This window comes from Ursus maritimus, unplaced genomic scaffold (assembly GCF_017311325.1).
Source record: "Ursus maritimus isolate PB19 unplaced genomic scaffold, ASM1731132v1 scaffold_3, whole genome shotgun sequence".
Taxonomy (NCBI): domain Eukaryota; kingdom Metazoa; phylum Chordata; class Mammalia; order Carnivora; family Ursidae; genus Ursus; species Ursus maritimus.
In genome coordinates, this window is record NW_024425563.1 from 45,253,530 (window position 1) to 45,375,432 (window position 121,903).

The 121,903-nt window shown below is 40.7% G+C and overlaps 3 protein-coding genes across 6 annotated transcripts in view; 2 read left to right on the forward strand and 1 right to left on the reverse strand.

The window, feature by feature from the left end:
- Nucleotides 1-30,917: 30,917 nt before the first annotated feature.
- On the reverse strand, nucleotides 30,918-84,582 carry PLEKHA8 (pleckstrin homology domain containing A8). Of its 4 annotated transcripts, none has more exons than XM_040644130.1 (14): nucleotides 84,169-84,581; nucleotides 67,218-67,334; nucleotides 66,087-66,242; nucleotides 64,568-64,692; nucleotides 61,165-61,323; nucleotides 60,077-60,117; nucleotides 58,208-58,365; nucleotides 56,191-56,350; nucleotides 55,731-55,816; nucleotides 51,493-51,551; nucleotides 50,979-51,109; nucleotides 50,305-50,375; nucleotides 40,897-40,958; nucleotides 30,918-35,799 (listed from the first exon to the last, which is right to left on the reverse strand). In XM_040644130.1, the coding sequence occupies exons 1-14, from the start codon at nucleotides 84,206-84,208 to the stop codon at nucleotides 35,602-35,604; spliced, it is 1,563 nt and encodes a 520-aa protein (XP_040500064.1). In that variant the 5' UTR covers nucleotides 84,209-84,581; the 3' UTR covers nucleotides 30,918-35,601. The 4 variants fall into 4 exon arrangements, 2 of the variants coding, with proteins under 2 accessions (XP_040500064.1, XP_040500065.1); XM_040644131.1 differs by having other exon boundaries at nucleotides 35,681-36,278; nucleotides 84,169-84,582; XR_005838545.1 differs by having other exon boundaries at nucleotides 35,725-35,799; nucleotides 51,020-51,109; nucleotides 84,169-84,580.
- Nucleotides 84,583-86,400: 1,818 nt separating this feature from the next.
- FKBP14 (FKBP prolyl isomerase 14) lies at nucleotides 86,401-97,643 on the forward strand. The gene is made up of 4 exons (XM_008686451.2): nucleotides 86,401-86,753; nucleotides 89,530-89,681; nucleotides 92,992-93,119; nucleotides 95,381-97,643. Exons 1-4 carry the CDS (start codon nucleotides 86,557-86,559, stop codon nucleotides 95,537-95,539), a joined length of 636 nt encoding a protein of 211 aa, XP_008684673.1. The 5' UTR covers nucleotides 86,401-86,556; the 3' UTR covers nucleotides 95,540-97,643.
- A 10,218-nt stretch (nucleotides 97,644-107,861) lies between these two features.
- Nucleotides 107,862-121,903, forward strand: part of SCRN1 (secernin 1) — a 60,740-nt gene continuing 46,698 nt past the window's right edge. The window contains exon 1 of the mRNA XM_040644132.1: nucleotides 107,862-107,988. The gene's annotated coding sequence lies outside the window, so the exon portion shown is untranslated. The remainder of the gene's footprint in view (nucleotides 107,989-121,903) is intronic.

The following is a 121,903-nucleotide window of genomic DNA, read 5'->3' on the forward strand; positions in this document are numbered from 1 at the left end:
TTTTTTTTTAAAGCGAACCCGGAGCATCGGAGCATCCCGGAGTCCTCCCGAGCCCGGCACCGCCCCGTCCCGTGACGTCATGCGCCCCAGCCAATCACCGGAGCTTGAGCCCGGCGCCGCCGTCGCCAGCCCGGTGACGTCACAGCGCGGACCCGAAATCCGCGGCTTTCCAGTTTAGGGCGAAGCGGGGAAAACTCGGAGTCCTGGCTAGCGTTTATTCGTAGTTAAGAGGCCTTGTCGGGAAAAGTGTTTTCCCGAATGCGATTTAAGTGCAGGGGACGCCCACAGAATTGCAGATAACTTGTACCTTGTCTGAGGCTAGCAATGGAGGAGCCGAGAAGATCTAAGGGAAACGGAGGTTTCTTTTGCAGAAATCAAAGGTCTGTCCTCCGATTGATGTAAAAAAAATGTTTCTCCCAAATACATTTACTAGACACTGATATGAGTATCCATTTGAAAGGAAAATGAAAGGTTTTCGGGTTTTTGTTTTTTTTTTTTTGCGTGACCATAAAGCTGAATATTCCTTAGAAAGGAGCCTCATAAGACTACTAGCTTGAATATTATTCACCTTCAATTCATATTGTATAACTTAAAATGACCAACTACTAGTTGGGAGAGGAGAAAGTACATTTTAAAACAAGTATACACAGCCCCATGATTGCACCTGTTGAATGCTCACTAGTTGCTAGGAATGGGACAGGCATTGCGGGATTGCAAAAAATGCATTGGAAGAGCCCTCGCCCACAGGAATTGAATGACTACTAGGAGAGACACGTTAAATAGCATTCATTCTGCAAAAGTTCAAACAGCTTTTGTCTTTAAAATTGGTCTTTAGAAACCGGCACCGTGCTAGCCCTAGGGATATAAATATGAATAATGGGTAGTTACACCCTGAAAGGGCTGGCAGACTAGCCAAGGGAAGCTCATGACACTATAAACCCTCCAAACACACCCTTCACTCAACAGAATGGGTGTGATTCTGTAAAATTGTTCTCTTGCACATTTCTGGATAGGGATTCTTTTTCCCTTGACTTCCCTTACTAAATCCAAGCTGCATTCCCATACTGAAAGTAGAAACTCCCTTAATCTTTCGATAGAGGCAGAGGTCAGGATGGTGACCAGCCCAAAGGCATTCTGGGCACTGCCTGTTATCTTTTTCCTGATGGAAGTTGTCCCCTCCCTGGAAGTTAATGCTCCCATGTAACAATTTCCTGACTTCAGAATTTCCCAATTCCTTTAAAACAATTTAGTTCAGTGAACATTTATGGAGCATCCATTGGGTACCGGACATACAAGGCCGAATTTTTGCCACCAAGGAATTTACAGACTATGAACTAGGCAGGATTCTAAGTTGATCCCCAAGCTCCATGCCTACTTGATAACACCTTCTCCCAATTATTCAAACACTAATCTAGGCATTGTTGTGAGGGATTTTACAGTGTAATTAAGATTTCAAATCAATTGACCTTAAGATAGGGAGATTGTCCTCAATGGACCTGGCCTCATCAGGTGAGACGTTAAAAGGGACTGGGCTTTTCCTAGAAAGATTCAAAGCAAGAGGTAGATTCCTTATCAGGGAGATTCTCCACTAATGATGTTGGAGATGGGACGGGTCACCTGGCAAGGACCAGGCAGCCGAGTCTAGGAGGTGAGAGCAACCCCTGGCCAACAGTCAGCAAGAAATGAGATTTCAGTCTTACAACTTCAAGGGACTGAATTCTGCCAATAACCTCGATGAGTTTGAAAGTGAGTTTTCTGCAGTCTCCAGAAAAGAAGTCAGCCTGACTGACACCACGATGTAAGCCTTGACAGACCCTGAGCAGAGAACACAGTTATGTAATGGCTGTGCAGGAACTTCTCGCTTACGGAATTGTGAGCTAATAAATGGCTGCTATCTTAAGTTGCTAAATTTGTTAGAAAACGAATACACAAGACAACGGAGAAGAAAGGCACATGAATAAAAAAATTCTGCTCTTGTAAATGTTACAAAATGTTGCCCTTTTTTCCTTCCTGATTTTTAATACAGGCACCTCAGGATAGAGCAAGCTTCTGGTTCTACCACTTAAAGCATTATATGTGTTAGTCTGGCTGAAGTAAGCCTTATTATTATTAACTAACAGAAGGGGTGTGCGCATAAAGCAGCGGAAATTAGTCCTGGCCGGTGCATCTCCACGAGTCGCTTAAACCTGGGTTTCCCTAATGCAACTCGGAAAGTCGGTTGCTTGGACAGGAGGATGATAAATCACTCTGCCTCCCACCCATTTGGATAGTGCCCTGTGAAGCCTCGTCAGGCTCCAGGTACAGGACAGTGGTCATTCCAGAACTTCAGCCAGATCTTTCATGTAGCCTGAGGGTGAAGAAACATGAGGGCCTCCTGAAGCCCCTTTCTTGTCCTACCTCTGGAAGCAGAAGGAAGGTGAAAATGTAACCCCATTGGTGGGTGGAGAGCTGTGTAGCCCTCATTGCATGCAGAGAAAGGTTTCTCTTTACACGAAGCTTGACTTCGATCCCTGAACCACTGTTTGTCTTTGGGAGATGTGTGTTGGTAGGACGAGAAGGCATACGCAAACCCCGTGCTGGCTCAGGAGCCCAATTTGGAATTGCCAGGCACACCCTAGGTTCTCCTGCTCAAGCCGACCCTTCCACCCACCCCTGTTCTAAGTCCTCTGTGGCTTTTATTCTAGTGTGAGTAAAGCTGACTTCACCATATAATTTTACCTTTTATTTACTCCCACAGTGTAAGTCCATTTAATGAGCCCTCCCCTCTAGCAAATCTACTTCATCCACACAGCCTTGTGGTTCTATGCTATGAGGAATCAGGCGGAGAGGGGAGTGTGGCTGGTTCCACATTGTCCCTATGAACCCGGGGTAGTCTCACGGTATCAAGGGGGACGGTCGACCCCAAGGTCCAGGAGGTTGTGGTCAGGAGAGAAGTGTGTGATTTGTCACCACAGTGTTGGGGAAGGTAAATGGAGCCCAGGATCTGGAGAAGCAACATCTGAGAGGCCAACCTAGGAGGGATGAGAGCTATCCCCTCTCCTTCCGAAGACATTCAGGAAAGGGGACACCCAGGCAGCGGGGGTGGGGGGGGGGGAAGAGGGTAGACACAAGTGTGCCAGTTTGTTTCATTGCAATTAGCGTTTGGAAAAAAAAAAAAAGTTAAACTGGAAGATCAGCAAGAATTTAAAAATCGACTTAAATGAGTCACTGTGACCCAAATATCCCATCAGCCTCAGGAGAAAGATTTACTCCAGCATTCCTGCCCTCTGGCCAGAAAAATTCATTCCAAAATTTGTTTCTGAATCTGTCAATCTTAAATTTTTACAGAATCACTTCTTTTTTTGTTATCCCTCTAAAAAGTGTGCATGTAAAATTCGAGGAAGCTCTAGGTTACACAATTTGGCTACATTTGCCTACAAAACATGTCTCTCTGAGCAAACTCACCTGGTAGATATTTTCTTTTTATATATGTCAAAGAAACAAATAGTATGAGGTTATATTTTAAGTACTTTTTTCCCCCGAAACACTTCAATGTTCTATGCTCTTCAATCATTCTCCTCCTTGCCCTCACCTTCAACTAAAATGGCTTCTCATACTCCCTATTTCGAAGCATTTGTCTTGCCTTCCTTCAGCAAAACACACAAAACTTCCTTTTCAGTATTATCTCACGGGTGCTGCTGAGAGAGAAACATAGACTTTAAGGTGGCAGAACGGTTATTTTAACATTTTTCTCTTTTCCATTTCTGATAAAGATTATTGTTCTGTTTGTCTTTTATTTGTCTGTTGAGGCTTGTTAGGACCCGGTTAGATTAGCTCGTCTTCTAGAGAGGGGTCCCAAGAGCATTACTCCAGAACTCCTACGAGGGTGTGGATTTCCTCTGGGTAAAGGCGCGTATCGAGGTAATTTGCAAACCAGAAACTGCGGTCATCGTATTAGCAGACTGATCTCTTATGAGATACGATGACCCGGATGACAGCACGCTGTGCAGAACTCCCAGCCTTGCCTGGGAGCCTGTGCACGTCCTCAGCTACGATGCCGGGGGAGTAGCTGTTAAAACAGAGCACAGCTGACATTCAGGGTGCAGTGGGAAGGTTTGGGTGATTTCACTTCCTCACACGCCACTATTTCATCTATATAATAAATGGTTTGGGTTCGATGATTCCAGGTCTGAATGTCTATAACTGCATTTCATGAATTCAGTTAGAGTCAAGGTCTATTCTTTTGTTTTGGGGCTCAAAACAAGATAGAGAAGTAGGTTCTAGCAGTCTTAGTCAATGGTCTTCTGTCCATCAATCACAGAAACTCATTCATGCTAGTCAGGCAAAAGAATAAAATGTCAAGAGAACTTTCATAAAAACATCCAGAGAATCTCACAGAACCCAAGGGCAGGAGTGTATCTCCTGATAGCCAAGAACTAGGAACTAGAAAGCCATCAGGAACTACTAATTTCTCTCTTCCTCCTTCCTTCCACTCCCCCCCTCCCCTCCTTCCTCTCTCTCACTCCCTTCCCCTCCCTCTGCCTTCCTCTTTCCTTCTCCCCTCCCTCCCTGCCTCCCTCTCATTCTCTTTCTCTAATTCTTTGTCTTTCTCTGGCCAGATCACTTTCTCCCTCTAACTTTACACATCTGTCCCTTCTTTTATTTTTTAAAAGATTTTATTTATTTGTCAGAGAGAGAGGGAGGGGAAGAGAGAGGGCATAAGCAGGGGGAGCAGCAAGCAGAGGGAGAAGTAGACTCCCTGCTCAGCAGGGAGCCCGATGCAGGACTCGATCCCGAGACCCCTGGACCATGACCTGAGCTGAAGGCAGCCGCTTAGCCCCGGGAACTATATCCCGACCCCTTCTTGTCTTTAAATGTCCACTTTCTCTGCTTCTTCTGGCATGTGGATGAGAACGGCTTTCCATGATTACTGCTCATCGCTTTCCGTAACCCCCATTCCATCTGAAAGGCAGTCACTCATCTCTGAATGCCAACTCCAATCTGACTGCTCCACCTCGGGTCAGGTGTCCATTCATGGCCAGCAAAACGGGGTTATCAATCCCAAACAGGGTTGCCTCATGGAGATGGAGATACTGTCAATGAAAGGGGATTATTGACATCCCCAAAAGTATCTATTTCAACAGTCAGTGTAATTTTTTTTATACAGACAAGTGCGGGACACAACTACTAAGAAAGAAGAACTTGACAAGAAATAACAAGTGTTGGTGAGGATGTGGAGAGAAGGGATGTGTGCTGTTGGTGGGAATGTAAACTGGTGCGGCCACCATGGAAAACAGTATGGAGGGTCCTTAAAAAATTAAAAATAGAACTGCCCTATGTGCCTAGGAGGCTCAGTCGGTTGAGCGACGGCCTTCAGCTCAGGTCATGATCCCAGAGTCCTGGGATCGAGCCCCGCATTGGGCTTCCTGAGTCTGATTCTCCCCCTGCTTGCGCTCTCTCGCTCTCTCTGCCAAATAAATAAATAAATAATAAATAAATAAATAAAGCTGCCCTATAATCCAGCAATTCCACTCCTGGGTATTTATCGGAAAAGAAAAAAACCCCACAAAACACTAACTTGAAAAGCTATCTGCACCTCCGTGTTCATTGGAGCATGATTTATAATCAAGAAGACATGGAAGGAAACTAAATGTCCCTTGACGGATGAATAGATAAAGAAGACGTGGCCTATTATTCAGGCATAAAAAAGAAGAAAATCTTGCCATTTGTGACAACATGGATGGTCCTCGAGGGCATTATGCTAAGGGAAATAAGTCATACATTAAACGACAAATTCCATATGATCTCGCTTATATGTGGAATCAAAACCTCCCTCCCCAAAACTGAACTCACAGAGAACAGACTGGTGGTAGCCTGAGGTAGGGGGTGAGGGAGTGGGTGAAATGGGTGAAGGTGATTAGAAGTGCAAACTCCCAGGGGCGCTTGGGGGGCTCAGTCGGTTGGATGTCTGGCTCTTGGTTTCGGCTCAGGTCATGATCTCAGGGTGGTGAGTTTGAGCCCCGAGTCAGGCTCTGCACTTAGTATGGAGTCCGCTTGTCCCTCTCCCTCTGCTCCTCCTCCCGCTCTCTCTCTCACTCGCTCTCTCTCAAACAAACAAATAAAATCTTAAAAAAAAAAAAAGAAGTACAAACTTCCAGTTATAAGACAGGTAAGTGCTGGGGATGTAACGGACAACGCTGTGGCTACAGTTAGTAACACTGTATTGTACATTTGAAAGTTGCTAAGGCAGGAGATTTTAAAAGTTCTCATCACAAGAAAAAACATTTGCAACTGTGTGTGGCATAGCTGTTAACCAGACGTGCTGTGGCAGTCATTTTGCAGTATTTCCAAATATCAAATCAGTATGTTGTGTATCTGAAACTAATGTAAGGTTATCTATCAATTATACCTTAATAATAAAAAAAGGAAAAAAGGAACTTTCCCACTGTAAGACTTGTAGATAGATGAACGTGATTAAACAATCTTCTTGGAAGTGGGTGGATTCAGAGTATAGGAAACTGAACATGAGTCATAATAACAGTGTTTGAAAAAACACAGTGGGAAGTGTAACCCACAGTATAACACATAACTAGTCTTAGGGTCTTGTAAGATTTACATATATATTTGGCAATGAGGTTACTGATATATCAATATATGCATCTGGTGGTGTTTCTTTCCTGAACACAATTAGAATAAGCAAGTGCACCAATTTCCAACAGCAGCTCCCAGGCTCCCGTGTCCTGATAGTACCTCCCAGAAGAAAGGCCATCTGATGGAATGCCCAGGCAGAACCACAAGGCGTTAGACATTGACATTCCCATCTCTGGTCATAGCTTTTACATTTCTCGATGCAGAAATATAAATGTATATATGATGTATAGAAAGAAAGAAATCTGGACATTTCATGGAAATAGAATCATACAACATGTGGTCTTTTGTATATAGCTTTTCTCAATTAACCCAGCGTTTTTGTCCGTGTTGTAGCATGTACCCGTACTACGTGACTTTTTATGATTGCATAATATTCCATAGTATATACGAAGAAAACCACGTTTTATTTATCCATTCATCAGCCGATGGACATTTGGGTTGTTTCCGGCTCGTGGCTGTTGTGAATATCTGTGTGTGAGCTCTTATTGAACCCCTGCTTTCAATTCTTTTGGGTGTAGACCTGGATGGGAGTGGTATTGCTCGGTCACATGGTAATTCCATGTTTAACTTATTAAGGAACTGCCACATTGTTTTCCACCACAGCTGTGTCATTTTACACTCTCACCAGCAATGTATGAGGGTTCCAATTTCTCTACATTTTTGCCAACACTTATCACCCATTTTTTTTTTGAGTATATGATCCTAGTGAGTAGGAAGAGGTGTCCATGATGGTTTTGATTTGCATTTTTCCTACTAGTTAGGTTCTTAGGTTTTTTATTGCACAGAGAAAATTGTCTGTTCTCAGAGTCACGGACTGTTACCTTAGAGGTTTCGCATTCTCAGGGCTGAGGATACAGTAGGTGATTAATCATTACCTATTGACAAACCTTTCATTCAGCAAACATTTACAAAGAGAGCCTGAGCTCTGGGTATCTGCTCAGCACCTACCAAGAACAGTTCTATTTAGCTTCAGGAGGTCAGCAGATCAGAGCACATTCTAAAGCCTGTGAAAACAGGCCGGGAAGCCGGGAAGTTCACAGCTCAGCAAGAAGTGGCAATGGAAGCTTTCGAACCTCTCTGATCCATCGATTACAGTCAAAACAGGTATCTGCTGCTGTTTTCATCTCTCTTTTCATTTTTAATCAAATGTGTCTTGGCAGAAACCTCTTAAGGCAGATGGGTGCCCACTTCCCAGAAGTGTTTGGTGGATAAATGTGAGCCGACGCGTCATGATGATAAGACTTCTGCTGTAATTGAAGGGTCGGTGCTCTCGTTAATGAGACTTTCAATTCTGAGCAGTTACTACGTGTAAGATACTGTCTCATGCAATTTATTAATAGCTGGGAATGTAATGCCCAGCTTCCAGACGTCCTCTCAGTCTTACTAACAGCCTTTTCTCGGGCCACTGCCCTGGATGTGTCTCGGTTCACAGCTGAGCTCTACAACTGAGCAGCTAGGAGATTTAACCTCAGTGAGCATCAATTCCCTTTTCTATAAAGATAGAAATAAAATGCCCATCTCCTAGGGTTGTTTCCAGGAGCAGCTAAGATAACCTGGTTAACTTGCTGTAGAGGCTGGTACATGAAGATAAGTCAGTACATGTTAGTTCCCTCCGCCTTCACTAGAAATAGGGATGTTATAGATATTCTTCTTCTTACTTTGTAGATGGGGAATGTGAGGCACGAGCCTCATGGTGAATGAGACATCATCATCTTTTGGGGTGCCTTCCAAGCTCACAACCATCTCCGGCTTCCTGGGGACTGAGCTCTGAATCAGGGTGATGGACCCCCAGCAGTCATCTCTGTACCACTGGCCACGGCCCCTTGGGTCACTGTGGATTGAATTGAGGGAGACAGACATGGGGCTCACGTGGGCCATTCAGATTCTTGTGCAAGAATTTGGAATTGAGACCAAGAGACACAAAGTTAGAATCTGTATGTGGCTAGAACTGCCACAGAACTTAAGATCTAGATGCCACTATATTCTGGCACATGGATGGGGGTATCGGAGAAGGCCCATGCTCAAAGAGAGAAGAGGAAAGTAGATATGCAGAGAGAAGCAGAATGGGAGCTGAGAAAGGACCTTGATGACTTGCCAATTCCCATTTCTAGTCCTTTCTGAGTCCAGCTCACACTTTTCTCCTTGGATTCCACGAGACACCCACCTGCATGCTTAAAATCAACTCCCTCATTTTGCTCCTCAATGTCTGGTGGGCAAGACATTCATAGGCCACGAACTCAAATGCACAAGCGACTGAACTTTATTGTCCTGTAGCACAATTCAGTTTTGAGCCCTCGTTCCACCTGCTGGCAGAAAAGCAATCAGGTAGCTCCAGGTAAACTCAGGCATTTTGGCATTTTCCAGGCCTTTTAGGTTTCACTCAATTCAGGGTATTTTCACACATTTCCGGCTCTCCATATGTTACCCCTAGATGTCTTGGGCACCCTCGCTTCAGGGGAAGCATTTAGTCCATGCCCATCTCCCTGGAGAGAGGTGTGACTGAGACGTGATGAATTTCGGCCATCCCAGCTCCCCAGCTCGCCATGTCCTGGCAGGCCGCCCTCCACACACCTTCTTCTGCATGACTGCCCTGCACAGCTCTTTGGCCACTGACGGAGTTTTGTGCCCTTTTTAGGAACTCACCAGCATCTGAGTCTTTTTATATCTTTTTTTTTTTTAATAAAAAGATTGACTAAAGTCTAGGCAATCTTAATCTTCAGGAAAGAGAGCCGTCCAATTATTATTCTAATTTCTTTCTAATATTCTGTTTACCTACAAAGGCTTTGTACACTGGTCTTTTTAGAGGACAGCCTTTTGAAACTTGAAATGCTTTTTTTCCTCATAATTCCTGGCTGTTGGAAATCAAAAGTGTTGGATTTTAAGACTATTGTTTCTACTGTAAATACCACGAATCTAATTGAACTAATTCGAGTTTCAAGAACCGGATCTGGAACTGAAATCCATTTGGCTGAGACATGGCATAGCAGTGACTTAACCTGGGAGGGCCCAGGAAATGCATATTTCCTCATGCTGCATGAGCGTGAGTTGATTTCTTGATTGCCAGGAAGTAAAAACCCTGGTCTCCCAAGAATGCTTTCCATCCTTCGACCCCGCCTGCCCCTTACATTTTCCAGGATTTTCTCCTCTGTAATGTGCAACCTGACTTCCACAGTCATGTCAGCTGGGGCATGGACGCTGGGAGGGCAGACGGAAAGGCTACGCCAAAGTTAGACCTACATTTGCAAGGCCAAGTGGAACACAGTGCCTGGTCTCCCAAAGCCAAACTACTTTTAGAAGGAGAGGAGGGGAATGGCATTCCAGCAAGCATATTTGTCATTCCCCAACTTTGGTTTCGGATTAACTTTACACTCTGGCCCAGGGAGAGTCTTGCTAGTAAATTCTGTTCTCTCATATATAGCAACTGTGTTGGGGAGCCGCTTCAGACATTCCAACCTTCACTAAGAGAACCACTTTAATAAGAAAACTAGAAGGGGGGAGCGTCTAAGATTGGATTGCAGCAAATATATTCAAATATAACTAGTTCTTCAGAACAGTCAATGAGAATCATTTCTGTGGGAGAGATACATTACCTTGCTTTAAATGCAAAGCATTTGTCAGTGGCATAAAGCGATTGGGGTGATGGGGCTCTTAAAGAAGGTATTCCAGTTTTCATTTCTAGGTTGAAGGGTATCAAAAAGTAAGTTTAATGCATTTTAATGATATAATGAAAAACGAATGCAATATCAGGCTAAAAAAGCAATAAACGGACACATAGGCACACAGCTATGTAATAGGAGCATACGTACATATACATATATTTGTGTGTATATCTAGACACATATGTAGTGCTCACTACTAGGTGGTGGTATTATGAGTAGCTTATGTTTTCCTCCTTACACTTTTTTTTAAAAAAGATTTTATTTATTTATTTGAGAGAGAGAGAGCAAGAGAGAGAGAGAGAACAGGAGCGGGGTGGGTGAGGGGCAGAGGGAGAAGCAGACTCCCCGCTGAGCAGGGAGCCCGATGCAGGACTCAATCCTATGACCCCGAGATCATGACCTGAGTTCAAGGTAGATGCTTAACTGACTGAGCCACCCAGGCATCCCTCCTCCTAACACTTTTATACGCATCGTCAATTTTTTACGATTCTTACAGAGAAAATGATTAACATCATAGTTTTTAAAAGGATGGAACGAGACTTCCAATTCTCATGAGAGGAAAAAAGAATCTAAAAACTCTCCTGCCACATTGCCTAGAAATGCTTGCGACAATACAGCAAACATTATTTTAAATGTGTGAATGAAGTGGCAGGAGAGAAAGGAAGGCCCGAGCATGTCAGCAACACAGAGCAAAGTAAGGGCGCGAGGTGCTGCTGCGGGTGCTGTTAGGTCTGGGGTCCCTGAATAAAGCAGTCTTTAAAAGGCTGCGCTTTCCCGGAAGAGTAGATTAGGAAAAACACCGATCCACCAGCAGACAGAGACAAAAGGTATTTGTGTGCTTCTGCGTGGGTGGGAAAAATGTCCTTCTGAGAAAGAACATCTCCAGATCTACCCCAAACCTGGGGGTTCAAATTGGCAGATGATCCAAGAACCATGATGATCCATGACCAAAAAGGTGGTATAGGTATGCTGATCTCTCTGTGGCAAATTCAAAACAACTCTTGAGGGATACACCCAAGACTCGGGCCACAGGGCCTTCTCACGGAAAAAACAGACTCCTGTAAAGATGAGCTCACAAGCAACAATGGTGAGATGCAGAAGGAAATATCGTCCGTGAGAGTCAGCAGAAACAATAACATGCACGCATACGTATGTATGTATGTTCTAAATCCGTTAATTGAAAAATAGGCTCTCAAATATCAGACACAAAACCCCAACCACATGCTGTTCACGGTAGGCACACTTAAAATCTAATGACTCAGAAAGACTGAAAATAATGGAATGGCAAAAAAATTATACCACGTAAATACATATTTTTTAAAAACTGGAAGCACATTATTCAGTAGCCACAGCAGGGGTCAGAGGACAGTGTAATCATGTTGATATTAGGAAAAAAGATGACAATTTTTACATTTCTCAGGGGTAAGAAGGAGCAAAATGAAAACATGAGGAATTTCCCAGAAATACTCAACCGTTCCCCTGTTTTAGGCATCAAATGACGTAGCATAATTGCAAGACTGAGATAGTAAGACAGACAAAGTCACGCTCAGAATGTGGCAGACAAAAATAGAACAGGGAAGATTTGTACAACATAATTTACCTCACTCCGTGGGCACCAGAAGAGTCAAGGTTTTCTGATTACAATGTACTACCATTTGAAATTAGTGAATGTAAAGATAACCCCTCGAAAAACATAAAAACTCATTTCTAAAGAGTTCATGCATCAAAAAAGAACGCTTAATGGAAGTGAGTACGTATTTAGCACCAAAAGACAATGACAACAATACAGAGTTGAGCATGTGGGATAGAGCCAAAGTAGGACTTGAGTCATTCATGGCCTTAACTACATATGTTAGAAAAGAAGAAAGCCTGAAAAATAGTAAGAGAAATGTCCATTTTCCAATTCTAAAACAAATATGACAAACCCAGGAAAAGTAGAAGCTGGGAAATAATAAATAAATACATATAGAAATAAACATAGAAATCAATAAAATAGAGAACAATCACAAGACAAAAAAAAAAAGGAAAAGGAAAAGAAAGAAAGAAAGAAAGAAAGAAAGAAAGAAAGAAAAAAAACAGTGAAAATAAGATGACATGGAATAGCCAGAACCATCTTCAAAAAGAATATTGGAGGACTTAGACTTTCCAACTTCAAAATTTACTACAAAGTGACAGAAATCAAGACAGTGTGACATTAATAAACTGTTACATTAATGGTCAATTGAAGTTTGGCAAACACACCAAGAAAACTAAGTGAGAAATGAATAATCTTTTCTACAAATGGTGCCAGGACAACCAGATATCCAGATGCGAAAGGATGAAATTGGACCCCTGTCTTATATCATATATAAAACTTAACTCGAAATGGATTATACATCCAAAACTATAAAACTCTAAGAAAAAAACACAGGAGTAAATCTTCATGATCTTAGCTAATGACTTCTTAGATACAACAACAAAAGCCCAAGCAATAAAATAAAAAATTTGATCAATTGGACTTCATCAAAATCTAAAAAATTTTATGCTTCAAATGGTATCATCAAAAAAGTGAAAAGATAACCCACAGACCGTGAGAAAATATTTAAAAGTCATATATCCGAAAAGGGACTTGTATCCAGAATATATAAAGAACGCTTACAACTCAGTAACATGAAAATAAATAACTCAAAAAATTGGGCAAAGGATTCGAATAGGCATTTCTCTTTTGAAGATACGCGAATGGCCAATAAGCACTTGATCAGGTGCTCAACATCATTAGTCATTAGGGAAATGCACATCAAAACCACAAGATACCATTCACACCCATGAAAATATCTACAATAATTCAAAAAAGCCACCCAGGTAATAACGAATGCTGGTGAGAACTGGGGAAATTGGAACCCTCCTACACTGATGAATTAAAAAATGGTGTGACCACTTTAGAAAACAGTTTTGACAGTTCCTCAAAATGTTAAACATGGAGATACCATAGTACCAAACAGCTCTGCTCCTAGGTATATATCCAAGAGAAATGAAAACATATGTGCCACCACAGACACTGGTGCATAAATATTCACAGCAGCCTTATTCATAATGGCCAGAAAATGGAAACAATCCAGATGCCCAACCACTGATGAATGGGTAAACAAAATGTATATCCATACAGCAGAATACTCTTCAGCAATAAAGCAGAATGAATATTGGTGTACCCTACAATGTGGATGAACCCCAAAAACATGCTACGTGAAAGAAGACAGTCAGAAAAGACCACATAGTGTTCGATTCCATTTATATGAAAGCCTCCAAATAGGAAAATTCATGGATACAGAGAGCAGATCAGGGGTTGCCTAGGGTTGGAGGAGGGAGGAATGGGGAGTGACTGCTTAATGGTACAGGGCTTCTTTGAGGGGTGATGCAAATGTTCTAAAGTTAGACTATGGTGGGGATTGTACAACTTTGTAAATATAATAAAAACCATTGAACTGTATACTTTAAATGGGTAAATTTTATGGTGTGTAAATTTTGCCCAATACAATTGCATTTTGAAAAATTAAGTCAGATAACAATAAACGCAATGTGGTATGCCACACTGGATCCCGGAACAGAAAAGAGACATTAGTGAAAAAACTCATAAAAACCAGGGGCGCCTGGGTGGCACAGCGGTTAAGCGTCTGCCTTCGGCTCAGGGCGTGATCCCGGCGTTCTGGGATCGAGCCCCACATCAGGCTCTTCCGCTATGAGCCTGCTTCTTCCTCTCCCACTCCCCCTGCTTGTGTTCCCTCTCTCGCTGGCTGTCTCTGTCTCTGTCAAATAAATAAATAAAATCTTTAAAAAAAAAAAAGAAAAAATTCATAAAAATCTGAATAATGTTTGTACAGTAGTTCATAGTGTTGTACTAAGGTAATTGTAATGTTAATTTCTTAACAAATGTTCATGGTTAGGTGAGTTGCTAACATTAGGGAAGATGAGTGAAGGTTATACAGGAACTCTGGATTTTCTTTGCAACTTTTCTGTAAATCTGAAATACTCTAAAAGTAAAAAACCACCACGGCAAACCTTTACTGTACTTGATGCAGTGAGTCAGAAAGAAAGAGAGGAAAGGATCGAGGAGGCACAGATACATAATTAGAACTGACACATAGGATATAAACTGCAAAACAGTGGAGATGTAATCATAATACTAAGGATAATTATGTATTAGTGCTGTGCAAGGTAGTTTCCTTCACTGTCACCACCTGTCGGGTGTCTGGGCTCAGGATGAATTCCACAATGTGAAACAGTTTGAGATAAGGAACAGGCTCTGTTGGGGGGTTAAACTACAACACAAGAGCCAGCAAGATGAGACAAGATATGTGGGTGTCTGCCCTCCTACCATGGTAAGGGGTCATGTCAGGACCTGGGTGATGAACTTGTCAAGGGGAGGCAAGCAGACTGCTTGGCAGAGTGATGTTTATAGAAGTTGCTGAGAAAACCAGTTGCCCAGCACCTGGAGACCTGGGGGCAGGTGCTGTGGGGGAGCCAAAGGAAGGGGGCTTTGGGAAGCTGGATTTGGGTGCAGCCTCTCCCTCTAGGAGAAGGCAGGGCCAGGACTAGCCAGCTTCTTGTCCAGTCTACCCAGTGTAAGCTCTCAGGGTCATTTGTGCACAATTCTACTTGGCATTCATAACAGTAACTTGAAAACATACACAAAATGCAGTTTTTAGGGGCACCTGGTTGTCTCAGTCGTTTAGCATCTGCTTTCACCTCAGGGCGTGATCCTGGCGTTATGGGATCGAGCCCCGCATCAGGCTCCTTGGCTGGGAGCCTGCTTCTTTCTCTCCCACTCTCCCTGCTTGTGTTCCCTCTCTCTCTGGCTGTCTCTCTCTCTGCCAAATAAATAAATAAAATCTTTTAAAAAAATGCAGTTTTTAAGAAAAATATAACTTAATAAAATTATTCAAGAAGAAATATAATTTTGGTTACATTTATAATTTGAATCAGAAGTTTTAAAACCCACCCCCCCAAAAAAGATAAAACAAGCCATTAAGCTCAGAAGATTTTGCCAGTCAGACCCAAACTTCAAAGAACATATAATCGTTATCTTAAACAAACTGTTCCAGTGAATATAAAATGAGGGAACACTGCCCACTTCATTCTATGAAGTAAAAATAATCCTGATGGCAAAATTAGATAAGGACAGGAGGAGAAACTAATTATTAAAGGCTAACCTCACTTCTAAACAGAGATGCAAAAATCCTAAATAAAACATTAGTCAACTGAATCCAGAAATGCCTATTAAAAATACATCATTACCAAGTTGGATTCATCCTAGGAATGCACAGATGGCTCAAATTAGAAAGTCTATTAGTGAGATTTACCATACTAACTGGTTACAGGAGAAAACCATATGATTATCTCAATAAATGTAGAAAACCTTTTAATAATATGCAACATTGTTTCATAATAAACTAGAAAAGAGAAGCAGATTCCTTAGCCTGGTAAATGGTAGCTACCAAAATTACAGCAATTTTCAAAATTATATAGCAAAAATCATATATAATTGTGAAGTGTTGAAAGTATTCCCTGGGAGCTCAGGAACACAATGATTTGTTCCACCACTACTTCTATTCAACATTGTGCTGGAGTGTTTCACTAGTGTGATAAGACAAGAAAAAGGAAATAAAAGTTATAAAGATTGGAAAGGAAAAAATTTAAAAATAAAAAGAATTTACAAACTACTAGAAATAAGAGTTTATCAAGGTTGTTGAATATAAAGCAGATATGTAAAATCAATTACATTGCTATTGATCAGCAACAAAAATTATAAAATGTGATAATTAAGAGATATATTTTTCAATGGCAACAATAAAGTATAAGTCACCTAGGAATAAATATAACAAGAGATGTACAAGACTTTTATAAATAAAAATACAAAACTTTATTGAAGAACATAGTAGAATAGCTAAATAGATGAAAATATTAACCATATTTATTGATGGGAAGATGTAATTTTATAACAGTAACAATTTGTAAACCCCCAAATCAGTCTAATAAATTTAGTGTGATTATAATAAAAATTTTAACAAGGTATGTTTCAGAACTTGACAAGACGATCCATAAATTCATACAGCAAATTAAAGGGTGAAGAATGATCAAAACTCTTTTTAAGAGAAAACACAAGAGATGTGGGAGTGGAATGGAGGGAATGGATTCCAAACAGATAGCAATTTCTTTAAGTAATAGTGTGGTATTGGCCCAGACAGAGACAATTAGGCAAGTGCAATGGAACAGAGCCTAGAATTAAACTCATTTACATATGGTAGCAATGGCATTTAACTTATAGGAAAACGATAGCCCCAATGGTGCTGAGAAAAGTGGTTGTCCATAAAGAGAAGATAAAATTAATCCAAACCACACTCCATACACAAATAATTTCCAGGCGGTTTAAAGACCTAAAGGTGAAAATTTATAAAATGATTGGGAAGAATATCCCATGACATTTTAGGGATACCTGCATACAGAATTATTTTCTAAACCAAACCAAATGTTCAAACCAAACCAAACCAAATTAGCACAACAAACCCTAATCGGAAAGGAAACACTGATACATTTGATTATATTAAAATTAAAAACTTGTTTTATAACAAAAGTCATGAGATACAAAGTGAAAAGACAAGCCACTATCCAAGAGAAGATATTTGCTACTCATATAATCAATATAATTAGAATTCAAAAGAAAAGCAACAATCCAAGAGAAAAATGAACAGTATCAATATCAGCAATACCCAGAGAGAGAACCCCGAATGGCCAGTGAACAGAAGAAACCATGCTCACCAACCCCCACTTTTTACAGATTTATTTATTTGTTTGTTTGTTTGTTTGCGAGCTGGGGGAGGGGCAGAAGGCTGAGGAGAGAATCCTCAAACCACCTTCCTGTGGAGGGTGGAGCCCGATATGGGGCTGATCCCAGGACCATGAGATCATGATCTGAACTGAAACCAAGAGTCAGATGCTCAACCGACTGAACCATCCCCCTTTATTAATCCAATTTGCATTATCTCATTTGTGAGTTACCTGGTCATATCCTTTGTAACTTCCCCTATGGTGTTTGTGTATTTCCTAACTGATGTGTGGGAATACCATCTTTTGAACTCGCTGTTTTGATCTGGCTATTCTGACCTTGCAACATTGGCCCTGCTATTTTTAAACTTGTTGTTCCTGGGAACGTGATTTTTATTTAACTTTTTAAATCTAAATATGATTTACATACATTTATCATTAGTGCTTTTGTGTCCCAAGAAATCTTGTGTACCCCAAATTCACAAAAGATATTGCCCTCTATTTCCTCGTAGAACCTTTAGACTTTTTTACTTTTACACTTAGTTATATGATCTACTTTGAATTATTTTTTGTGTGGTGTGAGATACGGGTCAAGGTTCATTTTCCCCCATATAGATAGGCATTTGTTCCTTCCAACCTTTTGTTGAAAAGATCTTCCTTTCACCACTGAATTACTTTGATTTTGACCAAAAATTATTTGACTGTATGAGTCTGGGTTTATTTCTGAACTCTCTCTTGTTCCCCAGATCTTTATACCATACCATCCTGATTATTTCACCTTTATAGAAAATCTTGTAATTAGCTAATGTAAGTCCTCCAACATGTTAACTTGCAAGATTGTTCATTTATTCTAGGTCCTCTATATTTCCACATAAACATTAGGCTTAGTTCATCAATTTCTACAAAATGTTCTTCTACCAGTGTTTTTTTTCCCCTAACAGTTTTATTGAGATAAAAAGCAATTTACTCATTTAAAGTGTACAAGTGTAAAATTCAAGTATATAATTCAAATTATAGAATTCACAAGCGATTTTTGGCATATTACTTTATTAATTTTTAAAGATTATAGTAAAATACATGCAACATAAATTCGCCATTTTAATAGTTTTCAAGTAAACAATTCGGTGGCACTACGTACATTCACAACGTAGTATGAACAGCATCAATCTCTAGTTCTGGAGCATTTTCATCATCTCGAGCAGAAATTCTGTGGCTAGAATGCAGTAAGCCTCCATTTTTCCTCCTCCCAGACCATGGTAGCTTCGACTTTCTGTCTCTATGAATTTGCTTATTCTAGCTATTTCATATAAGTGTAACCATACAGTATAGCTCCTTTGTACCTGCGTATTTCATTTGGTATCATGTTTTCAAGATTCATCCCTGTGATAGGCTGTATCAGAACATCATTCCTTTTTTATAGCTGAGTAATCCATTCTTTTCATAGACACACATTTTGTTTATCAGTGTATCTGTTGGTAGACACTTGGGTTATTTCTACCTTTCAGCTATTGTGAATAGCCTGCAATAAATATTGGCGTACAAGTGTCTCTTCAAGCCCCTGCTTTCAACTCCTTTGGGTCTATGCCTGAGAGTGGAACTGCTACGTCTTACGGTAGTTCTATGTTTAGCTTTTGAGAAACTGCCAGACTGTTTCCATAGCAGCGGGGCCAGTTTACATTCCCACCAGCAATGCGCAGTTTCCAATGTCTCCATCTTCTCGCCAACACTTGTTATTTTCTGTTTTCTGTTTTGTTTTTCATGACAGTCATTCTAGTAGGCGTGAAGGCGGATCTCATTTTTGCTTTGATTGGCATTTCTCTAATGACTAATGATGTTGGGCATCTTTTCATGTGTTTAATGGCCATTGTATATCTTCTTCAGAGAATTTCTCTTTTGTCCATTTTTAAATTGGGTTGTTAGTCTTTTTCTTATTGAGTTATGTGTTCTTTGTATATTCTGGATATGAGTCCCTCGGATATATGATTTATAAATATTTTCTCCCATTCTATAGTTTATTTTTTCACTTTCTCAACAATGTCTTTGACTCACATAAGTTTTAAATTTTGATGAAGTCCAATTTATCTTTGTTCTTTTGTTGTTCATGCTTTTGGTGTCATAGCCACATACTGGTATTTTTACTGGGATTGCACTGAATCTTTAGATGAATTTTGGAATAAATGACATTGTGATACTACAATCTAGAATAAATTTATATTTGGTCTTCTGTTTCTGGCACAGAGATAATAAAGCCCATGGAATTTCCTAAATTGTAAGAGTGATAAAGGCATTTTATTATTAATAATAAACCCCTTTCAACCACACCTGATTTTATGTTAATGAGATGACTTTGGAAAGCGCTTAAGGACAGGGGCTGGTTGCCAGGGGGGCCAACCATGTGATTAGAGGGTTGGAACTTTCAGTCCCTGTCCTTGACCTCCAGAGAGGCAAGAGGGGCTGGAGATGGAGTTCAATCACCAATGGCCAATGATTTAATCAGTAACAAAGCTCCATAAAAGACCCAAAAGGATGGGGTTCAGAGACCTTTGCGCTGAACACGGGGAAATGCTGGAAGAGGGTGCACTTGGAGAGGCCATGGATGATCTTTGCACCTTCCTGCATGCCTTGCCCTATGCATCACCTCCTTCTAGCTCTTCCCGAGCTATATCCTTTTATAATAAGCTGCTCAGTGTCAGTAGATGTTTCTCGGAGTTCTGTGAATCACTCTAGCAAACTAATCAAACTCAAGAAGGAGGCTGTGGGAACCTCTGAGTTACAGCTGGAAGGTAACACAACCTGGACTTGTGAGTGGCACCTGAAGGGGGGGGTGGCAATCCTGTAGGACTGAGCCCTTAACTGGTGGAATCTGATGATTTTTGTGGGTAGATAATAGCAGAACTGAATTGAGTTGAACTGTAGGACACCCAGCTGCTGTTGGGAGAATTGCTTGGTGGAGTGAAAAAAAAAAAACCAACCAACCAACATAACAGAGACATCCTATCATTAGCAGATGTTCTACTAGGAACATGGTACATCTTTAAAAATTTATTTGAGGTCTTAGATATGTTTTATAGTTTTCAGTGTAGAGGTTCGGTACATACCTTATTAAATTTATTCCTGATTATTTTATAGATTTTATAATATTTTATAATATTTTAAGTGGCATTATGTTTTACAGTTTGTTTTTTGCTAGTATGTAGAAATACAATTAATTTTTCTATACTGATCTTGTGTCCTATAAGCATCCTAAGTTCGGCTATTAATTCTACTAGTCTTTGTAGAGTCCTTAGGGTTTTCTACATATATCACTTGCAGATAAAAGGTATTATGTCTTCCTTTTCAATCTGTATACGTTTTCTTTTCTTTTTTTGCCTTACTGCATTGCTAGGAGCTCAACTTCAATCATGAATAGGAGTGGCGTGCTGAGAGCAAACATCCCTACCTTGTTCCTATCTTGCCGGAAAGCCTTCCTTACCAAATTCTTAGGTATAATGCCACCTAGTGTTACAGGTTGAATTGTGTCCCTCCAAAAGATACAGTTAAATTCTAATTCCTGGTACCTGTGCATGTGATTTCATTTGGAAATAGAGTCTTTGCAGATATATAAGCAAGTTAAGATGAGGTCATGCAGAATAAGGATCGACCCTAAATCCAATGACTGGTATTCTTACAAAGAGAGGGATTTGGAGACACAGGGAAGAGACAGCTATGTGAAGACAGAGGCTGATATCCGAGTTATGCTGCCACAAGCCAGGCACACCAAGGATGGCTGACAACATCAGAAGCCAGCAGGAGGTAAAGAACGCTTCTTCCCTATGGCCTAGAGAGGGAACATGGCCCACCTAACACCTTGATTTTGGACGTCCAGCCTCCAGAACAGAGAGAATAAAGGACTATTGTTTTAAGCCATCATGTTTGTGGTGATTGCTATTGCCCTAGGGAATGAATGCACCTAGTTTTGTAGCTGTTCACGAACTTCTGGTTTTGCTGTCTAGCCCTTCTGTTCTTACATGAGAGTTCAGAGACTGAACTATTACACTCTCATCTTCCCAGAATCTTTCTTCACATCAGGGATTTTAAATGGTTTATGGTCCAGCATATGGGCTCAACTTGGTGGATGTCCCACATGTACTTGAAAAGAACGTGTATTCTGCAAATAGATGCCGTGTTCTGTGCATGTCAGTGAGGTGAGTTGGCGGATAGTGTTTGTCGGGTCTCCAGACACTTGCAACCAAAAGAATCCTAACGGGCACACCATTCCTAGTCCCCAACTTCACTGCCAGCCTCTCTAGGAAGCCTGTGTCCTATGCCCTCATCTAAAAAGACAAAGTCCTTGCTCTGGGCTCCTAAAGCATTGTGTTTATGCTTTTTTTTTCTTTTCTAGTAGGCTCTATGCCCAACATGGGACTTGAACTCACAATCCCTAGATCAAGTTGCACACTGTACCTACTGAGCCAGCCAGGCGCCCTGTTTATACTTCTTGTAGCGCGAGTACTACATTCTGTTTCATGGCACAGTTATTCAAGAACGCATCTTATCTCCATCCCTAGATTACAAATTCCTGGAGAGCAGGAAGTGTCTCTGAGTCATTTCTGTGTCCGCAAGGCACCTATCACAATGCCTGCATACCATGGGTATTCATTTGTTTGCGGCGTTTGGTTTCTTGCCCAGGCGTGGAAACACGTCTGCTGACAGAAGTCAGTTTTACAACGTGGGGACTGGCGAGAAGCTGTATTATTAGACAGAGATCTCTGTTTTGGTGTCTGATTAAATATCTTATTTTCTAAAATGCGAGATTCTTAAATAATATTCTTTTACTAGAAACTTCCTCTCCTGCCAACCCTGAGTAAGATTCAATCAAATCGACTAAGAGGAACTTAAAAGAAAAAGCCTGAAGTGTAATAGAAGTGATGGCGTTTATGAACAGTCTAAAGATGTCCCTCCGGAGGATGCAATTTCCTTGGTGTCTAGGTGCAGTGGGCGTGGGGGCAGCCTGTGTGGCCTCTCGGCTCTGTCGCACCTCGCGCACACATGCTACCTGGCCAGTCAGGGCGACATGTCCAAGTCTCAGTTCGTCATGTATTAATGGTGTCAGTGACAGCCTGTACCTCGTGGTTGTTCTGAAGGTTATGTGAAACTTGCTATCTGCCATTCCGCACACTGTTCCAGGTAGTACCTAAATATTCATCATTATCATTTCTATTTAGGAAGGAGGGTGAGGAGGGAAAGCCTAACAGGAACCAAAGCATCAGCCCAGCGTTCTGGTGCTGTGGTGGTACCAAATCCTTCTGACGGAATCGGACTCCCAGGAGACTCCCGTTTTGGCATGTTACTCAATTTTCTTCTGTTTACCACAAAAGTTCATGTCCATATATTCAGTGGAGGCAGAAAGCATTGAGAGAGAAATATGATAATCTGGCCAAGGGCAAATGTCTCGGATGTATTTCAAAGTTTCTCAAGTTTCTCTCAGTTACAAGTGACAGAAGCCTAATGCCAATTACATCCACATAAAGGGGGAGGTATTACTCGCGGAGCTGGCCCCAGGCACGGTCTGATCCAGCACCCCACATTCTCTCTTGCTCTTGCTCTCCGCCCCTCGGTGCTGCCATCTCGCAGCTCCTCTGTGGGCCTCCTCTCCTTCCAGTGCAGACCTCCCCGCAGCCAAGGGAGGGCAGGCTGCGGATGAGTCATTCTCGTGCCATCCCAGTTTGTAACCCAGAGAAAAGGGACTGTCTTCATCAGCTCGGGCTGCTGTAACAAAATGCCACAGTCCGCGTGGCTCAAACAACAGACGTTTACTTCTCCCAGTGCTGGAGGCCTGAGGTCAGGGTGCCAGCATGGCACCTCAATTGGCATGGCATAGCTCCACTGCCCAGCAATTTCACTTGGGTGGGGAAGGGGTTGACATTTTATTTCCAAACTCAGAGAGGCACAAAGATAGAAACCTCTTAGCTCCTCTGATGGACTGCAGCCAATACATGTGCAAAATTCCCATATTGCTGAGTCTTTCTGGCTTCCTCTCGTGAGATTTACCGTCAGCCACTCCAAAGGATCTCATTTTCCATCTTCTCATTTGCTTCAGAGGACCTGGGCAAGTCGCTAGGTATCATCCTGGGGGTCAATTTGTCCGGTTAGCCCCCAAAGAATACAACACTTATGAACTGCATAAAATGGGAGTTTTAGATGAGTAATATCTTTGTTGCCTAAAGGGATAGTGGCTCATGAGTGAAAAATAACCAGTGCAAAAAGACGAAGTGTGGTGAGATTAAGTTAAAAACTTCAAGTATCTTGCTAGGAGTCACGAAGCAAATGTTATTAGGAGCAGCATAAACCAGGCGTCCACCTACACTACACAGTGTTTTTTAACCTTGTTTTAAAAATACCTCCCCACCTCTATTTTAAAATAAAAAGCATGGTTCTCAAATAAAAATGAAGCAATATAATAAAGTACAAAAAGAGAGTAAAACAAAATCAATACCCATCTAACAATACCCACCATTATTGTTGGATTATCAGTTTTGACTTCTTTTTTTACACAGGTTGAAATAAAAGGATACAGGATCTTGTTATAGACACAGATTTATGCTCATTTTTATTTATCATATTTATTTCTAATTACATTTATTCAAAAAAATACCACTCGGCTATTTTGCTTGCATTTAAGACAAGAAGCCAAAGTAAACTAAAGCAATTAAAGATTTTTTCCCCCAACAGCTATTTAAAAATCTATTCAAGCTTATTTTTTAAAAAGTTACCAACAAAGAGGTGAACCATGTTTTTTTTTGCTGTTTTTTAAAGATAATATCAACTCTCTGCTACGAAAATAAGAGATTGACACTCTTATATTTCCCTTCCCCACCCCTAATTTATTAGTTATATTATTAAGGCTTATAATAGGTGCAACCTGTATGTATCATTCCCAGTTTGGTCTTGGTTCTTTATACAAATTCAATGCTTACCACCAGCCCTTCTGCTACGAGCTCCTCCATCATTGAGCTACTTGCTTAGACTCTCCTATCAAAAGGTTTCCTAAAGAAGGGGTTGTGGGTGTTTATTCCCTGAGCTCTCGCATGCCCGAGTACCTGACATTATATTTGGCAACTTGGCTGGCGATCATATACTTAACCACTCTTTTTCCTACTTAGAATTTTGGAGACATTTCTCTATTACCTCCTGGCACTGAATCTTGTAAAGAAGTTTACACCCTTTGATGACTTGCTTTCTCTGCCGCAATTTTTTCATTCTCGAAGTTCATTAACTCCATCAGGTTATGTTTTGGTGTCAAGGGCTTTCTGTCAGATTTCCTAGAATATAGGACACTTTTTCAATCTGAAGACTCATTCCTTCATTTCCGGAGAACTTGCCTGAATTCTATCTTTCCATACTTTTTCCTTGCCTTTTCTTGGTCACCAATTATGCATATACATACTGGAGTAGCTCTGTCTTCCTACAGTCCTCCTCTCAAGAATTACTTTGGTCTTGGGCGCCTGGGTGGCACAGCGGTTAAGCGTCTGCCTTCGGCTCAGGGCGTGATCCCGGCGTCATGGGATCGAGCCCCACATCAGGCTCCTCCGCTATGAGCCTGCTTCTTCCTCTCCCACTCCCCCTGCTTGTGTTCCCTCTCTCGCTGGCCATCTCTATCTCTGTCGAATAAATAAATAAAATCTTAAAAAAAAAAAAAGAATTACTTTGGTCTTTGCAGCCCTCTCAAGCCTTTCTCCTTTGTTATCCCATTTTCAACCACATTTCTTGCTATTTCTAATTCACTCATTTGTTCCAGAATAGAGTTATTTTGGCCAAGTTGTTTTCTTAGCTCTGCAATCTGCCTTTTTATTTCATTCTGTTGTATAATCAGCTCACATATCAGCTCTCGTCTTACTGAATTCATGTTCTTTTGAGAACACAGCATACCTACCTGTAGGAACTTCTGTTTTTTAGGTGAGTTTTTCTTCCCAACTGGTTTCATCTGTTCCCCACACTGCTTCTTTTGCTGGCTGTGTATTTATGTAGTCACCAGGTCATTTTATTTACATTTGCTCACGTGTAAGGCGGCAGCTCTGTTCAGACCACTTATTTGCTTTGGTATACTGTTGGTGTATTCCCCTTGGCACACTTCCCATCTTATCCGACAACGATTTCTCTTCTGTGGGCTTCTGTGTACTTTCTGGAATGAATGATATCAAAGTCCTTCACAGCCGGCATGACAGACACTGAGCGAGCAGAACAGAGGTGAGCCATAGCTCTGGGGCAGGAGCCCCCCGAAGGCTCCGTGGTGGGTCACATGTTACTTCTTTAGTTGCCAGACTGAGAGGTGGTCTGGAGTTGGGGGGTTTCTTGTGAAAGGGGATGGGGTGGTCAGAGCAGTGTGAGACACTTCAGCTAGTGCTTATTTACCTCCTGGTATGGAAGTATTTTGATATTTTAGTGACCAGCAGAGCCTACCACGGTGTCCCAGCCAAACCAACCTGCTTGTCTGTTTCTGTGTCTGTGTCTGCACGCGGGAGGAAGGACGAGCTGTGAGTACACATTTTTGTTGGAGGGACTGGACTCTGCTCTGTCTTCTGATACTTGCATCAAGTCCTGCACCAGGGTGGATTCCGAATGGTGAGGAGACATATCTACAGTATCATGGGGAAGGAGACCTTTGGGATGTGTTTTGTTCTCTTAATTCAGGGATGGGCTGGTTGTTCCTGTCCCTTGTTTCACCCATCTCTCTCCAGCAACATTCCCCTTCTCCCCCCCCCCCCCCACACGCCAGCCCCACTCTGAGGAGGGAAGAGAGGTCTACTCATCTTGACCCAAATGGGGTGGCAGGATTAGGAACTCTTTCATTCTTCCCAGAAAATCTGGTCTTTTTCTTTGGGGATCATCTTTTAAAGTTTAGGGTTTAATGGCAAGGTTGGGTTCCTTCCCTTGCTTCATTGCTGGTGAATATTTATTTATTTATTTATTTATTTATTTATTTACTGATTTTCACCTTTAATATGTTTACTTATTTTGGTAGTTCATTTTGTCAGGTTTTAGGGGATGGAGGGTCTGTGATGTGGCCTTATTTATCCTTAAAAAAAAAAAAAACAAAACAAAACCCAAAGCACAGTTTTATTTATTTCAAAAAAATTAAAAAAAAAAATTTAGGGGTACCTGGGTAGCTCAGTCGGTTAAGCATCTGCCTCTTGATTTTGGCTCAGGTCATGATCTCTGGGTCATGCAATTGAGCCCCACATCGGGCTCTCCATTCAGCAGGGAGTCTGCTCCAGATTCTGTCTCTCTCCCTCTTACTCTGCCCCTTCCCCCCCAACACTCTCTCTCTCTCAAATAAATAAATAAATCTTTAAAAAAGTTTTTATCTAGGCTCCATGCCCAACGTGGGGCTTGAACTCAGGACTCTGAGATGAAGAGTCACATGCTCTACCGAGTGAGCCAGCCATGTGCCCCCCAAAGCACAATTTTCAACGTCTAAACCAGCAGCTCTGGGTTCTCAATCTGGGCTGCATATCAGAATCACCGGGGAGATTTTACCATTACAAGTGACAGGCTGCATTCCAGAGCCAGATCTAAGTGATCAGAGAGGCTTAGACATCCAGGTTTTTATTTGCTTTTTTTTTTTTAAGTCTTTCTAGTGATTTATTTAAACGTACAAGCAGAGCTGAAAACCATGAGCTGGACTTCGCCTTCTAATTGTTCATAATTTGATACACACAAGCACCATTTAAAAAATATTTTATACCTGTATTAACAAAGGCAAAATATAGAAAACACAAATTATTCATACTCTGAGTGGTCAGGCACTCAGATTATCTCTTGAGTAGTGAAGGAAGCAGTGAAGAAGAGATGTGCCTGGTTTTGCTTCAGGTATTTTTATCGAGCTGGATAATGGAACTAACACATCTGGAGGAACCCAGGGAACGTCGGGTGAGGTGATGCCCAACTTCTAAGCCAGTTTTAGAATCCTCCCATGGGGGGCACCTGGGTGGCTCAGTCGTTGAGCGGCTGCCTTCGGCTCAGGGCGTGATCCCGGTGTTCCGGGATCGAGTCCCACATCGGGCTCCTCTGCTGGGAGCCTGCTTCTTCCTCTCCCACTCCCCTGCTGTGTTCCCTCTCTCGCTGGCTATCTGTCACATAAATAAATAAAATCTTAAAAAGAAAAAAAAAAGAATCCTCCCATGGGCAAGGAAGGCACTGTCGGGTGTTGGTGCCATGACTTGGACAAGGTGAAGTTCAGGATTTAGTGAGGAAGGTGTTACAACCAATAAGCAGAACCAGACACCAAAGAATTAGTCTAATTCCCCTGGAGTCACGCTTCCCATCCCTAAGTTCTAATTTATGCGGTATTGTTTAGAAATGCAGGAGGTGTTGAGGTGAAATTGATGGCTGGGATTTATTGTGTGGGGCAGTTTTTGAGGAGAGGCTCAATGTGGACTTTTAAGGGGTCGGGGAAAGGCATGCCAAATTTGCGAAGGAACCAGAACCACAGCATGGAGTCGTAAAGTGTTCTCAGATTTGGAAGGCAGTGTAGACAGGCTGAAAGATCACGGAATTCAGGGGTCAAGGCTGTAGCCACTGGAGTTTGGAGGCTGAGGCAGGTTTTCATGACCAGCTGGGTGGAGAGAGCGGATGTGAGGCGGGAGCTCAGGGCATCTGAATTTCCTGCCCGAGAGACTGGCATCGTGGTGGCGCTACTGACTTAAATGGCAAAGCTTAAGTGGCAACCAAGTTTGGACCCGGGCTTTCAGAGGAAGGTAGGACATCCAAGGGTGGAAGATCGGGGGCACGTGGGTCTGGCTGGACCTCCAAACCACAGCCCAGGTGAGTGACCTGCACCTGAAATGTGACTGAAATGTTGTCTGCAAGGAGGCTGCTATCTGAAGATGAATGCATTTAGCATGTTTGCAGGAAAGGGAGTAGACAGCCAGGTCTCAACCAGGAGGAACCAGACAGAAAGTCACCCCACGTGCTCCCGTGATTCACAAAACCCCGAGGGAAGGTTTGGTCCGTGACACGTAACGGTCAGGGGGAAAGGTCAGGGGGACTGTCGAAGGTGATCTCATGCAGAACCCTGAAGCAAGATTTGACTTTTAGAACATCTAAAAACTTTTTAACAACTTAGACTGTCGAGCCAAAGAAAAAGCCCTAAAATTGGCCACTCAGTGTTAGCAAAGATGTGACAATTCTGTGCTCTGAAAAAGGAAATGTGATTACCCAGCAAACAGCCCAAATGTGGTCTGTGTCCCCACTGCTGATGTCAGACCATCTACACTCATCAATTCTCTATCAACCTGACTCACCCTGCTCCAAAGGCGGCATCTCCATTTTGTGCCTCTGGTGATGATGAGTTGTCAGGGTATGTGTGTGTGAAAATGCATATACACATGTGAGGTGTGCTTCTATAAAAAGTCTCAGACATCTGACTGACGCATATGGATGTAAGAACAAATAAAAATATCAACTCTAGGATGGTACCATTCCTAATTGCTCTTTTGGTTTCTCCATCATGGCTACTAAGCACGGATTTTCCAGGTGAACCCATGTTACCGTAGAATATTAGAACAGCGAGCAGCAGACGTAGCCTCTCCTTAGTTGGTCCCTCAAGATCACAGGCTGCTCTACTCGCCCACCCACTGAAACTCAGGACAGATATTCAAACACGGTCTCTTTTTCAACACACCTTGGTTCATCCTCCAGGAAGCTGATCTTTTCATGGCTCCCAAGTACTCCAGAGGGTGGAGCTGAGGGACAAAACCCGACTCTTCACACAACTCCTCTCTGACTGCACTGCTCCTGGAGGGTGTGGTGAAGGCACGAGAGATAGCTGGTCCTCACATGGCCCTCTCTGGCAGTACGGACGTTTAAGATTTCTAAGAACAAAGCCAGTACAAAAAGGCTCCTAGGATTCTGTGGGGGACATGCCTATCACTTAGAATAAGCAGAGCTCATAGACTGACTTCAGGTATGGACAGGCACTCCCATTTATACAGCCATGCAGATCTATCTGCAGGTATCTTAACATCCACCAACAAATGTACGAGAGAGGAAAGCCAACAGGTTTAACCCTACCTTGGCATCGAGTGATTTAGGCCAAAAAATATCAACTATTGAATGTAAACTTGTTAATCACAAAGTCACTCCAATATTATGCAATAGCAAACTCATCTTTCTCTTCAGCGTTTGTGGTTTCCCTGAAAACAGAATTAAACCAGGCCAAAGAACAAAGTCACCGTGAAAGGAGCTAGTCTTTCTAGAACGCTAGGAACACGCAGGGCAATGCCATTACAGAGGTCTTTTGGTGCTTCAAAATTAATTTTTGTTTAGGTTTTAACCAGCTTTTTTTTTTTTTTTAAGACTTATTTATTTATTTGAGTTAGAGAGAAAGACAGAGAGAGCACAAGTGGGGGAAGAGGCAGAAGGAGAGAATACCCAAGCACTCCCACTGCATGGAGCCTGACATGGGGCTTGATCCACAATCCTGAGATCACAACCTGAGCTGAAGCCAAGAGTCAGATGCTTAACCAACTGAGCCATCCAGGTGCCTGATTTTAACCGGTTTTATATAGATTTTGGATCTAGGCTGCTTGAATTTGTAGCCTGGCTCTCCTCCTTAACAGCTGTGGGGTCTTAGGTCAGGGTCTTCCCTCAGTCTGCACCTCAGTGTTCTCATCTGTGATTTGAGGATAACCAATAGTACTGGCCTTACAGAACGAGGATGATTAAATGTGTTAATATTGTAAAGGGCTTACAATGATGGCTGGCAAAGACTATGTGTTCCACAAATGATACTTATTATTGGCTATTCGATTAAGCAGAAATGCACACAAACATCTTTAAGAGAAGCACTTGATAAAATACTTTAAAAATAAGTTTATTATAACTAACGAATATAAAATCTGACAGATGTTTTCAAACATTTTTGCAAAAAAAGTAAAACCCTCCCCACAAGATATAGAGAAAGAACTTGGACAGAGTTTTACATGAAAACTAAACATGAAATTCTCATTCACTGGTTGGTCCCCAATGGCTCCAACACATTATATTCTAAGTAAAGGCCCATTAAAATGAACAAACCAACAAACTACTTGACACTTGCTTTCTACTGTCATTATACTGCTCATTCAAAAACGCTTTAGGACAAGGACAGTTAACACAAGACTGCATGTGACAGGTATTCAAAGTGCACGGATCTATGAGACCACAAACACTCAAGGTAAGAATACTGGGGCTGGAATTCAACATGACTTACAAAATTAATCCGAGGAAATCTATGTACATTGTAGCCTTTGGCATCTGGTCTAATGTTTTTCTTCTTTATAGAGACATCATTTTGTCCAATCTACTAACGAGATTAAGTCAACCTTAAATGCATGTCTCATCTGACACAGATTGTCCACAGCCAATTTCACGTGAGGTAGTTGGGCTGTTTACTGACATCCTAGTGAAACTGCCATGACACTGGGGACTCAGACATCAAACATGCCATGACACTGGCTCATTAGCCTTCTGGGAAGCAACAGAATACTTCTATCACCCTTCTTGTCATCCCTGACTCCACACACACCTATGGAGAGACACATACACAGGAGTCTGTGACCCCATCCGTTCTGCAAGGGGTGCCAGCCACCCCAGGGTGGTTGCTGTTTATAAAGTACAGGGAGGAAATACTGACCACACTTTAAAATCTATGTAATAGAAAGAATGGTGCTTAAAACAAGCAGGCTCTCTTTCTCGTGTTCTCACATAGCTTAGCTGAAAACATCTGTTCACTCTGAAAGAGGAGTGATTAAAAAGGGTAACCAAAAATCTCGCAAACTTTTGCATTACAGAGTAGTGGTATGTTTTTTGCCTTTTAATGAAAGGCTATATAAAAACAGTGGAGGAGAGATTAATGCATGCATCAACTGTACCGCCACTGATCACTGAATCATGCCCTGGAGTGCCTTAGTGCAGCAGTGCAACGAGAAATCATGCAAATGGCCTCTGTACACACGACTACTGGCTGCGACGGGGTGGGGACCGGGAGCGTTTACAGAGAGGGTCTAGTGAACAGTATGTTCGTGGAATTGTTGAATGGATCCCTAACAACCTTTAACTGATAAGCAGTCCTAAATACCATTAGACAGCTACTGAGTATTTTTTTTAAGTCGTTATTATGAAAGCCCTGAGTAAGCAACTGCAGGTTACAAAGGGACATCCAGAAGCAGAACGTATTTCTAAATAAAGCCCTCTCTATACACCTCATGGGGACGCAGGCTGACTGCACACGCTGGCGCTGGTGTACAGACTGTCCGGACCACAAGGAGCATCTGAAGTCAGGCCCTCTAAGACCAAACACATCAACTCAGCTAACAGAACAATGGCTTCAAAGATACTTTACTTACAAAACCTAAATCTAAAAATGTAAAGAAGGTTGGTAGTTTACCTTAAAAAAAGCCACAAAACATCAGAATAGGGAGGCTGAAGAGTTGTAAAACCTAGGACTAAAACCAGAAGCAACTGATTTTAATCAATGATTCAGAAATGCACCACTAAGTACCCAACTTCTTGTGGGATGTAGTCATTTAAGTAGAAAAAAACCATAAAAATAGTCTTTCAGAAAGTTGCGTCACATCATCTTATGCTGCTCATGACCCTCTTTCTCCTGCTTTAAAGGATGTTTCTTCACATCTATGACTTTCATCACCAGATTAAGTCTCCTTAATACGATGCCTCTTACCTCAGCGCCCTTACTTCAAATTTAATAAAGAAAAGTGTATTTACTGGCTCCTACCACATATTTTTCTTAATTAAAAGCACTGTTCTGAAAATACAAAGTTGAAAGCATCAACTTTGGGGAAATATACATATACCCAATTAAGAACCAAGAAGCAAAGCCCGCATGCTTTTCCAGCAGCGCGCCTTGGAGGAGAGGTCACTTTCTGCACACGGCGCACACCTGCTTTACAGATGGGAACGGGGGTCTTTAGAGAAGCTCCTGAAGTCCAGGAGGGGAACAGAATTCGCACTGACTGGACACCTCCCGCTAGGCGAGGTCTGTACCAGGTGCTCCACATCCGTGCTCAGGGGCGCTGCTGAGGCATGGGGACAGAACAGCTGAAAGGGGGATGGATTTGGTGCTCAGAGGGTTTCTGCTGGCAATTTTTCGTGAGAGAAAACAGGAGGGGGAAGCAGTGAGGCCCGAGCTCTGGAGTTCAGATATCCCTTTGTGTGCAAACTGGCATTTGAGGAAGCTTTATGTTCGGAATGACATGCAAATAGTGATGACGAGGTGCCTCAAGCCACTACTTACACATCCTAATTAACACTGCCTTTCAAAGTCCATTCCCTGGGGACTGAGAGGCTCCACATCCTGAGAGCCCTGCTTCTAGAACTTCCTGCAGAGCCGATCAAGAGCTGACAAGAAAATCATCTCCACCTCATAGTCGTAAGTTGGTTTTGCCCCCAAAAGGTATCCCTCCAACTTAACATTTTTCACCAGGATTAGCTATAATGAATCAAATTTACTTTCAAAGGACAAAAAAAACTGCCAGTGAAAGGATTTTGTTCCGTTGGACAAATACACATCGATCCCTCCTACGTGTCAAGTCTGGCTTCTCCTGTGGGACGAAGGGCACACATGATGAAATTATGCGTTTGCAAGCACTTTGTAAAGGATTATCCAAATGTTACTTACTAGCTTCTATTAATACCTTGAAGACAAATTGCCTTATTCTTCAGGATCTCTCCAAAGGTTACTCTAAAAAAGGACTCCTAAAAATGTTTTGAGCAATGAGAGCAAGGTGGTTCCTCTGTCAACAAGCACACTAGTGTTTTCATCTCCTCTCACTGTCTGGGGGAAGAAAGCTGCGATGTCCCAGAAATCTGGGAGGATTACGTAGAAAAGGTCTTAACTATCTTTTCTCTTTGTTCCCATCTTAGGCGGTACCTGCAGATTAGTACTTGAACGAGAAGCTAACTCCATAGATCCAGGACGAAGCTCTGGCTGTGCCAAACTTTGGGCCAAGTTAAATTTATCACCTAGTATATCACGTAATCTAAGCTTTTTTTAGGACCCTCCAAGCTTTATACATGTCAGGCAAACCGAACATGCTCCAGTGAGGACAATCACTATCAATAACCTTACCCCCTTTCTACAGGGGTGGGAAAGGAGGAGTACAAAATATAACCTATTCAAGTTATTCAAGCTATCCTGACCTGGGTCCCCAAGGGTCCTAGATAATATTAAACCCTTCTTCCCCAGAAAACAGCATTCTATAAACCAAGGCAGTACCTAAATAAATGTGAAAGGGCCATGCTGAGCAGCTTTCTTTCTGAGTGTATCCGGAGCCTCGATGGCCAATCTACGGTGTTGTCGGTGTGCCCGCCCCTTCTCCAAGAGCCCCCACGAGCTCACCTGAGGTGACAGGGGGCAGGCAGCAGCATGCTCAGGACGGATACTTACAGTCTCCCAATAGCACAATGCCCAAAGTATCCTCATTCAAGGTTCAAGCAAAGACTGGCTGTTTTTTTTCTTTTTCCCTTTTAGGCTATGTTAAGGGCAGGAAGTCTGAATTATCCTCTAGTTCTGCCATCATAGTCACACTAGCCAGAGGAGAGCCACACCAGCTACTCGTGGGAGTAGGGAAAGTGACACACCCCCCCTCGGCAGTTGCCAACAGCAAGTGCTAAAATACAAAAGAATCAATACTATTTTAGCACCTTTTCCCCCAGCCTTAAAACATTTGTTTTTCTAAGTTTAAGCATTTTCCAGAAGTCCTTAGTGAGTGGAGTACCTGCTTCATTAACCTGACTAAATAAATCTCAACTTGGTTAAGGACAAACAACAGACAAAATCAAAACTCCTCTCTACATCAACCTCTGCCTACAGAGAGGGTTCCCTTTGCCCTAGGAAAGTATCGTCTGGGGCTGTTCAGGTAGCGTTCGCCTGTGCCCTTTGAAGGAACTCACCTTCTACTCTGGGGCACTAGCTCCTGCTGGAACTTCTCTTCCAGCTACTAGAAGGAAGCAGCCCCTCATGGGGAAGCCACAATACTTCCCGCTCACACCCACCCGTGGCAGCTTGGCCTACCAGAGACTCCTGGCATCACACACTTTTCAGGAGAATGCCTACCCAGGGTTGCTTGATGCAAGTTTAAATCCCACCTTTAAATTCGGACACAGTCCCAAAGCTTTTGAGATTGATAAGCAGCTGTATTTGGCTTGCTTTGCACTACTGGCGATTATACCAAGATCGATCAGATTGCACATTCAGAACCGTGCTCCCTGAATGCAACGCCAAAGCCTGCTGGCTGGGCGCTGAGGCCGGTTCAATCAAGAAAACGGTGAGTAAACTTGCTCCACTTCTCGCTCTCCCGTCGATGCTTTATTTCAATGAAAACCTCTTTCACGTTGGGAAAAAAGGGACCTATCATTTAGTTCATGCAGAAGATGGAGAGGCCTGTAAACTAGAATTTAAACTAGAATTTAATCTTATGGTTCTTCAACCCTGGGTGCAGAAGAATCACCTGTAAAGTTGATTCAAATGCAGATTCCTAAGTCCCACCCCCACTATTCTGGTTTTGCAGGTCCTGGTAAGGCCTGGGAATGCGTTTTTTGAAGACGCACTCCATGTGACTTGGATGCAGAGGTGGTCCAGATCACACTTTGCAATGACCTGCATCCTCTAATTAGAGGCTGTGTGACTGTGAGCAAATCCCTCAACCTTTCAACCTTGCTTTTGAAATGGATAATACCCTGGATGTCACAGTTTCATCGTAATGTCCAATTCAGATGACGCATAGGGAAGCATGCTGGCAAAGTGTGGGCAAAGTGTGGGGTCATCTTGGATGACATGTTGTGTCGCTGCCATACTGTCCTCCAGCTTGGGGTTAGGGCACACCACTCATCCCTTAGGAGCCATAGTCTCCCCACACATAAACAGGGATGGCACTCCTTGTGTCTTCCTCCTTCCACACTGACACGCCCACACCAATGCCCCGAACACCTGGACGACACAATCTCTTGCCTACAGAGCCATGGAGAAGAGGATTCTCTGACTGTCTAGGAATACCAGACTCTACATTTCAATAGCTTCAACAAAGGGACTTAGCTTCCCCCAAATTTTTAGTCTAAGTTGACTAAAACACTGGCTATGTGTTATGGTCCTTGATACAGAATTTGCTCATTTTCAGTTTGGGTTTGGGAGGACCATTAAAACTAAAAGGTAAAAACAAAACACAATACCGACAAATTCATTTGTTAAATCTGCTCTTATAACTTGCTGTTCAATTCTAATATAACAGCTATGATTTGGTTTCCAGGAGGCCCTTTGAACTGAAATATATATAGCACCTTGATTTTTAAACACACAAAAGACATATGCATTTAAAAAAATTATATATAAAAGCACTAGGCTTTGCCTCCTTCTCTCCATCCCCCCAAGGAAGGGGCTGGAGAGGGTTGAAGCTGCTGTTGGAAATTAAGCAGGGCAACAAAACACTTTAGCAGACTTGATTCCCTGAAGTTAGGAGGCGGCGCAGTCCTGCAGACGTCATACCACCTCGTCCGACTCCAGCCCGTGGACCTCGTACAAAGTGTCCAGTATCGCCAGCTGCTTTTCCATGGCAGGGAGGTAAAGGCTGAGGTCCCTCTGCATTCCAACACTGAAAGCTGCTTTCTGGTGGTCGCCTTCCTTTATGGTTAATGCGGCGACAAAATCTTCATAGGATGGAGCTGCCCTCAGAGCTAACTGCAAAAGAACTGCCCGTGAGAATCTGCATCACGTCTCTTGCTGCTGCCCGTCGTCCTCTTATGCACGAGTGCACATGCGCGCACACCCTCACACAAATACACAGAGATGAGCAGAACAAAACGGCAGGAACATACCCTTCCAATCCATGCATTCAAACACCAACACAACAAATTTTAAGGCTGGAAGAAGCAAGTATGTCCTTGGGCCATCTTGAGGATCATCGATGCCAACAAATCAGGGAGTGCTGGGAGAAACGAGTTTGAGAAAAGCTCCCTCCTCGTGCACAGTGTGATCCAGACTATTCCCTTTGCATCCTCAGAATCCGCCTGCGTGCATGTTGCTCCCACAGTCTTGTTCCCATGTGGCCAGCCTTCCAGGGCACCTCACTCATTTGTGTCTCATCTCCATGTGGGGTTCTTTGCCTATATCTCTTTCTCCCCCATTGATAATATTTCCTCTGCACCCTTGAATATTTTCTAAAAGGAAAGGGAGCTCACATTTGTTTTTTTGCTTTGTGCACTGATGCTTTAACATATTTTATACCAGTTAATATGGGTAAGAATCTTGTGCAGTTGCTATCCCTGTTTTACAGATGAACATTATATACTAATGAGTGTCAGGGCCAGGGTCTGAATTTAAGAGCCACTCTGTGTGTTTTTCAACCATGTTGCCAAACATACCACTTCCCTGATGGCTCCGGATAGCTTTCTTCCCTTTGTAGGCCAGCTCTTCCCTAAGCTTGCCAAAATCTGCTGTCTGGTATCCACTGGACTGGCTCTGCTGACAGCTCTGGGGACTCTGGAAACTTGAATTAATTACTCTACATTCTTTCTTGAGCTTCCCTATTCTTTAAAAGTCTTTGAGAATCAAGCCACCCCTCCCCCTTTTGCAACTGTAGAGTGACTGGAATGATCACGCAGTGGTTAAAGCACAGGCTTGGGTGAAGGAGACCTAACCTTGAATCTCAAATCTTTCACATGTTAGCTTGAGAAATTTAAGCAAGGTGCTTAATCAACCTCTTAGAACCTCCATTTCCTCATCTGTAGAAGAGGACTGGTATCACTTTCCTTATTTGAAAGATTAATGGAATACGTATGACATATTTAGCCCACTTTCTGACATGTACCAGATACTCAAATGATGGTAGAAGTACATGGGAGAGGGCAGAGAATGAAGGGAAGGCAATTAACTAAAAAATAATGTGAGAAAATCTCCTAGAACAGAAAGATATGAGTCTTCAGACTTAAAGACCTACCCAGTACTCAGCATAATGAATGATAAAGACTAAAAGGAGAATATCATCAAATTTTAGAATGTGGGGAAAAAGATCCTAGAAGCATCCAGAACGGGGTGGGGGCAGTTTATATACAATGGAACAGGAATTAGAATGTCATTCAATTCTACAGTAGTAACAGTGGAAGCTAAAGGACAACACAGGGATGCCTTCAAATTTCTGAGAGAAAATTGTTATTAATCTAGAATTCTACACAAACTAAAGCAACACTCTAGAAAAGAAGGGCAGAATAAAGACATTTTCAGGCATGCAGGAACTCAGAAGTTTAGCTCCCTTGTACCATTTTTAGGAAGCTACTAGAAGACAACACTAAAACAAGGGATTAGATCAAGAAATAGGAAGTAACAGAACCAGGGAAGTTAGTGTGAGATGGGGATTCAGCACAGGAAAACTTGTGAAGAAGAGTCCTAGGGCATACCAGTACAACAGGGCTGAACAGCTAATTAAGATTGGCATTGAGTTTAGAAAGTTCTGGAAGTAAGGCTCCAAGAAAAAAAAAAAACAAACCAACACAGATAACATGATACATCTATGGGTTCAGAATGATGGTGATTTGAGAGATTTGATAATGCAGGGGAAAATAAAAAACTTGTATAAGAAAAAAAACCCCCACAGAATTTTGGCTCATCTTCATCATGTTAACTTGTGATATAATTATATTGCGAAGGTGGAAGCAGGGGAAGGGAGGTAGTAATAGTGAGGTCTAAAGAAAGCTAAATTCTAATCATAACAGGAAGTCAACATTAATGACTAAAATTGATGAGGTCAAAAAGAACAGCAAACATTTTTGGGATTATGGAGGTACTGAAAGAAACAGTCACAGTAGTTGAAAGTACAGCCTCTTTGGAGTGAGTCTGGGAAGGCTTGGACAGAAGGCAGGGACCGCTACTTTTTGTTATAACCTTTTTGGACTTTTTGATTAAAAAAAAAAATCAAGCCCTCCGAATGTGTATTTAGGTACAATATGTGAAAAGATTCTCGAGAGTGTATTTCTCAAGGTTCCCAGGGGACTGTGATGCAGTCAAGTCTACCTGGGAACCAGTGATTGAACTCAACTGAGGAGGAAACCAAAAACGTCAAATGACAAATGGTTAGGATGCACGCTGGAGGCAGAGCCTGGACCGGGCTTCCGTCCTGTGAATTACACCTGCTTGAAGGTAAAAGTTCACTATTTATTTGGCTGGTAAATGACTCAAATTCCTGGAGTATAAAAGATGTTTCCCTGAGCAACTAAGAGCAGTTAATGACTCTGCCCCCTGCCGATCACTTAGCACACTGGGAAACAGTACACTTTCTACAGTAGGGACGACTTGCAGAATAATAGGAGAGAACCTGGAAGGGCCAATCTAGCTCTTCCGTGGATACGGCTGTCGGCAAACACTCAACGTAATCTATTTTCTTAAAAACCAACAACTATTAAAAATTATTGGTAATAATATCAAGAGCCTTCAGAATGTTCTTCCTCTCTAACTTTGGGTGTATTACCTCACCTCTTGTGTCTCAGGTTTCTTTGTTTATCATAGGGAAAGGAAGAGAACATACTTCGCAATTATGAGATTACTAAGTGTATGTAAAGCACTTAAAACAACAGCTGGTGCACGGTAAGTGCTCAAAATTCTAAGTTCTGATAGTTCTTGGTATTAGACAAAACAATCCCATTTCTAGGAACCTATTTTTAGGGAATAAAAGAGTTTTAGTCAAAAATGCATGTAAACGAATGCTGTTGTATTTTTAACAAAAGACTCAGAAACAGCTTAAACTTCCAACACAGAGGGCTGGCAAATAAATCATGGCACCTCCATACTAGGGAAATATTATACAGTCACTAAAAATAATGATTTTCAAAGACCCTTCTGACATTTAAAAATGGCCATGATAGAATCTGTTAAATGGGGGTAAAATAATAAAAAATTATACTAAAAGCTAACTATCAAAAAATTTACATACACATACAAAGTATACAAAATAATTTTACACATGTAACATGTAGATATAAAAATATAAACACCTATAAAGAGATATATATTTTGATAAATATATAAAATTAAATAGAACAATATTAAAAGAATATGTAAATATATATAAAAATAAAAGCTAAGAAGGTAAAACACAAAAATGTTAAAAGTGGTTATTATGGAATGGTGAGAATATGAACATTTTAATTTTTTCCCTTTCTATTCTTCCATGATTTCTATTTTTTTTTTATGAGTCTAGATTACTATATACTGGGGAAAACACTATGAATTAAGAAGTCCTCTTAGGTACGTTACATTAAATTTTCTGCTACACTTGCGTTCTTGTTGGCAACATCTTTCAGATCATTACTACTCAAGATTAAACTCTGACTTCCCGTACCACAGCAACAACTGCAACAACACATTTATGTTTCTTGCGAATAGGGCAACTCAGTGTTTTTATGCTTTGTCATCTCCCCAGGGGAGCTGGGTTTCAGGCGCCTACAAGCAATCAGTGTTTACTCCGGGAGATCACTGAACGGCCCCCCTGCACTGCCTAATTCTCAGCAGCAGCCTCTCCATCACTGCCTCCACTGCCGGGAGCGGCGATGTGGGGACGCGCACACCTGCCGACAGCAGAGCTGGTTAGACCGAGGCTGTGCCACAGCTTCACTGTGGGACTCGAGTGAACAGTTCTGAACTTATAGAACAGGGAGAGCACATCCTGAGGATTACTTAAGATAACGAATGTGGAGGTACCTCGCACTGGGCCTGGTACGCAAAGGTGTCCATCAGCCACAGGCAGCTATCATGGTGATTACGACACACGTCCTGAAGGGAAGTGGGAGCACTCTGCAGGGCAAGTGCTCGGGCTTCTACTCCAGGGAGTGCTGGGGTATGGAGCTAGTCATCTCCACGCTTTCAAAACACATTTCGTTTCACTAAAACTTATTTCTTCCACTCTAAATTCTTCGCACTTTCTCTACCTACCCCCTAATAAATCACGACCTAAACAGGCAAATAATGTCTCCTAGCCTTTAAATTAGTGAAAGACATGTGCAGGACTATTTCTACCCTAGGACCTTCTACGGAACACTCACATTCTGTGGTGTTTGCTAGTGTACCTCGACAAAGGCTCTGCCTTTTCACAGTTGTACCCAAGGCTGCCCACTCCTCAGATGACGGGAGAATGACAGAGTATGACTGCTGACATAAAGGGGCCACCTACTCCTGCTGTTTTACAAAGCAGGTTTATTGATTTGTGCCCGCACTATGATTCTCGGGGACGTGTTCTTAGGTCAACATGCTGGGAAGGAAGGAGCAGCGGGGTAACAGGAGCCAAAACACCTGAAGACAAACACCTCCAACAATGAAAAAAACTGATTAAGAAGAGGTTTCTAAGAAGCCCTAGCTGCTGGCACACCCAATTTAGTTAATATTCAAAGATAAAATTTGAGCAGCAGAAAAAATCAATTAAAACCTGAGAATTAAAACAGGACTGAATACCATGGGCAGTAGAGGGAGCTATAAGCCCCACAGCACCACTGGTCTCCCATCACCGGTGAATTTTCGGCAGCTTCCTGCCTATCTCTGCACTGATCAGAAAGTCAACCAAAACCTCCACACGGTCACTGGAGCTGGATGGGGAAAACATGCTAACAGTCTTTTCTAGTCTAGACATTCTTTATTGCCAACATTTCCATACAACAAAGACCTACAGACTTAAATAGGCAACACTGTGTTCTTACTCTTGAAAACAAGGCAAACAGAAATGCCACCCACATGAAACAAACAAAACATCTTGCTGTGACCATCAGAACAGTAGAAGGCAGGAGGATTACTTACCGCAAAAACCCCTCGAACCACCCAGCCGTGGTGCTGCCGTAATGTTTTACCATACGCGTTATCTTGAAAAGAAGAAAAACTTCATGAACCACAATTTTACCAGAATCTGATGTGCTCTTTGTAGCACCTCCTTTCTCAAGTACATGGTAGCATGATCCTAATGATATTATGAGCTAACGAGGAAAGTCTTATTACAAGATTATGTGCCCCCAAAGTCTTGAGTAGGGAAAAAGTCTACAGAGATTTTTTTTTTTTTAAGAAAAACAGGTAATTCCACTTTTATCTTGTGTAAATGTATCTGAACTTCAGTTTATTACCACAGTGGGAAAAGTCCCACCCATATCAGGAAATAAGGGGAGGGGGATACTGGGAAAAAATACACTAAAAGAATATAAAAATGCAGATCTCTGAATGTTGTGTGATTCTGAGCCAGTCCCTTAGCTGTCCTCTTGGTTTCCCTCTTTGTAACCTGATCGCTGAATCTCTTTTCAATTCTAACATTTTATTTTGGGATGTCAAATGTTTGTCCTAGATGTCCCTATGACCCTGGATATGCAGTATTAAACCGAGAAACCTTTAAAACTACTATGGAAAGAATCGCTTGAAGGTACTAAGCTAGTTATAAAGTACTTGGTGAGACCGATTAATGAAAGTCATTCATATTCTAGACTTTAAAGATACAAACCTATGATTTTTGTGCCAATGTGTTTTTAAAATGAGATTTAAAAACTGGCATATAATAATTTTAATTACCAAAAAATCTCAAGAATAATTGCATTTTATGCAAGGGATATGTTCCCGAAGGCTTTGAACAACACATGCAAAATTCAAAACTGATTTTTCCATAGGAAGAAACGCATTCTCCGGAGGCACAGATCTGTATCACCACTGTGCACTTGTATCAACGCTCCATTTCATTTCTAAGCGGCATTTCCAGTGTTTACAGAGTGCTCATTCCTAAATAATAGCACAGGGTATCACGGGGGTCATCTGACCTTCTTCATCATGCTTTATCACATCTAAACTTTATTCTGGGGGTGCCTGGGTGGCTCAGTTAAGCGTCTGCCTTCGGCTCAGGTCATGATCTCAGGGTCCTGGGATCAAGCCCCACGTTGGGCTCCCTGCTCAGCAGGGAGCCTGCTTCTCCCTCTTGTCTGCCTGCTGCTCCCCTGCTTGTGCTCTCCCCCTCCCCAAATAAATAAAATCTTAAAAAAAACAAAACCAAAAACCTTATTCCAAACTTAAGTATTTTCATGTGCTAGTTTCAGCACCAGTACAAGTGCTGCCACCATTTAATCAATGCTTAAGTGACATTATAATAGGATATAGAAATATTTCAAATTATAACAAGAGCAGATGTTAAGATAACAGAAAAGCAGACATGAGACCCGCAGCCACAAGTTCATGCAGTTAACAACTGTGTGGCTCACAGAATACCGCCAAAGGATGTCAGGGACCTGCATTTTACTGGCCACGTGGCTGTAGCTGAACCACATTTCACAATTCACTCAGGCCCTCTAGCTTTGAAAATGTAATTCTTGTCAACTTTTCTTTTTAAAATTTGGATGAGGCTTTAGCATACCCCACTATCAACTGTACATAATTCAACTTCGCATAAAATACCATTTGTATTTTATATAAAAGAAGACTATACATTTGAAATGTTACAGATTTCTCTGGTTATCTAAGGTTTTAGAAACAGGTGGAAATGCCAGCATACCCCACTATCAACTGTACATAATTCAACTTCGCATAAAATACCATTTGTATTTTATATAAAAGAAGACTATACATTTGAAATGTTACAGATTTCTCTGGTTATCTAAGGTTTTAGAAACAGGTGGAAATGCCAGCACCCAATAAGTTCAAGTATGGAGAAGACTCTTACAAACAGCCTGAAGAAGTCAAGATTCAACTGAATTTTTTTCTTAGGAGAACTGTCTGAACAGACTTAGGGTGTGCTCACAGATATAAGTCTTCAACGTAAGCCACCCCTGAAATCTATCTGATTCTCCAAGGGGACAGATGGTATCAGGGACACTGCAGGCGGTTAAGACCTTAGTGAAGAAAGGGTTGCTGGCCCACTAAGTATACAGTGCAGACAGGCAGAAAATAGTAGGCACAGCCTTTGAGGTAAATCAGGAAGACAATCAACTTTCTACCCATCCTTTCCCAGAAGCCATTTGGGCTGGCAGGATACCGTACGGGTCCATGTGTGCTTGCTCCTGAAGTGAATCACAGAGATAAGATAGTGGGAATACTTTATTTCTCGTATCTTAATCCAGGCCAAGTATTAAATGACATTATAAATAAACAGATGGAATTAAATGACATCAAAATCTGCTGGCGGACATCCACAATGGAATGAGGGTCTACTACACACCCCATACTGTGCAAGTCGGGGAGATCCTTGTGTGATTTAAAATCAGTCAGCCCGCTGCCCTCAGGAAGTTCCTGGGCTTATGAGAGCAGCCATTTAACCAAGTGGTATTATGTAAACTGACAATTGCTGGAGTACAGATGTGTATACAATAAAGATGTGCATAGGAATAAAAAGAAGACAGAAACGAACCCAGCCTGCGGACATGTGGACAACGAAGTCTCTAATGCTGGGTAGGGCAGAGAGAAGGGTGGTGGCTGGGGCTGTGGCCAGAAGGACCAAGGAGCTGTGAGAGATAGGGGCATGCTGTGCAAAGGGGAGTAGTTCGCTGGGGCTGAAGATGGCTGGGGCTGGGGCCAAATGGTGAGGACCTTTATATGCCAAGCCAAGGATTCTGAAATTCCCACTGGAGGCCCAGTGGCACTTCTAAAAAATATAACATTTAACTGTTTTTTTCTAATTCCACAAGTAATGCATGCTCATTGTTGAAAATAAGGAAAACACAAAAAGGAGGGAACCAAAGAAATCTATAATCATGCCTCCGAGAGATAACCACGGTGGGCATTCTCGGGGTATATTCTCCTAGAGTTTTTTTCCTACACAGATTGTATTATGATCTTCTAACAGTCATGACTATTCTGATTGGGAACTGTGGTAGGGAAGTAACAAGGTGAGATTTACATTTCTTGATGGTATGGCGCAAATGCAGCTGTCATGGTCCTTCAGTCTTCAGCACAAAAGCGCTCCTGGCTGGACACTCTGCCTGTTTACAAAGGCTCTGGATCCAGTGTTACTTCAACCTCAGGGACTCTATGCTTTTCCTACACGTTGCTATTTAAGTCAACCTTTCAAAAAAGCCCAGACACCCTTCTCCATCCATGCACCTTCTAGGAGAGCAGGAAAATAAGGGTGCTGTGAGTCCCGATAATGTGGGCGGTCTGGTCTAAGGAAGGCGGAGTGCAGCATCTGTGTCCTCCTGCCTGGCCTTCCTAGAGGAGGCAGCTGTTCCTTGCTGGGCCTGTACCTTGCCAGGGAAGAGTCTGCCACGGTGCAAAATGTGGGCCAGCAAGTCTAATAGAAGAAGGAATCGATCAGAGAATTTGGGCTGGGTCCTGACCCAGGTCCAGGAAAACCACACTTAGAATTTAAAACCAGCAAATGAGAGAAAACTCATTAAAGAACACACACACACACACACACACACACACACACACACTTGCCAAAAGTCCTTAGCTGGCTTCTAAGGGCTGCAAATATCCCTGCTACACGAGGCTGCATTAAAATAAAATGCAGTCTAAGCATGACCTATTTTGGTTACCTAGAGAAGATTAGATAATGAAATACATTAATCTTCACCGTAATATCCATTCATTATCATAATGCGTGTTCTATAATCTGGAAGTATTTTTGGCCTCTGAAAGACATAAATGAGCCCCTTCTCCCAGATCTTTGAGATGTGTCAGTTCCTCAGAGCTAAATCCAAATTTCTAAGTAGGAAGTCTTGACAATCACCTTCCCCAATTCTTTTCCTTTTACAAAAGAAGAAACAGAAGACCCTGAGAGATGGTGACTTGGCCAAGGTAAGAAAGCTAAAAACAATGAGAACTTGGGAGTATTCTTGTCCCATTAAACCATTCTAAAAAACTAATGTTTACTCTTTGTGAAAGAAAATAACAAAAATGAAAAATATCCCTTTTCCAGCAAGAATTAGAACCTTATACTGTTTATGGAAACAAAATAAATATGATTTCTTTACTGGTAACTCAGAAATGTGCTGAGGTATGTACGTATGTATGTATGTATTAAAAGATTTTATGTTTAAGTAGTCTCTACACCCAATGTGGGGCTTGAACCTACAACCCTGAGATCAAGAGTTGCACACTCCACTGACTGAGCCAGCCAGGCACCCCAGAAATTTGCTGAGGTATTTAGAGACTGATTATGCTTAAACCTGTTACAGCATGTGAGAGAGAACAACTTTTCCATTACTGTTGGTAGGTAACTGTTCTGTCCAGGAACTGCATATATGACAGTGTTTCTCTATTGTCATCTGTAACTGGTAAGACTTTGTCAAGTTACTTTGGGATGTAGAGAAGACAAAGGAGAAATGCAAATCTAAGTTTTAAGAGAGAGCTTCAGAAGTAGATAAGCAGAGCTGGGAAAGGTAGACTCAATCATTCACTGAGTTTAGGAGATCATAATCACCTCAGCTCTGTAATGAACTATGCAGTCAGTCCTTGGCAAAAATTAGGAACCAGGAGAGGTTTGAGAGTGAATAAATCTGAAAAATAATACTGAGTGAAAAATAATGTATATAACGTGACACCAAGTATATGAGTTTAAAATATGCAGTACAACCCTAGATACTATTTAAAGATATATAGAGTAAAAGTATGAAAACATGGATTACATAATAATAAATAGCAAATTCAGGATGAAGATCTTCTCTGGATAATGGAAGGAATAACGGGGCCAAGGGGTGGTACATGGGTGCAGTATTGAACTGTTTTATGTATTTGGTCAAGTGGTAAATATTTGTTAAATGCCTGAAATATCTATAATAAAACAAAAAAATAAACAACAAAAAAACTGAGCTAACTAGGAAAGTACTGAATTCTTTAATAATGACTAAGCTTCAGGCAAAATGAATTGTATCAAAAGCTAAATCAATAACCAACGGACAGAAGTGAAACAAGTACCCAGAGATACTCTTTGTTAACTTTATGCATTATCAAGACAAAAACATGTATTATAAGCCAAGGCGGCCATTCAAGAAATGCACATGCTGGGAGCAGTTTGGGAGAGGGCTTGACTTGATTCCTCTTCCACAGTATTTTCAGAATAACTAGTCAAGTTATGATTTGATTTAAAGTATCAAGTCATGAGTTCTGACTTTAGCTCTCTCACAGAGCCCTCCTTGTCCGGGAAAGCCTTTTATATTAAATACATAACTGAGCATCTTACTACAAATTTTCCCATTCTGTGCTAAAGATCTTGGTTGGGTGAGCGTGTACCTGACATTCATGGAATCATTCTGAGGTGAGGGATGCGGCAATATGCTGTCCCGCTGAGGGGACAGTGCAGAGTGTGTAACACTTAGCATAATGGTGCATAAAATGCCAGGGCAACTTTTCTGCCTTCTACTTACAAGGAGGCTTTCCAAAAGCTCTTTTTGGAAAAGAGAGTGGAGGGGCTCAGCTATACGGGAGACCATTCAACGTACCTGCCTGTGGACCTAACTCTTCCCTTAGAATGAACTCTAGAGAATGCCATAGGACATTGAAGGGTTCACAGCAGCTCTTGATATGAGCCCACCCAGAACTGTCCACTCTGACCATCATGATAGGAAATCCAAGTGATGGTTCAAATGCAAAAGGGAGCAGTATAAAGCCTAAGGCCTCTTTCCAGATCCTGGGAACTCATTCTAGGTCACAGAACTTCAGCAATACAATGACTATACATATATTCTCCAGAGAGTTAATAGATGTCAAGGTTTCCATTGTGTCATTTAGGATTTTTTAAATATCACCTCTCATTTTCAAGGCCACTAAGATTATGTAAGTTTTATGAACATTTACCTCAAAACCTTTCTTAAGCAGTGTTCTTAAATTTGGGAGTGCCAGTCAAGGTTTATCCTTAGTTTACCCCTATTATCTTACTGTTTCTAAGTTAGGAAAAATTTTATTACTGGAGAACTAGCTAATTACCATGAAAAGGAGGCAAAATTAACTGATGCTATGGCACTGATTTCAGTGCTTTTATTTCATTTTATTCATTAATCACTCAGAAGCAATCAAAATTCCCAAATAATCAAAATGTAGCCTAGTGACAGGTTGGCTTCAATATCCTAGCTCTACTGAGTGGGTCCCAAACTTTGACATGGATTAGAATCACCTGAAGGACTTGTTAACATGGATTGCTGTGACCCATCCCCAGGGAGTTTTTATCAGCAGGTGCTGGGTAGGGCCTGGCAGCCTCCATTGCTAGTAAGTTTGCAGGTAATGAAGATGCTCCCCTTGTACCATTTTGAGAACCACTGTTTTAGATTTGAGACCTCTGGGAAGGTATTTATCCTCTCTAGACCTCAGTTTACTCACTGTCAAAAAAGAGTATTTGGAAGATTAAATGAAATGTTTCTCAAGAACCTAGTGTCATTCCTACACTGGGTGCTCTATAAACAGTAGCTGCTATTACAATAATTCAAATTCAATTTTAGAACTTAAAACATGCAAGCTAATTTGCCTATATAAATATAGGCATAAACCCTTTCTTTTATCTACATTCCTAAACTCCCTCATTTCAGACAAGTTATCAGTTCTACTTATAAAGGCTATGATTTCAAAATGAGAAGAGAAGCTTTGAGCCAGAGAAATCCGCGTCAAGGAGCCTATGGGTTCTAAGTAGTTAATGTGTAAGCACTTCTTATAAAGCTGTATTTGTTTGCACAGAGCTTGTTGTGTCTACAACTGGAGGGGACGGTGGGTGGTTAGAACTTCTCTTCACACTGAACAGCGGCAGCAAACTAGGGACCCCGACAAGCAAAACTAGGATTTAAATCATGAAAACTTCTGAAATAATCCTGCATATCAGGATGAAAATCTCAAGTTTACAGCCCTCGCTTCCCTCCCATTGAAAACAGTGCTGAAGGGGGAGAGAGGAAAGGAAGAGCTGAGACTGATGGCACTTATTCGGATTTTGAAGCAGTATTTCGCCTTCTAGTCTCCTCTCTCTTCAGGAAGGTCCAGACTCCAAATCAAGGACACAGAAAGCAAAAAAAAAAAAAAGACAGAATGGGGGCAGAGGTACGGCAGAAAGGGGATATCCTCAACTTCCTCCCGCCCTCCAGGGGCCAAGCTTTTCTTTTTCCCTGAGTGTTCAAGAAGCAGCTGGGGTCTATCCTGCCCCCACACCAGTGGAGGGGCGAATGAGGTCAGCAGTCGCCTGCTCCGTCACACAGACAGCCATAGCAAAGCAAGAGCATCATGTGATGGCTGGAGCCTAGCAGGCACACTGCTGAATCCCATAGCTTCTGGACTTCCTGCAGTAGAGGAGTCTTCCTCCCTGTGGGAAATTTCCACGCTAAGAAGTGTATATGGAGAGAAATTTCTGGCTTGGCACCAGAGCTTTGTAAACTTCTCATTTCTGATTTGGGACAGATAAGCCCCATTTTCTGAAAAGTTATCAACTTCTTATGTCATGATGATGAAAACATAAACAAGAGAAGTTAACCTCTACTAAGTATTTATTATGTACCACTTTACTGATCTTTTTATGTGCATGAACCTATTTAATCTTTACAACAACGGTTTTAGGGAAATGGTATCATCATTCCCATTTTATAGATGAGGAAACCGGGAAACAGAAAGGGTAAGTAAATTGCCTAATGACACAATGTTATCAAGTGGTGGAATCCAGAGAGCCCATGATCTTCATCAGTCCACAAGTCATAAAGTTCCATGATGCTGATTAGGGGGCATGAATAGTTACAGTGAAAATACTTTTAGTACTGAAATCAGGACACGTGGGGAGAACACAAAAGACTGTCCTAGAAATTCATGAGAATTTCACGAGAAGCCCAAAAAATACAGGTAGCCCAGGGATGGTGGAGAAGACATTTTGTGGGAGAAATGAAGACTTTTTTTTTTTTTTTAAGATTCTATTTATTTATTTGACAGAGAGAGAGGGAGCACATGAAAACATAAGCAGGCAAGCAGGCTGGGCGGCAGGCAGAGGGAGAGGGAGAAGAAGGCTCCCCTCTAGGCAGAGAGTCTGATGTGGGGCTCAATCCTAGGACCTTGGGATCATGACCTGAGCTGAAGGCAGACACTTACCCGACTGAGCCACCCAGGTGCCCCGAAATGAGGAGTTTTGACACTCACTCCAAAGTGACTCTGGTTCAGATCTTTTGTGCCCTTAGCATGTATTTTAATCTCTCTGAATTTTGGCTACTTAACCTGCATAAATGGATTGATGTAAGGATTAGGTTGTCTAAATTCTTATAGAGTGTTACAGAAAAAAGTTTTTATTGTTTCACAGAATATCAGCAAGTTGCTAGATAGGAAGGCCTGAGAAAGTTACATGGGGCAGAATCCCTCAGGATTCATGGCCTAGAGGGAAGATTAACAGAAGGAAGAGCTCACTTCTGATAGCAAGGAAATGCTGCAGTGAATACTTCCACAACAGAAGCATCTAATTCATTCACTTCATTATTTATAATCATGGCTACTTAGAGCTTGACCATGTGCTTCTCTACATCACAATAATATAGGGCTTCAAAGTAATATGGAATTTCAATATCCACTCCCCTGCCCCCAAGCCTCAAGGCCCACGCTGGGAGAATTTCTCTTAGGTGAAGAGTGAGAGTTCAGCCACTCTGTCAAGAGCACTTACGAGGATGCTCCCAAGTTAATGTTTTCCAAAACTGATTTGATAGATCCACCTATCTACCCACCCACCCAGTGTTTACTAAGTACCTTACAAGGTTCCAGCCCCTGCATTATAAGATGCTGGAGATACAGGATGACCTTTGACCAAGGCCTTCATCCTGGTCTCAGCTCTACCACTACAAACACGAGGCATCTGAGGAGTACAAGATGATGACAATGATGACCTACCCTTTGTCTCACTCCAGAGCAAATTCCCAGGGTTCCCCAAACCCTCCCTGTTATGGTCTCTAAAACTAGCTTCTCTTGGGATACTGATTTTGGAGAACTGCACTGTATTTGAAGATTAATTTAGGAAGAACTCACTTCTTAAAAATATCAGGCTTTCCTATTAAGAGATGGCTCTCCATTAATTTAGCTCTTCTTTAAGATATACTGATTTTTAATAAGTTAGATCTACATTACGAAGTCACCATCTCATGTTTTTCTAACAGAGAATGTAGGAAACAAACAATCATGAACTAGAAAAGAAACAAAATCAACTCTGGAGAAGCAGAAATTTCCCCCTATACCCTGTCTCCTCCTCTAGGGGTCTCCATTCCACATCCTATTCAATGGAACGATCAAAGCATAAAGGATACCTACTCAAGGCTGTCTGGATATCCTTTTCTCCATTTTTCACTTCTGTCAAAAATCCCTTCAAAAATTTGAGACCTCTAAAACAAAAAAGAGGAAGAAATATTATTTTCAAAGTTTACTTATACTGAATGGGTATAAAGAAATGGCAGACATCAGTGTCTTATATAGCAACAAACAGGTCAAATCACATGGCAGTCCTTTCTGACTTTCTTCCCTGTCATTTCCTTTTAGTTTACTCTAGGCCCTTCTCATCTGATCTACCTAAACAGTGGTTTCCAAAAAGTGGTCCAAGGACCAGTGGGAACTTTTTGGAAATGCTGTTTCTGGGCCCCCACTCCAGACTTACTGAGTCAGAAAGTCTGAGTCTGGAGTGGGGCAATCTGTGTTCTGAAGAAAGCCCCTCAGGTGATTTGGATGCTACTGGTTTGTGATCCACTGACTTAAAGAGAACCAGTCAACTCTACCATCCTTTAAGATTCCTATCTTATATATACTGTTAATATTACCACTGTTCATCAGAAGGGAGGAAAAAAAAGAGTTGGTGTTCTGTTCATCAGGCCTTCTAGAAAAGGCTACTGGGTTAGCTCCTCCACTCAGAAGTAGTCTTTGCATAACACTTTTTGCTGGTAGCATTTCAGCTGAGTCGGATTTCAACTGCTGCCCCATCCCAGCTGCCTCACCTCTTCAGCCACAAGAGGGCTTCTGTAGCTGAGTTCCTAACCTGGGCTACATCGGCCTCCACTTCATGCAGCACTATCTTCTGGAGGGTGGTGAACTCTTCCTTGTTGGTTATATACTTCTGGTTTACTTTCTGCAGGAAAAGCAGGGAAACAATCTAACTTAAAAATGCTAAAGCTATCAAGTAAATCAGTATAGTACTGAGACTGATAAGCTTGTCAAGCAGGTCTTTAGGAAATCAAAATAAATTAAGCCTCTATTATCTTCTTTTTTACATTTTCAAGGTAATGTGTTCTTGTTTGAGCACTTTTATGAGGCTTAAGCTAAAATTAAATAGTCTCAAGGCTTTAAAATACTGTTTTTAAAGTATTTTTTTCTGCCTCAGAACCTTTCTCACAGCTGGCCTATACTTTTCATTTTGGGTATAAAACTCAACAATCACGTGTTTGGAAAGAGATTTCATGCACTACTCCCTCCACATATATGGTCTCCATAGAGACATGCTAGTATATTCACCTTAATATTTCCAACAAGATCCATTTTAACAGGAGCAAACACCGTAGGGCCAAGTTTGTCTAGAAGAAAAGATTGAAAACATCTTTGAAAAAGCAATTTTCTTAAGTGGCCAATATTTTTATAGTAACAAAAAATTTAGCATGTTTTTCTCCCCAAAACTTTTATTTTTTGTTTTTAAATCATTTTCCAAACATAAGTTTCAAAGGCTTCTAAGACAGTCATCACAAAATACATACTAGATTTCAAAGACTCAGTATCAAAAAAAGAATACAAAATATCTCATTAACGATTCCTTTATATTGATTACATATTGAAATAATATGTTGGATATACTAGGTTATATAAAATATATTATTGAAATTAGTTTAAAAAATAGTTTTATGTTTTGTTTTACTATTTAATGTGTCTGCTAGAAAATGTAAAATCATATATACGGTTCAAATATTTCTGTGGGACAAGAACAACTAAACAAATACCAAATGGGTATAGCTAAAAAGCCAGAAGAGAAAAAATAATGGAATTCTAAAAAATACTTGATTGGGAAAAAAAAGGGGAGTGGAGACAGGAACAAATATGGGTAGCTAACAAGCTAAAACAGGAAATAAAATAGAGTAAAAAATAATTGATTAATTGGCTAGAATTTAAGAAAGAAATAAAAAAGGAACAAAGAACAGATAGGACAAATAGAAGATAAACAGTAAGATGGTAGAAACAAACAGCAAGATAATAGATATAAATTCATTCAAACAATGTAATGTATTATATTAACAAAACTACAGGAAAAAACCCACAATTTCAATAAATGCTGAAAATGTATTTTATAAAATTAACTCATTCATGATTATAAAAAACTACTCAAACACAAAAGTCAGTTGTATCCGTATGTTACCAACAAACAATTGGAAAAATACTCTTTACAATAGCATCAAGAATCATAAAATTTTAAAATGTATTCCTAACAAAAAATGTGTAAGACCTCTAATGTGGGAAACAAAGGCAGAAGAAAAATTATTCATTTCCTTACTACCTAGAGCCCACTGACAAATCCTTGAAACAAGGCGGAGTGACATTCCTCTAGGGACTCAACTGCCTCAATGTTAATACTTTGCTAAGGGCAAAAGGCAATCCTAGCCGGAACCACCCCCCTCCCCAGGATCCTGTAAGTCTACTTTAACATATAAAAATTCCTTTGGAAACTTCCTTTATCTCTAACCCCCAAGAAGCGTGTTGGTAATCATCCCCCAAGCATATTGCCCACCGATACACATCTGAAGGGTCTCATGACTAAGGTTTTATTAGACGGTAATAAATGACCTTTTCCCGACAACAGCTAGAACCTTTCTCACAGCTGGACTATACTTTTCATCTTGAGTGTAAAACTCAACAATTACGTGTTTCTGAATGAGATTTCATGCACTGAAAGGTCCTGGAATTCTTGCTTCCAAAATTCCTTAGACACTTAAGCTATCCCTAACCCCCTTCCAACTTGAAAGTCTATAATGGGCCACTCCTCATGACCCCAGGGCAGCTCTTTCTGCCCACTGGTTCGGTCCCTGTGCTTTAATAAAACCACCTTTTTGCACCAAAGACCTCTCAAGAATTCTTTCTTGGCCGTCGGCTTCGAACCCTAACATCTTCCTACTTCAACCTCTACACTAAAAACTATACAAAACATTGTGAAAATAAAGAAGACCTAAATAAACGGAGAGATATAGCATGCTCCAGGATTAGAAGACTAAAAATTGTTTAAGATGTAAACTTCCTCTTAATTGGTTTACTGATTCAATAAAATCTTAATCAAAATCCCAATAGGTTTTTAAATAGAAATTGGAAAACTAAAGTTTATATGGACCTATGAAGGACCTACAATTGCCAAAATCTTGAAAAAGAACAACAAAATTGGAAGACTTACATTACCTGATTTCAAGCTTTATTATAAAGGCACAGTAATTAAGACAATAAAGTATTAGCATAAAAAAATTTAACAGACCACTGGGACAGAAGACAGAGTGCAGAAACAGACCCACACCTAAAAGGTCCACTGATTTTCAACAAAGCTGCCAAAATAATATAAAAGGGAAAATAATTTTTTTTCAAGAAATGGTCTTTGAACAGCCAGATATCATAAGGAAAAAAAAAAATCTCAACCCTTACCTTACATCATATACAAAAACTAATTCCAAGATGTATAAATGTAAACATAAAATCAAGAACAAAGGGAATAGAGAACACATGAGAATATCTTCATGATCTTGGGTGTAAACAAAGATTTCTTAGGACACCAAAAGTACTAACTTTTATAAAAGAAAGAAAATAGATAAATTGGATTTCATGCAAATGAAAAACAGCTCTTCAAAGACATCAAGAAAAGAAAGCCATAGTTGGGGGAAAATATTCATAATGCATATAATGGAATGCTTTTGAGAATATATAGTGAATGCTTACAACTCAATACAAAGAACATTAACCAACTTTTAAAAATGGATTAAAGATTTGAAAAGACTTCACAATGAAGGAGATAGCAATGGCCAATAATTATATAAAAAAGCGCTCAACATCATTAGTCATCGGGGAAGTGTAGAGGACAAGGGCACCCCAAGGTGGGCCACTTGAACAAGAAGATTATTTTGAGTTAAAAGCAATCAAAACCCAGCAGATTCAGGAAAAATTCTTTGACTTCCCCATGACTGCTTAATTTACTTTGGAAAGGAAAGCCTGTCCCAGGAAGAGTGCAATTAACAGATTCCTCTTTACTTAAGAAACTTATGTGCATAACAGGGCAGCCTTGGTTTTCCAACCATCTCCTCTCATCTTCCTACTAATGGTTTTCCTCCCCTTTATATCCCCACCCCCAAGCCCCTATCCCTTTCCTTAGGTCAGGATGTCATATAAGCCTCATGTTCCCTGTCTTTGGAATTTCATGTCGGTGTGGATTCTCCATGGGTATGGAATTAAATCTGATTTTCTCATGTTATTCTGTCTCATATCAATTTGATTCTTGGTCCAGCCAGAAGGACCTTGAGGGCAGAGTAAATTTCTTCCTCCCCAACACAAGTTAAAGCCATAATAATACCACTAAACACTCAGAGGAATAGTCAGACCAAAAACCTCAATACCACCAAGTATTAGTGAAGATGTGAAGCAACCAGAATACTCATACATTGCTGTTGGAACTGTATGACTGTGTAATCACTTTTTATAAAGTTAAACAGATGAACCCAATGAATTGGCAATTCTACTCTCAGGTATTTACTCATGATATGAAAAAATAAGCCCACAGACACAAATATATTCAGGGCAATTTCATTTATAATAGCCCCAAATAAGAAACTACCCAAATGTCCACCCATCAATAGAAGAATGAATAAAACTGTATATTCATTTAGTAGAATACTATTCAGCAATAAAAAGAATGAACTACTGATACATGCAACAACGAGGATGAAGACATTATACTGAGAGAAAAACACCATATGCAAAAGAGTAGATAGTATGATTCTCTTATATGAGACTTTAGAAAAGGCAAAACTAATCTATGGTGACAGAAATCAGTAAAATAGTTGCCTTGGGCTGGGTGATATTTGCAGGCTGACTAGTACAGGGAACATTCTGGGGTGATGAAAACATTTTACATCTTGATAGGGATATGGATTACATAGGGGTGCATATGTTTGTCAAAACTTACTGAATTCTTAAGTTCTATGTAAGTTATATCTCAATTTCAAAAAAAGATATGTAAAATTTTTAAAAATGAATTCAAAAAAGATGCACAGCTAAATAGGTCATAAAACAAATTTCAACACATTAGTGATGCCTAGTTCTACTGACTCTATATAAAAAGTAAATGCAATTTGAACTTAAATTTATACATATATATTTTTAAATCTTTGAAAAAAATGTTTTAACTGGTAAAATTTTTTCATTATACCATTGCATTTGGAGGTCTGTCCCTCAACTACTTTCATTCTTGCTTTTAAGTATGATTTCTCGAAAAAAAATTTCCCTTTTTCCTTACACTATTCTGTGGTCAATACTTAATCATAGGTAGGCATAAAAAGGAAATATGCAACCATGCTCAAGGTCATATAGTTTTAACTATATGTGGCTGGTGATTTGGAGAGGTAGCCAAGGAGAGTCATTTAACTGTACATATGGTTCAGGATATTTCTACTACAAAATAACAACAGTGAGACAGATTCTAGAGACTAATGTATTTAAGACAAATGCAGTAACCTTACCTAATACTGGAACCACAGCATAACATGACGCCAAGAATGCTTCTGTAGGAATGCCACTGTCTTCCAGAAGTTCAATGTCACTGAAGCTAAACAATTTGGTGATACAGAAGGGGAAAGATGGAAAGTACAACATTAACATTCTCTGCAGCTGAGGTAGTCATGAAAACAGTTGCCCCTCTGTAGAGCAAGTCATTTGGCCTGATTTCAGTGATTGTTCTATTATAATATGGTCCAATAAAATCATTTTCCAAAGATAATCTACCAAAGCAAGCTAAAATGTGTTCAGAGTATAGTCTGATAATCCAGTTCCCCACTGTTTCAGAAAGGTAAAGCAGATACCTGGTGTACCATATCCTCTGTTCTGTTAGAATATGCTATCACCTGGAAGGAACACCATGACTGATTTTCCAGAAGGGAAGCTGGTATTCAACTGTCACTTATTATAGAAAGTATAGAATACCTGGTATTCATGGTACTAAAGAAAGTTGGGATGATTTCTTGGCCTTCTTCCCAGTGGGGTTCTGGAGAGCTACTTGAGGAGTTTGATGCAGGCTGTGCTAAGCTGCTGTCATGATTTCCTGGGTTGTCCTCTCCTTCTTCCTTCATAATCTCACCTTGGACTGCACACAGAAAATACCTATTACTAAACTATTATTTATATATTATAAAAATTAATATATATTCATTGTTGAATATTTCTAAAACACAGAAAAGTTTACAGAAATAAAAATCAGTGAAATACTATATAGACACACATATACACATAAAAACAAAATTGGGTTTAAATTAAATATGTAGGTTTGTATCCTGCTTGTTTTCACTCAACAGTTTATCAGGAATATTCTCATTACCATTCAATACTCTTTAAAATGTGATTTTAATGACCATGTAATACTGCATCAAGCTCATATGGAGGGCACTTAGGGGTTTCTAAAATTTTAATGTTATCAATACAGTCGATCCTCATTATTAGTGTAGTCTGTATTTGCGAATTTGCCTTCTCATGATAGTTTATTTGTAATCCTAAAATCAACTCTTGTGGCATGTTTGCAGTGATTTCTAAACATGTGTAGATGATGAAAAATTTGAGTTGCCTGTGGGCTAAGGTCAAACAAGGTAACAATCTGCCTTCTTGCTTCGGTTCTTATACTATACACAAGTGTGTTTATGTAAGGTCATGCTTTGTGCATTTTGTTATTGATTTTACTGTTTACAGGTGCCTCCAAATGCAGTGCTGTCTGCTGTTCCTAAGAAGACTGTGATGCGCCTTATGGAGAAAATACATGTGTCAGGTAAGCTTCACTCAGGCACGAGTTATTGTACTGCTGGCTGTGGGATCAATGTTAATGAATCAACATTACATACTAAATAAGGTGTCTTTAAACAGAAACACACATAAAACAAGTCTATATACTGATCAGTCAACCAAAATGTGAACAGAGGTTTGTAGGAATCAAACTGTATTTCCCCTAGAAGCTATGGTTCAGCATTTGCTAATTCAGTGTCTGCAGTAACTTTATGGAACACAACTTTATAGAACACAACCATGAATAATGAGAATCAATTGTAATGTCATAAAGAATATCTCTGTCCACAGATAATCCCTGAGACACAGAGACACAGAGATTCCCTGGAGACAAATTTTTAGAAGTAAAATTATTGGTCAAATAACAGTACTGTTTCCACAAAAATTCTCCTATCTTTATTATTTACTCAAGGGATAAGACTTCAGTGATTCAGTGGATTGCTTGCCTCAGATTAACAGCTACGAAATACAGCTTCTTTTCCCCCAACTAATCTGGAAAAAACAGGGTCTCTTATTTCAGGGGAGATGAGCAAGAAATTTGTTTAAAATTTTATTTTCAAAATACTTATTAAACACTTAGAACACAAAAGCTCTAATACGGTTGTCTTGGACTGATCTGAAACTGGTTCTAGTGGTTAGAGCCAATGGAATTAGCAAATTTGAAAGGGTGGCATTTTCAACTACAAGCTGTTACCTGAGATGTGGGACTCAGGCTTGACGGACACAGAGAAGTCTGGGTGAAAATCTCTGGCCTCACCGGAAACCAGGAGGAGAGCAACCTGAACTGCCACACTTTTACACCTTTAAGTCTGACATCATAGTTTAAGTTCAAAGGATCTTGAAACTTAGAGTAGAAGGCCAGTGAAGTACTCATATTTTCTACAAAGTCAGCACAGACATCTGCTGCTCACAGCAGCCCACAGACATCACAGATAAGAACAATGAGTGGGAAAAATCCTCTTCATTCTGCCTTTTCAGCGCTGGGTCGGATGGGATGGCACAATGTGGTCAAGTGACCTGTGTCATCAAGCTAACATCTGCCTCAGGAGCTACTAGTATACTGTCTTGAGGCCAAGCCCTATCAAGTGTCACATGATGAATAAACAATCAAACTCCCAAGATCAATGGTTTGGGCTCAACAGTTTGCTTCAGACTTTATTTTTGTTTTTACCTGTTATATTATCATCTGTATTTTCTTCACTTGATATGCTGCAATCTACCTCTGCAGGTTTCAAATATAAGGAGCTCTTACTTTTCATTAGGATTTCTTCATCAGCATTTATTTCCATATGTAAAGATCCATTTTCACAACTGTTTAGCTCCATTTGCCTGAAAATTTTTTATAAGGGGAAAAGCCAAAAAGTCCAATTATTTGGTCTTAAATAGACTGCCTAGGTACATCTTATTCTGAGAAAGGAGGGAGGGGTTCACAAGCACCATCTCCTTTTAACAGTGATTAAAAACCCCAGTACTGTTGAATCAGCCAAACCTCTCAGCTTCCTGCCTCTTAGACAGGTATCTGCCCGTGATGGGAGCAGGCAGGTCTCCAAACTGAGGTTCTGAAATCAAAAAGCCATTCCCGGCTTCTCATGGACCCTCAGGTGACTCAGACTTCCTGCTCCCCACCAGCAACAGGAAATAGTCATTGACAGCTCTTTGGTTTTCAACCAGCTTTCTACACATAAACATTTAACACTTTTCTCACTTTCCTCAGCTTCTCCCTGGGAAGTTTTTCTCTCTTCAGCTCTCAAAATCACTGGCCACTCCTCCTATGTTTGCCTGTCAGTTAACTATCTAGAAGCTACATGCTGTGGTCAGGGGAGAATACTTCCTGCAAAGTATGTCTGACAGAAAAAACCCAGGAGGACACAGGATACTTCCTGAGGATCTGTTTCTCTTCGGGGTACCAGAAAAGTCTACTTAACACGCAAGTGGAACAGCTAATTCTGTTAAAGGGACAACCATAACATCTTATTATAAGTGATTAGACCCAACCGAATTAGAACAAAAATATTTTCTCCTAATAAAAACAATGGGAAAGGGCCCAGGCTATATGGTGACTGCAGGAAAAGCATTTGTTTTCTAAAGAAATGCCATATTTCAACTTAGCAATTAAAACTGTAGGTGTTTATTAAGGAAACGTCATGAGAAAAAAGTCTACAATTTTTTCTAGTAGAAATATTTAGAACAAGATAAAAATGGTAAACAAATTGGAACAATCCCTGTACTACAGCAAACAATAGTATACAAAGAGATGAAATGTTAAAAAATTTGAAAGGACAAATATATGGAGTATGTCAAAATACGGGAATGCTTATATTAAATAATAACTAAAGACAGACCCCAAATAATAGGAACACAATGATGTAAATGTGCACTTTTTTCTAAAATTGAAGGAGCAATTAGAGGAAGAAATAGTTTAGATTTTGATATTAAGTTTTTTTTTTTAACCTGTAAGGCTACCTAACATTTTTATTTTTATATAAAACAAAATAGTACTATCTTTTCTGGATAAAACCACATTTAAGTCAATGCCTGACTCCTCCACAAGAGAGGAGGTTCCAACCCTCAGCGATTAAAAGCTACTACATGTGGTGGGTATGTCCATCCATACCTGAGGGAAAATGTAAACATCTTTACAGGTAGTCTGTGCTGAGTGAAAGGTCTGCACTGCTTCAAGCTCACCCCAAAGAGGAAAATCAGATACTGTTTCCTTCTGGTATTATCTCAAATCATGATCAAAATAGTCTTATTTTTGGGGGGGCGCCTGGGTGACGCAGTCGTTAAAGCGTCTGCCTTCGGCTCAGGGCGTGATCCCAGCGTTCTGGGATCGAGCCCCACATCAGGCTTCTCTGCTAGGAGCCTGCTTCTTCCTTTCTCGCTCCCTCTGTTTGTGTTCCCTCTCTCGCTGGCTGGCTGTCTCCCTCTGTCAAATAAATAAATAAAATCTTAAAAAAAAAAAAAGTCTTATTTTTTTTAAACAAACCATAAAAAATTATTTATTTCTAGAAAGAAGGAAAATCCAAAAGAGTTACTGTACCTTTCCAATGAACTGTGAATCGGTATAATAGGATGTTTCATCTTTAAAAGAAGCAAAAAAAACTTCAAGTTAAACTTCAAGCTTCATGTTAAACTTCCAACAGAGCACATTTAAAGTTTCATCACATATAAAAGTCGTAAATATGACCATAACACAACTGCCCCACTCAACAGGAACAATTTTAGACCCTCCCAAAAGAAGGGAGTCATTGATCTCAATCAGTCCTTTGTATTCTTTCAAATAAGTGTACCCACATTTCTAAGGAAAAGGAAGATGGCTCTTTTGAAGGATCTTATTATCATAGCCAAACCATTGGTGGTTGGCTTTCTCATAATTTTAGTTATGTTCATTAAAGATTATGATGCAGCATTGTTTCAAACACCAGAAGTATAAAGATAAACAGTATAGAGGTTCCTCCCCTTAAGGTAATTTCAATAAAGAGTAACCTTAAAACATGGGTATGCAGAGAAGAGGAGCTCCTAGACCAACTTAGGGATTCAGGGAAGGAGAGATTACACACTGAAGGATGGGGAAGTGCTAACGAGGGGAAGGCAAGTGAGAACAGCATTCCTGGCACTGGGAAATGGTGCGAAGATGTCAGGGGAGCTATATGCAGTTAGCATGTTCAGCCAGGTAATGACAGAGCAAGAGGCTGGGGGTGTGGGAATGGGTCAAGAAGTTTTGACATTAACCTTTGGCAGTGAGGGAGGCACTGAGAGGTTTAGGTAAAGCGGTCCAGTTTATACGTCATGAGCAGAAATACTGTTGGCTGCCTGGAAGGATTAGGCTGAAAGTAACTAGTTAGAAGGTCACCACAAATCTTGACAAGATTCACTGGACAAGGAGGCTGAAAGGAGTCTAGCTACATCAGAGACAGGTTTAGGCGGTAAAATTGCTAAAAATAAATGGATATGAAGGACTGAGGGCAGAAATATGTAAGTGGACATAAAGGGGAGGCTACTAAAAAAACGTCTTTCTCAGTCACCAAAGGGTGATAAGGATGACGGATAACATGGTTCACTACATCACTTTTTAACTTTTCAGCTTTTCGTTATGTCCTGCTGCTGCCAAGCTGAGCTGGCTTTTACCTTGTTGGACTTGAGCATGGCCAGCTGTGGTGAACCTGGGGGAGTGCGATAGAGTAGTTCGGAGGTGAAGGCTGTGTTTGCAATCTGCATGCATTCTTCCAAAGTCTTCAGAAAAGTATTGCAGGTTGATTTCAGCAGAGCTCCCACATCGATTCCTTCCTACAAAACAACAAAAGTGGAAGACGCCTTTACCTTGCCAAAAAAGGAGCCCAATGGCGGAATGTCCTTAGAGGTTTTTATCCACAATGTAGTAATAATGTACCCACCTATTTTGCTGGACAAATATGTACATCATTTACAAAAGGAAAATACTGAGTCAACTTTATCTACTAACCCTATATAAGCCTCCCTCTGACCCTTCACACTCTCCCCCCACTGTTCCAGCTGAAGGTAACAACTTCTTTCAATTCCACAGCATCACATGCTGGCACTGTGCCAGGTGCTGGGCAGAGCCCTCAGGGAGTTTCCAGTCTATAAGGGTGGCAGGCATGAAACAGGGAATCACATGGACTGAAGACCAGTGGAATCAATGGAAAAATGTCTCCCATTGCCTGAGTAAAAATGAGGTTCTAGAATAGAAGAAATAGAAACCATAAATCATTCATTATTTACTTTCAGAATGGGGTTTTTGTCTTTTGGTACAGATGAGTTTAAGAGCTTTTAACAACTGGAATTCTTTTGAATATCTAATCACCTTTTCTCCCAGTTATTTTACTTGTTTGGGGTGTTTTTCCTCTGAATATTGATATTAATAAGCTGTTCAGGAAACTGAGGCCACACCCTGATTAGACAGTATAGTGAACATATCTTAGTGGTATAAAAGAAACCAGACAGGGCCCAAGATGGAGTCGCTCATGCTAATAAGCCTCACATCAGCAAACCAACACTTCAGTTTCTATGCCTGATTGTCCCAAAAAAGGCAGGCCTAGGCCAACCAATCAGCACAAGTTACCTGACCCCGCTCCAAGACTTCCCTTTGCTCCACATGAAGAAAGTAACCCTGCTTTAATCAATAAGTTAACGCCCAGCAGAACTTCGTTGTTCCTGCTCACTTTGGTCTATAGGAATCTCTAGCCTCAAGGCTTTTTAGAGTTCTTTCTTATCTGCTAGATGAGATGTTGCCTGATTCATGAGTTGCTGAATAAAGCCAATAAGATTTTTAAAATTTACTCAGTTGAATTTTTCTCTTGTAAGAGTGGCCTCTATATTTTCTTCAACTTTGTACTTCTAACGAGCTAGCCGGTGATGTCACTGGTTATGGACCACTATGATTCTGACATCAATTATGTGTGGGTTTTCCCATACCACCAAGCAATTCTCTGACACCACCTGGGTGTCCTACAATTCAACTCAATTCTGATACTATTTCCCTGAAGACAGTGTCAGATCTCACAGGGCTGCTCCCCACCCCACACTTCAGATACCAGTGGCAAGCCCAGGCTGTCACTTGTACTTCTGACTGATCTGCTACAGATTGGAGGCTCTAACTCCCACCTTTCAGTTGATTGATTAATCTGCTAGAGCTGCTCACAGATTTCAGAGAAACATTTTACTAGTTACTAGATTGCCAGTTTATTATAAAAGGATACAACCCAGAAACAGATACATAGGACAAGGCACCTGGGAATGGCTCGGAACTTCTATGCTCTCTGAGCACGCCACTTTCCCCAAATCTCCATGTGCTCACCAACTCAGGAACTCTCTGAACCTTGTTCTTTGGGTTATGGAGGCTACACTGCAGACATGATTGATGAAATCATTAGCCATTGGGATTAAACTCAATCATCGGCCTCTCTTCCTTACCAGGAGATGAGAGTGGGGTGGGTGAGTGGGTCAGAAAGTTCCAACCCTCTAATCGCAAGGTTGGGTCTTGGGTCAACCAGCCCCCATCCTTAGGTACTTTCCAAAAGTTGCCTCGTTAACATAACAAAAGACAACTTTATCATTCTCATCACAGGAAATTCCAAGGGTTTTAGGAGCTCCGCCAAATATATATTTCTTATGAAGACCAAATATATATTTCTTAATATAAATCACAATATCTCAGCCACAGTTTCATTAGCAAGTTCCCAGGGCACTCTCAACATCTTCTTGGATTAAAAATTGCTATGTTCACATTTTCCCTTCCCCGTTAGGTCAGGGCTTCTCTACCTTGGCACGACTGACATGGGGGGCTGAGTAATTTTGGGGGTGGAAGACGTCAGTGGGGGAGCTCTCCTGCCTACTGCAGGATGTGAAGCAGCACCCTAGTCTCCATACAGTAGATGCCAATAGCACGCCTTCAGTCGTGACAACCAAAAATGTCTCCAAACACTGCCAAATGTCTCCTGAGGGGCAAAACTGCTCTGGGCTGAGAGTCACTGCTCTGAATGGCAAGCGTCCCAAGAGCAGGACTGAAATGTTTTTTTGGTATCCCTCTCCTCCCCCCTCCCAGCATAGTGTCTTACACACAACAGGCAGTTGCTGAATGAGTAAGAGGGCCCAAAAGGAAGTGAATGAAAGTGAGTTAAATCACCCTTATAGGAAAAACTGAAAGCACATATACCACTAGCAGCATAATGTTCTTCTACTACAACCATTAATTAGAATCCATAGATTCTTCATTTCATAGGCATTGTTGTTCAGATTATAACTACTCTGAGACTAGAGCAGAGACCCTCCCTGAGTAGTATGAGCCACTCAACACACAGACTAACACCAGATAGATCTTTTAATACATGTTTTAGGATGAGTAAATGACAACTTTATTAATAAACATTAAAAACTGCAATCCTTACTGACAATGGGCAGGGAAAAAAAGCTGTGTCTCCATCTTTGAAAGCATTACTCTATACTAAAGCACAATTACTATGTCACCAATAAAATTCTGTTACAGGGGTACTTGGCTGGCTTAGTCCATAGAGCATGCAACTCTTGATCTCTGGATGGTGAGTTCAAGCCCCATGCTGGGTGTGGAGCTTACTAAAAAAATAAATAAATAGGTAAATAAAATCTTGTTACAGTCTCATCAAGGATGACAGGTACACATTATTGATAGACATGATGTTGGCATGTGAGTAGCCACACCTGCAGAAATAGCTGTGCTAGACAGGTAAGGCTGTATTTATAAAGTGATGAAAAGTGGGGAGAAACATATTTTAGTATATCAGCTAGGCTAATGGCACCAATGTTAAAGGTTCCAAATGTTTATCAACTAATTAATCCTGAATTCATTCCATGAAGGAAAACTATATGCTTCCATATGCTGAAATGCACACATTTCTTCTCTTTGTTGAATTTTGTTACTTTTTTTCTCCAAAAAATAGTAAACTCCAAAATAGTCAAGGACTGTGTGAGAGTAATCATAACCTGTAAGCAACATCTGCTGCTACTTTTCCTGTCATTAAGACAAATAATATTTTACCTCAGAATTGGACACACCAGTTGTGGTCACTTCTTTTGTTTTATCTACTTGCTGAACAAGGAGGTCACAGTAGAGTCTTAGTTCCGACATTTTGGTTTTCAAGTTTTCAGTGTTTTCAGCAAACTCTAAATAACAAAATGATGATAATGTAATTACCAGGACAAATAAGCAATTTACTAGTTAGCGTACCATAGAGTGGAATATATAACCTATATCTAAAGTCAGATGTTTATGGTATGCATTATAGATACAATACATATGAAGATAATGGGGGCAAGAAAAACAGAAAAAGGAGATTTCTGGTCTTTTGTAACCTACATTATTTCTTGGGCCAACATACTGAATGATCACCAGTATAGGAAGAAGGATACAGCATACTTTTCAAACCCTCATGTCAGAACTGGGACCAGAGTCAAGGGTTCAGGGTTTTGGTTTCATCTGCTGCACAGTTTTCCCTATCTGTAAAATGGGGTCATAGCTATCTGCCTGCTATCAGTACCCAAAACTGGGAAACTGTTCTGTAACGTGCAATTACCACTAATAAGATGGCTCATTAACGCACAGAACTGGTCCAGCATGCCACCCATCAAGGCTAATGGCACCCTCGGTGCACCTGCTGCTCCCTCATTAGCACAGCACTCCAGCTACTCTGGCGCTGAGGGCTCAGCTAGTCATTATCACTTCTGGTTTTTTTCCCATGAAGAAGCTGCACGTTACAACCTGATCTGAGTCAAAGCTGACAGTGTCTAGAATATGCTCCCGATTTAGCATTAAAAAACAACCAAGGAAGAGGCCATTTTCCTGTGTCTACTTGCAGAGTTAAGCACATCTACCACACCTGTCATGAGAAAGAGGCCCCTGTCTCCTGCCAGACTCTTTCGGTGTATATACTGGGTCGAGGGCTGGGAAGGTGGCACTAGGGCTCAGGCAGTAAGCCCTCGCACTCCTCCCCCAGTCCACATAGAAAGTTGTGCTAGGGTTCTCAGGAGACCTAATGATGTTGAGTTAATGAGTATTAAGCAGTAGCAACCTGACAATTAAGTATCCATCCCGCCCCAGGGAAAAGGAGGGGAAAGCAGGGTGTTACTGCAGAAAGTACCCTGATTCAAGGCTTCTTTACCAAAGGTCAACTTTGTACCAGACTAGGTACTAAACACTTTCATATCATTACTAATCCTCATGGCAACCCTTATGTAGGTTATTCCCTCTTTTGAAAATGTGAGGAAGCTGAGGATTACAGAGATTAAGTGACCTACGTCTAAGTCAAAAAGCCAGTAACCTACAAAGCCACGATCTGAATCCAGTTGTATCTGGCTCCAAAGCCTGTGCTAGCTCTATTATGATATGCTAAGAGAAAAGAGTTAGATACAGGCTGTCGTTTAAATTCCAGAGGTATATGGAATTTGCATGATATAAAAAGCTGGCTAGATGGTCAGAGGCAAGATAACAAATATGAGAACCCAGAGATGCCAGTGGGTGATTCACAAGGTTCCCAGACCAGAGGACAATCAATACTTACCTTTTTCCTTCTGGGTCCTACTGTCGGTCAGGCAAGCCTTGGCTGACCCCAGGGCTACCAGCCACCGCTGTCTCTCAGCCACACTTCTGGCCTTCAGGTAGAAATACTGCTCCCCAGGGATTATCAGGTCCATGCGTGTGTTATCAACAGAATGAACTAGAAGCAAGGCAGAGGGAGGTCAGAAACCTACAAAAGCCCTATCTGGATAGCCTCCATCCCTCCCAAATTCTTGAGTTTAACTCACTACAGGCTTCTTCCAAGACAGGATGCTAGCTCTTACCACCTCCCCTAGTTTATTTATCTCTTCCTCGATGCCTCTGTTGATGAAGAGGAAAAACCCTGGCTGGCTCCAACGTATCACCAAGACTAAAAAAGAAGCACTCAATTCTCCTTATCGGAATAGAGACTGAATCTCTCTTTTGGCTTGTGTATGAAGTAATACTGCTCTGAGGCCAAAAATGCTTGCATGCCAACAAGTAAGGGTGCGCCTCTGTATCTTCTTGGGTTTACTGGAAAGCAATAAAGAACACAGTATTTTTCCTTTTCTACTGTCCTTCACAAGTTAGAGCAAAAGTGTGGGACCTTTGGGAGAAGAAATAAGCAAACCACACTCTCCTTCACCTCCCACCTGGCTGCAAAACACCCTTCTAATCTGTTTCTCTTCTAATCTGTTTCAGAGCTACATCTTCTCACCATGCCTCAAGATGTCCCCAAACCAAGAAGTAAAACCTATTTGTGGGTCTTTATGTGTTTGCTTGTTTTAAGTATGTGGTGGTGGTGAGAAGATCTGCGTGCATCCTGATCTAAACATAGAAGTGTTTGACACTGCAGTAAAAAAAAACTTAATAAGCTTTGCACATCGTCGCTGGCTTTAGGTGAGCAAGTGACTACAAAATGAGCATTAGATGTGTGGTGAAGCATACTGCTCTCATTTATTTTGACTACTTCTTCAACAACCTCCTTGTAAAAATTGGCTGCAGTTTTAGGTCTTATTTGCAAGGCTTTCTTTGGGACATAACACTATGTATCTTTGTACCATAAGAACGTCAGAGAAAGGCACGCAGAGGCCAATGCTCTTTTATGTGGGAGACAGAAAGAAAAAGAAAACCTACAGATCTGTTGGTTTCTCACCTTGAATTTCACAGACCGCCATTTGGATGCTCCCCTTGCAACCTTTCCAGGCATCTTCAGGAGAATCATAATAGGATAATATCCCCCCACAGAGAAGGAACCATCTAGGCTGCCAACCTGCAAATAAAAGCAAGAGCACGGTCTCAGTTACTGCCTGCATGGGAGGTGCCTCCCAGGACACAGGAAAGGAACCTGACAAAGGAGGCTGGGTCCCAGCTCCGAGGAGCTTAAATTTCAGGGGAAATTCTAAGGGAAAGAAGTAGGTTAGTAAATACCTGTATGCATGATCCCATTTTTTAAATTAAAAACAAACACCCACAGGGCATATATTTTTAGTCACAGAAGGATAGAAGAAGTCTGCAAGGATCAGGAACGTAGTGATGATTGTCTAGTTAACAGGATTATTGATGATTTTTATTTCCTTTTCCTTTAATACGGTACTAGTAATCTCTGGTTTTTAATTTTTTTTTTTTTTTAAAGATTTTATTTATTTATTCGACAGAGATAGAGACAGCCAGCGAGAGAGGGAACACAAGCAGGGGGAGTGGGAGAGGAAGAAGCAGGCTCATAGCAGAGGAGCCTGATGTGGGACTCGATCCCATAACGCCGGGATCACGCCCTGAGCCGAAGGCAGACGCTTAACCGCTGTGCCACCCAGGCGCCCCTGGTTTTTAATTTTTTTAAGATAAAAGATTATTGTTTCCTGGGCTTTGTTATCACACACTTGATCTCCTCTCCTCTGCTGAAGAAAAACGATCCCAAACTTAGAAATGAGGCAGAACATTACACTGCTCTGAAAGAGGACTTTAACCACTTCCATTTTGACCTCAGTCTACACTTTTTAAGTTCTTCTTTTCCTGCTTATCTCTTTAACTCAGGCAAAAGACCCCACAGGCAAAGCATTCCCTGATAGAAACTGAAACTACTCCCTCAAACATTAACCACTGCCCTGATTTCAGCAAGACCTTGCACAACTGACCCAAGACAGTGATTGACCTGACCTTTACTGCCCAGCACACATACCCACCTTTGTTCCACATTTTCCTTATCTAAACCCAGGAGTATTTTCAGCACTTTGGACCATCTTTGAGACGTTAGCCTGCTGACTTCTTGGTGTTGGTCTCACTGAAATGCATTATTTTCTTGTTTCACCACCACTCGTCTCTCTGTCTTTGGATTTTGTCAGCAGCGAGGGGCTGAACCTGGCCTGTGAACCCCCACTGAGCCAGGTGTCGTTGCGCCCCGCTGCCCTGGCTACAGCCCTTTTGACGTCATACAGAGTTACAGAGTGTTAATAAGCCTGTGTAGGGGCATATGGGCCGTAGAAGGTAACTTTAACTTACTACTTAGTATTGATCCACTGAAATGGAATAATCTTAAAACATCCAAGGGCTTAACTACTTTTACTTTGGAGAATTTCAGGGGACAAACCATATTCGGTTGAAATATACTTCTTATCTAGTGCTCTTACCCAATCTATATTCTAGACAAACCAAACTTATTTTCTGCTTCTGGGATATTGCCTGAGCTGGATCTTTTTTCTAAAATGTCATCTCTGACTATTTCTACATAAGCCTTGTCAGAGTCCTCAGTCGGATATATATTTTTCTTTCTCTGAAATGCTATAGCCTTTTAGGGATACATTCTTCTGATGAGACTCTTCTGTGGCTGAGGCAGACAGAGAGATGGCCAGTAGGAGCTTTGAGCACAGCCCTGGGGGCTGCTTACGGACAGATGTTTGATGCCTGATTCACACAAATCAAAAGGCTTGAGACTCAAGAAGAGCTATGCTTCAGTCCGGGTCAGAAAGCAGGGAAAGACCAATGTCCCAGCTCAGTCAGGCAGGAGGAGTTCCCTCTTTCTTAGCCTTTTTATTCTGTTTAGGTCTTTAACTGATTGGATTAGACCCACTCATATTAGGGAAGGCAATCTACTTTACTCGACCAATTCAAATGTCAATCCCATCCAGAAACATCCTCACAGGCACAGCCAGAAAGATGTCTAGCCAGATATCCAGGAACCCCATGGCCCAGGCAAACTGACACATAAAATTAATCATCACACACCATCAATTTGAAGACGTACCATTATTTTATGTAACACAAGAAAAAAAAAAAACCTGCCCATTAAACAATGACATGGTGCTGATTCTAAGATGCTTCCTGATTTCAGTGGTTGAAATGTGAAAAAATATCTACAAATTGAAAAAATGTGGCCCTAAACTAGGTATATCTTACAGTATTCTGAAAAAAGTTAAACAGCTCCCCCCACCACACACACACACAAAACACAGCTGCAGGTAAGTTTTGAAAGCAGATGGTAAACTGTAATAGCAACCGAAACACCACCTTCCCTGTGATGGGTTCTACGTTTACTTAGAAGTTATAATTACACTAGGGGAAGTTCTATATATCATTATTTTATCCCGTAGTTTGTAACTATAAAAACCATGACCAAGAATAACTTTTCTTTAAAGCATAAAGTTACAGGATTTTCAGAAGGCACATTAAGAGGCCACAGAAGTCTCATTCCCATTATATGAAATTTACAGGCAGAGCAATGGAGAGTCTAGCGTGGGACTGGGACACACCGCTCTTTCATTATGGCCAGTCCTAGGAGGCCCAGATACAGCTCAGAAATAACTGTATGAGAAACGAGGCAAGAATGAAGAGGCCATTAATCCATTTCCTGTTTTAAATTAATCTGCAGTTACCTTGACTGATGTGACAGTTAATTTTATGTATCAACTTGATGGGCTGAGGGATGCCCAGATAGCTGATAAAACGCTATTTCTAGGTATGTCTGTGAGGATATCTCCGGCAGAGATAGGCATTTGAATCAGCAGATTGTGTAAAGATTGCCCTCACCACTGCAGGTGGGCATCATCCAATCCACTGAGGGCCTGAGGAGAACAAAGGCAGAGGAATGGAGAATTTGTTCTCTCTTTGAACTGAGACATCCATCTTCTCCTGCCTTAGGACACTGGTGCTCCTGGTTCTCCAGGTTGCAGACCCAGATCAGGACCTATACCATCCATTTCTCCAATTCTCAGGCCCTTGAACTCATACCAAACTGTATCACCAGCTTTCTTGGTTCTCTAGCTTGCCAATAGCAGATCACGGGACTTCTCAGTCTCCATAACTGCAAAAGCCAAGTCTTATAATAAAACCCTTCATGTATTATATATACATACACACACGTGTGTGTGTGGTGTATACAATTCTGTATACTATTGGATCTGTTTTTCTAGAGAAACCTTACTAACACACTTGGAAATGATAAAATATTCAAGGTAACAAAAGAGCAGATGAAAACTGTGGGTGTAACCAGTCCCTACTCTCTTAGATTACCACTAGATGAATCTTCCTGTCCAACCCCCACTCCTTTTTTTGGCCATTCTGTATTGGAGATGGAATGTGGTGTCAGCCAAACTCCCCACCTGGAAGGATTAGACAAGAAACTTCAATGAGCAGAGAAAAGTTTTATCTTTTATAAGCTGCCCCTGACAGGGATGGGTAGGGGAATAAAAGTATTTAAATGCCAATTTCACATACTTTGCATTATCCTGGATTATTTCACTACAGAAGGTATAGTGGACATTTATTTTTGGCAACCTGGCATCCACCCTCCACATTTCTGTTACTGAAAATCTCCTTTTCCGTACTCTATCCATGTAGTTGGGTGGGGCTGACCAGCTCCAGGGGGACATGTGATTCAGGCTTAAATGGAGCTTCACATCCCCTGTCCTCAATGATACACTCCACAACAGGCAAGTGACCCAACCAAAGATAAACTTGGGACTCTTGCTGGGTCTGGACAAAGGAGGAAAGAAATGGAGACTCTCTTTTTTCTTTGGTCTTGAAGATGTTTGCCTGGAGCTGCCAGCAGTCATTCAGCCACCACATGGGACCTAAATATGATTCACACACAAAGGGAATGGGTGTGGCAGGACTTGAGGGAGGCAGGGAAAGGATGAAAATCCAGATGACAGTTTTGAACACCATTCACAATAAGACCATGTTATAACCATAGATAAGATAGATACCCACTGAACTTTTCAGGTAAGTGAGCTTAAAAAAAAAAAAAAAAAAAAGTGAGCCAATGAATATCCTTTTTTTTTTTTTACTTCAAGCCTGAGTTAAGTTTTTTCCTAAATAAAAGAACATTAAATATCACATGATCAACTTCACTAAATATAAAAAAAAGCAAAAAGCACTTGACAAAAATCTAACACCCTTTCATAATAAAAATTCTCAACCAACTAGGAATAGAAGGGAACCTCTTCACCCTAATAAAGGCACCTAAAACAACAACAACAACAACAAACCCCACAACTAACATCATACTTAATGACAAAAGACTGGATGCTCTTCCCCTGAGACAACATACAGATGCTTCCTCTCACCACTTCTATTCAACATTTTATTAGAGGTTCTAGCCAGGGCAATTAGGGTACAAAATGAAATAAAAGGTATCCATATTGGAAAGGAAGAAGCAAATCTACCTCTATTTGCAGACACACTCTTGTATATTTCAAAACAAAGCAAAAACCTAAGGAGTCCAATAAAAAAGACTATTAGAATAAATAAGTTGATTAGCAAGGTTGCAAGATAGAAGAGCACTATACAGATATCAATTGTATTGCTATACAGTTGCAATGAACTGAAAATGAAATTAAGTAGACAGTTCCTTTTAAAATAACATCAAAGAGAGTAAGATACTTAGGAGTAAACTCAACAAAAGAAGTATAAAACTTATACTCTGAAAACTGTAAAACATTTTTCAAAGAAATTGAAGATTTGAACATCATTATTCTAAAACCGTTACCCGCTTGGTCTTTTCTCACATAGTGCAATGTCTTTCTATACTTAATTGATAGCAACTGTTTGCAAAATGCACTTTTTTCAGCTCAACTAATTGTTGAACAATATCTATTTTTTCAATGAGCATAATTTTCTTGATAAAAATGTACATATATTTGGTTCTAAAATAGCATAGCTCATGGTAATTTATACTATATTTTCTTCCTTTTTTATTTCACAACTACCATTTTTAAATCAGAATTTCTAGAGATGTTCTTATTCCTTTAAAGATCCAAACCAAAAAGTGATTACTTGTGAGTCATACCTATGTCTAAAAAATACCGTAGCTTCCTTTTTTTACTCAGCACCCTTGTGATAAGTAACTCATCCAAACATTTCACTAAGGAAAAAAAAAAAGGTACTCCATTAAAAAAGACACTTTACTTCTTTTTTTCCCCAAGATTTTATTTTAAGTAACTCCACCCCCATCATGAGGCTCGAACTCACGACCCCAAGATCAAGAGTCACACACTCTACCGATTGAGCCAGCCAGGCATCCTGACACTTAAATTCTTAAAAATATTTTAAAATTTACATGTAGTGAAATTTTTTATTCGGTTAACAGTTTTGAGTTTTGATAAATGCATAATCTTCTAACAATCACCATAATAAAGATACAGAAAAATTCCATTACCCTTCCCTCAAAATTCCCTTGTGCTGCCCCTTTGTAGTCAAGCCCTCTTCCCACACTTTTCCCCTGGCCAACCACTGTTGTCTTTTCATTTTAAGTTGAAAATATTTCCCAATTTTCTTGGAGACTTCCTCTTGATCCACGGGTTACTCAGAAATACACTGTTTAATTTCCTAATATTTGGGGATTTCCCACATCTTTCTGTCATTGATTTCTAGTTTATTTCTGTTAAAGACAAGGGCATTCTTTTCAATTGGGCACAGTTTCTACTACAGCCCAGAACATGGTTGATCTTAGTGAATGTCCCACGTGCATCTGAACAAAAAAAATGCAGTAGGGGTGCCTGGGCAGCCGGCTCAGTGGTTAAGCAGCTGCCTTCAGCTGGGGTCATGGTCCAGGGGTCCTTGGATCCAGCACCAAGTCCAGCTCCCTGCTTAAGGGTAACCTGCCTCTCCGTCTGCCTCTCCCCCTGCTCATGCTCACCCTCTCTCTCAAATAAATAAATAAATAAATCTTTTTAAAAAAGAAAAAAAAAATGCAGCATTCAGCTGTTGTTTGAGGGATTACTCTACAAATGTCAATTAGGTCAAGTTGGTTGATAGTGTTCTTTATCTTTGGATGATTTACTGTCTACTTGTTCTATGGATTGAAGAGAGAAGAATGTTGAAGTTTCCAGAGATAATTGTGGATTTACTTCTCCTTTCGGTTCTACCAATTTTTTTTTCTCTGTTCCCTTAAGACTGGAAAATTTCTATTGACTTATCCTCAAGCTCACTGATTCTTTTCTGTGTCGTCTATATTCTACTGAGCCCATCTACTGAGTGATTTAAAAAAAATTATATTATACTTCTTAGTGCTAAAATGTCCATTTCGTCCTTCTCAGTATTTTATATTTCTCTGCTAAGAATCTGTGTCTTTCCATTTGTTTCAAGAGTGTTCACCTTTACCATGGTGGTTGTTCTGTCTTCCCTTCCCAGTCTGCTTGCTATTATTTACTTTTCAGAGTTCTCAGGTAGTTGCTTGAGTACTTTGTTCAGTTTTTAGTTGTAATCAGTGGGAAAGAGGCTACAGTGAACTCATTCCATCTTAGCCCAATAACAACATTCTTATATAGAACTAGTAGGATACCCACTAAGTGAAATGTCTACCTCGTGCTAAGGTACATCACTCTGCATATAAACCCATCATAGTTTCTTCAGAATTTCTGCCAATTAGATTAGATGTTATGGGAAACCAGAAGTTTACAATCTTATTGTTTAACAGGAAAAAAAAAAAACAAGATAAAAAAACATTAACATGTTGTGAATTTTTAAAAGTCCCTAATGAAATAATGTTGTGTAGAAAAGCAGAAAAACGCAAGAAGGGGCTTCTTATCTCTTATAGAAAATTAAGCTAAGGGGCACCTGGGTGGCTCAGTCAGTTAAGCGTCTGTCTTCAGCTCAGGTCATGATCCCAGGGTCCTGGGATCGAGTCCCAAGTTGGGCTCCCCACTCAGTGGGGAGTCTACTTCCTTTCTCTCTGACCCTGCCCCTGCTCCGCTCTCTCTTGCACTCACTCTCTCTCAAATAAAAAAACAAAATCTTGAAAAAAAAGAAAAGAAAAGAAAATTAAGCTAAACGTAAAGAAAAAAAATGAAGGTGCTTTTTCATAAACCATAAGAGGTAAAAACTAGTGACCATAATCACACAGGAACAGAAGCAGCAAAAACCTGAATGAGCCTCTAACTTCTTTCAGCTTTATTTTCCTTTTCTACAGAATTACATCATGAGTCTATCAGTCTCTTCCAGCTTTCAAAACCTGTAAACCTCTATCTTAATTCAAAGTAACAGGAAAGTCAATTCTTTTGCAGAATCTATTTTAAGAGAAAGTAATGTCAAGAAAATAAAAGGAGACTGAATTTCTTCATAGGAGTAACAATCTTTGTGAAGTGGTGAGTCAAGACTTAATTTATTCACCATAAAATTATGGTTGCTGTATTCATAGTCCATATATATTATATAATGGTTACACTACAGTATATTATGAACGTTTTACAGATATGTTAAAGGTGAGAAAACCTACCATTTTTACACTAAAGGAAAGCACAGTTACTGACCCCTGACTGCTATAGTCCTGGTGTTTTCCACACCCAGCTGTGGGTGCTCAGCCATATTTCACCTCATCAGAGCCCTCCCCCACAACTCAGCTTCCCTCTGGGAGCTTCAGACAGGACAGGGGATAACAAGGCTGTGGGCTCCTCCACCAGGTCACTCATAAGACCTTTGTTGCAGCTGGGAAGGAGGGAAGAAGAGACATCCTTAACAGTAAGAGATAATAACCAAGCATTAACTAAATTATAGGTTCCTCAATTTACCATTAATTAATTCACTAAGCATTTTTTGAGCACTTATAATTTGCCAGGCTTAGGGATTTAGAGAAAAGAAGATCCCAGCCTTCAAAGAGTAATAGTCTATTGAGGAGTCAGACATGCAGATGGTGGGGAGACTATAATTACAAAATATCATATAAATTCTCTTCTGTTGAGCCTGCTGTAAGTCACCTCTGCTGTGTGCTCTGGGCTATCAAACTAGGTATTTGTTATATTTACTTGTTCTGGGCAATGATTCTCATATATGTCCCACCATCACCTTACTCAAGAACATAGTCATGAAACTGGTTCAAGTTCAGACTCATAACATCTAGAATTATCATCTTGAGCATGTTACTTAAGTCCTCTGGGCATTATTTTCCAATTTATAAATGAGAGAGATGGACTAAACTGAATAATTAAGGTTTAACATGTCATCTTCCTTCTGACTATAACATCACTTTTAACAAACCCAGCATCCTCTTACTATCCTAGCTCTAAACCTGAGGGCCACTTCTGCCCCATCCCTCCAGGTCAGTCCCTAAGTCTTTCCCAATTGCCCTCATTTTCACTCTTGGATTCAACACTATACCGTGCCTATGCTGAGGCATATGGTATAAAATCATGGGAAGGACATGAAGTTGGAGAGACCTGGCTCAAGACTTAATTGCTGTGCAATTTTTTTTTTTTTTTAAAGATTTATTTGAGAGAGAGAGAGAAACCCAAGCAGACTTCTTGCTGAGCGCAGAGCCTCACACAGGGCTCAACCCTGAGATCAGACTTGAGGCAACACCTAGAGCTGGGACACTCAACCGACTATGCCACCCAGGCGCCCCATGCTGTGTGATTCTATGTTAATCATTTACATCATTTACCTTAAAAGCCTTGGTTTATTCATCTGTGATATGGAGGATACTGCCTCCCTTTTCCCCTTTTGTCGTCATCTCCTCCTGTATTTCAGCTTTCCCTCCTCCCTTATCATGTTTTAGACAGCTAAATCTTCCTTATATGCTGTTTTTACCCGTTCTTCCTTCCTATTCAGAAACCCCAAGTGACTCCCTACCAACTAAAAACTCTCAGGCTTGACTTGGCTTAACCCAATAACACCCCAGTATTTCCTCCTGCTCTCAGGACAGAACTCTCCTTTTTAGTATGGCTGATTTCCTCATGGAGGGTCGCTTCTGTTCCCTCACCTTCCCCTTCTGTCCAGGTTTATTCCACCCACCTATTGGTCCCACCTCTTCCATGAAGTTTTCCCTGACCACTCCTGAAAAAGGATTCCTAGATTTTCCTTTTCTTTCCCCTCCTTTCCCTTCCCATCCATCTTCCTTCCTTCCTCCCTCCTTCCCATCTTCCCTTCCTCTCTTTCTCTCTCCCTTCCTTCTTTTTAGGATTCCTATATTTTTCTTGACCAAGGTATGCCTGTCTCCTTGGACCAGTTTTACACCTTACTCATATTATTTCTTCTCTGTATCATTTCTGGGTATTTACACAGGCCTCAGAAAATGAAGGGCTGGTCTCCATCCAAGTTGCATATATTGGCCAGTTGAGGCAGAAAAGCAAAAGGACATGTGTGATGTCAACCTGGACAACCAAAGACTTTAACATTCCAGCCTGTCAGGGTTGCCCCAAATTTGCCTTTAAAATTCCAATAAAGACAGTGGAGGGTGATAGGTAACGGCTAACTACACCTAGGGACCAGCTATATGCAATGTGGTTCTTCTAATCCTTGTCAAGCCAGCCTTGAAACAACCACGTAAAGGCTTAAGGGTCAAAATCATGAATTTTGAAGGACATTTTTCATAGTTAAGAAGGATATCCACTAGACTATGATCGCCTTGAGAACAGGATCATGTCTTACTCAAAACAGTATCCCTAACGCCCACACAGGGTCTAGTAAGAAGCTGATACTTAGTGTTTCATTCATTCTCAATGAATGAATGATAGACTGATTGGGGGCTATTAGACTGTGTTAAAAAGTAGACTGTTGAAACCATTCCTCAGGTATTTAAAAATCAAGACAGAGCCATCCTTGTCTTGGATTATACAGGAACAAGTCTATCTAAAGGACATGGAATAGATTCTTAAGCAAATGACACTTTGCCTTCTTTGATGTAATAGGAATACTGAGAAAGGTCAGCCCTCTCTGGCTAACTCTTTAAGTTATCCATTCTTCCATCTCTCCTGGTACTGTCACACCATCCACAAACTTGAAAATAGATCTAGGGAGAGAAATGCCCAAGCATCGTGGTATTTTTTTGGACTTACCCTCCCTGTTGTCTCATTCATCCGTCTTGTGTCCAACAGAGCTCCATTGCCTGTTTTCTTATCTGTCTCAAATCTATTCCTAATGGAATTTAACTGGCTTTTTGTTCAATTCTAAACAAGATGAAAGTAATGGTAACAGGAAATGGCAAAAATTAAACACTGAGAGTATAGTAAAAGAAAAATGGTCCCCAACCCTCTTCAGTCTACAGACCACTTCAATGACATAATTCCATGGTCACCCCTAACATCTCCAACCACATCACACATCAGAATGTGTACAGCAGACTGGTACTGCTTTTGAAGGAGTGCCACTGAGGCAATGGTCTAACATCTCTTATGTTCCTTACCAGATTACTAATTTTTGCTAGAAGCAAAAGTACAGTAGTACACAAAATTACATGATCTGTAATCAGCATTCATTCAAAAGAACGACTGTCATAGGACTACAGAGTCAATTCCAAGATTCTGATGGTTCATTTGAATACTTTCCTTTATAAATTATTCCACTCCAACTTCCAAAAGGAGGATTTAAAGAATTCAGGATACATATACTCTCAGAAGCCATGAGGAGCCACAGTTTGCACACAGATAAAATAAACAACTGAATTGCTCTGGCATCATTGATCAAAACAGCTGCCCAATTAACCTAACAGTAAGCGAACTATGTACCAGGCAGGTTCATATATGTTATCCATCTCATCTTCATAATAAACCTAGTATGGCTATTATTCTTGCTGTCGTCTTAAAACCGAGGCTCAGGGAGATCAAGTAACTTGCTCAAGGTGTCAGCACTAGTAAGGAGCAGAGCAGAACTTTGAACTCAGGGCTTTCTGACTTCACATTTTTGTATGTAAAACATTCAAATATACCGGCCCATGGTCCCGTCTCTCTAATCATGAATAAAGAGTTGAACAGTGGATACCACAGAGAATGTGAAGAATAAAGATGACCCTTAACTCTGAAATCACACACAAAAATTAACTCAAAATGGACCACAGACCTAAATGTAGGGGCTCAAATTATAAAAACTTAGAAAAAGCCAGGAGTAAATATTCATGACGTTGGGTTAAGTTAGGCAATAGTTTCTCAAGATATGACAGTAAAAGCACAAGCAATAAAAGAAAAAAAAATTGATAAACTGGGCATCAAAATTAAAAACTTTTGTGCTACAAATGATACCACCAAGAAAGTGAAAGGTAATCTAAAGAACAGGAAAAAATATTTGCAAATCATATATTTGATAAGGAACCTGTATCCAGAATAAAGAATTCTTACAATTCCATAATGACAAAATAACTGGTCAACAAGTGGGCAAAGGCTGTAAATAGACATTTCTCCAAAGAAGATATACAAATGGTTCATAAGCACGTGAAAAGATGATCAACATCATTAGTCATCAGAGAAACAGAAATCAAAACTACAATGAGATACCACTTCATACTCACTGGAATGGATATAATAAAAAAGACAGATAATAATGAGTATTGGTGAGAATGTGGAGAAATGGGACAGTCTTTCATTACCGTTAAGAATGTAAAATGGTGTAGCCAGTTTGACAAACGGCTTGATAGTTCCTCCAAACTATTCCACAGAGTTACCTTATGAACAAGCAATTCCACTCCTCGGTTTATATTCAAGAGAAATGAAAACACATCCACACAAAAACTTGACACAAATATTCACAGCACCTTTACTCATAACCAAAACAAACAGAGCAACTCAAATTTTCAATTGATGAATGGATAAACAAAATATAGTGTACCTGTACAATGGAGTATTATTTGTAATAAAAAGAAATGAAGTACTGATGCATGTTATACATTCATGAACCCAAAAAACATTATGCTAGGTAAAAGAAGCCAGTCACAAAAGACCACATAATGTATGATTCCCTTTATATGAAATGTCTAGAATAGACAAGTTTACACAGACATAAGATTAGTGGTTGTCAAAGGCAAGAGGGGGTGGGGTGGGAATGATTGCTAACTGGGTTTCTTTTGGGAATAATGTAAATGTTTTAAAACTGTGGTGATGGCTGCATTCTGTAAATACACTAAAAACTATTAACTAGTATACTTTAAATGGTGAAAATTACATTAAAAGAATCATTATCTCGATAAAGATGTTAAAACAACAACAACAAAAATGTTGACAGGGTATGAGACCAGAGAATCTTGCTCTGGATCACTCACATTCTAGATGTTCTCTTGGCACTGTTTACACAGCACAAACATATATGGGCAAGTGTCACCTTCCTCCACTTGGGTTGAGGGGGGGTAGTAAGCAAAATTATAGCACCTCCTCAGACAACCATCTGGTCAGCATGATGCAAGCTTTTGTTATTTTTGGAATGCAGTACTGCAATGTGCTTGTGCCCTAACCTGCTCTTTGGGCCCATGAAGCCTGCAGCTGGATAGAGCTCAGGGCAGCAGTCCTCTTGTTTGCTGAGTGAGCAGGAAAGGCACCTAAAACTGTGAAGCAGAAAGCTCACAGCACAGCTCAGAAAATCTCCTTGTGACAAAACATGCACAATGCTGAACAAAGTCTTCCTCACTCCTGAACTCCTCCCTTCCTCCTACCCCCAAATAGAGTCTGCTGTTCTAGGTCAGCATACTTTAAATATAGGTGCATTATGAATCAGCTAGAATTATATAATGATCAAACAGGAAGGACCTTTCAAAGTATTATATAATGGAGCAATGACTCTGAAGGCACTTATTAACTGTGACCTTGGGCCAGTTCCTTTACCTTCCTGTGTCTTAATATCTTCATCTGGAAAATGGGAATAATAAAGGCAACTGCTCCTTAAAATTTCTATGAAGATTAAATGAGTTAATCCATGTAAAATGTTTAGAATAGTGCCTGGAACATTATTAAGTCTTTTACTGGTTTTATAATTATTAACTGGTAAATCTCATCATTTTTATGGAGGAAGATGCTAAGCTCAGAAAGGTAAAGTGACTCTGAAGCCGACAGTGATAGAGCTGGTATCAAGTGACTCCTCAACTAGGGTTTTACTGTAGAGCATTAATTTACAACTGAACGTGTATAATATTCCTTGACCAACTTTTAGGGCTTGAAAGATACAAATAACAAACATACCGTGCCTAACTCTGGGTCTCACACAATATAGGTGTTTGTGAAATGTCTGATCTATTTCCTTTTCATTCCAGGTTTAATCTAATATTTGAAGAGAGGGTTGACACTAACTCCCAGAATGTCCAATGTTCTGATGCTTAAAAGTGGGATGGTTCAGGGCTGTTGAAGAAGAAAATACACATAAGCCCTTGCTTTTCTCTTCCTCTTCCCCTTCCCCTTCCCCTTCTCCTTCTCCTTCTTCTTCTTTTCATTTTCCTTTTAAGGAGCACAGAGTAACTAAGTATAATACCTAGTGTATTAGGAAAAGGGACTGCTTCTATTTCTGTATTTTAGCACTACACTCATGCAAGCAATTTAGGTGCTATTCTCAGGGTTTGATGATGTTTCCAACTTTCAGCAATTGATACCTACCAGTTTAATTCAAGAGGCAAGAGAAAGTCACAAAATAAATACAATATTTAACAAAATACAATAAATGCAACCAAAGTAAGCTTTTAAGAAATCTCATCATTTCTCTCTCTTTCACACACTCCAACCACTCCACAGTGTTTACACCAGTGTGAGAGGTCCTGCAGGGACCTATCAAGCTTCCTACCCACTCCTTCAGCCTTGTTGGAGCCTTAGACTCACTCTAAACTCTGCAGTCACGTGGGTCTTCTTTCCTTTCCTCACTCACCTGTCTCCATCCCGCTTTGGGGCCTTCATACTGACATTTCCTGTAGCTAAAAATTCTTTGCAACCTCCAATTGCAGCTCTGCCTTGGCCTTGCTAACTAGCTAGCTTCTATTTATCCTTCAGGCTCTGCTTAAGATCTTTTCTTCAGAGAAGCCCTCCCCAATGACCCAAACTAGCTTCTCTCCTTCACCTTCCCCCAAATCACACACACTTGGAACAAGCTTCTCAGTATTTATTCAATGAATATCTTTCTCCCCCATGAGACTATAAACTCAAGGAAGGCTAGGACTGTCTATCTTACTCAATGTTGTTTGCTCTGCGGCTAAGATAGTGCCTAGGACACCACAGCCCGTGGTGAATGAAGCTAGCGATATCTTCCAAGTAGTCAAAGGATCAGCTAATAAACTGATTTCCTAATTTCTCCACTCAAATTTGAGAAAAGGCTTCCCATATCAAGCTGTTGGCATGACAAAATTACACAAACAGGTATGATTTAGAGAAAAATTCAGAATGGACAAAAACTGGGGCTGGGATTATATGTATTTAAAAATTACTACATGCAAAACACTAAGAAAAAATATTACTTTTAAAAACAAGCTTCATGGGGTGCCTGGGTGGCTCAGTCGTTTGATCGTCTGCCTTTGGCTCAGGTCATGATCTCAGGGTCCTGGGATTGAGCCCCATGTTGGGCTCCCTGCTTGGCGGGGAGCCTGCTTCTCCCTCTTCCACTTCCCCTGCTTGTGCTCTCTATCAAATACATGAATAAAATCTTTATTTTTTTTTTTAAGGGGGAACACAAGCAGGGGGAGTGGGAGAGGAAGAAGCAGGTTCCCAGAGGAGCAGGGAGCCAATGCAGGACTCAAGCCCAGAACCCTGGGATCACGCCCTGAGCCAAAGGCAGACGCTTAACAACGGAGCCACCCAGGCACCCCTGAATAAAATCTTTAAAAAAACAAACAAAACCAAGCTTCAGAAGAGAAAAAGTAGCAACGTTTTCATCAAAGCTTGTCATTAACAGTTACACAATGCACTTCTGGGAGACTAACTCACAGAGAAAGGTGGAAGAAACAAGAATGCATTTGTTCCTCCTAGGCTATACCGCTCCTTTCCGAAGTAAATTTATCTCCTAAGGAAAGACAATATGCTGATACATAATTTTAAGTATATCCAGGAAAAGTACCCAGTGGTGTGATGGGTTTCTATGAACAGTGTGCCCAGAATAAAAAGGCACCTGGGTCAAGCATGATATAAGGACAGCTACCTTGGCAATGGCTCCAGCCCCCTTTTTTTTAGGGCTTCCACCCTGGCACACTTGCAGAATTGACTTCTCTTACTTAGGGCAGGAAAAAAAAAAAGACTCTCTTCCAACAGGACAGATGGTACAGGCATCACATGATAAAGATTCCAAAAGATCCTTCCAGAGAAATTTTACTTTATTGAAGGATACATAAAAACAGTCGGGGGAAAAAAGGCATTTCACAACAGGAAGCAGATACTGCACCCAGAGACCAACCTTTCTATATAGAAAAGGAGAGGAAGAAAGGTGAAGCAAAAAAAAGTGGGGGGAGGAGGTAGAAGAAAAGAAAGATGAGTGTTCAGGATAAAAGAAAAAAGTTAAACAGCATGTGTGACAGAAAGGGGTGAAAGACTGGGAACTAAATTTTACTCAAGGGCATAAGATCCATACATCTCAGGACTTAGAGATACCTCAAAGGAAAATTACCTGAGCAAACATGTTCCCTTTAACTTAGCAGAGTGTTAACCAGTATCTGACATTCACCAAAGTCCAGCCACGAGTTACCCACATCTAACTTAATCACCTGACATCAAAGAAAGTCCTCAAAAGCAAAGGCCAGATCTTCTAAAACACTTCTCCTCACTCAGTCTCTACTAATGATTATAAGAAAAATAAACAGAACTCACTTCTAACCACAGTTTGTATAAGGAAGACATTCTGGGTACACCCAACAGGTGCACTTCTGGCTGTGCTACATAACCTCATCAAAATCATTCTGCCAACTGATCCTCCCAGATAAATCAGTCCTTAAACGACCCCAGAGCATCACCACACTGCAACATTTAAAAAACTGTTCTATCAAAGAAAGGGTGGGACAATATATCTCTCCCACTATAAGAGATACTGAGAATACTTCTGGTTTCAAATACACTGCTATTAAAATTAAAAGTGTCCAGCTAATTTTCCATAATAAAGTTTAGTTCCCCAAAGGTGCCTAACACAAGTTTCTAGCAAGCAGAAGGCTTTTACTAAACACTGGTTGCACAAATGAAAAAAATGCTCGTTCTGAATCATATTCACAGTTGGAGAATAGTTATGACCTTCCAAGATAAGAAATAAAGTACTTCCACACATTGGAAAGGGGGCGGGGTACTATTTTTAAGCCATTCTGCTCAACAGTGCAACAAAACAGTTGCTACGGTTTCATTTTATGGTAATTTCTGAGTCTGTAAAACAAAAAGAATGCTCAGTGAGAAAAGCAAAAACCGTGTACATACTTTGGAGCTTTGAAACTGTTGAGATGGAACTCTGATGCCGTGGCCCGCACATATGACTCCGAAGGTGACAAAAGGGAAGTGTTTGCACTGGGGATTTTGTTTGAAAAAGGACCTTTCACCTCTGGAGTTCCAGCTCACCTTTGGCATTCATTAGAAATCTTCCAACCTATCTGCTGGTCAGGCGAGACCAGCTCCTTCTCCAGAATTCGATAGACTCCCCAGAAGACAGACTCACTGCGGGAGTCAGAGCCCCTCTCCCGCTGACACCGACGACATCCTGCCTTTCAAGTCAGCCCAAAGCTCAGTATCTCGTAGCTTCCTTCCCTTGAAGTGAAAGGGCAGCTACGGCCCTCACCCAGCCCCAACGGGGGGCTGTGTCCGTACAGCATGGGTGACACGGTCCTGTGAGAATAGCTTTGGGGAAATACTCCCGGCCCGTGCAGGCCTCTCTGGTTTCAGAAGGGACCGTGACCCCGACCCCCAGGATTCGCGTCCTGACGCCGCCCTCCGGCCGCTCAAACAAAGGACCCGGCGTCTGGCGCGCCCCCCACTCACCGCTCAGATAGTTGGTCCACTTGTACAGCACCCCCTCCATGGCGCCCGCGGCTCCTTGGTCCCCGCCGCGCCGGGGCCGTTTCCCCTCACCCGTCGGCCCCCTCACTGCCCCAAGCCCCAGGAGGCGAGGAGCACCGGCAGCAGGGCCATCGCCCAGCGCTGCCGAGGCGCCGACTCCCGGCGCCCGGGCCCGGTGCGGGGACGCCCGGCCAGTCTCACATCCTCGGCCCGGGGGCGGGGTCACTGCGGCTGCCTCGGCACGTGAGGACGCGGCCGGCCAGAGGGCCCGCCCGGTGGAGCCGGCGCACTGTCCACAAGGAGGCCAAGGCACCGGGTGGGCCTGAGCGGTGGCTGCAGCCTCCAAGTTGCCGCTGGCGAAGCAGCGGTTAGCTCGCGGCGCCACAGGGAGCTACCTGAGTCCTCCACCCTCCGGGCCCGGGGCCCGCTTGCGCATGCCCAGTGCGCCGTTTGCGCGCACGTTCCCGAAATCCACTCCGGGTTTTGGCAGCAACCGCGGCGACGGCGGCGGAGGGCCTGACGTAAGGGGAGGGGCTGGCAGGAAAATTAAGTCCCGGGAGGCGGGCTTGGGAGTAGGCGTTGGGTCTGAGCGAAGGAGGGAGACCAATAGGGACTGTGTGGGATACAGTCTTGACTGTAAATAGTACCGTAGATTGGGAAGAAGCCACCTCTCGATGTTTGGGGGTCAATGTGACCCCTTAGGGTGCCTCCTGCGTTCTAGTCCCCCAGGGTCCAATTCTTATTTCCAGGCTAATTGATCCCACAAAATCGAGGTCGCCAGCAATAGAGCCTACGGAGTTGATGGGAATTTCACGATAGGATACTGTGCGGGAGGAAACATGTTGTCTAAACTCTAAGGCCTCGCTACTGGAAGTATGATCCATGGACAGCAGCACTGGCATCACCTAGGAGCTTTTCGAAATTGCAGGATCTCACCTCAAGCCCAGACCTCCTGAGTTGGAATCTGCATTTTTACAAGATTCTCCGGGGAATTCCTAAGCATATTAAAGTGTGAGAAAGTACTCTGCTAAGGATATTTGACGAGGGAAAGTGCTAACAACAGATTAAGTGGAAAGAGCAGGTTACGAAACAAAGTGTACAATCTGGTCCAAATTATTTTAGGCATATGTCATAGAAGCATGCACCAAAAATGTTAAGGTGATCATTTGTATATGGTGGCGCTATAGGCGATCTTTTTTCCCCCTCTTTCTCTTTAGCATAAGATTGTCAGATTTAGCAAATAAAATACAGAACGATGGATTCGTTGTCTGAAATTCATATTTAATTCCACTCGTGTATTTTAACCGGAAAACCTTTCATGCTTTCCAATTTCTTCCAAATCGACTATAATGAAATGTTTTGCTTTTGAAATTAGGCAAAAAAGGTAAAGCTAATAATTTTAAGCCAAGATGAGCCAATGTAACTCATAACCGTGATTGTTTCTTTTTTGAAGTGAAGGTCTGCATGTCCTTAGCCACGATAGAAGGTAACATTGACCCTCTACACTAGGGTCACCACCTAAGTGATAAATTATTAGCAGCCATAACATTATGCGGTGTTGTAGAATGAATCAGAAGACCTGGTTTGAAGGCGGAGCTCAACTGCTTTGAGGCTGAACAACTTTAAGCGGGACACTTAACCTCTCCTTGCCCAGCCATACCTATCATTTATATGGGATTAAGGAACCTGCTTTACTGGCAGTGTTGTGAGGTTTACGCACCGGAACGGGCTTTGCGAACCCTACAGAACTATTTAAGTCTTTATCGTTTCTACGGTAAATTAAACAATCGCAATAGCAGTATTATGGAATTCTGGGGGCGGCCTCTCAGCATCGGCGAGAGTAAACGAGTGCTTCCGGAAACCGCTACCCTTTCACCTGGCCCAGGACTCTTCCCAGCAAGCTGAGCTCGCATATTTTACAGATGTAAATCTGCCGGAGGCGTTTCCGGTTAGCCCAGAGCTTCACCCGGTCTCCCGAAATCCGAGGTTGTGAAATTCTTTAATCCGTCGAGCTCTAGGACCACTCCCTGCGGTTCACAGCCAGACTGGTGTCCGGCTCCGCCCGGCTGTGACTGTTGCAGCATCATTGGTTTGAGAGGCTCCAGCGGACGGCACCGCAAGCCAATGGGAAGCCGTCCTTCGCCGGCGGCAGAGCTGTGAGAGCCAGTCAGACCAGGGTATGGAATTTAACTCTTTAGAGGTGGGTTCGCAGTGCGTGGGAAAGTTGTAGTAAATGTGCCACGTCTGCTAGGAACAGGGAATTATGAACGTGCCAGAGGCTGTCCTTAAGTCTTCAACTACATTCTTAGCTCTATGAGGTCGGGGGCCCTTTCTCTGTTTTTGTAGGAACTTCCTTCCTACTCCAGCAACATGAGGCTTTTCTTGTGGAACGCGGTGCTGACGCTGTTGGTCACTTCTTTGAGTGGGGCTCTGATCCCTGAACCAGAAGTGAAAATTGAGGTGCTCCAGAAGCCTTTCATCTGCCATCGCAAGACCAAAGGGGGGGATTTGATGTTGGTCCACTATGAAGGTTACTTAGAAAAGGATGGCTCCTTATTTCACTCCACGTAAGTAATTATACCCTCAAGGTAAAATAGTGAAAAACCCACCCACCTATGCCAGCTCTCGGGCAGGAAAGTAGCCTGTATCAGGTTTTACCTCTCTTTTAAAAAACTGCAATATATTATTTTCTTCTTTGGAAAAGGAAATTGTTTAACGACAATCTTGCATAACGGGGCCTTTGAAGTTCTTACTGGAAACGTGATAAGGATAAAGGTTTAATTTTTTATTATAAAAATTAGCGCTAGAATCTTTGAAATACTACAGAAATATCTAGGTGTATAGTTAGGCAATACATAGGGAAAAAAAACTTAAAGGAATTCTCATTTTTCAAATTCCATTCCCGAGGGAAAATGACCCAATTCCATTTTTTATTTGGTGTAGGTGAAATTTACTGAAAACTTTCCATAGCGACTTGATGAGAATACACAATCATTTATTTGCTTGTTGTAGGGTATGCTAATGCTAAGCCATTGATCTCTTTAAACTTTGTTCTTACAGATGACATTTTGGTCAAAGCACAGTACCATGATTTGTTTCATTATTTGTTTCTTTCTAGAAATTCAAAGACTTCATTGATGGGTGTGGGTGTGGTTATGGAAGATTAATCCAATACCTACAGTGAAGGATTTTCAGGTGGTTACACTATCATTATTTCTGTTCTATAAACAAAGAAATTGCGACATGGAAAAGTTTTACAAGTGTACTGATTCCTACTTAGGCATTGATTCTCTTCATTCCATTCCAAAAGTATTTATTGAGTATTTCTTTTATGTTAGGCCCTGTACTTGATGCTAGGGAGATTAAAAATTTTTGGCTTCTCCACCTTTGTCCATTCATTTATCTGTCCACCTAACAAACCCTTGTTGAGTGGCCACAATCAGGCCTTAAGGATGCAAAGGTGACTAAGAGTGGATTCTTGTCCTCCAGCAGTACATCAGCTGCAGAGAGGAGGAAGACAAGTCAGTAACTCATGCCAAATAGTATGGCATTTTCAAATGTTCACAAAGCATAATGGAGTCTGGAATTATTTATGCTCTGAGAGGTGGAGAAAGAGAAAGACTTCCCAGAGATCACAATTGAGATGGGCCTTGAAAGATGGGTGGAGGGTTCCTTCCCGGTGGAGAATGGGAGCAGAGGGGACATTCCAGGTAGAGAGAATGGCATGAACTAAAGTAGTGAAACTTTGTGGCCCCTCCTAGATCTGGTTTTTGATAACCTGCCTTCACTGAGCATTCAGTCCTGGTCTGTCTTTGGAGAAGGGAACGGCACCCTTCTCTGAACTCTGTTAGCCCTTCCACAACTTACCAAAACAGTGGCTTGCCATAGAATTCTCAACTGCTCTATCTCTTTATCGACAAGGCTAGTGCCACAGTGAATGTTAAACAATATTAAGATTTGTGTTTTAAATTTTCAATCACATCTTTATTTTTAGTCTGATATTGACATAGCCTGATTTCTTTCAGGTCTCAGAACCTATGTGGACTTTGGTGGTAGCCATAAGACACTATTTGGCAGTTTGCTACTAATGTTATAGTACCTGACGAGGGGACTATTGTCATGCAGCCTCAATGTAAATGGTCAGGAACTGCTAACCCTGAGCTTTGTGAAGAGTTACCATCAAATGGTCCATTGCAAAGCACATTTGCCGTTTTCAGAACGATAGCCTGTGTGGTAAATAGCTTAAATCCTTTAGCTGTGACAAGAAATGTGTCAAAACTGTAGTCAGCGCTGGGTGGCAGATTGTTTTCTTCCTTCTTTATTCTGTTCTAGCCTTCCCAAGTATTCTACAGTTGGCAATTTGTTTCTTTAGTCATGGGGGGAAATTAAGGAAAAGAGGAAGTAATGGCCTTTACCTGGATTTAGTAACTAACCATGGTGCCCATGAAACCTAGCAGAGTGATTTCTCATTCTCACCTATAAGATATCTTTGAGAACACTTTCCTTATTGCACTGAAAGAGCTATTTGGAACTCAGGCACTACTCAGCCTGCAAGCCCCCTAGTAGCTCACTAACTGGGTTTCTTAGGCTGGCCTCTCTCCAGCTCATGAGCCAGGACACTTTTATCTCCTTCTCCCTCAGTCCTTGAGGGGCCATTCCTCCAGGCTTCCCTGCAGAGCCCCACAGAAGATGCCTGCAGCCAGCATCTAGGTAGGGTTCAGGGTTAAGAACAGCCTTTTCCACCTCTCAGAGCCATCACCAGGCTTACATCAGGACAGTTTGTAAGTAGGCTAGACCCTCCATTGTCCATGTGGGTATGGACCCGTGTGTCTTGGCAGTAAATTCTCCTTAGCTTCTCATCTTCCTTCCCAAACTCTCCCATTTTCCATTATTCTTTCCCTCTTCTGCCCCCTTAAGATTTTCCTGGGACAGCATCACTATCGTTAAGACCTTGAACTTTGGAGCTGGATCAAACACTGGCACATTTAACCTCAGTTTCCTCCTCTGTACAATGGGGAAATAATAGTATTTATCTCAGATGATCATTGTCAGAGTTTAAAAAAAGCAAAGCATTTAGGGTAATACCTGGTAAACAGTAAATCACAAATAGTTATTAACTGTTTTTATTATGATTCCCTCTGCCCTTCTCTACCTGAGTCATGTGTGAAATTTGTATCAAGAAATATGGGCAGGGAATTACAAAATTGACTTGGTTTTGTGTGTATGTATGTAGCTGTTTTTGTTAATTTCCAAATTTAATCACTTATGGGTGGAAAAAATACACCATAGCAATAAAAAAATAGAGTTACTAAACAGTTCTAATGTGTTTTCTTTCCACTGTAGTCACAAACATAACAATGGTCAGCCCATCTGGTTTACCTTGGGCATCCTGGAGGCTCTCAAAGGTTGGGACCAAGGCTTGAAGGGAATGTGTGTAGGAGAGAAGAGAAAGCTCATCATTCCTCCTGCCCTGGGTTATGGAAAAGAAGGAAAAGGTAATAACAATTCTACATTTTTACTATAGCATTGGAGTTTTTCTCTGGTTTAGGAGACCGAAATCAGAGTAACTATTATGTGTTTTTTTTTCCCCTAAAAGTAAGTAGAGAATGTGTATTTTTTTTGGAAGTATGATTGTGTCTTGATTATCATTTGAAATGATCAGATTAAAGCCATTATATCTTAATGGTCAACTGAGCTAATGATAAGAAGTTCTGGAACTTTCAACTCTATCATTAACAATTAACCACCATATAACCCAAATAATGGTTTTTTTTAAAAAAAATTGTGGCACAGTACACATAACATAATGTTTACTATTTTAACCATTTTTTAAGTGTACAGTTCAGTGACACTATGAACATTCACGTTGTTATACAGGCATCACCACTATCCACTTCCATAACTTTTTCATCCTCCCCAGCTGAAACTCATCGATTTATTTTAACAATGCAAAGAAAGCTTATTCAACAGACGTGTTTTGATGAGTTGAACATGTAAAATGTAGATGATTAAGGCATTGAATGAGGGTTAGATGTGGGCTGCCAGTGACTCACAACTGAAGTTTTCTACACCCAGGCTTTTTTTTTTTTTGGAGGTTGTTTTCACTCTTGTTTTAAAGTTGTTTTATAACTTTTTTAATAATTCATTTATAAAAATGAATGGAGTGACATGAAATGAGTTTAATAAAACAGAAGCAAATGGGCTAGCTGATTCCAGGAGACTTTGTGCTAGTTTGTGGCAGGGCGGGCATGCACTCCTGCTGTTTGCATGGGAAGCTGAGCAGCTTTCCAAAGGACTATTTACAAGAGACCAGATGATGTTTCCTGTGTAGGATATGCATGTGTCCTATAATTCCTTTCTCATTTAGCCTAAGGGAATAGTCAGGTATCAGGAGAAAGATTTGTGAACAGAGATGTCCATTACTACACTGTTTCTAATAGCAAAAATAATTGGAACCAACTTCAGTGGATAATGAGAAGGCTTTAGCTAAATAAAATAGGGCCCAGTTATTAAGAAATGGCATTTCAAAGATTAAAAAAAATTATATCCAAGTATGTATGATATAATGTTATATATAAAAGTGGAAAATAAAGCTGTAGTATATATAATACTAAGTATTAGAGAAAAGTATATAGACATACAGAGTGAATCACAAGGAAATAATTAAGAATGATAACAATGGATGGCTGGGAATTATTTTTATTTCTGGTTCTGTCTCTTACAAATTCTCTACAATGGGCATGTATTACATAAGGAAGAAAAAATATTATTTTTAAATATTTATTTTAGAGAGAGTGCATGTGTGTGAGTGAGTGGGGGGAGGGGCAGAGGGAGAGAATCTCAAGCTGACTCCCCACGGAGCACTGAGCCCTACCCAGGAGTTGATCTTATGACCCAGGAGATCATGACCTGAGCTGTAATCAAGAGTGGGACACTTAGCCAACTGAGCCATCCAGGTGCCCCTCCCAAAAGAAATTATTAAGTAGTCATCAGAACAGACAGGGAACCACTCTGATACTGTAGAAATATAGACTTCACAGGATCCTTAGGTCTAAGCTTAACCATTTACAAAGTGAGAATCCTAGCCCCAGTTTCCTGAGAAGAAAGTAAGTGCCATCTGTGAGGCATTGTATATTTTAAAATGGAGCTTGCCATATAAATCTTATGCACAGAATGGGATTTACTAACCAAATTCAATTCTTATTTTAATAATCTCTTTAGGGAAGAAAATCAAGTATCTAGAAAATGTTTCTCTGGGGCGCCTGGGTGGCTCAGTCGTTAAGCGTCTGCCTTAGGCTCAGGGCGTGATCCCGGCGTTCTAGGATCGAGTCCCACATCAGGCTCCTCTGCTGGGAGCCTGCTTCTTCCTCTCCCACTCCCCCTGCTTGTGCTCCCTCTCTCGCTGGCTGTCTCTCTCTCTGTCAAATAAATAAAATCTTAAAAAAGAAAAGAAAAGAAAATGTTTCTCTGGTGTTCAAATATTATTTTACAACTTCCTCCTGTATCTTTATTGTCTCACCTTTAATGTATATGTAGTATTAGTCCTACTGTATTTAACTCAATTTTACTTTGTAACAAGTCGAGATCTAAATTTGAGTCATTTCCTCCAAACTGAGAGCCATGAAACTAACTCTGCTAATATGTATTTAACACTAATTTTGTAGTCCTTTGGTACCATGTTTGCATGCCTCCTTTGGAAAGACACCAGTTTCATCAACGACCTAGTGCATGCCCCTTCTCTGTCTAGATCTGGAATGGTAAGCTTGGGCACACAGTGTAAGTTTTGTTCTCTTTAATAGTTAACAAATGCTCTTTCATGGAAATATGTGGGATTTGGGTGGGTGGGGAGGACTAAGAAATACTCGTAATGTTTACCCAGACCTGTATGTTAAATATAAGGAAACGAGTTGAAAAAAACTGTTCATACTTCCCAGAAAGGTTTTGTTTTCTGTTTTGTTTTGTTTTTTTTTTTTTTTAGGTCCCTGGGACTTTAACAAAGCTCTTTTCGTTTTTAAAGATTTTTATCTTCCTTCTCAGAAATTTATTTTAATTTCTTCTCCATGAAATGTCTTCAAAATAGGTATAACTTCTATATCAGAGGGGCTGTTGCCAAACTTTCTGAAATTGTTGAACCTTTCTGTATTGTTTTTAAAGCCTGTAAGAGAATTATGTCTTATTAACATATACTGAGAGCTCACTAGTTATCAAGTATGATGCTAAATATTTTGCGTGGATTTATCTTCCTTCATCCTCCACAAATTCTGCATCTTACAGATGAGGAAAGGCTTAAAGAAGGGCAGGAGCAAGCTTTAATACCAGCTACTATGACACCAGCTCTCACTCAGCTTGATACTGCCTCCCAGTGGTGGAGATGGCAGAACTATATATATTTCTAGGTCAGGACTTTGGTGACCCCAACGTTAGTAAATCACTTGTACTATAATTAACTCTGAATTATCTAAAGCCCTTTAAGTCATTCTTGGCATGTAATATGTAATATCTTAATTATATTGAAATTTAATACCAGGCCATTAGGCATATCTGTATGTATGTGTCTGTTTGTGTGCACAAAACAATTTGTAATTGCAAAACCAGAAACAGACTGCTTTTGATCTACTAGTTTGGATTAGTCCTTCTCTATTCTATTTGTTTGAGTAAAATATAAGTAATTTACATGTGATAATGTTAGGAAGGCTTTTCATTTAATTCAATCAAAAGAATATTTTATTCAGTATCGTAAGTTTTCTGTCATCAGAACTCTGGGATTGTTTAAATAAGCCTTAACCTCCTTTCTCCTCATGTCAGGTAAAATTCCCCCAGAGAGCACGCTGATATTTAACATTGATCTTTTGGAAATTCGAAATGGACCAAGATCCCATGAGTCATTCCAAGAAATGGATCTTAATGATGACTGGAAACTCTCTAAAGCTGAGGTGATCTTTCCTTCCTCATGTTCTGTTTTCTTTCTTTCTTTCTTTCTTTCTTTCTTTCTTTCTTTCTTTCTTTCTTTCTTTCTTCTCACTTTTTAAAAAATATATTTTTAAAGAAAGTCTATTTTTATTTGGATAAAGTATTATTTATAAGTTTTCTTAAAATACTGATGCTTCAAATGTTGGCTCCCCCCCCCCCCCATTTGGAAATCCTTGTTTTGGAGAGAAATATATTGAGACTTAAGAAACATCATTCGTTCTTTTGCCCCCACCCACCTCCCCCCCACCATACTTAAGGTTCACTGTATCTTGCCCTTACCCTGAGTGTCTGAAAGATCCATTTTGGTAAGACAATTCTCATTTTGGAGTTGCTATATAAGAAACATAGATGTCCTGAGAAATATCTCATGTTGATGGTTTCTGTTTAAAACTGTAAACTGGCTGTTAAATGCACTTATAATTTCCTAGCAGTTAGCAGCAAACAACCCACATGCTGTTTTGTTCTGGTTCACACCTGGAGAAAGGAGACTTCAGCGTGGGTTTTCCAGAGCAGGAGATCTTTCCCAGCCCCCTTTTGGTCCTGGTGTTTGAGTAAGGAGAAAGCAAGAAGACTTCTATCTTTATTTATTTAGGCTTTTGCAGCCATCTTTACACATACCTGTCTTAGTCTGGCTGCTGTGGGGAAAGAAGTGGAGGTAGACATCTGCTCTGTGTTTTTCTGTTTGCCCATGTTCTCCACCGTTCCTTGGCTGGTCAGAAATCAAGTCCCTTTTTATGTTTTGATCAATTTCATTCTAACAGCCAGGAAATGATTAAGTCTTAAATAAATCAAGTTGTTATGAACTCACAGGGTCATGATCTACAAGTTACTAAATTTATAACACCTCATCGTATTACCAGTCATAGGACTTTTTTCTGTCCAAGATAAATTTTAATTACCTTTCCTTTAAAAAAAAATCTTAAATATATAACACATTCACGTGGTTCAAAAAAAAAATCAATCCAGTTAAAAAGTGTTTATTAAGAAGTCTTTCTCCTATCCACATCCTCTTCAACTATGTCATCTACCCCTTTCTGCATGCAGTTTTGTTGGGTTCTAAAGTGTCTTTCCAGTGTTTTCTTTATGCAAATACAAACAAATGTGAATACATTTTCCTATTTCCCCTTTTCTTACACAAAAAGTAGCATGATATACATAATATTTGGCATCTTGCTTTATTCACACAGTATATCCTAGAGATTCATTCTACATTAATCCATTTAACTTTAATCATCCTTTTTTTTTTCTTTTTTTACAACTTCATTAAATCTCCTGACTCTTAAAAGTTAATATATGTCATATGTTTGCATATTGGCGGTAGGGGGGGAAGGATTTGAAATTACTGATCTAACCGAAGGAGTACTAGAGATCTGATTAAAAATGAAAATACAGGTTGAACTGCATTATGGTGAACCTAGCGGGTAATTAAGAACAGTATTTTGTTTATATCTTTAAATATCTGAACGAGAGTGGAAATTTTTAGTCTAAGCACTCATTAGGGTGGATTTTGCTTTAATTTCTGAGATTGGAAGGTCATGAGGCATGCTCATAATCAGGTCCACTGCATGTACTATTACCATACACTTACTTAAATTAAAAAATGCCGTTAGGAGAGGGGGGAGACCGATGGGGGATGGGTGAAATAAGTGAAGGCGATTAAGAGTACACTTACCATGATGAGCACTGAGTAATGTATAGAATTCTTGAATCACTCACAATATTGTACATCTGAAACTAATGTAACACTGTATGTTATACTGGATTTTTTTAAAATAATAAAACTTTTAAAAGATTTTTAAAAATAAGTTTAAAAAAATGCCATCCTTTAATCTTATTTTAAGAAATATCTGGAATTCTGACCCTAGTTAGAAAATGAGATCTGGATAATTCAATGAAGTGAAAGACTGCAGTCTTTCAAATGCTTGGCTTTATTTAGACTCAGATTAAGAATAGATAATATGCTTTCATTGGGTATTTTTCAGATAATATAAGGCTTATCTTTGCCTCTGAGCAATATTCTGTGTCTCTACTGGAGCAGTATAGCACCAGTTTTTAAGGGGAAAAAATTCCTTACAGTTCTTTTACTGTCATTAGAAATATATTACAGTTGTTTAGTCATTGTTATATATAATCAAATGAACTACCAGTCTGCTCTGTGATATTAACTGGCTTGATATGGGTATCTTATGAATTAGAATTATTAACGAGACCCATTATTTTATAGGTTAAAGTGTATTTAAAGAAGGAGTTTGAAAAGCACGGAGCAGTGGTGAATGAAAGTCATCATGATGTTTTGGTGGAGGATATTTTCGATAAAGAAGATGAAGACAAAGATGGATTTATATCTGCCAGAGAATTTACATATAAACATGATGAGTTATAGAGAAACACGTGCCCACTTTCTATGGCATGCATCCTTAAAGACAGGGCAACCATTTTTAAAGAAAGTCTTATTTTTAAATAATGTGCTGTTCTTTTTCTGTTTTTTATTTCTATGTATTTTTCTGAATATTATTCGAAGAAACCCTTAGGAGTCCTAAGTGCCCATTTCTTTCTGGTGAGTTATTGGGAATAAAAAATTAATTTGTCTTTGAATAGAAGACTTCTGGACCATTTTCCACTTTCACATATGAAGCCTTCTGTTTAACTTGCTTACTTGTAATTTTAAAAATATTGCAGCCGGGAGCAAGCCCAACATGAGACCAGGTTATTGCACAAATCAGCCCCCTCTATTTCTACTTCTCTCTATTTTCTCCAAGTTAGATACTGACATTTGAAGAGCCTTGGGCGATAGCCCAAGGCTTACTGTTTTCATGTTATAATGAAACAGTGTGTCTGTAACTGCCTTTGAGTCTGCTTAAGGGAAGAGGAAAATAGTTGTTGAACTGGCCTTGTTCACAGTTATTGCTCTACTGAGTAGATGTGCAATGCTGCAGTGAATAACAAAGTTAATGACTTATAAATATGTATACATTGAAACATTCTGCCCAGGACTTAAGCTCTATAAGGTTCGGTTCCTAGTGACTAATAAATAACCTATAATGATTAATAGGACAAATTATTTATGTATGTGGTTCTTTGTAATAATGTGTCAAAATTTTGTAGCTGAGGTACAGAGTTGTGTTTAGTCAGTGTTTACTTTTTAAGTCTAGCCGATGACCCTTCCTGGTATATTAATGAATAAAATCTATAACTAGTGTATTCCACTACAGTAACATTGTATCATGAGTGAAATTTATAAGCCAATCAAAAATTTCCCATTTCTGCTTATCAAAAATATGACACAGGCCTACAGTAGCTACTATTGCATAGAAATCTGTCCTGGGTCAAAAAAATGGGATTTTATAATTTTCCCTGAAATTGGCTTTTATCCTTACTACTTTGAAAAAGCCCCCAAATCTCCATTTCACTAAGAATAGTTCTTTATTGTTTAGGAAGTGATCTCAAGGGCATCGTCTTTGATTTTCATTGTTCTGAAGCCTATGAACAAAGCTGGTGGATCTTGGCGAACCTATTTTATAGATGAGGAAATTATTCTTCAAAGAGATTGTTTTGCCCGAGGTCAACAGCTAAGTTGTACAGCAAGATTGCAGTCCCCAAGTTCAGTATCTTGTATTGTCCTCCTTTGACTTCACTGGGCCTACTTCTCTCTTCAATTTGTTCTCCTAACAGTCAACACTGTTTTTATCTTTGGGTCCTTATCCTTTGAAGATGGTTTATTGGCTGTTTTGGGTGCTTTTGAATTCTTCCCCTGATCTAGGAATGGCTCTGGTTTCATTGTTGGGGTTAGCACTGAATTCCCTCAAAAACCCTCTACTGTGAGAAGGTCCGGGTGTGTGTCTTAGTTCTTTCATTCTTGTTTTACCTGTAGGTTGTTGCTGTTGTTGTTGTTTTAGAGAATTACGAATAATTATTATATCATATACAGGCTATTTTCACTAGTTGTATATTGCATTTTCCTCATTAAAACATAAAGGTCTTGGGAAGGACATATATAACACCTTTTTCTGATGAAATCAGCTATATGTAGAAAACTCTTAAATTGTCACTGCTGTTTTCCTCAACCTGGAGGAGTTACGAACCACAATATGAAAGCCTTATGCTGTGTTCATCAGGAGGGAACGAGCTTGTCACGTGGTACCACCTCGTATAGACATTACTGGCAATGCTATCTCTGGTAGAGCAGGGAAAGTAAAAAGAATTTTGATTATTCGGGCAGCATATTTCTTTATCTCACGTGACTTTATATCAATTCCCATCTAAATATTTAGACAGAAGTATGAAATGAAAGCATATAAATAAGTTATGATTGTTTTTAAGTATCTGCCTTTGGTTTAGCTGCAAGTTTATGTCTTTCCATTCACGGAAATAATCAGACATCAATGGCGACCTCACTTCTAATATAATTTGACTCATTAATACTGCTAGATGTGTCCTATTTAAATTTATATGACAATGTTGTATTTTCAAAATAAACTTTACTTGGGGAATAATTGGTTTTCTGAAAAATTCTTCAAGCACCTGTTTCCTCAGCAGCTTTATTGATGTTCCTAACTATTATTCTAGGTTTTATGTTGAAACCAGATGGGGAAGATGGACAAGTCGTCGTAGGAGAGGGGTGTAGTGACACTTGGTGCCTCTGATTATCTATTCTGTTTAGATATATTTGTAAGGAAAGCTGTGGTTCCTTTTAAATTGTCTTCAAATAAGCATTAAATATTGAGCAGGACGGGCAGTAGTTAATAGTGAACGTGGGGTACGGGAGAAAGTATATGTGTTGGGTTTTGTTTAATTTGTTTGGTTTTGGTGGTAGTTATCACTATTGTTTTGGTTTGGGATTTTATTTTGTCAGAGATGGACATTATGATGATTAATGCCCAATGAGTACATGAGTACTATAAAATACCTTTTGTAATTAAATGAAATACCGGGTTGCCATAAAAATAACGGGAAACAATGATTTCTGATTTGAATGGGGAATTAGCCATTTGAATCTTTACTTGTGGAAATGAATTTGTACTCACCTTATTCATGATAATAGTATATTCTGTCCATCTACAATGATATTAGATATCAGCATGCTATCTGTCCCCACTGAACTGAATGTATGGATGATTTCTCAGTGTTGTTTGGAAATTGCAAGAGTTCGAGAAAAAGAGACTTGGTGGAGTATTATGGGAAAAACTCTATCTTTTAACTTTTTACTAAAAAAAAATGAATTGTCATCGTAATAGCCACCCTGGGGAAAAATAACAAGGAACTTATTTTCAAGAGATACAGAGCACTTGGTCATAAGGGTGTTTTGTTTAGTTTCTGTTTCTTACTGACTTTCGTTTGAATTGAAATCTAAAATGTTATATGCCCATTTGAAAACATGAAAATTATAGTACTTCTGTCTCCTATATCTGTAGCATTGTTTTTAGTAAGATTTGCATATTCTCTTTAGTGCAATGAAATCCATATATTCTTATGTCTGGGTTTGGAGTCTTTACTGGAAGGTAAATTCTTTCTTCTGTTTAAAATATTGGTTTGCCTTAGGGTGCCTGGGTGGCTCAGTTGGTTAAGCGTCAGACTGTTGATTTCGGCTCAGGTCAAGATCTCAGGGTTGTGGGATCGAGCCCTGAGTCTTCGGGCTCCGTGCTCAGTGGGAAGTCTGCTTGAGATTCTCTCTCTCCCTCTGCCTCCCTCCCCCCACCTTGTGCTCTCACTCTCTCTAAAATAAATAAATCTTGAAAAAAAAAATATTGTTTTGCCTTTGCTTTCAGCCCTGCCTCTGCTACCTCCAGGTCCAGGCTGACAGCAGGAAAAGATCCTTCATAGTTCCACCCTCAAATACAAGGAGAGGTACGCTTTGGTTCCTAAATGTTGCAGAAATGTAGCAGTCACTCACATTTAGTGGATACCAGAATTGCATGGAAAATGTGTTTAAAATGCAGATTTCTGAACCCTTTCCCCAGAGATTCTGATTAATTCTTGGATTAGGCCCATGAATCTGCATTTTAACCTGCCTTGCTAGATGATACTCATGCGGGTGGTCTAAGAATCTTAATTTGAGAGATGATTAATTATTTCCCTGCCCTTAAATATACAGTCTCCTATATTTTTCTCTTAATAGTCTTTTTTTGTCTTCTGTAAAGTGTTGGTCACGGGGGCAACTAATTGTGCCTGAAAATGAATATACGGTCAAAAGGATAAGTTGTGTGAGATAGTATTTTCCCGAGAGAAATTTTTTTATGACTCTGAATTCCTACAGCAAAAAGTTAGATCATCAGTAAATATGTTTTTGTGAACTTTTCTACTAGAAGAGAGAAAAGAGTCCCAGACGTCTCCAAAATTATTATTCTATATTATTTTTTTCAGAATTATCTACAGCCTATCCCTTGAGAAGAATATAAGGTCAAGAGATTTAGGAAAAAATGAAACTATTCTCTTAAAAACATAAATATATGTATAGTGTGTATAGTGTATAAACTATGTGCTGTGTATAATATATACATATATTATGAATAAATTACACATATATACATACATATGCATGTATGTATATAGTTTTGTATCAAAGATAGTCATTGACATGCTCTCTCTAGTACATGATTTCCCTTCTCTGAAGACTTGTCTTTTCCATGCAGTTAAACTTCCATTTGGTCAATTTGGAATCTTTCCGTACTTTGCCTACATTTCTATGTTTCGCTTATAATTTAGGTAACATTTCCTAGTAGTTCTCCATGTAAAACCAACAATAATTTTTTTAAATCCCTTCAGCTTTGGTTTACCAAAGGAATTAAGTGACTCCTTTTGATATACATAGATTATTGTAAAGGAAAAGAAATGGATACACACATTGGGAAGATTTGGGAGATCTGTAACACCTAGCACGCTCTCCATGGATTCTTTTGTTTACCGGTCCTCTGTGTTCCTGTACTGCTAATAAAGCCTCTGGCATAGAATGGATGACTTCAGTGAGTATGAGTCAGCTGATAATTTCCAAAGCCAATCTAGGTGCCTACGAGCTAGACTAACATTAATTTTATTTTATGATCTAAATACAAATTGCATGAGATGTTTGCTGAGGTTTTACTCCAAAAATCTGGAGTAAAGTGAATGCTGTCCCCTTGGTCTGTAGTAATAGCTAAATTATATCCCACTTGGGGATTTCTGGGAACTTACAAGTCATTTCTTTAATTTGAAATTCCACACTGCTTTAAGGTAAAAGTAATTTCCTTTCCAGTAAACAGTTGCAGTAGAAACAATGCCACACACGATGTGAACTGAGGCCGTGAGGGACAGTTCTCATTACTGTACAGAATGAAAGAAGGGTAGGGAGACCCTTTGGACCTTAGTTCCAATTTCTTAGAGCACTTTCTCATTCATTTGTTGGACTTACTCTGCTACAGTGTATTTTATGTTAATATAACTGATTATACTTTTACCTCTGGGCAGGAGACTAAGATATTATAACATTCAGCCACATACTGGGTTTTTTTTTCCTGTTAAGATCATATCTCCTTGAATCGCTGTGCAGCTGTTTCATGCAGAACACATTTTGCTTGAGACATTCTAGATTTTTTTTTAAGTATCTCTTAAGTTAGGAGCTAAATTAAATTAAATGGGTAATATAGTTGTGTAGAATAACTAAGAAGAGGACGAGTGTAAATACAGGAAATTTGCTTTAAAATAAGAAGCATTTTACTTGCAAGAAAATAGGAAAGAACTAAAAAGGATCTTTCAATGAAATCCCCATTTGAATTGCCAGATTCCCCTGCAGTATGATTGTTCTCTCCTGTTTTCCATGCATTGTTTTGGCTAAATTTTATAAGGTATATAATCTTTTACAAAATGTCATGTGCCTTTTTTTTTCTTGCTACAAGCATTAGTATTCCAGGTTTTCTGCTTTGTTTCATAATTTTTAAGAAAATTAAGCAGCCTACTAAAGTTAATTGATTCTTACTCACATTAAGACTGAACAGTAAATCAACTCTGCTCCTTGGATTCCTTTTCTCTAACATTTTATTACTATGACAATAATTCTTCAAAAGTACTCACTCTTTATTATTGACCTATTTCTTCTGAGCTGGGCAATGTCAAATAGTTGTCTTTTTTTTTTTTTTTGAGGTAGGGTACTTTTTAAAAATTAAATTAATATGTAATACAACACTTTTTTATGGTTCAATAAATTTTAGTATACTCACAGAGTTGTGCAACCATCACAATTAATTTCACAGATTTTTTCTTTAGGTAGGCTCCATGCCCAGCGTGGAACCCACCTCAGGGCTTGACCTCAATGACCCTGAGATCAAGACCTGAGTTGAGATCAAGAGTTGGACACTTACCAACCTAGCCACCCAGGTGCCCCATCACAATTAATTTTAGAACATTTTTCTTATCAAAAAGAAATCCCCATACCCATTAGTAGTCCATCCCCCTTTTCACCAACTCCCTAAGCAACTATCAAACTACTTTATCTATTTGCCTATTCTAGAAATTTCCATAATAATTCTTAAAGCTCAATTCTTTCTTTATATTCACAGTAAAGAAAAACTGACTATCTGAAAATTCATACAGTAAAACATTTCTGCTTTTAATTTTTGTTTCAAAAATATGATAGGTACTTTTTGAAAATCAAATTGAACGAGACACAGGTTCCAACTCCAAGGAATAAATGACTCTGTGTACACAAAAAGTCAAATCCTTTGCACATGTAAGAGCTGGAACCAATGGTATAAAGGATGTAATAACAGTAAAAACCTAGAGCTTGGTTTATGACTGAATAGTAGAAAGTCAATGGAAAAGAGAGTGAAGAATAATTAGGAATTTAAAAACTAAAATATCTCCATATACCTAGATTATTCCCAACTGTCTGAAAGCCAGGTAATTAATCCAACAGGGAACAAAATGATACCAATTTTCTGCTCTTTCATGGAAAATAGAAGCATGTCCAAAACAAAATACTCTTCCTCTGGAGTCAGAAATTTTATACATTCTCTCAATCTTTCGAATCATTGTTTAATCACTGAAGCATGAAGGAAGTCCTCCTTTAATTGAACGCAAAATTTCTACAGCAATTTAGCCAGACTTTGTTTAGTTCTTGGAAGGTTGGAAAATAACTAATAACTTCTGTTTAAAGTTCTATATTATCTCAAGTGATCAGTGGTGTTAAAATTGCAGATATAGGAGGCTCGACTTCTACAATTCTGGATTGGCTTTCATCTATTAAAAGGTGGCCTCAGCCGTCACTAGACTATTAAAAACAAGCTTGGACCTTTTCCACACACATAAACTAGGAAAACATCAGCAAGACAGAACTAGGTTGAAACTCCCAGTCTGATCATAGAATTCTCTAGTCTTTTCTCTAATGATCACGAGACAAGGTCTCGGCAATTCTCCTTTAAATTATCTGTACAGTTGGCTAAACCCGTGAATGACTCCTGGAGGTATAGCAATGAGTGTGAAGCATACATAATCATTCGTTTTTTAAAAGAGGTCCAGAACATTTATGAACTGTTATTTCAAATTAAATAGGAGCCATTCATTGAAATGACACATTTAAATAATTGAACTTAAAGACCCATCACCTGATTATAATAAATAGGATTTTGTACCCTTTTGCCAAAATACAATTTATGGCTATGTAAATTACATATTCAAAAGGCTTGATGGATCATTTAAATTCTCAAGATAATTTAAAAATAGATTTTAATACTTAAAATCTCTTGGTGTTGCCTATACTCAATATGGGCAGTAATTCTGTAAATTGATTTCAGGGCATTCTAAAGGTTTGTTTCTATGGTAACCAAATTCAGAACACTAACCTCTTAAAGATGGTTGTCATAGGATTAAGGCAGGTGGCTGACTAATCTTAACTAGTGCTTTTCTTTCTCATTTTTCCATGGTTTTTCTCTCAGCTGCTTTCTTTGGTTCTCACAAGATTACATACAAAGCAATTACACAGGCTTTCTTACCCATTTATGAGTGTCTCATTCACATAATACTGTCTGTTGTTCATCCCCATGAGATCTGCCCAGTGACAGATCTTTTTCTTCCTGCTACAATTATACACTAAAAGAAGCACTAAGTGGAAAATACCTCCATGAGTAATGTGTTAAAGGCATTTCTCAATTACACATGTACTTCAGCTCCTCAAAATCATTGCCCAGGGTAGGGTTCTTTAGACAACAATTCCTGTTAGAAGAAAAGGCAACGTTGTCATCAATAATTTTTTTAAAGTGGTCTCTGTTTCGATAACCCTCATTTATGATCATCTTTCACACTTGTTCACGTTTCCTAGTAAGCTAGATTAACATATTTATCTGTGCATAGCTCTTAGGTTACTCTGATAGGAACATGGAATATATGCATATATTTACTTTATACTTAATTAATTTCCTTGCTTGCCTCTAACTTCTGAGAGGAGAGGCTATGATATACCTTTTACATCTTTGTAGCAAAAACACAGTTCCTGGTACAGGGGTTCCATAAATGTCTCTTGTTAAGTTAGGCATGATGCAGAACTTCTATAAGTAAGCTATGCATTTATAGTTCATAAAATAATGGGCCTAGTTGATTCTGTATCAGTACATTTGGTTCCTTACAGGCACTAAGATCAGTGTTCCTAGCCTTCCACATCTGCCCATGAAGGAAAATTGCTATAAGACTTGCTATCCTATTATAAGCAACTAGAAAACTGGGCAAAATACATGAGACAGCTTGGGTCAGACATTGGACAGCGGGCAGCATAGGATTGTTTCTCAAGAGAAAGGAAACAAATGAGATGAGACCTACAATTACCTCAGCTTTCTGCTTGGAGGCAATTCCAGAACCATACATGGCAAAGAGAAGGGAAACAAAACAGAGCCCAGTTGTCTTGTGGGGTTGGGGAAACAGAGATCAGAGTTCAGGAAGGTCAAAGCAGTTAGAGTTTGTGGGATAGAGTTCTTCAGAAAACTAAGTGGAAAAGAAATTCAGAAATTTGCATTTTAGTCATCAGTTGAATATCAGTCTACACACGCGGACGATGAATCTCCGCAAAGTTGAGGAAAGAATAACTGTTGGGTGCTGGGCACCCCAAACTTTCCAGAGCCCACACAAAACTGGGACTTGTTCACATTTCTACGAGCCGGGATCACCTTATGGATTGCATGGGACATTTATTAGAGCCCCTCTGTGAGTCATACCTTAGCAGAAGGGCTAAAGTAGCAGTAGAGTTAAAGCTACCCCAGACCTGTCCTAAATAGTTTATAAACAAGCCAAAATGGGCCAAGCTGATCCTTAAATAACTGCCAGAACAAAGTCCAACAACCTTTAAAGGAATACAAAAAAATCCATTACTCAAAACATAAAATTCACAAAGTCTGGCATCCAATGAATAATTGCAAGAGAGACAAAGAGGCCAGAGAGAAATCAATACATACAAATAGAGTAAAAATTGACAGATGGCGGAATTAGCATAGAAGTAATTTAAAACAGCTTTTAAAATATAAGTATGATCAGAGACTTTAAGGCAAAAATATATAAGAGAAATGGATGATATAATTAAAAAGAACCAAATAGAACTCCAAGGGATGAAAAATAAAATATCTGATATAAAAATTTTGCTGATGGTTGGGGCACCTGGGTGGCTCAGTCAGTTAAGCGTCTGCCTTCGGCTCAGGTCATGATCCCGGGGTCCTGGGATCCAGCCCCGCATCGGGCTCCCTGCTCGGCTGGGGGTCTGCTTCTCCCTCTCCCTCTGCCTGCCGCTCTGCCTACTTGTGCTCTCTCTCTCTCTAATAAATAAAATCTTTTTAAAAAAATTTCACTGATGGCATTAACAGATTAGAGCCTGCAGAAGAAAAGATAAGTGAATACAAATTATTTAAAATAAAATATTCAAAATAAAGCACAGAGAGAAAAAAGACTGATGGAGGTTGGGGGCATAGAACAGAAACTTAGTGACCTGTAGGACAATATGAAGTAGTCTAATATATGTATATAATTGGAGTCCCTGAATTTGGGAGGGGCAGCATACAATGCGTAAAATATGTGTAGAGTAAATGGCAAAAAAATTTTCCTAATTTGATGAAAACTATAAACCTACAGATTCAAGAAGCTTAATGAACCCTAGTGGGATAAACACAATAAAAAACAAAACAAAACAGACTAAGGTATATCATAATCCTATTGCTCAAAGCCTATGGTTTTTTTCTCCCCAAAGACTGTGTTAAAGAGAAAACTCTTAAAAGCAGCCATGGCGGGGAGGAGGGGGGTAAGGATAGATTATATACAAAGGAAGAAAAATAATCAAACACTAACTTTTCTCCAGAAACTTTGCAAGTCTTGTGACAATGTTTTATGACAACAGAATGGTACCTTTAAAGTGCTGAGAGAAAAAAAAACTCCCAGCCAAAAATCATATACCCAATGAAAATGTTTCAAAAATGAAAGGGGTGTAATGAGTCTTTCAGACAAAACTGGAGAGAGCTCACTACCATCAAACCTGCCCCCACAATAAATGACAGCAATGACACTAAAGGTGAGGAGGGGTGGGGGATAGAAGGATATTGTTGAAAGTGTTTTGCTTTATACCTGAAATTATATTATTTGAAGGTAGACAGTGATAGGTTTAAGATGCATATTGTAAATCTTAGAGTTATCAAAAGTAAAACACACAGTATGACTAATAAACCAATAATGGATATAAAATGGAATACTAAAAAACCCCTCAATTCTTCAAAAGAAGGCAAGTAAAAAGTGAAAAAAAAAAGGTGGGGGGAGAGAGAGAAACAAAGAACAGATGGAACAAATGGAAGTAGCAAGATGTTACATTTATAACCTACCGTGTTGATAATTCCATTAAATATCAATGGTTTGAACCAGAGTTTCTCAACCTCAGTACTATTGACATTTAGGGCCAGATAATTCTTGGTGTGGGTGGTTGTGCTTTATATCCTAGGGTGTTAACAGCATCCCCCGCCTCTGTGCACTAGATACCAGCAGAGACCTCCCCCACCTCTGCCATTTTGACAACCAAAAATATCTCCAGTCATTGCCAAATGTTAAGAGCTGCTGATCTAAACACTCTAATTAAAAGGCAAAGAGTGTCTGAATGAAAAGCAGGATCCAGTTATATTCATTCTTTAAAAAAATAAAATCAAAAACAGACCTACTCTAACATAAAGAGGAAAGAGGTTAAAAGTAAAAGGACGGTTTCCATGGTTGGACTCTTTGCACCATAAGGTCCTTTTGCGCTCCAAGGGTGTATGACCACTGCTCTACCTGTAGTATTTCACTGATTCCCTCAGCCTTCTGCCACTATCCATTCACTCACGTGGCAAACCACAAGCGCAGGGATAACATTCGAAAGACGTGAAAAGAAAGTCTCCTTCCCTCCCCTGCATTCTGTCACCCAATTCTCCTTCCTGGTGGCATCTATTATTACATTTTCTTCTGTATTCTTCCAAAGATATTCCATGCATTTGCAAATATGAGTACAGGCATATTTTTTCCCCACAAATGGTAACACACAATATTCTGCACATGGTTCTATCCCCTCACCTCCCTTAGTATTGGTTGGAAATCTTTCATATGAGTACATAGACATAGATATTCCCCATTTTTAAGTTTTTATAGCTGGATAGCGTTCCATTGTATTGATGTGCTGTAATATAGTTAACAGTCCTTTATTGATGGATATTTGCGTCCAGTCTTCACTAGCCAAATAATGTAGCAATGGATGACCTTGTACTCATATCACTTCACACCTCTATCAATAAATCTGTAGGATAAATTAGAAAGGCGGAATCCTTGGATCAAAGACGATGTATTTGTTATTTGGGGACATATTGCAAAATTGTGCCCCGTGGAGATTATAAAACCTTTTTTATTTTTGTTACTCTGATAGATGGAAAATGCTACCTTGTCTATTTGATTTGCAGTTAAGTGAGCCTGAATATCTTTTCATGTGCCTGAGTGGTATTGAGTTTGTTTTCTTGTGAACTATCTCCTCATATCCTTTGAGTTGGTCTTGTCAGTTTGTAAGAGGTAGAGTCTGTGATCTGTTAACAGACGGATGGTCATGTCCTGACCAATGACCTTGATGCCAGCATCAACACACTTGTCACCTGTCTGTGGATTTATTAACCCAGGTATGGAATCTTGGCTTTGCTATTTGCTCTGTGACCTTGGGCGAGTTTCTTAACCTCTTTGGGCTTCAATGTACCCAGCATCGGGTCTCACTTAGCAACGTGGCGCAGGACAGCACCTTTAAAACCAGGGAGTTGGCTTGCACCTGGGAGTCAACGACGAACAGGACTGGTTTTTCCGCGGGGAAATTTTGCCTAGGCACCGAGGCCGCTCGTAGGAACCCTACTGCGGAGTTCGGGAGTGCGCGGGAAGGAAGTGGGGCCTGAATCCGTAAAGCCCGAGTTCTCCCTCTCAAGAGAGCCGCAATCCCGGCCGTGACCAAGAACTAAAAATCGAGCCAAGAGGGAGCCACTTCCCGCGGCGACAGCCGCCCTCTCGGCCGCTCCCCTGCTCCCAGGCGCCCTCCCCTACCAGGCCGAGCGCGGCGCTGCAGCCCCTGCGCCCAGACGCGGCGGGTGCGGCGCGGCCCAGGGGCCCGGGTGGGGGAGGCGGGGGTGGGCCCAGCGGTCACGTGAGCCGGGCCAGCTGTTCGCAGGGGGCGGCGGGCCCGAGCGCCGGGAGTCTGGGGAGGGGGAAGCGCCCGACGGCTGCCTCCGCCACTGCAGCTGCAGCCCCCGATGTCGCCGCAGTAATCGCCGCCGCGGCAGCACCCGCACCCTCGGCGGCCGCAGCATCAGCACCGCAGAGCCGAGCCCGGAGCCCGCAGCCCCGCAGGTGAGCCGCGGCGGGCACGGCTGGGAGCGCAGGGCGTCCGCAGCCGCTTCTCCCCGAGCGTTTCGGCCGCGTCCGCCATCGCCGTCCCCTCTGCTTCGTGGCCGACCCCTGTCCCTCCGAACTGGCGGGTAGCGCTACTCCGGGCCGAAACCCGGCGGGTGGTGGCTAGGGCAGGCTGGGGTCTCTGGGGGCTCGGGGGAGAGGTGGCTTCCGCCGGGGTGGGGATGACTCGGGCTAGTAGGTTGAGGGGGCGCAGGAGAGGGACGCCCCACCCCGGGGCGCGGGCACTGCCGCCTGGTGTGAGCCTGTCTCTCCCCTCTACACCCCAACCCCATCGTTTGCCCTGACCTCCGGGTGCTTTTCCTGTGTTTCCATGTCCTCGTAGCTAAGTTGCTGCCCCGCTGGGGTGTGTGCCTGTGACCCCCCACCCTCCACCTCTCGGGCTGCTCCCGAGGTTCGCAGCTCGCTCGGTGGTGGCAGCGCTGGTGGTGGAGTGGGCCTGGCACCTTGCCGGGAGGTAGCGCACCTGCCACCAGGGTAGCGCGAACATGGCTGCCTGGTGGAGCCCGCTGTCCTTGACCTGGCTCTGCGCCCACGTCCATCCGGTTTGCGATCGCGAATCATGGCCAGGGGACTGCCCTCCCCTTAAGGGCTGTTGCTGTCGTCTATGCGGGCTGCAGGACTTGACACAACACCCCCCCCCAACCCCCAGCCACTTTCCGGGAGGTCCTTGGGAGTGGAGGGGTGTCAGGACAGGTACGCCATGGCGCCAGGACACTTACTGGTAGAAGGCGCTCACGCGTTTCTGCTATGATTATGCACTTCAGTCCTCCGTTCGCTTGTCTGTCAGGGCGCTGATTATTTGGCGACATCACTGCTGAGGTTTGAGACTAGTGTGGTCTGCGAAACAGGGGGGATGCTTGAACTTTTAAAGAATTGACGAGAACTCGGATTTAGGGGTTTAAAATGTCCATGAAACCCAAGTGCATCTAAGGAAGCTGTCATTCGCTGTGACTCAAAACTGACTTGGTAAGGGTTTTACGTATGGGCTTTCTGGATTTGCTGTTTAATTCTGACGTGATGGTCTTGAATTACACTTGTGTCCAGCTCTCCCGGTGGGGTGTGTGTGTGTGCGCGCGCCAACTATGTTCCAAGCCTGACCAGAAGATGCCGGGGGTTGCAGAGGAAACCTATGTTAATTCAAAATGGCAGCGTGAAAAAAATCAGGCCAGGCGGAAGCGTACAGACCACAGCTAACATCAGCTGCCCCCTGACTTAAGCCTTGGTGAGGACCTCGGCATCAGGGAAGGCTCTCCAGCTGGTCCTAAGGGGTAGGGAGTGATTCGTGCAGCAGGCTGGATTTTAGGGGGCAGCAGGGTCGTGGGGGAAGTGAAGTGGGAAGTTTGGGGAGCTGTAATTATCTTCTCTAACTTACTAAAAGCTGGTGCAAAGACCTAATTAGAATTCTCTGTGATTTTGATCTGATTTTCTCCAGGCTCCACTAAGGACGATTTATATGGCTGCTTATGTCTGTTTGATGCATAACTTCCGTTTATTTTATACCTATGAGTGGCTTTTAAAAGAAATGAATGTCTAGTGTAAACATCACCCAAGAACAGTACATAACAAATACCAGGTTCTTAGAACAAGTTTCATTGGAAGAATATATAGGTCCATGATCAAGCACCCAGGCATCAGAGAATGATAAATTCTTGAAAGGTGACTCATTTTAGGATTTTTTTTTTTTTATCAGCCTTTCTTTCCGGTTTTATTGCTGTGCTGCCAGCCATCTTCTCATTTAGGAAGGAGGATACGCATGAGGAGGCAAGTGTTTCAGGGATAATGGAATAGAGGAAGATTAGTGCTATGGTCAGGAATGGCGAGCTGGAAGCAGCCTGAGAGAGCACTGCTGTCAACCCCGTTTTGACAGCGCGGGAGGGAGGCTGAATCCAGCAGGGTGATTGGGCTGCACCCAAGGTCATATAGCTGGTTGGCAACTGGCAGTGAGGATCAAAATCCAGGTCTCGGAGCTGCCCAGGTTAGGGTTCCACATGTCACCTTGCACAGCTTGGGCAAAAGGGACAAACCTGTCATTATTAGGATGGCAAACAGAGCAATTCAAAAGCAAACTGTAGCATGAATTTAAAAATCAATGGGTATTTAAAGTAAGTGGCTACATCTTAGTTTCCAAATTCAAAACCATTTAACTTCTTAAGCTGTGTGCACCTCATGTCCGCATTTTCCAGTGACTAGACTGCTTCTGTATTTAAGCACCAAAAACATAACTTTAGTCGTATTCTTTAAGGTGAGAAACGCATTCTTTGATTAAAAAATGGGTGGCTTGTGTTTAGGGAGAATCATTGGGTCAATTTCTTTTACAAAGAAACCAAAGTGAGATATGTAATAGCTTTTGAGTGTGTCGAATTTTAAGCAGCACTGGATACAGAGGCTTTTTCTAGAATTTGAATTTGAATTCTCTTGGTCATATACCAGTAACCACAGATCTACTAAAGCCGAACTGGAAAGTGTGCATGGGTTAATATTTGTGCAGAAGTGGTGAGAATACAAAATATTTCTTCTGGGCATTCCATTTCTTCAGCCCATTGATCTGTAGAAGGAGGAGGTGCGTGGGTTGCAGGGAACAGGGAGAGTAATTCGCATTGGTGAAGCGGATGGGAGCTAGGTATGGGTGATTATGTGCAAGGGAGGACAGATGATGATGCCATCCATGCTGTTTAAAAAAGAATAACTTGCATTAGAGCATGAATATGAAGATTCATTCACTTAAATTCCCCTGATATACCAAAGATATTTAAAATCGCAATATTTGGAAATACTTAACCGTGTGCAATTTGTGTTTGTTGGAGAACAGTAATCCAGTTATTTTTAAAAAGCCACCCATGATCTCTTTATCCAGTAGTAATTAGTCCTTAGGAAAGTTTGGGGGCATTTTCATTGGAATGAGAGCCTAGGTCTTTGCTGTCCAATTCAGTAGCCAGTAGCCACTACCCACGTGTGGCTCTTGAGCACTTGAAATGTGGCTAGTCAAAACTGAGATGTGTAAATTACACCCCAGATTTCAAAATTTGCATGAAAAAAGAATTTAAAATACCTCATTAGTAATTTGTGTATTGATTATATATTGAAGTAATATTTTAGATCTATTCAGTTTAAATAGAATATATTATTAACAATAGTTTCACCAGCTTCTCTTTACTTTTTTTAGATGTGACTCCTAGAAAACATAAGATTACATGATGTGGTTTACATCTGTCTTTCATTACACTGTATTGGTCTAGATCATTAACGGAAAGTGGAGGTTGGTTGTGGTGTGTGGTACTGTGCACAGAACTGGGTGTGTAAGGGGAGAGACTTTTTAATAGAAGCAGGGGGGAGATAGAGTGGATGGAGAAGGACCAGCAGGAGGGAGTGCTCAGGGACCCTGGGTAGTTGGAGAGCGTGAGTATGAAGTGTGCTGGGGCTGCTGAGTTATGAGACTTCTGAGGTGGAAAAAGCAGAGTATGCAGTGATCCAGAGTTTGGAGTCAGTGGAATTGTGGTTGGCAGAGGTGGTGGTGGTGGGACAGGAACCAGGGTGATGAAAAAGCAGCATGGACACAACCACACGTCATATTGGAAAGTAACTTCCAAGTCTGAGATGTCTGGTTTTACAAACATACCTAACACATCGAAATGAGATGAACACATCTCATTCAGGGTCCAAGCTCTGGTTCTGCCTCTAATTAGGTGTGTTGCCTTGAGCGGGTCCCTCATTGAGATGCTTCGCAATCTCCTTTTTTAAATGGGATGAATAAGAGCCGTCCACCGACTTGCGAGATGGTTCCCGTGGGAGGAGATACGGCATATTTTAACACAAGAGTTTATTGTCTTTCTCTGCTTGACTTATTTCACTTAGCATAATCTCCTCCAGTCCCGTCCATGTTGCTGCAAATGTTGGGTAATCGTTCTTTCTGATGGCTGAGTAATATTCCATTGTATATAGGGACCATGTCTTCTTAATCCAGTCATCTGTTGAAGGGCATCTCGGCTCCTTCCACAATTTAGCTATTGTGGACAGTGCTGCTATGAACATTGGGGTGCATATGGCCCTTCTTTTCACTACGTTTGTATCTTTGGGGTAAATACCCAGTAGTGTAATTGCTGGACCATCGGGTAGCTCTATTTTTAACTTTTTAAGGGACCTCCATACTGTTTTCCAAAGTGGCTGTACCAACTTGCATTATCATATGTTTCACTCATTTATGGAACATAAGAAATAGCAGGAAGATCGGTAGGAGAAGGAAGGGAATAATGAAGGGGGGTTAAACAGAAGAGGGAATGAGCTATGAGAGACTATGGACTCTGGGAAATAAACTGAGGGCTTCAGAGGGGAGGGGGGTGGGGGAATGGGCTAGCCTGGTGATGGGTATTAAGGAGGGCACGTATTGCATGGAGCACTGGGTGTTATACGCAAACAATGAATCATGGAACTTTACATCAAAAACTAAGGATGTACTGTATGGTGACTAACATAACATGATAAAAAATTATTATCAAAAAAATAAAGCAAATTATATAATTCTAAAAAAAAGAGTTTATTGGCATTTACATTACTTTATTACATACAACACTACGCACTGAGATAACTTTTACTTCTACACATGTACATATGAGGACAACAACAACAAAAAGACCAGCCTTCCTCTGATTCTACCCATATGTGTTCGAAAAATTAAAAATTTTGAGTATTAACATTTGGGGGGAGATTAGGAGTGTTGGGGGTCTGCACAGATTTCTCTCCTGCTTTCCCCATCCCAAATAGTTAATTATCCCAACAACATTTACTGTTTAATACATCCTTTCACCTTGCTTTCAAACTCAGCCTTCATCCTACACTAATTTCCGACATTATATGGATATATTTCAGTAGTGTCTGCTCTGTTAATCTGTCTATTCTTGCATCAGTATTGAACTGTTGTAATTATTGAAACTTCCTAACGTGGTTTAATACTATGCAGGGCTAGTTTTTCCTCATTAGTTTTCATTTATGAAACTTTTTGTCTTGTCCCACATCCTTTCTAATGAGCTCCAGGATCATTTTTGGTCAGATTGTAACCAAGATTGATTGCTGCCTAGTGACTCCGTGGATTACCGTAGGAAGACTGACAGCTCCATATAACATTGGCTCTTCCCAGCAAAGCACAAGCATCTCTCCCTTCAGATCTTCTCCCATGTCTCCACAAAGCCTTACAGTTTTCTTCACTGAGGGTTTGTACATCTCTCTCTAGTAAACGTATCCGAAAATGGGCAGAAGCCCTATAAAGAAAACTACAGAACTCCAATGATGGGCGTAGATGCTCACACCAGCAGAGACGCTTCCTGCCTTTGGATGGCAGGTAGAGTCGGGTGGTTAGGGCATTCTGGAGTCTGAGTTCTCTCTCTGCTACTTTCTTGTTATATGACTCTGCACAAGACTTAACCACTCTTGATCTCAATTTTCTCATCTTTAAAAAAGGGGATACTAAGGGACGCCTGGGTGGCTCAGTCGGTTAAGTGTCTGACTTCCGGCTTGGGTCATGATCTCAGGGTCCTGGGATCCAGTCCTGTGTCAGGCTCCATGCTCAGCGGGGAGTCTGCTGCTCCCTCTCTCTCTGCCCCTCTCCCTGCTCGTGTGCGTGCTCTGTCTCTCTCTCAAATAAATGAACAAAATCTTTTAAAAAGGGGGGTATAATAATACCTTTGTGATGTGGTTATTGTGAGGATTAAGTTATTTTATTATTTCTATGTTATATATATTTATATGTATCTTGCTTAGCATATTACTAAGCACATAGTGAATGCTTCATACTCTTAATAATAATAGTAATATGTAAGATTGTAAGATTTTATGTGTTTTACATTATTATATGTAGTAATGTAAGATTTTGTGATTTTAATTATTTAATTACTCCTGTCAAATGACTCTGTAAAGCTAGTATCATTTTTGGATCATAGGTCCAGAGAGGCTCTGGAAACATTTTGCCAGATTTTTGAAAAGTTTAATGGAACTTGGGAAGCAAATGGATGGAAGAGCCAAGAAATGTAAAAGACAGTTATTGGGCGTGAGGTAGGATCTGTACTTGCTTTGTCTCTGAGGTAGATCGACCACACCCCTCTAGCACTTTGTTTCTGCCCTGACCCAGGGATAGGCACATTCTTTGCCATCATTCTGTGGGTCTCTTCGACCCTCACTGTCATCCTTACCCCCAGTCTGGCCCTTAAATGGAATGGTCTTCTCAGCAACTCTTAAGGATAGTTGCAAAGCTCTTGTAATGGAAAGGATGGCTAAGATCACATGTCCCATTCCCATTGGGACAGGGGAACAACCTGCCATCCAAGAAGGCAAGAGTGGTGGAGGCGTTAATCACACCTTCCTCTAGAAGCTCCCCACATCAGCAGCCCAGTCCAGGGTGGTGGGGAGCTGAAGGGGATGGACTGTCAGGTCACTCAGTCAGGGTAACTGGGAGGGAAGGAAGCTGAGGGCCAACCAGCTTGAGCGTCACCTGAAGCAGAGAGAGGTTAATGTTCCCTTCTTCTGTTCTTAATAGTTATATATATTTAGCCTAGCTTCCCCAGTGCTTAGTATACCCCCCTAAAGTGAGCTACATATCCTTGCAAGCTCCTATAAGCATTTCCAATCTTATTTTCAGTTGGGGTGCTGTTCTCTCTCGTTTGTGCTCATGAGCACCTCTTCTAGTGATAAAGACCTTGAAAACATTGTTGTAGTTCCATTTTCTCTTGGGTGCTTTTTTTTCTCAAGGTGCTTTGGAGGTGATTAGGGGCTCAAAATACATATTGGTAGTTCATCTGACTTCTTAAAAATTCTAACTAAAATAATGTAGCGATCGGAGGCTCCTCTGAATATCTTCTTCTCCTCTCAAAGTAAAACCTTAGTGTATTTTTAAACTTGCACTTAGAAGTGCCCTAGTGACCTAAAAGAATTAAATGAAATGTCTTAAAATGTCTTTCTTAAGCACCAAAGGAATCAGATTTTTTTAATAATTAAAACCCCAACAAAGTAATATGAGCTTGCTATAAATTTAAAATGACATAACTAGATAAATTAAATTTAAAGCTTCTATCTGTGTATCCCATCCTTACTTTCACTGCCAATTCTTAGATACTAATCCATTAATCCTCAAGGTTCTTTTCTCTCTCTCTCTCCCCCCTTTTGTATATATTTATATTTACATGAATGTTTGTGCACATACATATATGTATACGTATATACATGCATATATTCATATATACAAATACAGGTTTCTTTTGATAATAAAATGGGATGCATTTTCTAACGGTAAAACACAGCAAATGGCTCTAACATTAAAGGGTATTTACAAAGTTGTTTTTAAGTCACATTTTGCTAGACGTAGTAAAGGTATCCTCTGGTTACCGGCAAGATTTAGTCTTATTAGTTAATTTCTTCTGTAGGAAATGAATAGTTAACCAACTTTTTACAGGGACAGAGAATGTTGAGAAGTGTTTCTGAAATCCCAGTTTGCAGAGTTAACAGGTACATATCAAGTCACATTAATGGGAAAAGATCAGAATAGACAATGCATTATTTAGATGGGAGAAGAAAACAGATGGTGGGAATAGGAAGGTCATAATTCAAAGCAACCTTGCCAAATTAGTGGACACAATGGCAGCAATGTCAGAAAAGAGAACAGAAGGAAATGAAAGGACCCTAGATGTGGCTTGCTTAGTAGCTTCCAGATCTTTCCCACAGAGAATGCTTTTGGCAGCTAACCACATACCTGCCTACCTCAAACACATTCTTCCTTTATCTCCATTATCATTATGTTTCAAGAACTTTGTTTTTTTAGAACAAGTCAAAGAAGCAAGCGTTGGGTGTTTCTCTATTCTGTATATGCTATATATATTATCTCATTTAATCCCCATAATAGTTCATGGTGGACATCATGGCTACACTTTATAGACGAAGAACTTAGTAAATGGAGGAGCTGTACATGGAATTGGGACCTGTCTGATCCTTTATTTTTTTTTATTTTTATTATTTTTTTATTTTTTTAATGTCTGATCCTTTCTTAAAAAGCTATAATGTAACCTTCTAGAGAGATTAATTTAACTGCACAGTCTAACCTATGTCATTAATGTGATGCAAGTCATTTTCTTTCTTTGTGTTACTATGAAAGATGCAAAATGTCTTCCAACCTGCCACGTATTGGAAGACATCTTCCTTACAATGAACTTGATCAGACTATATTTTTCTAATTTGGCAAGCTTGAGTGGAGAATTAATCTTGCTTGTACTATTTATCTACTCTTTCCTGCAATTAAAAAATTGTTACATCCATGAGAAATGGATGCCATTCAACTAATCTCTCCTCTTTCCTTCACTCTAAAATCCCTAAAAGGGCTCTTCTTTTTTCTGGCTCAATTCTCACTTTCTGTCCAAGGCAGAGGAGTCATGATAGTCGCCAGTCTTGCAGCCTGAGTTTTCTTGTGAGTGATACTATATTTTAAATACCCCAGAGTGATGGACAGACCACTGGGTGTGGTGGAGTTTTTGCAGATGGTCCTTGAATTCACATGTGTCCCAACCTTGAATGTACACAAACGAAATAATGAGCCATATATATCTGCACTACTGTTTTTCAAATAGTATAGGGTTCTCTTGCCATTTAGTACATCCAAATCCATTGGAAGTGTTACCAAAGCCAACTATAATGACTGTTACGTGGGGGTTTCCATGAAAATTTTTTGACATTTATAAGTTGGAAAATATCATATTAGAATATTTTGTATTATAGAGAAATTCTGGAGTGATTTGAAGAATACTTTTGTAAAGTGACCATTTACCACTTAACTTATTCTATGAATAAATGCAGATACAGCATTCCATTTGACTATATATAGAAAACTCTGCATTTCCGTAGTTACTAGTTTGTCCCATGAATCATTAAGTTAGACATTTTGCTTTATTCATATTTCTCGTTGTGACCATATAGTGCAAATGAAGCAGAATCAGATTTGGCCCAAAGGTAAAATGAGTGCATTTGCCAGGACCGAGTTATACGGTTCTCTCCAATTCCTGGGTTTCTGCCCTGTTGCAAGACCATATTTACTACCTGTGGCGAGACAGGATAATAGATTATTTTGATTACGACTCTTCCTTTTCTTTTTTCTTTTTAAAATATTTTCATTACAAATACTGTACTTCCCTGTGGGAAATTTGAAAATACCTAAATATATGGAGGTTAAGAAATTGTGATTCTGCAACCCAGAGACACTACTGCTCTTAAACATTTTGTTGCATTTGCTTATCTTTTTGTATCATCTATTTAGATAATATACATATTTTGAATGATACCATATTTAATTTGTGTGACCTCTTTTCATTTCACCAGGTTGATTCTGTGTATTTATATATTTTCCAGCTTTCCATGATATATATAGATAGGTAATTACATATGTTTGTTTTGTTTTGTTTTTTGATTCTTATGATCATCTAAATGGCTATATTTTGGGGGAGGCGAATGAAGCAGCAGTGGCCCATTAAATTATCAGGGGTTATGATGAAGTTGAATGGTCATTAATGGCCTGGAATTTTGGTTTTACAATTTTTATTTGTTTATTTAAAATCATGGGGGGGGGCGGGCAGTGGGAGAGAATCTTCTTTTTTTTTTTTTAAAGATTTATTTATTATTTGAGAGAGAGTGAGAGAGAGAGAGCTCGAGAACGGGGGATGTGGGGGTGGGAGGAGAGGCAGAGGGAGAAGGAGAAAGAGTATGCCCAGTGCAGAGCCTGACGTGGGGCCGGATCCCACCAGCCCGAGATCACAACCCCAGCTGAAACCAAGAGGCATCAACTGACTGCGTCACCCAGGCGCCCTGAGAGAAAGAATCTCAAGCAGATGCCACGCCCAGCGTGGAGCCCAACAGCGGGCTCCATCTGATGACCCTGAGATCGTGACCTGAACCTCAACCCAGAGTTGGACCCTTAACTGACTGAGCCACCCGGGTGCCCTGGGTTTTGCAATTTTTAAACAGACACTCTTTTCATTTCTTCTAGCTAATAACCTTTATTGCAGTACTTTTGGAATGAATAACAACTGTTTGTGATCATTTCAGTCATTAAGAAAAATGTATGCAGGGGCGCCTGGGTGGCACAGTAGTTGAGCGTCTGCCTTCAGCTCAGGGCGTGATCCCGGCGTAATGGGATCGAGCCCCACGTCAGGCTCCTCTGCTATGAGCCTGCTTCTTCCTCTCCCACTCCCCCTGCTTGTGTTCCCTCTCTCACTGGCTGTCTCTATCTCTGTCAAATAAATAAATAAAATCTTTAAAAAAAAAAAAAAAAGAAAAATGTATGCAGAGGACATTTCTTAGGCATCTTACTGATTTAGAAATACTCAGCTACTTGAAATGATATTTAACTTTTCTCTTTTTCTGGCTCAAATTCTCACTTTCTAGCCAAGGCAGAGGAGTCATGGTAGTTGCCAGTCTTGCTTCTGTCAATGAAGAACACTTTCTTAAAAAATGGCATTTTTAGGGAGTTGGATGAAACTTTACTTCTTTAAAGTAGCACAAAATGCAAAACATTGAAATGACAATTAACAATCCAAATCTTCCCGATTATCCTGTACTCTGATTTCCCTGTGTTCAAGCTGGAGACCAAGAAAGCGTAGCTTCCTACCCCTCCATTTGTCATATTAGGGAAAAGAAAACCCTGCTTTCTCAAGTTAACCAGAGATGGGTTTCACCCACCTTTATGCTCAAGGCAGAGTATTGCTGCCGATACTGTTGCTGAATTCAGCAACATTCAATTAAAATTAGATGGTTTCCTTAAAAATAAAGTTGAGAAAGAACAAGGCAGAAAGTTGATGGCCTCTGAGGCTGGTGGATGCCTTAAGGGGGTTTATTATACTGTTATGTGTGTGCTGCAAATTTCCACAAAGAGCCAGCAGAAAAAATGAATAATGCTGTGAGAAGCAAAGAGGTTAAATAACCTGCACCAACGGGCGTTGCACACCAGTCTGAACTGGCATTTGTTAGAATATGCTGCCTGTAATCTCAGCCTAGATCTACTGAACAGAATCTGCAAGGAGGGTGTGTCTGGGAATCTGCATTCTAACATACTCCCCAGATGATTCTGATGCGTGGTGGGACCATGGACCGAACCACAGCATGGGAGCACCTTGGCAAAATGAGCTTTTCCTGCTCTTTTTCTCTCATTGAAGGTAAAATATAGATATGTCCCTTTCCCTTCATTTATTCAACAAACATTTATTGAGGTCTTAATGCGTGCCGGTCTATATACTAGGTGCCAGGAAATAAGGGCTTATGTAAGAGTTCTTGCCTTCGTGGGACTTACAGTCTGATGAGCAGGGATAAACATCTTGAAACTTGAAGGAAAGAGAGATGGCAGGGTAGTGGGAACCAGGGGCTCAGCATTTTCCCCATTGCGCTGACATACCAAGCCAAACTAAGATTCCTATCCATCGCCCTACCCCAGTAATCCTTCCTCAAAGAGGTGTCTAAGCCCCCAAAAGTTGAGTAATAACTCCGAGAAAACATTCCCTGTATTAGATCAGTCCAGTGCTGTTTCTAACCTTAAAAGAAATTTGAACATCTCATCATGTGCTGTGCTTTGTTTATTTTTTTAAAGATTTATTTTTTAATTTTAGAGGAAGAAAGAGCTAGCGAGGGTGTGTGTGATCAGGGGGAGGGGCAGAGAATCTCCAGCAGACTCTCCACTGACTTCAGAGCCCAATGCGAGGCTCAATCTCAGGACCCTGAGGTCATGACCTGAGCTGAAATCAAGAGTCGGATGCTTAACCAACTGAGCCACCCAGGAACCCCTCGTGTGCTTTGCTTTAAAAAGTTATTTATTATAGAAATTACAAGCGTATACAGTATAGGGCAGTATATTAAACCACTGTGTACCCATTACCCAACTCTAGCCATATTTATTGCATAGCCAAACTTGTCTCATCTGAACTTTCACTGTTTTGTCCCACCCTTGATTGCTTTCATTATATCATTTCACATGGAAATACTCCGGTGTGTACCTCTGAAAGATACAGGCTCTTTTTTCAGACATAACGACAATGTCAGAATATCTAAAACAAGAATTCCTTAATATCATCAAATATTCGATCAGTGTTCACATTTCCCCAATTGTCTTATAAAGTTTTTGTATTGTTTATTTAAATCAGGACCCAAATAAATTCCATTCTGTGCAGTTGGCTGGTACATCTCCTAAGTAACTTTGTCTCTTAAACTTTCTTTCCTTGCAGTTTTTGTTGTTGTCATTGAAGAAATCAGATTTGTCCCATAGTTTCTCCGAGTCTAGACCTTCCTGATTGCCTCCCTCTGGTGTCATCTGCATTCTCTGCAAATCGATGGTTTATATCTGGGGGCTCCATCACTCCAGTTTGATTCTGTATGCACATTTTGGTTACACTTTGGACCGTGTGTCTGGTGTGCGAGGTGTAAACCGTTGATGAGAAAGGGTGAAGGAGCCATAGTAGGGATTGGTGTAATGGTGGCAAATCATCACCAGTAAGATGGAGGAAAGTAAACATTTATTAATTGCCCACTGTACACAGCCACAGGACCTGGCGCTTTCCATATGCTCTCACGTAAATGCAAGTGCTATGCTCTGTTGTGTATGGGGGATTAGTCCCATTTTCACATGCGGAAACTCTGGTGCAGAGAGTTCATAACCTGCCTGTTTGTTGCGGTTGGCGGGTGAAGTCAGGCTACAAGCAAGGGTCTGTTTGTCTTAAAGTGCATCATTCATGCTCTTGCCTCTGTACACACGGGGCTGCAGGGCCAAGTAGGCATGGTAAATGAGTACAGCTGACCCAACACTGAAAACATAAAGAGAAAAGCAATAGCCGTAGGGTGAGGCCAGGAGGCACTGTCTTTGGCCTCAGTGTCAGGGAGTGGAGGGGAGTGTGGGGAGGAGCCCCTACTCAGCTCCAGTCTTGATGTCATGTAAGAATGGGTTCCCAGGGTTGCCAGATCTTTTGGGTTTTCAGAAGTATCTGAATTTCTATGAAGAAACTCTAGATCTAAAAATGTTAGGTGCTAATTCAGATTTTAAAAAACACTTTCTGGGACAACACCCTGGGCCAAACCAAACCAACGAGCAGCTTGCCACCCCCGTCCCACCTCATGCTGCTCAGAGGTATGTCAGCTGCAGATTGTGCTGATGACTGAGGCTGGTGACTGTCACAGGGAGATGTTGCCCCTGAAATTAGAGAAAGGGCCAAGACATCAAGGGACAATGAACCAAATCTTCAAAAGGTGACAGAGCATGTAGATATGTCAAGAAAAAGCCCATATCTGAAATCTGAACAGATCAGACCTTGACAAAGCAACAGCCCTCCTCAGTACCTTTTCTCATCCTCATGAGGACTGAGTCCTTACCGTGTCCTGTATGGTATTCTGAGCACTTTGTAAGTATTTGCAAGTTTCAGCTCATTTTCGCCTCACCACAGCCCCATCGTTATCCTGTCATGGGAAGGTGACAGTGGTCTGAGATTCGAACCTAGGTTGACTCCAAAGCCTGCTTACTTTCTTACTACCCTGTGTGGTCTTTCTTCTGTGAAATAGTTCCTCATTCAAGGCACTGAGTATTAGAGACTGCAGTTCCCTAGCTGTGGACTCCCAAAGCCTTACGCTCTGCTACCTTGAGCTTTCAACAGAACACTTAGTAGGATCTTTCTTTCTTGGAAGCAGAGCTTGATGAGCCTTTCATGAGTTTCGGTTAGCATTGACATCCGATTTCTAGTTAGATAATTCCTTTCCCAAACACCTTATTTATCCTTTATGATCCCAAGAGTAGACCTATGACAGAAAAACCAATTCCTAAGTGACTATCTTTTGTCTTGTTTTCACTTCAGGAATG

What these genes read in the sequence shown, in the direction of transcription:
- PLEKHA8 (XM_040644130.1), bottom strand. Translation starts at nt 84,208, where the DNA reads ATGGAGGGGGTGCTGTACAAGTGGACCAACTATCTGAGCG. An exon ending in TTTAGTACCATGAATACCAG is followed by an intron (nt 55,817 to 56,190) that starts GTATTCTATACT and finishes CAAATTGTTTAG; the next exon opens with CTTCAGTGACATTGAACTTC. An exon ending in GCCCTCTTGTGGCTGAAGAG is followed by an intron (nt 50,376 to 50,978) that starts GTGAGGCAGCTG and finishes TTTTTGTTTTAG; the next exon opens with AGGTCTCAAATTTTTGAAGG.
- FKBP14 (XM_008686451.2), top strand. Translation starts at nt 86,557, where the DNA reads ATGAGGCTTTTCTTGTGGAACGCGGTGCTGACGCTGTTGGTCACTTCT. An exon ending in GGCTCCTTATTTCACTCCAC is followed by an intron (nt 86,754 to 89,529) that starts GTAAGTAATTAT and finishes TTTCCACTGTAG; the next exon opens with TCACAAACATAACAATGGTC. An exon ending in TTATGGAAAAGAAGGAAAAG is followed by an intron (nt 89,682 to 92,991) that starts GTAATAACAATT and finishes TCCTCATGTCAG; the next exon opens with GTAAAATTCCCCCAGAGAGC.